Raw genomic sequence first — 144,179 nt, 5'->3', positions numbered from 1 at the left:
AATATTTGTTGATTGATTGATTGCATGCATGAGTGAAGGAATGAATGAATTGCTTTCTCCGTTTTTGGCTCCTGCTCTATTGGTCGAATAGGTAAATAACTGCCATTCACCGCATCCTGTGGGATGCCACCCCTGTCACCTCTCTGACTGTGTGTGGAGAAGGAGCAGGCCCCTCTCTTGGGCTCTGCGGGTTCACACATTGGAGAGAAAGTATAGGAGGGTAGTTAGAGTGTAGGGACCTTGGTTTGAATCCCAGACCCTCTATTTCCAACTCCTAGATCCTGACCTTGGATACGGTATTTGAATTCTGTAGGACTCCCTTTCTTCAGCTTCAAAAAGAAAAAAAGAATGCACTTTTAGTAACCACCTAGAATGTTGTTGTAAAGATTAATTAATGATACACGAGTGCTTAGAGCAGCACTTGCATGCAGTTAGGTGCTCTACAGAAGTTACTATCATTAACCTGGCTATTATGCACCCACATTGTTATTCACTCACCACCCTAGCTTGGCACCCTACCCAGCAGGTCTTGCTCCTGACTCTGTAAGCTTCAAGAAGCCTTGCAGGCCTTTTCCTCTGCTCCAACAACTTTCTCACCCTCCTGGAGCAACCAACATCCCACTCTGCTGGAGGCGTGACTGAGCCTGTAGCCCATAGCCCACAGCCCACCTCGTTGCTAACCACCATGGCCTCATTGTAGTATGCCTGGGGTGCTGTCTTCAGTGTAGGCCTCAATGCCTAAATAGCAGTATCTTTTTATTGAATTTTGCCAGAGACCCTTGGGGGAGGCCAGAAGCATCAGGCCTTGCTCTGTTAAGTTTGGCCATTGTTCGGGTAGAGCTTGAAACTAGTAGACTGTGGGATTATGCATGAAGTTATGAGTGACTGCCCATTGCAACTAGAAACAGGCTACTCGTTTTACCGACGTCCAGATAAAGGAGAGTTAGAGTCGACGTTCAGGTTGCCTTGGTGAAGTCCAGTCAGTGTGACAGGGTCATGTTAGTGAAGACTCTCCCGCTAGCAGAATGTGCAGTATGTCAGTGGGGGCAGGTGGCATGGAACACAGTCTTTGTCACTGCCTTTCCTGTTTCTTGGATGGTGGAGGCTTTCTGGCCTCTGTTTATGAAGGACGCCACCTCTTTCTTGGCTCCAGCTCAGCGTGGGTCTCTCAGTTCCACCTGGTGGCTTTCAAAGGCAAAACCGCAGAGCTTTTATTGTGCATTAGACACTACGAATTATCCTTGGCAGAATGTTCTCAAAGGATAATCTGTATGTGACTCAGCAGTTGTTTATTGAACGTCTCCTGGTTTGTCCGTATCTTATGAACAACTTGTAGTCCAAATGTTTGTTATACCAACCGATTGCTATTGGGAATCAGTGTTATGCATACAGTCATTAAAACTCCAAAATTACCTGAATAATTGTGCCATAGAGCCGCTCGGACGAGGGGTGAATGTTTCTGTGGGAAAATACATTCAAAATTCCAATGTCAGAGGCCACATGCGCTTGTCCCCTTGACGACGCACCTGTTGAGCAGTGGGAGGAAGGATGTCAGGACACCCAGGTGTGTAGGGCCTGGAGAAGATGGGAGGGGCTGTGGGCTCCTGGGAGCATGGGGTTGGGAGGGAGTTCTGGGGGAAGATGCAGAGCTGAGACTGAGGTGCTGGAAGCTGATGGTGTTACAAAAATGAGAAGAAGGCTTGTTAGAGGGAATGGCAACATGAAAGCTGGCACCTATCCTCTTCCATCCCCTGTCCTAGGGCCTGCTGCTGGGGAGGACTGGCCTGGGGTGGGGGGAACAGGGACAGGAAGAACAGGAATGGAAGCCTCTTGAACCTAGCCTCCCTCCTCTTCTGAGGGCAAACCTAGGACTGAGGAGGGAAGCAGGATCCCCACCCCACCTTTCTCTCCACTTCCAAGAGTCTGGAAATGCAACTTAATGGGGAAGTCAATAGCTTTAAAATGCGAAGAATGGAGTTACAAGTCTGACTGTGACAAGGAGGAGCCTTAGGGAGTAGAGGTACCTCGTAAGGTCAAGAGAAGGTTTTTTTAAAAAATAGGAGACCAGTGGGCAAATGCTGAGAGAAAACAGCACAGAGGTAGGAAAGGAGGAAACGTGAATGAGTCTTAATGGCTGAAAAGGGTGGAGAGGGACTAGCAGGTCTCCGAGTGGAGGGGAGGGTGGGAAGGTGGTGCCTGTGCCAATCAGCCGGTAGACCAGGCTATGGGATGCTGTGCTCTACAGACACAGAATTTTTCTGTGAAACAGGAAGTGAGGTCATCTAGTGAGAGAGAGCAGCAGGTGAGGGATGAGCAGGAAGATGCTTTAGAAAGCCAATGCAGGTTTGATAGAGCCTGAAAAGGTGATCATACCTTTGGACCGATGATTTCACTTTTAAAAACTATCCTAAAAAATAATTTAAAATGCGATATTAAAAAATTAAGCACTACATATCTGTTTGTAGTTATTTACAATCATTGGAAACAAATGAGAAAAAAATGTAATGTTTATCAACAACAGAACTGTGGAAAATTATGCTACAGAGTTGCATGAATTTAAAATATGTTAGAAAGATTATATAATGTCATAATAAAATACTTGTGACATACATTAAGTATTAAAGGCAGTATTTAAAATTTCATATAAGATACTGCATATGGAGTGGCTAGAAGGAAGTAGAGCAAACTATTAATAGAGGGTCTCTCTTGAGACATAGTAATATGGGTAATTGTTATTTTCTTCTTTTTTTCTTTTTTTTGACATTTGTTTTTATAATGGATAGACTTACTTTAAAAATAAGAATAATGAGCCTAGCTGGTGTGGTTCAGTGGTTGAGCTTCGACCTAACCAGAAGGTCACAGTTTGATTCCCAGTCAGGGCACATGCCCAAGTTCCAGGCTCCATCCCCAGTAATGGGAGTGCCGGAGGCAGCTGATCAATTGTTACCTCTCATCATTGTTGTTTCTCTCTCTCTCTCTCTCTCTCTCTCTCTCTCTCTCTCTCTCTCTCTCTCCCCCTTCCTCTCTGAAATCAATAAAATATATTTTAAAAAACAAGAGCAATGATTTTAAAGACTTTTAAAAATTTTAACCAAGACAGGTATTTAAAGCAAACAATTGCATGTTTCCCATTGCTAATGTTTTACGTGGTTACATTTAATATCAAAATTCCACTTTGTCTTCCCCAGGTCATCCAGAAATTTATCCTTTAGTGTTAACTACCAAGACTCAAGAAATATTCAGTTGCCGAATAGATGAAGATCTGACAGAGGAGCAACCTTATAAACTTATCAAAAAACAAGATATTTTGGCAGACTTTCAAAACAGAGCTGCAGTATCTGATTTCTACCCAGTCAAAAAAATTATCCAGGTTAAGTGCAACATCCCTCTTCATTTTTCAGTTTTGCTTCAAGGGGTTCCTGGTACATAATAATGACAGTTGGAGCGATTGCTGCATTCACATCTGGCATTTTCCATGAGCTTGGACACATACTAGCTTGCCCACACCTTGGGAATCCTGCTGGATGATCCTTGGTGGAAAGCAAACACTCATTGACACTTACTGACTGTCTTATTCCACACCCAGAAACACCGATCCTTGCCCAGTTGTAACTAGAACAGGAATCTACCCTTATTTTCCCACACTATCCTAATTGTTTAATTCATAATTTTTTTTCCTGATTTGTCTCCAAGCATGCAACAGAGCACAACACCAAACTAAAGAAATGCTTCTTTTTTCCTGTTAGAAATAAAATTGCGTGGTAAATTTCCCTGGGCCTACTGTATTTTAAAAGCTTTTTAGAGTTAATAAAGTAATTTTGCAACTTGGGTTTATTGGCCATAGATAAGTAGTATGGTGATCTTTTATGATTGATTGATTAGAAAAATATCAGTTTTGTGTCGATGTCTGAATAAATTGAATGACCACTGGACTTCATTAACCTTCATTAGCCTTCATTCCTTTTTAGTTGTTTAATCTCCACATATTTGTGAATTTTCCAGTTTTCTTTGTGTAATTAATTTCTAGTCTTATACATGGTGGTCAAAAAATATGCTTGATATGATTTGAATCCTCTTACATTTATTAAGACTTGTTTGTGGCCTAACCTATGATCTATCATTTTAAATGTTTCATGTGCACTTGAAAAGAATGTACAGGGCTTGGCAAAAGGAGGTTTACAGTTATGAGTGTGCAAAACAGAAAGTTTATTCTTGTATTATTATTGTACAGTTATTGTATTATTTCCCATATAAACAACTGTAAGCCTACTTTTGCTTACCCTGTATATTCTGTTGCTTTTGGATGGAATATTCTATAACCTTCTCCTTCGATTATATTCCTGTAGGAATATCCTGGAGATGAGATTCTGATTGTTTATGACAAAGACTTCGAATTTGGACTTAACTTTTATGTTATTGGAACAGAAGAGGGCAAGGAAAACTATTTAAATGTAAGCACACCCAAGCGCTTGCGTTTTGTGGATTATCAGAAGGGAGCGGTACCTCTGGGGGAGAACGGTGCATGGTTATGATTCTTCTTGTTCAGCCCCCTTACCCCAGGGCCTGGATCGAGTTCTGGCACCGAGAGTAAGTAAACAGTAGATGTGGGATGAACCAAGGCAAACATCTCAGGGTAGCAGATACTCTTACTTATTTGCCTTTATTGGCTCAATGAGAGCAGAAACAGCAAATCTGGAGGACCACTGCCCTCAGCTACTCCCCGGCCCATAGTCCTGGTTCTCCTCTTGCCATCTCCATAGCTTGGGTAAGTTACTAAACCTCTCATCTGCAAAACAGTGGCACCAACAGTGCCCATTCCAGGCCTGTTATAAAAATTAAATAGGCTAACACAAGGTAAAGCCCTCATTATAGTGTTTGCTATGATTATTGAACAGTAAGATTTTAAAAGAATGACGTGGTCAGTGGGCCGTTGGCAGGGAGGGAAGCAGAAATTTTAAAAATTGTAGCTTTCAAAGAAAAAAAGATTAGTTAACCTTCAAGGTGTTTTGTTCCAAGTGGCCGTGGCAGGTAATGAGTTTCTGAGACTTGCCTTCTGACCTGGGCATCCTTATGGGGAGGTTTGGTCAAACTGAGGTAGACAGGGGGTTTTGAGTGGTTGCTGAACAAACAAGAAAAAGTAAAGCATAGAATTTTAAAATATCTACACTTTTTAAACTAAAAATGATAGTTTACTTAGCCTTAATATTTTCAATTTTATTTTTATGGTTGCTTTTCTTTGTGCTTGTAATTTTTTTTTATTACAGTCTTGTGCTATCTAACAATGGGGATACACCTGAGAAATGTGCCACTAGGTGATTTTCTTGCTGTGGGAACATTGTAGAGTGTACTTACACAATCCTAGATGGTCCTAGCCCAGGGGTGGGCAAACTTTTTGACTCGAGGGCCACAACGGGTTCTTAAACTGGACCGGAGGGCGGGAACAAAAGCACGTTAGTTTTATTCACTTCAAACAGGCCGAATCCGGCCCGCGGGGCGTAGGCTACCATTACTGTACAAACAATACGAGATTAAATCAAGCACAAAACAAAATGATGCAATCAAACATGAGATGTTTGAGGCTGCTGTTGGTGTAACACGGCATATTGTGTTTTTTGTTTTAAATCTAAGAGCCTCTTTTTTTATTGATTTTTGAGAGAGGAAGGGAAAAGGAGAGAGAGGGAAATATCAATCAGTTGCAGCATAATGTGTTTTATAGCAAAGTGCTGGGGTCCAGCCCCAGCGGGTCCAGGGGTTCCCAAAGGTGTGGACTGAGTCGGTGAAGAATGAATGACACGGAGGCAGTGTTCAGGTGATCATCATAGCCAGGTTCTTTTTTTTTTTTATATATATATTTTATTGATTTTTTACAGAGAGGAAGGGAGAGAGAGAGTTAGAAACATCGATGAGAGAGAAACATCGATCAGCTGCCTCCTGCACACCTCCCACTGGGGATATGCCCGCAACCCCGGTACATGCCCTTGACCGGAATCAAACCTGGGACCCTTCAGTCCGCAGGCCGACGCTCTATCCACTGAGCCAAACCGGTTTCGGCCAGGTCCTTTTTTTTATTGTCATCTAACATTTGTATTTATACTATTTGGTCCCAATTCTATCCATTCTATACAGAAGGCCAGGGGGCTTCCCATCTCCATTCAAAGGTTACTCTATTGTTCCACTAAGCTACAAGGAAGTAACTGAAGGAGGTCACTCCAAGCAAAGATCAAAGCGACCAACCACCCCTCTGACACTCAGTTAAAGGGTTTACTGATAAAAATCCTCACCTGGGGAAACAACCTTTCTTCTCCTAGCCAGGTTCCTTCCCCTATTGTCCTCTTACATCTGCATTTATCCTATTTGATCTTAATCCCATCCATTCCATTCCAAAGGCTAGGGTGTTTCTCATCTCCATTTCAAGGTCCCTTGAAACATCCCTGCAGGGATTGCCTCAAGCAGCCAGGGTGGATTGGCTTCCAGCAGCAAAGTACTTTTTTTTAATAATTAAAAAGAGTATACAATAATGTAAAAAGTGTAGTATAGTAAATACACAGTTGTTTATAATTATTAACAAGTAGTATGTACTATGCATAATTATATGTGCTATACTTTATATTTCTGACATCACAACAGGTTTGTGCAGACAACATATAAGAAATACAGCCTGGCTGGTGTGCTCAGTGGTTAAGCATCGACCTGTGAACTAAAAGATCACTGGTTCAATTCCCAGTCAGGGAGCATGCCTGGAGTTGCAGACTTAAACCCAGTAGGGGGTGTGCAGGAGGCAGCCGATCGAGGAAGTTTTTCTCTCATCGATGTTTCTATCTCTTTATTCTTCTCCCTTCCTCTCTCTCTCAAAATCAATACAAACATTTTTTTTTTAAAGAAATGCATTGTGTTACGACATTACCATGGCTACAACATCACTAGATAATAGGAATTTTTTAGTTCCATTTTAATCTTATGGGACTATCTGTTAACCAAAACATCATTATACAGCACATAACTGTGTAGTGAAATATTTTCAACTGTATAGAAAAGTTTAGATAACAATTTAACAAATATCCACACAATCACTACCCAGAATTAACAAATATTAATATCTTATCATATTTACTTAATTTTTAAAGTAATAAAATAAAATAATGCTTCATTCACTCTTATAGCCTCTGTAATTCTACTTCTCTCTATATGAGTTGTTAGATACCCCTCTGTCCATGGTTTTATATTTTTACCATATATGTATGCTCCACAAATAATGTATTTTATTGTTTTATTTAAAAGTCACATAAAATTCTACAAATCATTCTGCAATTTTTGTTTATCACTGAATTATAAAATTCTAGGCCTCACCCATGTTGATACATTTAGGTATCATATATATGTAGATCAAGTTTTTTCATTGCAACTGCTTTACAGAATTTTATTTTATGATAACACAATGTGTCAGTTTACTCACCTATTGATACTTATTCAGTTTATAGATAGATAGCTATAGAGATATAGATTTAGGTATTAATATATGTCTCTGTATACTCCTTGTGGATATCTTGATTTAAAAACATTCACTCATTATTTCATATATATCATGTTTATTCATACTTATAATCCTCTTATCAAAAAAATTTATTAAGTCAGAGGAAACTAGTTTTATAGTTAACATTAAGTTTTAGTGTTCTATAGTCATAAGGATGTGCAGTAAATGTTTTTTTCTTATCACATGACTTTTCTTTTTTCACTCTCCTATTTTGTTCTTCTGTCATCTTCTGTCTGTAGTTTTGATTTGTTGTTCTTTTTTTTTTTTTCTTGGTTTCCTTATCATAATTGGAAAGAAGGAACCAACAAAAAAGAAAAATAATAAGGAAGTGATTAATAAATTTATATAACAATAAAGTTTACTGCAAAATGTGCAGAGGTAGCTATAACCTAAATTTGGTCATGTATTTTAGACTGTTATTTGTTTTACTCTAGCCCCCAGAAGCTCAGGAAGAACAGGATGAAGACATTCCTGAAGAGATATACGATTATAAGCCACCCATCTCTAAACCATGGGTTTCTTTGGGCAGTGAAAAAGAAATTGAAGAAGAATCCGTTACAACATCTACAGAGCAGGTCAGAGGCCTGAATTATTATCTCCAGTCATTCCCTCCCTGTACCTGAATAACCCTTATTCCTGAAGGGTTTGTAAGGCTTCTGTGTTTGCTATGGGCATGAGGTTTTTCTTTGGATAGAAAAGTGGTCATTGTCTCAGGTGTGTATTATGGGTTGAATTGTATCCGCCCTCCCCCCCCCCCCCCAAAAGAAAAAAAAGATACGAAGTCCTAACCTCCAGTACCTGAGTATGTGACCTACTAGGAAATGGGAGGGTGCTATTCCAATACGGCCATGTCCTTATAAAGAGAGGGCCATATGAAGACAGAGAGACACAAGGAGAAAGAAGGAGGCAGAGATTGGAGTGCTGTATCTACAAGCCAAGGAACGCCAAGATTTGCTGGCATCACCAGAAGCTAGAGAGAGGCAAGCAATAGATTCTCCCTCAGAGGCCACGGGGGGGACACTCCAACACCTTGATCTCCACATCGGGGAGAGAATAAATTCCTGTTGTTTTAAGCCACCAATCTATGGTGCCTGGGTCTGGCAGCCCTAGGAAACTGACACAGGGGTGTTGCCAGAGCGGCTGCCGCGAGGAGGATTTAAATGAGTGACTTGTTTTGAGGGTACAGGGGAAGCTGCAGGAGCGGGACAGCGCTCTCCTGTAAATCTCAGTGGCGGGAAGGCTTCAGCTAAAGCACACCCCAGAGTTGTGCCCAAGAGAAGCAGGAGAGATGAGCTTCCCTATGTCTCCTATCAGTCCATCACGGGTTGAGATGTAAACAGCCAGCCACTTCCTGTTCTTGTACCTACGGGCAAAGTGGTGTTTCCCGAAGAGCAGCAGGCGGTGGCCATGGGAACAAACAGCACACGGAGCTGGAGGGGACAGAAAGTGCGTATCCAAAGGGATCTGAGAGACCTAGGCAGAGCACCTGCGTCGTTCCGTCCGCCCCGCATCCATTTTTCTCCAGGGACTTAATTGTGTTACCTCTACTGCTTACCCGTGTTGCAGATTACATATATGATTTCTCGAAAACGAGCTGATTTTGGTGCACCGATTAAGTTCAGTGACCATAATGCTTCCAGTGTAAAAGATGCCTATATTGAATGCACAGCCTACCCAGATAAAAATTTTGTTATTAAGCAACTGGAGAAAGATGTTGGCTTGCAAGTAGTCCCTGAAATTAAGGAGATAAGTACTCAGACGAGATGGTAAGTATACAATGGGTATGTGTATTTTTAAAAGCAATGACAGTAAAATCTAGCAATGTCCATGATTATTTTGAGATATTATAATAAATAGAAATGGATTGACAATGATGAAATATGTCTACATAGAGTAATTCGATTCAGGAAGTTCTAATGGCTTTCAACTACGCCTTTTTAAACCTTAACAGAAAATGAGATACACGTAAGCCTGTAAAGACTATGTAGTTGGAAAACGATGGCTGCTGTGAATAATCACAGTATTGTTTTCAACTGGAACATTACCATTCCTAACTGCTCCATTCTATCCAAGCCGCCATTCTTACATATCAAATCAGACTGTGTCACTTCACCGCCTCAATCTTTTCTCTGGCTCCCAGCACATCCAGATTCCTTGGCACAGCATTATGAGGTTCTCCTTCTTCCATGGCACGGTATCCATGGCCTCTCCAGCCTCTCCCCCTCCCCCATCCCATTCTGTGCTCTAGTCCTATGAGCTGCTTTCATCTCCCAGAATATCTGCTCTTCCATATCTTCCTGCCTTTGGCAATGCTGTTCCTCTGCACAAAATGCCCTTCACTGCCTTGGCCGCCTTGGCCACCTTTACCCCTTAAGCTCAGTGCCCCCTCCTCTGTGACTTCCTGGCAACACCAGGTAGAGTTGACCACTCCCTCCTCTGAGGCCCCACTAGAGCTGAGTGTCTTTATCAAAGCACTGAGGACCCATAGTGTACTCATCTGCTTACCTGTCTGCCTTAGGTCCAGGGCACTGGGAGGCTACAAACCAAACCATCTCACACAGCAGCTCTTTTTTATTATTATTAAATTTATTCAAGCTGAAATTTAAAGTGTTTTTATTTTCCACTTAATTTCCTTAAATAACAATATCAAGCAAGGCCTTGAGTTTCACTAGTATTTTCCTGATATTTTTACATGTATGCAAATAAAAATTTTATTTTCATTAGAATTATTAGTTAATTACCTGCCCAGACAGCATGGCTCAGTGGTTGAGTGTCAACCTATGAACAAGAAGATCACAGTTTCATTCCCGGTCAGGGCACATGCCTGGGTTGTGGGCTCGATCCCCCATGGGGACTGTGCAGGAGGCAGCTGATCAGTGATTCTCATCATTGATGTTTGTTTTTATTTGTTTTTTTCAATAACTTTATTTTATTATTATTATGTTTTAAAGGATGCTTTTTTAAATCTTCACCTGAAGACATGCTTAGACAGAAAAAGAGAGAAGAAACATCAATGTGAGAGAGAAACATTGATTCATTGCCTTCAGTATCATACATCAGCTCTTATTAAAATGTATTCAGTGAATGAGTTGATGTGAAATGGGTTGTCAAAGGAATATTTTGGGGACTTGAGCTAGGCTTTGAATGTTGTATAAATTTGGAGACATATTTAGCTAAGCTATGCATCTTTTTAGAAATAAAAAATAATTATTTTGAAATAATTTGCATTTAATTTGGAGAAATGGAGACAGGGAAAACAGTCCAATTTTTTAAAAAATGACCTGAATAATTCAAGGGGATGGGAAGAACTGACTTTGCCTGGGACCACAAGGAGACCAGCTCGGGTACACGGAAGGGAGGAGCAGAGGTGGATAGAGAAGTGGTTTCTCTGTGGCAGACATTGGGGAACTTTGACAAATTCTGAAGCAAAAGAGAGAAGCAGGATGATAAGGTGTTAAAATAAGATGAGCTGGACAGTAGGTATTGGAAAGCAGAGGGGGGAAAGTCTGGAGTTGAAGAGATTGGCCAAGTAGGAATCTGCTGTCACTAAACCAGGTAAAAATGTGACCAGTATCTAAAGTCAGGTGGTGGCAGTCAACTGAGAGGACAGGTGGAAAGTAGACATGAAAGTACAAAATGCTATAACCGCCATCATTCAAACAAGCAATCAAAACCCAACAGCCCTTTGGTGGGGTGAATTTATCTAGTCCTTTGGTGTTATCCATTATCTGTTTGCTGATGACTCCCAAATCTATGTCTTCAACCTGAATCTCCCCCCTGAACTCCACATGCTTATATTCATCTTACTTGGATGTATAAGAGTCTCAAATTTAACATACCCACAAACAACTTTTTAAATTTCCTACCTCTAAGTCTGAAACTCCCTAAATCTCCCTCATCTCAGCCAATGGCAATGATATTCTTATAATTACTAAGACCCCAAACCTTGGATTCTGTTGGGTCTACCTTCAAAATATAGAGTGTCCCAAAAAATGTATGCACGCTTTGAATGATTATAAAGTCAGTGTTTATTAACATACAGTTAATTTTCAAAATTAAGTGATTATCCGCTGTTAAAGTGTGTGTACATTTTTTGGGGGGACACTCTATATTCATTGTTGTCATCTTGGATCATGCCTTCTTCATCTCTTTCCTGGATTATTGCAATGCCTCCTGACTGGGCTTCCTCTGCCCATCCTTGCCCTCCTACTTTCTGTTCCCATAGAAGAGCCAGACTGATTGGGATGCCATTTGCCCCTGTTCCCTCAGTTCCCATACTTCCCTGGCTCATCCATCCCAGCCACAGTGGCTTCCTTGTTCCCTGAATTCACCAAGCATACTCATACCTGATGTGTTTATGCTCACAGTTCCTTTATATAGGCTGCTCTTCCCCCATCCTTAGGATTCATTTCCTCCTTCATTCAGATCTCAGTTTGAATGAGGCATTCCTCAACACTCTTTTATAAAAACAGCAACTCCATTCTGTCTACCCTTTTACTCTATTTTTTTCTTCATGGCACTATTGTCGCTTGAAATGTATTTATCATTGTCTCTCCTTTCTCACCTTCTTCCCACCTACCACTTAGAATTTAAGCTCCTGAGACAGGCACTTGCTCTATTTTGTTTACTTCTATGTCCCCAATTTCTAGGACAGTTCCTGGCACAGATTTACTAAATGAAGGGAATAAAGGGATGAGGAAGGAAAGGAGGAGAGGGACCAAGTTAAGGGAGAATGTCAGAAGGGATGACCGACTTGAGTTCAATGTTAAGAGAAGAGCCATAAAATTTGCAGTGAGACTGTGACCAGGAGAATCAGGGTCAGCAGTGTGGAGTGTAGTATAAAACATGCTTTTCAGCTCTGTGTGAAGCAGCGAGTCAGAAACCATGAGAGAGCAACGTGAACGTCCAGGCACATATACATTGAATCCAGGGGTCAGGACAAGAAATGGGTCAGAAACCAGGGAGGCAGATGAATGTACAATCCAGAACCAAATAATTGAAAAGAAAGACAAGGATCAGTTGTCGGGTCTCAGCAGAGAATCAGAACATCAGAGATTAATAAACACCAAGAAGTGAGGGTGAGACTCGAAGGAAAGAGATGCTACATTAGTACAAAAAAAAACAACAACTTAGAGTTTGAGAGAAAATTCTTAGTTAAGCCAACAGAGGCTTCTATGTTCCTGCCAGGGTACAGAAAAGTGGCAAAAATGAGTCAGAAGGGTAGAGTCAGGAGGTCGACTCAGAAAGGGACAGTGAACTTCTGGCAACAGGGACCTTCGTAGGTTCTCAATGGGTGTTGACTGGTAATAATGGACAGTTGTTTCTATCTAGCAGCTAGAGTGAACAGATGAGAAATAAGGACAGGGCTTGACCCACAAAGTGAAAAAAAAAAATGCATCAAAAGAACTCCAGTGGTTTGAATCCAGGTGACAGAGAATGCTGGTGCCACTTACTAAGATCAGGAAATTAGCTGGTCTGAGGAGGAGAAGATGGGATATATGATTGTGATGAAAGAATTAAAAAGGAAAACAATCAATGAAGAGGTTCAAAGAGTAACTGCAAGGAAAGCAGATGTTTACAGTGCTCTTACCACAGCCAGGCATTCTTCTAATAAGCATGTTGCACACATCAACTCAATTAACCTTCACAACTGCCCTCGGAGGTAGGCACTGTTTCCATTTTAAAAATAAAGAAACTGAGGCAGAGAGGTTAAAAATGAAAGCTCAGTATTTAGAACATAACTTAAATTTGAATCAATAATGAATAGATTTGCTGAAAAACAACAAAACGAATCACATTTAGAAAAATCAGAGTGACCCTTAGTCCTGTTCCTACCTTGAGGAAACCACCAGGTGCCATATAATTTCTTAATCCTACCCGTGGGATAGAAATTAAAAGGTGAAGCTACGATTTGAACCCACGTCTCTTTGGTTCCAATACCAACATTTCTTTCCATCAATCTGCCTCTGCTATGGATACTGGTCTCGGCGGGGGCAGGGCTTGGGAGGCATGAATTATTCTATTCAGTATTAGCAAAACCCTCTTTACCTCTTTTTGATTACTCTCACAGAGACATTTTACTGACATTTGCTCAACAAACACAGATTAAGTACAATCTAATAGTTTATTGAACACTTAAAACATGCAAGTGCAGTTTTAAAAGCTTTGCCTGTATTAACACATTCAATTCTTACAATAACCCTATGAGCTAGGTACTTTAAGAATTTTATTTAGATGAGAAAACAGGCACAGAAAGGTCAAGTAATGAGCTCAGGGTCACATGGTAAGTGACAGACTCAGACTTCCAAGCCAGGCAGCCTGCGCAGAGTGCACACTCTTAAGGACTGTGTCATGTGACCTCGCTGTGGCCCCACAGCCTAAAACCAAGTTGCTCACCCAGCGTAATGGGGGGTGAGCCCGACAAAGCCCAGAGGCACAATGCAATGTGATGTGTTCAAGGGTGAAGGTGGGCACTGAGGGCAGCCAGTCTGGTTGGAGAAGCTTTCCTCCAGAGAATCTGCTGCCATTGCTGCCTAAATGTCCATTGTTCCTGGTTTCGTGTATTCAGAGCAGAGTTTATCAACCTGAACACTGCTGAGGTTTGGGGCTGGGTAATTATCTATCGGGGACAGGGTGCAGGGAGGGGGCTGTCTTGTGTATTGTAGGGTGTTTAACAGCATCCCTGGGCTCTAACCTCGAGGTGCCAATAACACTTCCCAGCTGTGAAAACCAAAAATGTTTCCAGATATTGCCAAGTGTTCCCAGGCTGTGGGGGTGGAACAGGATTGCACTGGTTAAGAAACACTGATTTGATGAAATGGCAAGAGAGAAAATGACAAACAAATGAGGCAACATGTTAATAATCGATGAATTGAGGTGAAAGAAGTATGGGAGTTTCTTATACTCTTCTTACAACTTTCCTGTAAGTTTAAAATGATATCTAAATGATTTTTTTTAAAAAAATAAGAGCTTATTGATTATGTTTGAGAGATAAACACAAATACTTTGAATGGCAGTCAACATTGATTTTCTAGGATAAAGAAGAAATTCAATTATAAGATTTAAATATAAAATAATAACCTAATACTGTCACAGAGATAAACCTTTGACCTGTCATGGCTGTATTTGCTTCTCTTTGATCTTATTTTTGTTATTCTATTTTCTTTTATTATATTAGGACATATCCCAGAAACGCTACTACACAATATTATCCAAGAGAATTTTTAGAAAAGGAAAAAGAAATATTCGGACAATCAAAGCCATTAGCTGATTTTCTTAACAACATGTCCACAAGGTAAAAAAAAAAAAAAAAAAAAAAAGTATATTAAATTTTAATAATAAAACATAAAATGTGTATGTTTAGTTATAACAATAGGTCTTAAAAATCAGCTCCATACATGGTATCCAGATAGAAAGTCTGAAGATAGTTATCAGGTATGAGTGAACATATGACACTTTCTACAGATTCTCAGTAATTCTTTCTCCTCTATTGCTAACCAGAAGCCAGGACCTCAGAAGCCAGCACCATACCGAGCAGCGTAAACCTGGAAGATGTATATTACATATGTGAGGGTGTCTCCCTAACAGCAAATTAACATTTATTTACCAGGGTTCCTTTAAGCCTTTGTCTCCATTCCTCACTCCCCTCCTTAGCCTTACTGGCTTGTGTAGGATTACAAAGATGAGGATGCTGTGGGTGTGGAGGATGATCCTTGCAATGACAAAGAGAGGAACTTACAAAAATATCTTTGTAAATAAGAACCTGAATTCAGTTGAGAGGTGGTACTTGGATATGTCATCCGTATCCCCAATTCCTGTGTTGCTGCCAGTCTTATTTGCAGGCTCTGAAAGAGCAGTGTCTTCAAAATGCCTTTGCAGTGGTGCTAGGGCCCTGGGCAGAGCCTTCCGGCTTCTGAACCAGAGAAAGAGCTTGGTAAGTGCTCAAGTTGATACCAGAGTTCAGAGAAGTGGAACCAGTGGTGGAAAGGTCTGCCCATTAGGTTGGTTTCCATGTCTTTCCAAATTTAAAAAATTGGTGGTCTAGTTCACAGATAAACCAAGTTAAGCTTTTTTTTTTTTTTTTTTTTAAGAAAACAACATTAGTTTTTTTCAGGCCGGCCGGATTAAATGTCCAGAAAATTACCTATACCTCAGGAGAATCTGGTTCAAAAAGTCATCAGTGATTCAGAGCCTGCATGAGTTATTTGCTGTTCACAGGAAGCATGCTATCATTTTTTTCCTATGTGGGCAAAGAGAAAGAGAAAGAAACAAGAAAACCTAAGGTTTCTTTTTCCCCTTATCAAAATTAAGTATTTAAATTTTTCTTGATAAGAACATTAAAAATGAGAGGTCTGTCTCTGTATAATCCATTTCAAGGGCATACACAGCCTGTAGTCAATTCTCAATCGTCCACGTTGTGTAGTATCTTTAGTCCTGGAGTTTTGCTCTTCCCTTTCAATCGCCGCACTCATAAAGAGAGGAGTATTGACCCTTCCCTGAGACATGGGAGGGAGAAGCTAGAACTATAGGAAGCAAGAGGAAAGGGATTACAATATCACTGGCCAAGAACAAATGAGAAACCTGTGTTCATATCACAGCCATTCTTTTTGTTTGTTTGTTTAAAGTATTACTAATAGTAGAACATATGTCTCCTTTTTCCCCTGTTGACCCCCCCCCCCCCCCGCCTCCCCCACCAACCTGGCACGTGCCCTCACCCGCCTAGGGTCTCAATGGTTATGCTTATATGCATGCATACAAGCCCTTTTACCACCCCCCTCCCCTCCCCTGCCTTCCCACTGAAGTTTGATCACTGCCATTCTTCCCACGCAAACTGTTTAAGGCTTATTTAAATTTTTTAAAAATTAATATAATCTTAGTTTTGTTCTGGAAGAGAGCTCTTTCAGAAATGAGTTCTTTTTCATAGAATTTTACCTAGAGTGAGCCTAAGGGAAGCATGATTTGCAAAAGAAAGAAATGATGTTAGAAGAGAGAGAGAAACTTCCAGGGGATTCTCAAAGCAACTAAGAAACTTCCATTTGTGGGTTAAAACAAACCAACAAACAACCAGCAATACTGTGGGCTTTTACTCAGACAACAGGTTCACCAGCCTCCAGTTCATCTCTCTCAGGGACCACCTGGTCCAGTGCAGGGAACACAGGCACAGGAAACCAGAGACCTGCTGGCCTCACTTCCCCCTTGTGGGTACTTCCCCATTCAGCGGGAAGAGGCAGGAAGCCAGGGCCAGGGCCCTGACTTGAACTTCTCCCTTGGGAATTCCTTTCTCATTCTGGCCGAAACATAGAGAAATAAGGCTTTGAACATGTTCACAAATGCTTGCACTTGAAACTGGGTTCAAACCCAGAAGCGCCAGGGAGATGTGAACCTGGAAGATGAGTCCAGCCGAGTATGTGAGGATGCTTGCCTACCCCACACAGGGTTATTCAAATTTTCACAGGCGTCTGAGCCGCCTTTGTAGCTTGTTAAAAAGCAGGTTCTGACTCAGTAGGTCTGGGGGGAAGCCCATGGCTCTGCGTTCCAACAGTTCCAGGTCACGCTGATCCTGCCGGCCCTAGGAAATGCTTCCAGTTTTAAAAATGAAGTACAAGAATTTAGCCCAAGGAATCCTCAGTGAAGCAGTGAATGGTAGCGTAGAAGCTTAGGAACAGAGGTATTAGATGGTACCCTTGCTTAATTACATTTTGAGGCACATGTGTTATGATAGATAGTGTTTCTATATGCTTGTTGAAAGGGCGAGGACTACGCCCTCCACCTTGCCCCAGGGTAAGGGCTATGCTCTCCATCTTACCTTGGCCATGTGCTCAGCAAGGCTTCTTCCCGGAAGCCAAGCCGCTGCTGGCCAAGCCGCTGCTGGCCACGCCCAGGATTTCTCTGGACTGGCCAATGATAGTCAAGGGAAGTGCACGCCATCACTATGACCACATCCTGTGTAATGAGACACCAACTCGCACCTGGCCAATCAGCAGGGCCCACAGTCCTTTCTCCTCCCCTTACCCCAACCCCCTATAAAACCTCTCTCCACACACAGTTTGCCCCTCTCTGCCACCTGCTGCTGTGCCAGTAAGGGGGGGCAGGGGAGCCAAACCTAGGTTTGAAATAAATGACTCTTTGCTTTTGCATCGGACTCGCTGGCTCCCTGTGGGTTCTTGGGAATCTTGAAATCTGGGCACAACACTTGTCTAAATAAAGTGGGGGGTTTTCTTATTTTAGGAAATTCTGAATTCAGAACCACTCTTTCTGCTTACCTCACCTATTAAAACTCCAAGCTCATCGGACTTTCAATCATCAGGGTGAAACCTTGGCTGGCATTCCACATGTGGGAAAGCTCCTAGCGGCCTTGGGAATGAGCCAGCCTTCCCAACCTTAGCATATGAAGGGACAATAAGCATTACAGTAACTTATGGTAACTTTTAAGGTGGTAGCCTGTCAAACAAGGGGCCTTAGACCATTAAGAGATGAGCCTAGCACAGGGGTGGGCAAACTTTGACTCGAGGGCCACAATGAGTTCTTAAACTGGACCGGAGGGCCGGGACAAAAGCATGGATGGAGTGTTTGTGTGAACTAATACATGTTAACACTGCTGCTGGTGAAGAAGCGGAGGGGAGAGCAAGAGAACCCTCCGCTCTTTCGGCTCCGTGGGTCGGATAGAACAGCCGAACGGGCCGTAGTTTGCCCACGGCTGGCCTAGCACTTTGATTGTTTTTTTAAAAGAAGCAATAGTAGCATTTTTAGCAGGATAATTCTCCACTTTAGGGACTGCCTCATGCAAGAGGTTTAGTAACGGAAATAAATACATTAGGCCCTCCCAGGCATTGTGGCAACTAAAACCACCACCACCACCACCACCATCACCACACACACACACACTCCTAATTATATAATCCTATATAATAAACTAATATGCAAATTGACCGCCATGCCCTCACACAAGATGGTCACCCCCATATGGTCACAAGATGGCCACCACAAGATGGCTGGCAGGGGAGGGCAGTTGTGCGTGATCAGGCCAGCAGGGGAGGGAGGGCAGCTGGGGGGGGGGGGGGGACCAGGCCCACAGGGGAGGTCAGTTAGGGGTGATCAGGCCGGCAGAGGAGCAGTTAGGCGTCAATCAGGTTGGCAGGGGAGTGGTTAGGGGGCAATCAGGCAGGCGAGCGGTTGGGAGCCAGCAGTCCCGGAGTGTGAGAGGGATGTCCCAGATTGGAGAGGGTGCAGGCTGGGCTGAGGGACACCCCCCAGTGCACAAATTTCATGCACCAGGCTTCTAGTAGTATAATAATTAGTACACATGATTATTTGGTACTGAATATAGCTAAGAAAATTGCCTTTTCTGTCAATTTGGGATTTTCAGGAAGCCAATAAGACCGAGATCAAAGTGGAGGTTTACTGAGGGGTCCACTGTGAAAAATAAAGAACGGGGAAGGAGGAGGGGGTCGGGAGAGCTTCAGCCAGCCTCAGCCAGCCCAGCAGGGAGCTGCAGAGTGAAGGTGGCCTGTTGGAGGAATCGTGCTGGAGGCAGAACTGGCCAGGCCCTGGCGTCCTCGAAGCTGCCACGCCCATTGGCCTGGGAACCAAGGCCAATGGTGAAGGTGCTGGGGGCTGTCGGCCGATGGTGAAGGTCCTGGAAGCTGGTCAGCGAGTTCTAAGACCCCAGCAGCAGTGAATTTTCTTTCCAAGTCCTCACATCATTCCTTTTACATGGGGTTCATTCTTTCGTTACCAAATAGAATTGAAAATATATTTTTTTCTTTCAGTATAGATGAAGCAGGAAGAGCTACTGAAAACATATCATTGAATACTAGGTAAAATCCAATGTCTTCATTGCTTTTCTTTTCTTTTTTTTATAAAATAGCGTTGAAATAGCCCTGCAACAAAATGAAATCACAAACACATTTATTGACGACTGGAAAACCCTGGCGGAAGAAGAAGGCACCTTTGGGGACAAGACCGATACCCACCTGAAGGAGTACCAGTCCTTTACCGACCTTCATAACCTGATGGAGAAAATGGTCACCTGCGTCTCCTGGCACCCGAATATCTATGGTGAGACGGAAGAGACGGGGGTTCTCTTTGTGGTGACAGAGAAATAGTCGGGTGCTTTTATATGGAAAATTGAAAATTAGCTCCACTTCAACCGGAGAACTTCCGTTTGCTGAGTGCCAGGCACCTGCTAAGCGCTCTCTTCCCGCACCTTCCCTGGGCCGGGCGTCCTCCCAGCTACTCTGGGTTACCCAGTGTGACCTCCACTTTACACCGAGAGGACAAAGCTCCACTCGGGGGAGTGGGGGCCTCAGGTCCCCGGCGGGGGCAGCGCCGAATCTGGAGGTGACTGGCCGGTTGGGTGGGATGCCCCAGGTTACCTTCATTCCCCGCACACTCTGCCTCTGATGACCGGACAGGATGGCAGCTCCCCCCACCCCGCCCCCAAGCTCCCAGCAGCCAAGGGAGATAGGAGCAAATGAAGGTGGAGCTTCCTTCTTCCTCCTCCCCGCCCCTCCCCACACTGGTCCTTTCCTCACACACACAGAAACATTTTTTTTTCTTACTAAATCTTCAAAGTCCAATGTTTATTTTATACTACCGGTCATCTCAGTTTGGACTGGGCACATTTTCAAGTGCTAAGGAAGTGACATGTGGTTGCCGGTAACCATGTTAAACAGCGGGACTCTAAGAAAACGCTTGGGCTCCTGTAGAACATTTTTACTCACGTTTCCTCCAAAGGGAAATGAACAGTGACTATGTACAAAAGCAAAACCTACAAAGACTTCACCACGTGCGGCGGCTGCAGACCTTCACTGTAACTGTGTTTCAATCAGGACTAATAGCTGTGTCGGTGGCCGTGCGGCTCTCCTTTGAAGAAAGAGTTTACTTTTCTGGTAAATTATTGCTGCAACCATCACTGATTCTGTTCTGGAGTTTCTCCGACCCCATACATCCTCAGGTAATGAAGGAGGGACGTCGCATGGTCTACAAGTTTCACATATTACTGTCACGTGTCTCTCTTAGCAGTTTCAATTGCAAAGTGCTTTATAATCACCAATGTTGTAAATCCTTATAAAGTCAGGCTTTTCTTCAATTCGGAATTTATGATCATTCAATTTGAGGAAAATGAAAGTTTACACTTAGTTTATTGAGAAGGTTCATTTGAATAAATCAACATGTTATTAAAAAAAAAAAAAAAAAGACTATAAGAGCCCTGGCCAGTGTGGCTAGGTTGGGACATCGTCCCATGCACCACAGGGTCGTGGGTTTGATTCCCGGTCAGGGCACATACCCAGGTGGTGAATTCAATCCCCAGTTGGGGGTGTTGGGATGCAACCAATTGATGTTTCTCTCTCACATCCATATTTCTCTCTCCCTCTCTCCCTCTTCCTTCCCCTCTCTCTCTAAAGTCAATAAAAACATCTCCTTGGGTGAGAACTTAAAATAATAAAAAGAAAAGATTGTAAGAAGAGCATTCAAACAATTTTATTTATTTTTTTGTTAATCCTTACCCGAGGATATTTTTCCACTGATTTTTAAAGAGAATGGGAGAAGGAGAGACAAAGAGAAATATTGATGTGAGAGAGATACATTGATTGGCTGCCCCCTTTATGACCAGGGACTGGAATAGAACCCGGGACCCTTTCCACGGGCTGATGCTCTATCCACTGAGCCAAACTGGCTAGGGTTTAAAGTGCAAACCCTTTTATGAGCTTTATTTAAATACTAATTGTCCAAATGCAAATAGATTTTAGTTTCACACAAATTTCCTCAATTCCAAGGATCACCAGTAGGTGGTGGTGATGAGTGAAGATGAGTGTATGGTAGTGTGAGGGAGAGCAGTGATCCTAAAGAGAGTGCACAGCCCATCTCTAGGGACAGCTACTCTTCAGTTTTCTTATTGGTGGTCTCACTTGTCAAGAGAATCCAGCAATTGGGAATTTTGTGTGAAATCTCCAACCTGTTGAATAGCTATTCTAAAACCAAACCAAAGGTACCCACTCAAACCAAACCAAACACACAGCAATCCAAGTAAAACAAGGCTGAAGGCTGAGTTTGCCACATAGGGTACTATTTCCAATACCCGCTCAAGAAGAGTTCTGCTTAGGGGGAAGGCACTTCATAGGGTTAAATGAAGTTTTTTCAATGGACTTAAGTATAATAATAACTTGTTTCTATAAAGTATTGTATAATTAAGACTTTCCCTAATACATATTAGCCTCCCCTTCTTCCTTCTTCCTGAATTCATCTGAATTAAGGCAGTTTTTCTGTAGTAGAGTCTAGATACTTCGATTATTATAGACTCGGAGATCAAAATGACAGCTCTCTAGGTATTTCTTATCAGCCTACTTACCACAAAACTGGTGCCATTCCCTTGGCGGGGTTTTCTGTCGTTGTCCAGTGGTGTCAAACTGCTTTCCACTGTGTGACGTAGAATGTGCCTGAACATCAGGCGAATAGCAAGATAAAAGACTTCTCCTTTCCTCTATTTTAAAGAATAGTTTTAAAAAGACAAGCAAATAATTTCTTAAAGAAATAATGCAAATGATTTATTTTGTCTTTGTTCTAGTAAAAACTATAAGAGAGTATTACAATACTTTATTTTCAAAAGTAGAGGTTTCTCTAGAATCCACAGAATACCAAATTAACCAAGATCATTCATCCCAATTCCAGTTGGCAATCTTTAACTCAATGATGGCAAACCAATGGGGTCTATAGTTGCGGTAGTTATGTTTGTAGAAGAGCAGTAACCATGCCAGTGATTTGCTTGGTGGTAACCCAGCAGCACCAGTGCTACCTATGGTTGACATACCTATTCCTTCACACCAGTGTATTCCTTGCAGAGCTTCCTCCCTCCCCTACAAGCCCTTGAATTTGTTTACTTCCTGGGTCCTGTATTATTTTAAATTTTGAGATATCATCACTGGCAATATCTTCGTCTTCTCTTATGCAACGTATTTTATTTTTGTGTGCTTACTATGTGCCAGGCTGGATATACAGCAGGGAACAAAACAGGCAAATATCCTGCCTTCCCAGAACTTACTTTCCACACTTTTCGAAAACATTGATTTCACGTTCCTTTTGCTTGAGAAAAATTGTAAGATGTCCCAACAATGACCCATGGAGCATGGGGGAGGGTGGAGCTGGTCCCCTTGAAAACATACCTGCCCTCATACATATGTCTAATGTCTGCAATAAAATTCAACAAAAGCAGCTTCTAATTCAGAGGTAGAATTCTGGGAATGGACTCTGTGAATGTTCCTATGGGTGGCTATAAAATGGGACTTTTGACTGTCTTAATATTATTTTCTAGCCATTCCCTTAGTAGGTTTTCTCACTCTCTTGAATTTGTGGGGTTCACTTTAGTTAATGCTGGAGAGCCCAGATGACATTTTCTGCTTCAAGTTCTGTCCGAGTAACCCTAATATTATTGCTGGAGGCTGCATCAATGGGCAGGTACGTATGGACTTTTTTTTTTTTTTTTTTAGCTATTTACTAATTTAGACAGCATCCTGTAATACATTTTGATTGGTTGATTTTTTTTTTAACTTAAGAAGTCAATTGAGCAGAAGGAAGGCATGCCATTGTTGGCCAATCACCATGCCAGCAACTGGGGAATAAAGATGTGTTAGGGGGTTGGATGATGGGAATGTAAAAAAATAAAAAGGAGAAGAAGAAGAAGAAAGAAAGAAAAAGCCTGCCTTCTGTAAGTAAGTAAGTAAACAAACAAATAAATAAATGTGGTGTCGGCACTGCAGGTGCCCACAGGGTAACCTAGTCATGATAATTGGGACAAAATCGGTCAAATCTATTTGTATCGCTGAGATAGAATCATGCATTATCCCAGATTTAATGAAAGAACAAAAACCACAAGCATTAATACCCACTGGTCAAGAGGCCTCTTGAAATTTCCCTAGATGTAGGAGTTAGGAAGTGATACAGAGTTTAAACAGAAATTCACTGGAAAATATACATATATTATTGAATTTATGTGTGCATAGTTTGATATCATGTTTGTTTGTTTTTTCCTTTGTTATCTAATTTATATAAAATTTAAGTCCTATCCTCCAATTGCCAGCTTCTCCAATAAAGAAAAACAAAAATCTTAAACGTATTTTTTAGTCAAAGTTTGAATTCACTGTGGTCCAGTGAATTTGAGCATTACGAGAGTATGTGATTCTTTTTTGGTATGGCTAGGAAAACTTCCTTGTCGTTGAAATTTAAATGTCTGCAGTATCCGTGCCCATTTACCGAAACCAAAAGCAGCCAGGAAAACAGCACTTCTCCCTGGGTTTTGTCTCTGATGACGACCCAGACACACCCTCCAAGCCCCACAAACCCTGACATGCCTTGTTTTACGCATTAGGAAGGTTATACAATTTTGTTTTCGTTTTAGGGGTTGTTTTTTTTAATAAAAGCAAATGATGAAAATAAAAGCACCCATAATTCTGTAATTCTGACATTTTGTTAACATTTTAGTGTACTGAAATGACTTCTAATCATTAAAAATTTAGTATTGCATATCTACTTCATTCTGATTTTTTCAAAAAACAACCATGCGTGTATATGCGAATTTGGAGTTGGCCATAATATCCAATAGAATAAAATTCATCATTTCTTACACTTTTTGGACAATTGAGTATGTATATTTAACTCTGGAGAACAAAACAGCTGAGTCTAAAACAAGTGTCCCATAATCATAGCACATTCCCGAAAATAGAAGGTGAACTCTTCCCAAAGTGGAGGGAGTGGCATGATGTTTACCTTGGATTTTAGAAATTAACTGGCATTTTTTAACACAAGCACAAAAATCAAAGTGTTGAAAATACTTTCATAGAGAAGAAGACATTCTTTTTTTATATTAGCTTTAAAAGTTGCTGCCTTACCTAAGATGTAGGCTAAATTTGATTATCCTCCAAGGTGATTGATTTATCCAAGTGCTAACCAATGTGAATAGGGTTTAACAATTCTTTAATCCTGAAAATGCGTAATAACATCTATTTCTGCTTCAGATTATCCTGTGGGATATTACCGCACACGCTAGCCGCATCGAGCACGTTAAGACAGGCAGCAGTCGAAGTAAAAAAGCCACACTCAAGGTTAGTTTTTTACAATTTTCCCCCATTCGGAAGTTTATTTAAAAACACTTCATAGCGGAGTTGCCAAGTTAAATAAAGACTCAGTGAGTGGTGGTGGTGGTCGGGGCGGGGGGGGGGGGGGGGGGGCGGGCGCGGGTGTCTATTTCTCAAACCTTCACATCTGCTTTGAACATTGTTCTGGATCGCTTTCACGTAGGCCCTTGATTAAGACACCGCAAACCCAGTGGCACCGTCTATCCCAGGCTGTTAAGTCCTTTTGTTGCTGTTATTGTCATTAAATAAAATGAAGTGGCAGGTGAGTTTCCTAAAGTGATGTAGTTGAAGACCACGTTCTGGTCTTGGGACCTGGACAGAAGACCACGTTCTGGTCTTGGGACCTGGACAGAAGACCACATTCTGGTCTTGGGACCTGGACAGAAGACCACGTTCCCAAGCTCTGGGTCAGAGTCCCGTACGTTTGGACATTTCCCCACCTGGGCAAACATCCATTTTCTCACGCATAACATGAAGGGGGTAATAATATACTATGCTTTTGTGAAGCTGTGGATTCTGCCAAGAAGGTAGGGGAATGCTTCCTGAGCTCCCAGCTCAGTACCTTCCCACGGTTTGCACATCTCCGCCCCAGTTCTCTAACCTGGATATCAACAGGTCTCTCACCAGCAAAGGGATGTGGCCTTGTGGGCACACAAAGAAGTACTTTTTCAAAAATGGGACTTCGTTGATTCTTTAGGGAGTAGGTCAACAATTTTTGTTAAGTTTAGCAATAAAATCTTAGACTAAACTGAAGGGAAAACTATATAATGTTAGTCCCTAAATATCCTATATAATAAAGAGGTAATATGCACCCTGACCTGTTTGGCTCAGTGGATAGGGCATCGGCCTGCGTACTCAAGGGTCCCAGGTTCGATTCCGGTCAAGGGCACGTACCTCAGTTTCGGACACATCCCCAGTGGGGGGTGTGCAGGAGACAGCTGATCGATGTTTCTCTCTCATTGATGTTTCTAACTCTCTATCCCTCTCCCTTCCTCTCTGTAAAAAATCAATAAAATATATTTTAAAAAAAAGAGTTAATATGCAAATTAACTCTCACGCCCTCACAAGATGGCTGCCTACGACCAGGCCAGCATGGGGGTTAGTGAGGGACGACCAAAAGACTGAACAGCAGGCTGTGTGGGGCAACCAGGCCGGCAGGGGGCAGGTGGGAGCAACCAGGCAAGCAGTGGGGCAGTTGGGGGCGACCAGACCAGCAGGGAGCAGTTGGAGGTGACCAGGCCGGCACGGGGGGCAGAAAGATGGCGACCAGGCCGGCGGGGGGGTGCAATTGGGGGTGACCAGGCCAACGGGGAGGCCTGTTGGGAACAATTAGGCTGGCAGGAGGGGCAGTGAGGGGCGACTAGGCTGGCCAGGAGGACAGTTGGGGGCAACCAGGTCAGCGGGGTGGGGGGGGCAGCTAGGGGCGACCAGGTCAGCAGGGGGGGCAGTTGAGGGCAATCAGGCTGGCAGGCAGGTGAGCGATTAGGAGCTAGTGGTCCAGGATTGTGAGAGGGATGTCTGACTACCGGTTTAGGCCCAATCGGACATCTGCCAAGGGGTCCCAGATTGGAGAGGGTGCAGGCCAGGCTGAGGGACCCCCCCTCCCTGCTTCTGCATGAATTTCATGCACCAGGCCTCTAGTATGATATATAGAAACACTAGTATCTGTTTTTCCATGAACTGGTATTTCTCCAAGTTATTAATTTTAATTGTTCTGATGAGTCAAGTATGAGTTCGTTCATCAGTGCTCTGAAGTTAGCACATAACTTTCTTTTAACAATTTTTCAGCCCATGTTTCTCCTTGAACCAGACGATAATAAAGAAGCAATGTATATCAGACACTGTGCAGTCTCCTCAATAGAAAATGGACATAGGAAAGTAATTACAGATATTCACTGGCTGTCGGACACCTTTGAGGTGAGTCTCAATGGCTTCGTGGTTTCCTTGTGCTGGATTGAAAATGTTTGGAAGGTTTTGTCCAAAGAGGAAGTTTCAAGTCAACAATCCATTTACAATTACTAGTACACTGTGAAATAACCAGGAAGTGGGCACCCAACAGCTGTGTCACTGTTACCAGGCCCATATCTGAGAGTAAGGCCAATGTTTCAACCTCCATGGTTTAAAAGCACTGAAAAATGTAGATGTTGTCAACGTTGACATAATATAATGGCAGAGAAGATGAGGATTTGATACATAAATATAAAGTGTAAATATTTTATAACCTTAGACTGAGGATTTAAAATTTGGAGCAGGCAACTCTGAAGATCTAAGACTAATTTAGGAATATGTAATTTTGCCAAGGCAGCCTTGAAGTGAGTGAGCCCTGAGGCTGGGAGGCAAGAACTAGCTGTGCAGCAAGGGAGCCCAGCGTTGGCATTGCAGCTTGGCTCTGCGGTTCCATACTTGACTCACAAAGTAATTTTTGTGGATTTGTAAACTAGTAAGATCCCCAAATGTCTTACTCAAGGACACTAAAGGTCTACTGTGTACTTTGAAGGATTAACAAGTGAGATAATAAAGAACTAGAAGCCTGGTGCACAAATTCATGCACGGGTGGGGTCCCTGGAGGTGGCCTGTGGGGATCAGGCCAAAATCCACAGTCCAATGCTGCCTGCAGCTTCTACCTGCCGCTCCCACTCATCCCAGCCCCACTGCACCTGCCGCGGGCTCACGCCCAATCAGTCCCGTTCAGGAGAGGCTCGCCAGCCATGAGCCCTGCATCTGGTGCTCTCCCAAGGGGAGTGGCCTGCAGGATCAGGTCAAAACCAGCTCTCCAACATCCCCTGAGGGGTCCCGGATTGTGAGAGGGTGCAGGCCAGGCCAAGGGACCCCACTGGTGCACAATTGGGGCCGGGGAGGGACCCTGGGAGGGACCGTAGGATGGACCGTGGGAGGGCTCCAGGGCGTGTCCAGCCCATCTCACTCAGTCCCAATCAGCTGGACCCCAGCAGCAAGCTAACCTGCCAATCGGAGCACCTGCCCCCTGGTGGTCAGTGCATGTCATAGCAACTGGTTAACCAGTTGACTGCACCCTGGTGGTCAGTGCACTTCATAGCGAGCAGTTGAGCAGCCTTAGCATATCATTAGCATGTTACTCTTTGATTGGTTAACAGTCAACTGGTCACCAGACTACCGGACACTTAGCATATTAGGCTTTTATTATATAGGATATGTGAAAAATTTGAGCTATGAAAGGTGATTAGCCCTTTAAGGTATTCACCTGGATCATGCAAAGCAGCAATACTTCAAAAAGTTAAAATGGACCAAAATAAATAGCCCAGATATAGTTTCTATTATATATAAAAGTTTAACATATGGTAATGGAGGTTACAACCCAAGAGACGGAACTCCATTTCAACTCATGCCATGCACACAAATTAATTCAGGTGACTATACATTTAAATAACAACAAGATCACAGGAAAATTACAACAAATCAAAATACAATATCATATTTCTGGAATGGAGATAATTTTCTAAACTAATTTACATTGAAAGAAATCTAAGCACACATGTAAATTTCTCAATTAAAAAATAAAGAGCAAGTAACAAAATGAAGGAAAATGTGTCCCAAATATGGTACATACAAAATTTCCTGGAAATAAGCAAAAAACATCAACTGACTGAAACACAATTACTGTTTCAGTATAAAGATGAAAGTCATTTAGCCTTTCTAATATCAAAGAAATTAATAATAGAGCAACAATAATATACAATTTTGGACCTCTTTAATATTTTAATGAAAATTTTAAATAATACCTGGGGTTGGAAACAAGGAGATGGTGCAACCCACAAACTCCAACATTGTTGGTTCCAACATCAAACTTTTAGAATATAATTAATCAATGTGGTTCTTGAAGCATCCAAGTTTTCAAACTTTTGACCAGTAATTCATATGTTGGGAATTCACACAAAGAAATAATGCAATTGGTGTCTCAAGATACAAAATTGCATGCACACCCTGACAAATCATGCCAAAGTGTATCCATAAAAAGAGATTGGAAAAAAAATACAAGGTGAATTATATTTAATTTTAAAACCTATTTTCCAAATCTCCGTAATATTTTTTTAATAATCTACACTAATAAAAGAGAAAGATGCAAATTGACCATCACTTCGAGATGCCCACCAGCCAATCAGGAGTGTCTATGCAAATTAACCTGAGAAAGATGGTGGGTTAATTTGCATACGTAGGCCCCGGGTCCTGGGGACAGGCATCCTTGGGCCCAGGCCACTCTGAGCCCGTAGGCCCGGAGCAGGCAGGGTCCCAGAACAATCCCTGGCCACTCTGGGCCTACACTCACAGGCGCTGAGCAGCTGAGGGCAGGGCGGGAACATCTCTGGGACCCAGGCACTCTGAGTCGGCATGCGCGCAAGCAGCCGGGGGCAGGGCAGGAACGTCCCCCACAGCAAGCGAGCAGACAGCAGTACCCCACAGTGAGCAAGCAGACAGCAGGGCCCTGCTTGCCCCTGTGGCGGTGAGCCAGAGAGCAAACAGCAGGGGCCTGCTTGCCCCTGGCCCCGGCTGCGAAGGGCAAGTAGGCCCCCACAGAGAGCAGACACCAGGGCCTGTGGTGGCATCAAGCAGGCAGGTCCACAGAGAGTAGAGAACCACGGGGAGCAGGCCTAAGCCATCAGTAGAACATTCCCTGAGGGCTCCCAGATTGGAGAGGGTGCAGGTCGGGCTGAGGGACCCACCCCCTGTGCATGAATTTCATGCATCGGGCCCCTAGTTAAAACATAAAACCCCCAGAGCCAGCACACCTCTGGGGTCTCACACTTTCTGCACCGGAGAAGCTCATTAGCAGGAGAGGCAGCGTGGGTTCTGGATTGTTTATCAGATGCGAATGGAGGGTGGCAGCTGTCACGGAACCTGACCTGGGGCAGCCAGAGCAGCGTCAGCCAGGTTTCCAGGGTCCGGGCTCCTGTGATGCCAACAGGCCTTCCCAGGGCAGCACGTGCAGCCCTCCTCACCCCCACCCCCTCCGTCACTGTTTATTTGCTGCTGGAACCCCCATCTCCAGTGTTTTGCTCATCGATCCTACCAGGACCGTAGAGAATTGGGGAAGGTCATGTTTCCCTGTCGATTTGAGAGTGGTACCTTCACGGGTCGCCCCAGAATTGTTCACCTCATTTGAGAGCTTAACTGGTTGGAATTTGGATCTTCCAGGGCCCCGAGGAGCATTAACCCTTCTTGTAACCCTCTGTGTGCTAGCAGAGCTGGGCCACGGTTACTCAGAAAGTGTAGGTGCCACGACATTGGCTGCATGCTGGATGGTGTGTACTTTAACACTCGATGGATTTTACCTGCTTACCAATCTCCTGAGAGCACCTGTGTTGGGTGCCACAAATCATAGTGAAAAACAGAAAGAGCCTACATGTCTAATAATAGTGGGTAATGAAATTATGACATGTAAATTTGCAGTTTGCATCTGTATGTTATAAAACTATTAGCATGATTCATGAATACACTTTTATAAGATACAGTTTGCATCTGTATCTATAAAACTATCAGCATGATTCATGAGTACATTTGCAGTTTGCATCTGTATCTTATAAAACCATTAGCATGATTCATAAGCATTCGAGTTATAATCTCAGGCTAGAAATTTACATGCATGCTAAGTAAAATGGCATAAAAATGTTTCTGTGAAAAAAGACTGGAAAGTATATGACAGAAATGCATTTGATTTTAAAACCTGTTTCCCAAATTTCTGTGATAGTATTATGCTCTTTTAATAAAAATTAAAATGAAAAAGAAAAATAAAAATATGTAAAAAGCTATGAGAAAACAGTCTTTGCTGTTCTAAGTACACAGAACTTACGTCTTGCATATTTTTTTTTTTAAACATAGATTAACAGAATGGGCTCTGTCTTTGAGAATCGAAGTGGGATATGCTGCCAACTGGTCACCTGTTCGGCAGATTGGTACGTCTCATCTAAAATGTTACCTACATTATGTCCATACAACATATTCTTTTTTCTTAGATGTTTCTAAAATCATTGTTTTTTTCTGTTCCTTCAATAATCTTTACTGTAGTGATTAAACCTTATATAACTAAAGGGAAGAATTATATAGATTATTGCTGGTTCAAATTTTTTTTTAATTTTTATATATTTTTATTTATCTTTATTGTTGAAAGTAAAGTCCCCCCTTTTTCTTCATTAGTCCCCTCTCTCTTACCCCCAGCCCCACCCCAGGCCTTCACTGTACTGTTTTTATAGATACAAATATGTTGTAAAACAGAATTAATGAGATTTCATGGTTAATACTGTTATATAACATTATCCAAAGTAATTCTGCTTCATCACATTCTTATATCTGTAAATTTGCGGTTTGCATTGTTTACATTCAATTTTTTAAAATATATTTCTTTATTGATTTCAGAGAGGAAGGGAGAAGGAGAGAGAGAGAAACATCAATGATGAGAGAGAATCATTGATTGGCTACCTCCTGCACACCCCACACTGGGGACGGAGCCCGCAACCCAGGCATGTGCCCTTGGTCGGAATCGAACCTGGGACCCTTCAGTCCGCAGGCCGACGCTCTATCCACTGAGCCAAGCCAGCTAGGGCTGTTTACATTCAATTTTATCTCACAGTTATGAAGAGTAAAATGTTTAATTTGGAAAGCTTTTACAAAGTGAGTGTTTTAGGTTTTTATTGCAAATTTATAAAAATGTTTTTATAAACAACTTGGTAACCATGTTGAAGAATGTTTATTTTAAAAATTGCATCTCCCAATTTATAGAACTCAAAATTCATAATGAAATAGGAAATATAAAGAGTAATACTATTATCTAGCATTCAAATTCTGGCAAAATGTTACCATTCCAAGCAGCTTTGATCCCAATAGAAACAATGATACTCCAAGCCGTAGACTCTGACAGCAGAAGCAGCAGCTGTGGAGTGGCAGCCAAAGGCATCAGTAACATCAGCATAGGCAAGGGCTGCGAGAGACATGATTAATCCTGGGGGCATGTATGGGTAAGGTTCTGTGATTGCAAGCAACAGAAATTGGCCATGGCTAACTTAAGGAGACAAAATAAACTTATTGGAAATACATTTATTCGATGTTTATGCCAAAACACTACTAAAGTGCTTTAACAAATTAAGTTTTTTATACTTGTAAGAACCTTGAAAAATGCTATGGATAAAGGAAATAAGGCTCTGAAGGCAAAGCTCACTATGTATAGTGAGTTATATATGTAGTTATATCCTAGACTAGGGCCCAGTGCATGAATTCGTGCACCTTGAAAGGAACCGTGGGCCGCGAGGCTGCAGTGGGCACAGGGCCAGGTCTCGGCCCATCCTCCATGCCCCCGCCTGGCCCATCCTGCCTGGCCCCCAGTCTCCTGTCTGCCAGGAGCCCCGCTCCCGCCAGCCCCGCTCACAGCCGCTGACAATATGGAGCGATTGGGGCCAGCGCCATCAGCAGGTGTGATTGGCAGCTGCTGCCCAGATCACCCCTCAGGAGCAGGGGGAGGTGGAGAAGCCCTCAGGGATGATCGGGGCCGACAGCCGCTGCTCGCACTCACTGACAGCACCGAGTGATCGGGACTGGCGCCAGGTGCTGGCAGCAGGTGGGAGTGGGGCCAGCAACATCAGTGGGTGCGAGCAGCGGCTCTGGCACCAGCAGCGGGTGCGAGCACCGGGTGAGACCATGGCACGTGGGAGCAAAGAATTTTCAATAACCAACAGAGGCTCACCCCAATGACAGCAGCCGGCACCCCGCCTTGGTCTGGCGCCCCTGCTCACCTGCTCTACCATCAGCAGCGGAAAACCCGCCATGTTCCACGTGCACCCTCTGGTGGTCAGCACACGTCATAGCAACTGGTTGTTCGGTTGTTCTGCCATTTGGTCTATTTGCATATTAGGGTTTCATATATATAGATTATAGCTAGTAAGTAATGATAAAGAAATGAAGAGCTAACTCAGGCTGCAGAAAGAGACCTGTGGAATTAGATTGCAGGAATAAATGGCCAGCCCCTTCATTATGAATGAATCAGTTCCAACCCTTGTGTTACTAGAGAGTCTGATTGGCTTCTCTTACATTATGAACTCAGCCCTTTGGGGAGGAATGGCAGAGCACTTTGAGTGACAGTTCCAACCTCACTGCATCCAATAGGAAAGAAGCAGCTCCCCCTGAACATTTAGGAAGCTTTGGCTGAAAAATGACTAGGGAGAGGCTAATTATTCCCCAGGCAAAAGCAACACATGGCATCCATAGAGCCATATGGAACATCATGTCACAATTAAAATTATATTATTACTTAATGGAGAAATGGTTACGATATAATGTTGGTTATAAGCCACAAATGCAGAGCTACACTGCTCTTCAGTAGCCTTGGAAAACATTGAGAAACACTGAGCAGACTAAAAGTATTACATGTTCTATATTAAAGACATAGATACCTGGTTGTTGTTTATAATGATGGCCCTTGAATTTGGAAATAGTCTAAGAATAGTTCTTCAAAAGTTGTTAAAGTAAAGGGAAAAAATTTATGGATTTAGAAAAGCTAACTTTTAGTTATCTGGAAAACTCATCAGTCCTAACTTTATACTTTAGCCATGCTGAAGGTTTTATAATGTATTTGAAATAAGGTTCCAATAATTAAGAATGTGTGACTGATTTATACAGAACACTCAAGTGAAATTTTATGTATTTAGCATAACCATTTCACAAATAATGCAAATTAATGGCATAAATAAGGTTCAAGAAGAGCTATGTAATTTTGAAACAGTTTTAAATTAACTATAAATATATTATAAAATAAATCTTATTTCATTTGTGTTACTCTCCCAAGGATTTATGTTTTTACAGCACAAAAATGATTACTATTTTTAATAATTTTTAATTTTAACAGTGTTATCAAAATTAAATGAATTAATTTTATTTATTAATTGTTAAGATAAATAAATTATTAGTATTAATAAATAGTTCACATAAATGAATACATGTTTTGTTACTCTTTAGTTACCATCCATTTATCTGAATACATATACATCAAAATATTTAATAATATCTTAAATTAATTAAATCAGGTTACTCATAACCTCAGTGATAGAAATTATGATGCTAATATGACAGACTTTTTGTGGTTTTCATGTTTTTACATAATTAATACAAAGACCCTTTATACTACAGTACTGTACAAGTTTTATTATAAATTTTTACCAAGTTGATTGCACTAAAAATAACACCATTAATGTGTGGAACTTATAAATAATTTTCATAAACATTATCTCATCTAATTTTCATAACCAACCTGTGAGGAGGAGAAAGACGAGACATAACATTTATTGGATACCTACTGTGTAAAAAGCACATTAAATCCAACTCCATCTGTATATGTGGTGTTTTCACTATCAGTATATAAATGGAGAGTGGCTGCTAATCTATGCAGGATTTCTTTTGGAGATCATAAAATATTCTAAATCTGATGTGGTTATGGTTGCACAACTCTGGATATATTTAAAACTATTGAAGTGTGCATTTTAAATGGGTGAATTTGGGGGTATATGAGTTATATTTCAAAAAAGTTATGTTGAAAAAAAAAAGTGCCACTCTCCTAACTCAATTCTCATATTTTATAATATTAGCTTCAAGACCAGCAAGGTTATTAAGTAACCCTATGAATTGTTGTAATTCTCTAAAATAAATAAAAAAATAATTTCATAAAAATCTTACTTTCAGAAACATTAAAATATAATCATGATCACATTGATAATGTGTAACAGTAAGAATAGTAGTCCTCAGGTTATAACACCTCTTATTTGTACTTAAAAAATAATGTAATCTTTTTTTTAAAAGCACAATATGTTTTTGGGATATCAGACAACAGAAAGGTACAACCATTCAATCAACAGAGAAGAAGAAAGAAGAAAGTATTGAAATTCCTAATGATGTACCATCTACATTTTTGCATCTAGATCTCTCCTGGAAACCTTTATCTAAGGTAAGTAACAGGATTTATTCTCTTTACTATGTAATTCATATGCATAGACATGCATACGTACACTCTAAAAGTAGAGCAGCTCAAATTAACACAGGACTTTATTAATTCATGTATTTATTCATCTAATAAATTCCTTGATTGCATTATTATGATGCCTGACTGCATCAAGCCAGAATTACAATTATTGTGAACTTGAAATTAATATTTGTTCATGTGTAAGCAAGCCACAACTTACAACTAATTTGAATAATTATTTAATTGCATATCAGTTGCTTGATGGTGGGTATGCTCCCATGTTAGCCCAAAACAGTTAATTTTACCTATATTGCAGCCAAAATTCCAGATCTTTTGCACATCAATAGTAGGAAAAAGTATTGTAATACCTATAACCACATAAAACTGAAAAGTAGCCCTAGCAGGTTTGGCTCAGTGGATAGAGAGTCAGCCTGTGGACTGAAAGGTTCCAGGTTTGATTCTGGTTAAGGGCACATACCTGGGTTGTGGGCTCGATCCCCAATAGGGAGAGTGCAGGAGGCAGCCTATCAGTGATTCTCTCATCATTAATGTTTCTATCTCTCTCTCCCTCTCCATTCCTCTCTGAAATAAATAAAAACATATTTAAAAACTGTAAAGTAATTGAACAGGAAATTATTAGTACTTACCTTGAATGCAGAGCTTCAAGAAAAGCAATTTTTGTTCAACTGGGTAGCTCAATGGTTGAGCATCAACCTATGAACCAGAAGCTTACTGTTTGATTCCTGGTCAGGGCACATGCCTGAGTTGCAGGCTCAGTCCCCAGGAGGGGGCATGCAGGAGGCAGCTGATCAATGATTCTTTCTCATCATTGATTTTTTTTTTTTTATCTCTCTCTCCCTCTCCCTTCTTCTCTGAAATCAATAAAAAAATATTTTTTAAAAAAAGAAAAGCCATTTTAATTTAATGCCCTGGCAGAATAGTTCAGTTGGTTAGAGCATCATCCCAATATATCAAGGTTTTGGGTTTGATCCCTGGTCAGGGCACATACCAATGAGTGCATAAATAAGTGGAACAACAAATCTCTCTAAAAATCAATTTTTTAATTTAAATAAAAGAGAAGTAATACTCTGGTTTCTCTTCAAATTGCATAAATATTTAGCCTTAAAAAAAGAAAAGCAATTTTAATTTAAGAAAGATATGACTGTAGTGGGTTGTGTCTGGGAAATATGACTGGACTGCTGGTGTTGATGGCTCTCTTTCTTTGGAATGTCTAATTCCAAACCTAAACCTTTTTAAAAAAATTTGATTTGTAAGTACTTCTAGAATTACATTATTTTGTATTTGAAGAGAGAGCATAAAGGGGTGAGAATTTTCCTGAAGTAACTGGGATTAGAAATTAGAAAGAGAGGATTAGAAATGTCCTGGGCTAGGATTCACTAAGCTTTAAATCATTGGAAAAGAAACAAGCAAACAAAACCTTACCTGAGAATAATGGTACAGCATGTGGACAAACATGCTGATGGAGAAAAGTTGGCAGGGAGCCATGAGGGAATAATGTAAAGTGTGGCCATTTTCTATGATGGTGCAGGCCCAGGGTACTTCTGAAACTCAGGGGCACGCCCCCCTCCCACCACTCCCCCCCACACACACTTCCCCCCTCCCCCTCCTACCCCCCACCCCACCACCCACCCAGGGACTCAGCAGTGCTGTGCAGGAGAAAGGCCCCTGCACATCTTTCTGAAGCTTTTGTTTAACTGAAAGATTTAGGGAAGATGTGTTAGGAAACAGAAAACAAAACATTTTCAAAAAACACATAAGACTCTGGGATTTGGAAATGAGCCCCCCAGATAAGTTCCCTTGGGTAGCACAGTTTTAGAAACTGTAGTTTAGGCACTTTCCATGGGAAAAGCCAACTAGAAATCTGAGGGAGAAGGGAGAAGGGAGAAGGGAGAAAGACAGGGAGGTAGAAAACAGCAATCTGGGGGCAGAAGGGCAAAGCAATAATAATTTAAGGATATATGGAAATAATCTTCCTTGCATCTTCTTCCCAAAAGCTAAGACTGTCTAAAGGTGAAACAAGTTTAGACCACTGTCCAGTCAAGTTAAGCATGGGTAAAGACCATCTCATTTACAAAACACAAGGTAAGTGCCTTTATTTAAAAAGCATTGAAGCTCTGGTCAAGATGGTAACATAGGGAAACACAGCAATCACTACTCCCCACATCAAAATTACAACTAAAATACAGAACAGCCATCATTTACACCTGAAATCTAGATGAAAGGAAGTCCTACAAATAGGGAAATTAAAGAAGAAGCACATAGAGACTAGTAGGAAAGGTGGAGCTGTGGGACAGAATCATGGAACCAGCTGGTCCCATACCCATGTGTGGTGGTATAAAATCGGAGGGATATCTTGGCTGTGGAGGTTTCCCTGAGGAGTGAGGGCTCCCAGCCCCACACTAGCCTAGGGTTCCAGTGCTGGAAAGAGAAACCCCCACAGCCAAGACTGACCAGCATACCCTGAGCGACAGATGAATGATTACTCTGACACACGTTTCTGTGACAGAGAGGGCTAAGGGACTGCCTGGCTAGAGAAACCAAACAGCCTCATTCACCTGCCTCTTCAGGCTTTTATTGTAACAGTAGTTTGGGATAAAGTTTAACTTTTAGATACAATCACCAGGGTAAGCTTTCTTGGGAGGACACAGGTGTCTGCAGTGTCCTTTAGGCATAAAGATTAAGCATTAAATTCCAGCAAACACCTGAGAGCCTGCACATACACAGACTTGTTTGGAAAGATCAGAGAACAATTAGGGACAGTCACCTTCAGCCAACTCCCCTAGGGGATTCTGATAAACAGGGGTGGTTGCCTTTAGCCAACTCCCACAGAAAATTTTTTCAGAATTTCTTCCTTACAAACTTTCCAACCAGGTCCCGTGCTACCCCACACCCCACAACTTCTGGCTGTAAAAACTAGCAGGGATTGCGGCTGAGTGACAGGAGGCTGCTGGAGCCACAGGCAGCTCCTCTTAAATGGCCCACACATGGACTCACTCCCCCTGAACTCCAGCACTGGGGCAGGAGCTTGAAAGGAACCTGGGACAATCAGGGAGGAACTCACTTTTCTGGAATCAGGGCGAGAGGTAGATAGGCAGCTTTCTCCCAGACAGAAGTGCTGTCAAAGGCCATTGTTTCTTTGATGAGCCCTCTCTGCCACAGAGCCAACAGATGGTTGACATATCTGAATCCTCAAACGCCTGGCTCACACTTTTCTCCCTTCCCTGGTGATTTCCTGACAACCTGCCCCTCCCTACTTGCAGGTTAAACCAAGCCATTTCCAGTGGCTTTTCCATTCAACAGGCCTCCCTCGCCTCATGCTTCAGACATTCCTAAAATCTCTCAAACAAGCAGCAGCTGGCCTGCTGATTTTGCACTTCCTGGGAGGCTCCAGAGCCAGTGCACTAGGTAGTCAGCTTTGAGCACACCAGATTACAACCCTACCAACTCCACGAGTGACACACTCAAGGAGTGGACACAGTGAGCACCAAAACCCCACTGAAGCAAGTCCTGCTCTTTAGGGGTGTCTTCTGCACAGCAGCGCTTCCACTTAGTCATAGCTGATCCTCACAATTGATTGGTCTTGGAGTCAATCCCTCCTAGTGATGCCAACATCAATCAAGGCTCAACTACAATAGGCACACAGCCCACACAGGGGCACACCTGGAGCACCAGCTCAGGTGATTGGGGAAGCTGAGCTACTGGGCCCTACAGGATACCTACTATACAAGATCACTCTGCCAAGTCTGGGAGACATAACAGATCTACCTAATGCATAGAAACAAACACAGGGAAGCAGCCAAAATGGGGAGACAAAGACATATGTCACAAATGAAAAATCAGGAGAAATCTCCAGAAAAAGAAGTAAATGAAACAGAGAAAGGAAAATTATCAAATATAGAGTTCAAAAAAAAAATGGTTATAAGGATGCTCAAGGAACTTACTGAGTACTTCAAGGAACTTAGTGAGAATTTTAACAACATGAAAAAGGACCAGTCAGAAATGAAAAATACACTAACTGAAATAAAGAATGGTTTTCATGGAATAAACATTAGAGGATGCCAAGAATCCAATCAAGAATTTGGAATATAAGGAAGCAAAAGACACCCAATCAGAACAGCAGAAAGAAAAAGGAATACAAAAATATGAAGATAGTGTAAGGAGCCTCTGTACAACTTCAAGCAGACCAACATTTGCATCATGAGGGTGCTGGAAGGAGAAGAGAAGGAGCAAGAAATTGGAAACCTATTTGAAAAAATGATAGAAAACTCCCTTACCTGGTGAAAGAAATAGACATACAAGTCCAGGAAGCACAGAGAATCCCAAACAAGAGGAACCCAAAGAGGCCCACACCAAGACACATCATCATTAAATGCCAAGGTTAAAGACAAAGAGAGAATCTTAAAAGCATCAAGAGAAAAGCAGTTAGTTACCTTCAAGGGAGCACCCATATAACTGTCAGCTGATTTCTCAACGGAAACTTTGCAGGCCAGAAGGGAGTGGCAAGAAATATTCAAAGTGATGAAAAGCAAGGACCTACCAGTATAACCAAGGTTACCCTGCCCAGAAGAGTTATTATTTAGAAGTGTGAAGGTCAGATAAAGAGCTTTCCAGACAAGAAAAAGATAAAGGAGCTCATCACTACTAAACTAGTATTACATAAAATGTTAAAGGGTCTTTTTGGAAAAAAAAAAAAAAAGGAAGAGGAAGAGGAGGAGGAGGAGGAGGAGGAGGAGGAGGAGGAGGAGGAGGAGGAAGAAGAGGGAAAAACATGAACAATAAAATGGCAATAAATACATATATATCAATAATTGAATCTAAAAATCAAAATAAATGAATACGCAGAACAGAAACTGACTCATAGATACAGAGAACATTTTGATGGTTGCCAAATGGGAGGGGATTTGGGGGAATGGGTGAAAAAGGAAAAGGGATTTAGAAGTACAAATTAGTTATAGCTTATGGACACAGATAATAGACAGGTGAAGGTGTGGAGTGGGAGAGGAGATGGGTGAGGAGGAACAAAGGGGGGAAAATTGGGAACATCTGTAATACTCTCAACAATAAAATAAAATTATAAAAACATCATTTGATAGTTTGAGTGTTAGTCACTTATATGTCTAAGGTTACTTGCTAGAATAGTCTAATTTGTTAAAAGAGTACCAAAAGTCAAACCCTCCAATATGGAACTTTATAATGGCTACTAGGGGCCCAATGCACAAATTTGTGCACCTTGAAAGGAACTGTAGGCCTTAAAGCTGCAGTGGGCACATGGGCGAGTCTCGGCCCATCCTCCACACCCAGCCTCTCCTGCCGTGGGCCCCTGGTCCCTTGTCTGCCGGGAGCCCCGCTCCCCCCCGCTGCCGCTGCTCCCACACACTGACAGCACCTCCCCCACTCGCATCCGCTGACAATGCAGAGTGATTGGGGCCAGGGCCAGCAGCGGGTGCGAGCGGGACCAGTGCAGGCAGCAGGTATGAGCACCTGGTGGGACTGTGGCACATGGGAGCAAAGAATTTTCAGTAACCACCAGAGGCTCGCCCCAATGACAGCAACCAGCTCCCTGCCTCGGTCTGGGGTCCCCACTCACCTGCTCCATCATCCCGCCATGGCCGATGCCTGCCTTGTTCTGCCCTCTGCCGCCTGCTGCCGACACCCACCAAGTTCCACGCACATGCCCCCTGGTGGCCAGCGCACATCATAGCGACTGGTTGGTCAGTTGTTCCGCTGTTCAGTCTATTTGCATATTAGGGTTTTATATATATAGATAATAGCTATAGCCAACACATTAAAACTGTCTTCACACACAAAAAGATTTGAAACAATTTACTTCAATTCAGTTTCACAAACATTTATTGAGTACATTCATGTATTTTTGAGAACTTAATACATTTTAAAAATTTAATGAAGCCCACATAATGAATATGAATATGCTCAAAGAATAATTCTATAGAATGAGACATACCTCAACTCTAGTAAAATCAGTTATGAAGTACTAAGAAACGCAATTACTATTCTCAATCTGAATATAATAAAAAAATTAATATTTCTATAGCACCATAATAAAACTGAGTAAAGAAATAATAATTTACTTTTAAATCTATCTCAACCCATACACCTTTGTTGAAATAATTGAAGGATACACATGTAAGCTATCAAAACTCTTAAAAGTATGCTTGAATATCCCACCTTGAGAACAATGCATAATGAAAATGTACAAGAGTCACCAGTAACTATAGTATTTTCAAAACATTTGCCTTTATCAAAAGGATTTTCTTTTAAAAATTAAAAAATTTTTTTTATTTCAGAAAGAAAGGAAGAGGAAGAGATAGGTAGAAACATTAATTATGAGAGAGAATCATTGATCGGCTGCCTTCTGAACGCCCCCTATTGGGGACTGAGGCTGTAACCAAGGCATATGCCTTGACCAGGAATGTGAGCATATTTTCTCTACTACCTTTCCCTCAAATTTAAAAAAATAACATTTCTTAAAAACTAATAAGTGACCTGGAAAAGTGTCCAAGATATATCTTTAAGAGAATAGACAAGTAGGATACAGCACTTAACATACCCAATTTAAAATACACACACACACACACACACACACACACACACACACACACACAAGAAACTAGAAAAAAATACATGAGTATTTTAATAGTGGTTATTTCCGATAAGTATGAAAATGGATACATCTTGTAATTTTCCTCATGCTTTTCTCTGTTTTCCAAAGCTTCACTAAGTAACATTTATTAATTTTAGATCATAAAAATGTATTTGTTTTAAAACAAAATGACATCAGATACTTTTAAAAAGAAAGAAGTTTCAGATGACATTTGAATTTCAGCCCCCAGATTAGCTCTGCTGTTACTGTTTGCATGTATAGTTATAGCCACAATACAGTGCAGTCATTGATATTCATAAATAATAAATCCAGGCTAATCAGAAAGCAATGTCATGTATGCTGTGCTTATGACAAACAAGTAATACATTCTAGGTGGATTTATTTTTTAGAAGTTACAAGAATTTTCACACTTAAAAAACTAATCTTGAATTGCTTGAAAAATTTCCATTTGATGCCAACTGAATAAAAATGACAGGAGTTTCTCATTAGAAAAGCTTATTGAGCACATCACGGGTGATATAACCCAGGGGATATGTTGTGTCCAATTTTTACTATAAATAATTTTGCAATGGTGGAAATACATAGAAGTGGTTTATATATATTTATATTTTTTTATTTTTATTTCAGAGAGGAAGGGAGAGATGGAAACATCAATGATGAGAGAGAATCATTGATCGGCTGCCTCCTGCACACCCCCAACTGGGGATTGAGCCCGCAACCTGGGAATGTGCCCTTTACCAGAATCAAACCAGGACCCTTCCTTCAGTCTGCAGGCCGACGCTCTATCCACTGAGCCAAACTGGCTAGGCAAAATGGTTTTCAAATGTGCCATGAACCCTTTTAGAGCCCCTGCAAAGTAGGCAGGTGGGTCTCCCCATTACCACCCGGGTAATACTTCAAAGAGCAATGCAGCTTCCGCCAGTTTTACATACACGGGTCTTACATAAGCTTTGTTTTGAAAAAAGAAAAAAAAAACATTCCACTGCGAAACTAGAGGTCTAAAAACGCTGGGATTTTCACTCATCCCACCTTGGAGGTTAGGGGGCAGATGTGTAAGGCAATAGACAGAAAATATAAACTAACTATATTTTTAAAGATCATTCACTCTAAATATGTGCTTCTTCTCTTCATACTCCTCTGAAAGAAAAAGTGTTAGTTCAGAACATAGTCGTAAAGACTGAAGAAATGAACCCGTACCAGAACCTGGAAAGTGGGTTGGCCAATCTCCTCAGGCCGATAGAGGACTTCTGCACAAAGTTCTTTGTGGGAACAGAGGTGAGTTGGAATGATCTGTTTTTAAAATGAATATTTCTAAGTACATTGAAATATGTGATGATAACCCCTATTGTTCATGTTTGCTTTATGAAAGCTTACAATATTTATACCTTTTATATTTTAAAATGCTTATTTGCACTTAAAATTGTTAACCTCCATTGTTAACCTCATAGATTCATATTTAAAGTGTTCCTGAACAAACATGGAAAAAAATCTATAAAATTAAACATGACCCTTTTCACCAGTAATGTATTGATTAACCTGCAAATTTTATCAAACACCTGTACGCCATATGGAAGAAACCGTGCTAAGTGTTAGAGATTTACTAAGAAAATATATTGTTTTGTTAGGCCAGCATCATCTATTAGGAAAGATAGTAAAAAAAAAAAACAAAAACAAAAACACACACACACACACACACACACAAACCTCACTCAATTTAAATGATCAATAACACCTGGATATAATAATGATAATGGCTGCCATTTTTTAGTATCTACTATAGTAAATAAAGCAGGCTCACATTTTTTTGGACATTTTCTATATAGCAGGGTCTGGGCCAATTATTTTCCAAATTATATCTCATTTAATCTTAATAATCTTATAAGGGTGATATTATTATTCCCATTTTACAGATGAAGAAATGAAGCTCAGAACTTCATCACACAGAAGCAGAGATGTCTATTCATTCATGACTCTATTCTCCTGAAATAGTGTTTTTCTCCCAGGCCATACCACTGTGGGAAGATGACATCGCTCAGTCTCACCGAATGCAATTTGTGTTTGCACTTTAGTAGGATGAGGGATTAGTCAGTTCCTCCAGATCAGGAGAATGGACTGCCTGCCAGGCACTGTGCTAGGCCCTGAATGAATCCATAGCACAGTCCCTGTCCTCAGGGTGCTCGGTACCTAGTTAAGGAGCAGACACATTGACAGCATGCTTACCCCAGTTCAGAGGCTAAAGGGCCAGGAAGGAGGAGGTTGGGAGAGGTGGTCTGTGAGCTGGCTGGACAGCGGAGGTTTCGGAGGCACCTGAAAGATCAGGGTGAGATACAAGGAGCAGAAGGAACAGCCTGGACAGTATTTTGGAGTTATGAGAGTCTGGGGTCTGTCTGGGGATAGTGGAATGGTTTGGTGCAAGAAGGAAAGCTATGCCTAGAATGCTAGGTTGGGGTCCAACCAAAGGGCCTTTTCTGCCAAGGTAGGGAATTTGAATTTAAGTTGGTAAGCAACGGAGCACTACTGAATAGATATATGTTTTGTAACCTGGGTTTCCACCAAATTTTTTAGAAAAATATTTTTAATTCTGAAAAAATATATAACAAACTTTACCATCTTAGCCATTTTTAAACGTACAACTCAGTGGTAGTAGGTACATTTATACCACTGAGCAACATCAACACCATTCATCTCAAGGAGTTTCTCTTCGTCTCAAACAGAAATGCCGTACCCATTCAAACCATCGCTCATCATTTCCTCATGCCCACTCCCATGGCAACCACCATGGGCTTTATGAATTTGACTATTCTAGCTACCTTACATAAGTGGAATCATATAATTTTTGTCCCCGTGAACACCAAAATCATAAAGCCGGTCAATGACAGCTTTAGAAAGATAAATAATGCAAGATCTTAAAACAGAAATTAAAGCAGCCCTGGCCTGGTAGCTCATTGGGTTAGAGCATCGTTCTGATATGCCAAAGTTGCAGGTTTGATCCCCAGTCAGGACATAAATAAGTGGAATAACAAATTCTCTCTCTCTCTCTCTTTCTCTCTCTCTCTCTCAAATCAGTAACTGAAATTTTTTAAAAGAGAGATTAAAACATAACACCATTTGCTTAAACTCTTCAGTGATGACTCAGTGAAACATGAATAAAATCTGAACACCTCACCCTGTAGCCTCTAAGATTCTGTATGATTTGCCTCCTTCCTGTCTCTCCATCCTTGTCTGCACCAATCTCCCGCACTCTGGCTTTTCGTTCATTCTTCTTGTACACTAGACTCCTGCCTACCTAGCCCTTGGTTTGAAATTAACTTCCTTCACCATTCAACAGATATTATTGAGCATTTACTATATGCCCGGCACTGTTCTTGGCCCAGGAGAGAGAGCAGTGAATAAAATAGACAAAATCCCCTGCCCTCATGAGGCCGCTGACATTCCAGTGGAATGACCTTCTCCAACCCTTGGCGGGGCTAATCCCGCTCTGGGACCTGGGCTGGCTGGTGCAGGGCTGAGCAGGAAGGAGTGGTGCCCTGGAGCAGAGAGATCAGACTGGGGGGAACTTCAGGAGGGGCCAATCAGAGACAGAGAGGGCTTGACCAAGGTGCCAAGAGTATCAACACGGAGGCTGAAGGAATGGAATTATCAGAACGAGGTAGCGGGGTGGAGAAAGACGTGAAGGTTTCCAACTCTGTGGCTGCTGATGTAATGGGCACTCGACACAAACGTATTGACCTGATTCAAACTATTCTGCTTTGACTTGGTTTAATTTCAGTGCTGCAGGTAGCAGCTATGAGACCCGGGAGCTACCAGTAACTCTCTTACGGGGTTTGGTGGGCGCTGCCGTCACAAAGATAAAGCTCCTAGCATTTCCGGCAAACACGGGGTGCTCAGTGAACGGTAACTATGAGGGGCGTGCCGCAGGCCGTGGGCCAGACACGTACAGTCTGTCTGTGCCCTTCGACTGCGACCGTGAATGGAGGGAGCACCTGTCCTCTGACTCTGCGTTTCCAGCACCAAACACAGGCCTCTGTTAAATGAATTAACACGGATGAATAAAGGGCAGATGAGCAAATGAGTGGGCCCTGGCCCCAGTCGGCTTACCCTGCACTTTGCATAAATCAAGTGTTTTCCCATCTCCCCTCCCTCGCCTACGCATCCCGTTCCATCTTCTCCTTTGAATCCCCTCAACTTCTACTTTTATACAACCTTCTCTGTGTTTTTCTCTTATTATCCCCGTGTGTGTGTGTGTGTGTGTGGGGGGGGGGGGGGATTGAAATTAGGAAACTGCATTTGAGTACGTCATTAAATTTCTCTGAGTCTCGGTTATTGCATCTATAAGACGAAATTTGGAGGGACTGAATTTTTTTCCTCTAAACTGCTCCCACCTCCGCCCCTCGCTGGTTCTGTCCTTCCCATCTGTGCGGCTGTTTCTGCCTCTTCTCTACGCCTTCCCCTCCCCCGAAAATGGTCAGAGGCGGAACTGGAATGTATATTACTTATTATGTCATTTGGGTGGAACTTTGTTTCCGGTGCTCAACTTGAAATGGTAATGGGTACCATGTTATGAGTTCTTTTTTCCTCTTTCACTCTTATCCCGCAAATGTTTGCTCAGTACTCTGTGCAGCATGCTGAGAATAAATCACTAAGTTGGACGAGACCCCTCTCTCCCCGGAGCTTTCAGTCCATCGGGACAATTTCCTGTCGAAAACAAACGCGTTGGAAACCCAGCAGTTGAGATTTGTGTACATAGATGATCTCCATAATGGCCTGTGTTCTCCACGTCACTGTGTGTAGAATCATCAAACTCATTTTTTGTTGTTGTTGTTGTTTGAGATAAACCCAAGTAATCACTTGAGCCTTTTCCCACCATTGTACCAAATTATCACTTGATTAAATTCACCTCTTGCTCTGTGTTTGTTACAATCAGTCTTAGCACATGAATAAGAGAGGGGTTTGTCCCTTAAGTGGTCATTGTACTCACCAGGAGTCTGTGATATTTTTAGGAAGGTGAAGTGCTATACTCAGATTGGAAAATGGAAAGAGACCCTGAAACTGGCCGATTGATGAGTAAGTTTGGATGAGTGTTCCATCCTTAATAGGTTGTGCCTTTTTGAACAAAGTACTGATAACCCGGCTTTGCTAATGGGAGGGAGGGCCCCTGAGGGTCTGACTCTACACGTGTTACTCAGAGCGAGGGCCTCAGACCAGGCAGGGCCTCAACTGAGAGCTCGTTGGAAACACAGAACCCTGGGTCCTGCCCCTGAATCTGCGGATTTTAATAAAATTCGCCAGGTGATTTGTTTTCACACCATAACTTGAGAGCACAATTTTTAAAAATAACCACACTGTTCAATTATTCAACAACCTGGTAGTTCATCTGTGTGAGGAATCTGAGTCAGTGTGAGGTTATAAGCTAAATGTATGACGCTCTTGAAGCCCTGGGGAACATATGGGAGCAGTACCTGCAGGACCCTCCTTTGGGGTCGGGGATTTGGGGCAGCTAAGCAGAGAGAGGTGAGGGTCACTCCCAGGTGTGAGCAGGAATCAGTCAACATTCAGGCTCCTCAACAAGCAAAGCTCCTTGTCAGAGCCTTGGGTTGCCTACAATGACAACTGCTTTACTTTAAAGCTTTGGGATCTTCAAGGCATAAGAATATATTTGAACCCCAGTTCAACCCATGGAACAACGGTAAGCACAGGAAGAGGTAGCTCCTGGGACGGCTGGAACACCGCACAGCCGTGAGGTGGAGCAGCCGGGCTAGGTTTGTCCAAGGGAAGCTGGCCAGCCCGGGAGTGTTTGGACAAATGGCCACATGAGTGACTGACAGGGTTGGAGGTCAGAGCCACAGCCCGCAGAGAACAGCGGCTGGGGCTCGATCTTCACTCCTTTTGCGTTGGGTTCCCAGACAAGCGGCTACCTCAGACCCAGGAAGGCCTGCTTTGTCAGCGTCCCTGCTTTTCTAATATAGTGTCCCCTGACCGGAAACCCAAATGTGTGTTATTGGTAGGAGTGGGGCATTGAGAGAGAATTTGTGACCCAAGCGCATGCATTTATTCCTGATTCTGTGATTTGAAGTTGAATTAAAAATGATATATTGGATACAATGAATTACAACCAACTACTTTTATGCTTCTTCATGTTTCTATTTACTCAATAATTTGTCAATGTTCGCTGTGCACATTCTGCATGCCAGGCACCGTGTAACATGGCGGCAGCTCCACCACCCCTGGGACACAGCTTGATGCCATGACTTGGTAACACACAGGTGGGCACTGGTCCCTCCTGACCGCGGGGGTTTTCTGGAGGCCGCACCTCCCGCTTCCTAAACTGCTTCTGAGGAGGCCCATGACAAGCAGGTTTCGTTGCTTTTTAAATATATTGTTTTTCTAAGAGAGAGGGAGGAAGGGGGAGGAAGGGAGAGAAAAAACATCCCTCAGCTGCCTCTTGAACACCCCCTACTGGGGATCGAGCCCAAAACCCAGACATGTGCCCTGACCCAGAATTGACCGGCAACCTTCTGATGCCTGGGATGATCCCCAACCCACTGAGCCACATCGCCCAGAGCTGGTTTAGATAAATTTTTTATGAACTTTATTCCATTTATAGAATAATCAGTGACAATAAATTTAAAAGCCAAGAGCTTTCTGTTTGAACCTCCCTGATGTATGTTTGTTCTTTCTTTCTTACTCATTTATTCATCAAATGAAAGTGCCAGGCACTGGTGATATAAAGATGAACTATGTGCCAGGCACTGGTGATATAAAGATGAACTATGTGCCAGGCACTGGTGATATAAAGATGAACTATGTGCCAGGCACTGGTGATATAAAGATGAACAAGATACGATCCTCCCCTTGAGGAGTCCCATGATCTGTTGGAAAGGTTAAACACACAAACAAATGATGACTGATTCCCTTGGGCTCTTAAGAAAAGGCCCCACTGAAGCGAGACACAGGTGAGCAGGGTCCTGGAGGGTGCACTGCAGTTTTCCAAACAGAGAAGATGGAGAAAGACCAGGGGACAATGAGGAACAGGGACATCTCAAGGCCAAACCAAAGCAATAGAAAGGGCAACCTCAGCAGAAGAGGCGCAGGAGGGACAGTTAGGCCAAGAGACACGAGTGCCCTCCTAAGAGTTTTGGGCTTTACCCTGGAGTCACTGTATAATGAGAAGATCACTCTGGCAGGAGAACAGGGGCTGGATTCATTTATCGGCGAGACTTGCCATGGCCCTCCCTGAGGCTTGTGGGTGTGGGCAGCAGGAAGTGGAATACATCCAGCTCTGAGGACAGGCCTGGGGGAAAGGGAACCCAAGCAATGGCACAGTGAACACACCGGAGTGGCAGAAAGCCCCAGGGCCTGGGCAGAGACCACAGGGAAGTCTTGATCTTTAAGTCCAAACCTGCTCCTCCACTGGTCTTCCCAGTTTCCAGAAATAGAAACTCCACGGAGCCATGCTTTACCAGAAACCTGGCTGTTATTCTCAGCACGTCATCTCTCTCACCCCTCCTACCCAAGCCATCGCCAAGCCCTGTCCATTTCAGCTTGCAACTATGTCTTGATTATCTACTCTTCTCCATTGGACCTTCATCTAAGTCAGCATCCACTCTCACTAGAACTACCACCTAACCCCCTCTGGTGTTCCCTCTTTGCTTTTACCTGCTGCCAACCTGCTCTCCCCACAGCAGACAATCTTCTGGAAATTTCGCTCAGATTGTCTTCTAGGCCTGAAGCACTCATTAAAACATGTTACACTGAGAATATAACCTGAACACCTTTCCAGCAAGGCCCTGCATGGTCTGTAAACTCCTGGTCCCCATTTGTTTTATATGTCTCACACTGGGATTACCAGACTCAATCTTACTGCCCTCTACAAATTTAAAAAGAGCCCGGCTGGTGTGGCTAAGTGGTTGAGCAACGACCTATGAACCAGGAGGTCACAGTTCAATTCTAGGTCAGGACACATGCCCGGGTTGCAGGCTCCATCCCCAGTAGGGGGTGTGGAGGAGATTGGCTGCTATCTCTCCCCCTCTCCCTTCCTCTCTGAAATCAATAAAAATGTTTATTTTATTTAAAAAATAAAATTAAAATATAGTACCTGGTTCATATAGGCAATGCACAAATATTGGTTGACAAATTGAGTGAATTAATGAGTGAATAAATGAGTAAGAACATGAAGCATTCCTCTGAAATGTGTCCTTGATGGGAAGTTCCATGGACGTTTTATAAAAAGAGGAGGAGCTATTCCTTGGTTCATTCACCCCAACTGACCTCTGGTTCTTTACTCTTGGATCTCATTAATCAAGACCTCTCTGTCCAGTGGAAGTCACTTCATTCTTCATTGCAGAAATGTGTACAGTGTTATTAAAGATGGAATGGCCTTTCCCACCCCAACAGCAAGGAAGCCCCTGAGCCTCAACACCGTCCATGATGGTGCCATCCACACTGTTCAGAGGTCACCCTTTTACAATGACATTATCCTCACCGTTGGGGGATGGAACCTGGCCATCTGGAAGGAAGGTGTCACGGTAAGTTGCTTGCAACATGGAGAAATGGGTGTGTGATCCTTTGTTATTGAGAAAAACAATAGGAACAACAGACTGTTCTGACATAACAGTGCCTTTGGGGCACTTTTTAGAGAAATTGAAACAGATGGGCTGGCTCCAGCTTGTAGGCAGAACTGCTATAAGCCCTTTGAAAACCCAACCATTTGCTTTTCTTTCCTAAGGGAAGGAAACATTTACAAGTCACTTGTTCTCTGAAAGCTAACAGTCTTTTCTTTTATATATACACTAGAGCAGTGATGGCGAACCTTTTGAGCTTGGCATGTCAACATTTTGAAAACCCTAACTTAACTCTGGTGCCTGTCACATATAGAAATATTCATAATTTTTTTTTTGATATTTGCAATCATAGTAAAAAAAAGATTTATATTTTTGATATTTATTTTATATATTTAAATGCCATTTAACAAAGAAAAATGAAGCAAAAATATGTATAAAATGAACAAAAACAGAAAAACAATGTACATTTAGGAAAAAATAATAATAAAAACAGTGATAATCAAATGGTATGAAAACTAGAAATTAGTGACTTTTTTGGTGCTGAAGTTTGTCTGCTAATCCTTCAATTGCAGGTTCATACTTGGTGCACTTCAAGGCCAAGCAAGCGCCACTAACTTCATCTGTTAGCCGGTTTCTTTTGTTCGTTTTAATATTATTTAATGCTGAGAACAAAGTCTCACAAAAATATGTTGATGAAAAAATTGTTAGCAAAGCCATCGCTAGATTTTTTATGTCGCTAAAAGTGTCAGGTACTCTGTTCCAAGCACTCAAAATTTCTTGTTCGTAGTTGCACTCTTCATTATTCAAATGATTTCGTTCCAGATTTTCAAGATTCGACCTTAAGTCGACAAACATATGAGTCCAAATGCTACCTTGAAAATCTGCAAGTTGCATCTCTAAATCGTCAGTTTGCATCCATTGGAAATCCTTTAATTCCAAAGTACTGTAAACAACTACATCCGGATACTTAATTGTTTTAATGGTCTGTCCTAGGCTTCTAAATTGGTTGAATCTTTCGCTGAACTGTTCAAATAACAAGTTTACTATATTCTGGTACCTAAGTATGGACTCCATTACACTCGTTGTAGTGGCCTTCTCGAAATACTTTTTTATCCGAGGAAAATACTTAAAAGTTTTAGTTTCAATATCTTGCTTGAAAATTTTAAGTTTACTTTCAAAAGATTTGATGTATCCAAACATACTGTCAATGCTTTTGCCAAAACCTTGTAATTTTAAGTTCAGTTCATTCATACGAACAGAGAGATCTGTAAAAAACATCAAATTGCTGACCCACTTATGATCACTGATCTGAGGAAAGTTTGCCAGATCCTTCTTCTCAATAAATACCGTAATTTCTTCAAAGCACTCCACAAATCGCTCACGTACTTTACCTCGACTCAGCCATCTCACATTATTGAACATTAGTAGTCCACTGTTGGTTGAATCAACTTCCTGTAAAAGTGCAGAAAATTCTCGCTTGTGAGGGGGTCAAGAAGCTATAAAATTCACAATTTTGTTACAACTGACATTAAATCATTCAATTCTGAGAATCCTGATTTGGCACACAACACCTCCTGATGGATAATGCAATGAAAAGGTACAAGTGGATGTCTGATAGCTTCCATAAACAATTTCAGGAATCCCACATTTTTTCCCACCATAATTGGTGCCCCATCTGTCGTGACTGACACAATTTTAGAGATATCAATGTTTAGGTCACTGAATGTTTTTATAGCAACCTTACATATTTCGTTTCCTGATGTACTTATTGGCACTGATTCTAACTTTATCAACTCTTCTCTCATTGTGAGACCATCAGAATATCTAGCAATAATGGCCAACCGAGCATTTGATGTGATATCAGTAGTTTCATCAAGAGAAATAGAAAAATATTTACAACTATTTAAATCTTTTTTTAATTGATGTTGTACGTTTTTGTTAAGATCTATTATTCTGTCTTTAATAGTATTTCTACTGAGTGGTAACTCAGAAATTCTTTTAATAATATCATCTTTATTTTTCATATCATGAAATAGAGCTGGTACACATCTTAGAAATGTTTCCTTAATAAATTCTCCGTCACTGAGGGCTTTTCCATGCTGATCTATAGAGTGAGCAATACAGTAACTTGCTGATGTTAAATTTGTAGAGCATCTTACAAATTTAATGATGGAATTTGATTGACTTTTATAGAGGTGTAGCTGCCTAGAAATGCATTCCTTCCTTTCATCGATACTTTTTTTTAAGAACTGACAATGATTAGTTTCAAAATGTCTCTTTACATTCCACATTCTGTTTACTAGTGTTTCACTGCACAGTATTCACAATGATCTGTTGTTTCTGTCGACAATCCTGTACATCTCGGTCCATACGTCTTGAAAGGGTCGGCTACTGCTACTTCCACTTCCTTTATCATTCAAACTTGCTTTTTTATTTTTTTGATTCTCCATTACAAGGCTGCAAAAATAAATAAATATAAATCACGGCATTTTTTATAAAAGGTTGATAGGTTTCTTATCTATTAACTTTTTGCAGTGTTGTTGCACTGACTCCTGGTGCAAAACAATTCAAAGATAGTATGTATAACCAACAAATATATGGTGCTGTAATCAACTATCCGACACGCAGAATGTCTCATCGAGCACTGTTGCACTGTATATCTTTTTCTTCTAACCCTCCCACTCCTGTCTCCTAACGAACATGGCAATCAAGTGCGTCCATTTGCTAAATGCACCCGAACACACGGGAAGCTTACCCGAGGCACATGTTGACAATAACGAGGCCATTTCCAGAATTGGGCATTTTGTCACTTGAGTGAAAATAAAATGTCACGAGTAAAGATTAATCTCTTTTAGTGCAATTCTTAACCTTTTCATATTAATGTCAATATTGGAACAATGTATCTTGGATGTTTTCACTATGTATCTTTGCTATGCAACACCGATGTACATGTTTACATCCGGTTTTAGAATTGCATTATTGATCATGAGTAATGTGAGTAATAATATTACTCAAGTGATGCCCAACTTGAGTAATGAGAGAGACAAATTGGCCGTTGTGAGAGACAAATATTTAAATTATGCAATTTTTTGTCTCTGTCTATGCGTGTCACCCAAAATGAGTTCGCGTGTCCCCTCTGACATGTGTGTCATAGATTCACCATCACTGCACTAGAAGCCCGATGCATGAAATTCATGCAAGAGTAGGCCTTCCTTCCCCCTGCTGCCAGCACCAGCTTCCCTCTGGCACCCGGGACCCAGGCTTCCCTCGCAGCCCTGGCTTCGTCTGGAAGGACACCCAGTTGAATTAGCATATTATGCTTTTAATTATATATATATATATATATATATATATATATATATATATATATATATACCAGTTGACTTGATTTGCATTTCTCCTTCCCTTAAAATATAGGAACGAACCCTGGTCAGTGGTGCTCAGTTGGTTGGGTGTCATCCTGTGCACCAAGGGTTGCCAGTTCAATTCTCTATCAGGGCACATGCCCAAGTTGCAGGCTCGATCCCTGGTAGGGTGTGTGTAGGAGGCAGCCAATCAATGTTTCTCTCTCTCTCCCTTCCTCTTTCTCTAATAAATCAGTAAAAGTTATTATTTTTTAAAGATATTTAATTTTTTAAATTCTTTTATTGTTTAAAATATTATATATAGTATTACATATGTCTCCTTTTTCCCCCATTGACTTCTCCCTAGCCATCTCCACCCCCCAGCACATGCCCTCACCCCCCCCCCCCCCTGCAGTGTCTGTGTCCATTGGTTATGCTTATATGCATGCATACAAGTCCTTTGGTTGATCTCTTAGGCCCCACCCCACCTGCCTTCCCTCTGAAGTTTGACTGTTCAATGCTTCTCTGTCTCATGATCTATTTTTGTTCATCACATTTTGTTATTAATTATATCACACAAATGAGTGAGATGATTGGATATTTGTCTTTCTCCAACTGGCTTATTTCACTTAGCATAACGCTCTCCATGTCCATCCATGCTCTTGGAATGGTAAGAGTTCTTTTTCACAGCAGCATAGTATTCCATTGTGTAGATCTACCACAGTTTTTTAATCCACTCATCTACTGTTGAGCACTTAGGCTGTTTCCAAATCTTAGCTATTGTATATTGTGCTGCTATGAACATAGGGGTTCATATGTCCTTTCTGATTGGTGTTTCTGATTTCTTGGGATATATTCCTACAAGTGGAATTACTGGACTAAATGGGAGTTCCATTTTTAATTTTTTGAGGAAACTACATACTGTTTTTCACAGTGGCTGCACCAGTCTGCATTTCCACCAGCAGTGCACAAAGGTTCCTTTTTCTCCACATCCTCGCCAGCACTTGTCGTTTGTCGATTTGTTGATGATAGCCACTCTGACATGTGTGACATGGTATCTCATTGTCATTTTGATTTGCATCTCTTGGATGATTAGTGACTTTGAACATGTTTGCATGTTTTTTGGCCTTTTGTATGTCCACTTTCAAAAAGTGTCTATTTAAGTCCTTTGCCCAATTTTGATTGGATTGTTTATCTTCCTTTTGTTAAGATGTATGAGTTCCCTATAAATTTTGGAGATTAGGCCCTTAACAGAGATAACATTGGTAAATATGTTCTTCCATGCAGTGGGCTTTCTTGTTGTTTTGTTGATGGTTTCTTCTGCTGTGCAGAAGCTTTTTATTTTGATGTAGTCCCATTTGTTTATTTTCTCCTCAGTTTCCATTGCCCTAGGAGCTGTATCAGTAAAGATATTGCTTTGACCTATGTCTGAGATTTTGCTGCCTATGGATTCGTCTAAGATTTTTATGGTTTCCCACCTTCTGTTTCAGTCTTCTTATCCATTTTGAGTTTATTTTTGTGTATGGTGTAAGTTGGTGGTCTAGTTTCATCTTTTTTGCATGTATCTATCCAATTTTCTCAACACCATTTATTGAAGAGACTGTATGCTTTTGCCTCCTTTGTCAAATATTAATTGAGCATAATGGCTTGGGTCGATTTCTGGGATCTCTGTTCTGTTCCATTGGTCTATGTGTCTGTTCTTGTGCCAGTACCAGGCAGTTTGAGAACAGTGGCTTTGTAATATAGCTTGATATCTGGTATTGTGATCCCTCTAACTTTGTTCTTTCTCAGGATTGCTGCAGCTATTCGGGGTCTTTTTTTATTCCATATGAATTTTTGGAGAGTTTTTTTCTAGGTCTGTGAAATATGCCATTTTAATGGGGATTGCATTGAATGTGTAGATTGCTTTGGGTAGTATGGACATTTAATGATGTTGATACTACCAATCCATGAACACGCTATAGTCTTCCATTTGTTTATGTCTTCCTCTACCTCTTTTTTCAATGTCCTGTAGTTTTCCAAGTACAGGTCTTTTACCGCCTTATTTAAATTTATTGCTAGGTATCTTAATTTTTTGTTGTTGTTGTTGCAATGGTAAATGGGATTTTCTTTTTCTTTTTGTGAGTTCATTATTGGGGTATAAAAAAGCCATCGGTTTCTGGGTGTAAATTTTGTATCCTGCCACATTGTTGAATTCATTTATTAAATCTAGTAGTTCTTTGATGGAGTCTTTAGGGTTTTCTATGTACAATATCATGTCATCTGAGAATAATGAGAGTTTTACTTCTTTTCCAATGTGGCTGCCTTTTATTTCTTCTTGTCTGATCACTATGGCTAGCACTTCCAGTACCATATCAAACAGGAGTGGTGAGAATGGGCATCCCTGTCTTGTTCCTATTCTTAGGGGAAATGATTTTAGGTTTTACCCATTGAGTATAATGTTAGCTGTAGTTTGTTATATAAGGCTTTTATTATGTTGAGGTATGATCCCTCTATTCCCACTTTGATAAAAACTCTCAAGTTTTTATCAAGAAAGAGTGTTGATTTTGTCAAGTCCTTTTTCTGCATCAATTGATATGATTATGTGATTTTTATCTGCCCATTTGTTTATGTGATATATCGCGTTTATTGATTTGCGAATATTGCACCATCCTTGCTTCCCCTGAATAAATCCCACTTGGTCATGGTGTAGTATGATCTTCCTAATGTACTGCTGGATCTGATTTGCTAGGATTTTGTTGAAGATTTTAGTATCTATGTTCATCAGGGATATTAGCCTGTAATTCTTTCCTTGTAGTGTCTTTATCTGGTTTTGGGATTAGGGTAATGCTGGCTTCATAGAAAGAGCTTGGAAGTGTGCCTTCCTCTTGAATTTTTTGGAATAGTCTGAGGAGGATAGGTTTTAGTTCTTCTTTGAATGTTTGGTAAAACTCCCCTGTGAAGCCGTCTGACCCAGGACTTTTGTTTGCTGGAAGCTTTTTGATGACGGCTTCAATTTCCTCCATAGTTATTGGCCTATTCAGATTTTTTTTATTCTTCCTGATTGAGTTTTGGAAGGTCATATTTTTCTAGGAATATGTCCATTTCTTCTAGGTTGACCAGTTTGTTGGAATAGAGGTCTTTGTAGTATTTTTTTATAATCCTTTGTATTTCTATAGGGTCTGTTCTGTTGTTATTTCACTTCTTTCATTTCTGGTTTTGTTTATTTGGGTTCTCTCTCTTTGCTTCTTGGTGAGCCTGGCTAGAGGTTCATCAATCTTGTTTATCCTTTCAAAGAACCAGCTCTTGTCTTTATTGTTGTTGTTGTTTTTGTGTGTTTTGGTTTTGTTTTGTTTGTTTGTTGTTGTTGTTGTTTTGTCTCCAAGTCTGTAATCTTTTCTTCTGCACCAGAAATATGTCAGCAGTTTCAGAAAGTGGGAGTAAAAAAGCTAAAGTGTCTGTCACCAGGAAGACCAGAATTGTGTGAGGTCAAAGTGACACAGCGACAAGAAAATCTAGTGGTCAGGATTAGGAGAGGATTAGGAGAGGGCCTGAATCCAGACTGATGGAAGCTAAACTGCCAAGAACTAGAAAGATTGAGAAAGACCAGTGAAATAAGTGTGTGGAGAAATCATTATGATATGTCTATTTGGTGAGCAAATTAAGATTATTAAAATATACAATATATCTATTTCACAGCTGTAATATATACATTCTTTGAATAAATAATATGTGTAATATATACATATACATGTAAAATTTTATACATATTTTTTCCTTAACCCAACACTTTCACTTCTAGGACTATAACACAAATCTCAAAAAAAAATTTCATGAATATATGTACAAGTTTTTCATTGAAAAGATTGGAAACTACTTAAGTACCTATCCACAGAAGAGCTCTACTTTATACCAATGTACTCTATATGTTCTCTCTCTTTTTTTTTTTTTTTTTTACAATGAACAAGTGTTAGTTTTATAGGCAAGATTATCCATGGACTATGCAGGGGCAGGAACCTGGTTATCCACAGAAATGGAAAGATCTGGGCCGAGGACAGGTCTGGAGTGGCACCTCTAAGGAGTCTGTGCCTCTGAGACATCCTCCCATCCCCACAGGAAAGGCTCCTATGCATGTGTTGGAGGCCTGAGGCGGTTCGTCTGCAGGTGTAAATAGATAAGTGATCTACCTGGTGGCCAGGTGGAGCATGCCAGTGGGAAGAACGCACATCCTGATCTTCTATCTCTATGAAAACCTCCCAAAGAAGGCAAATTGCCCCATGGTGGAGAAAAGACAAGACAACCTTGGGATGCTTTGCTGGTCTAAAATCTCTTCCCAATAGTAGTTATAAGTCATTGCATGCAGCTCACAGCTAGAACTGACTTTTTATTTGCTTTTTTTTTGGCTACCAGAGTTGTTCCCGTGGGAAGGAGGCATAAGCCAATTTCATAATCTTTACTTATCTGATCAATCTCCAGAGAAATAGCAATGGACTTCCATAGCCGTTGGATTTATTAAAACCAACAATAGCTTGATAGGAAGGTTTGCTCTTTTCTAAAAGGCAAATAAAATAAGAAGAAAAAGGTGTTATAAAAACATGCGGGGAAGAAAAGAACTGGCATTATATAAAAACCTTACAAGTGAAAGAAATAAAACTTCCGAATAGGCATGACTTGGCTGTTATGTGATCACAGCTACCTGACTTGCACTTAAAATCCTTGTGAATATCCCTTCGATAATAACACAAGCTTTTAATGTGTCTTTTTAAAAATTGGCTTCAAGTTCGGACCCCTCCTTCAGTCATGCTGTGCTCCAAAAAGGTACACCTCAGGGCACTGGTCCCTGACGAGGCCCGGCGTCTTCTATATTGGCCGAGAAGATGGGTACATCGACATCTGGGACCTTCTGGAGAAAACCCATGAACCAGCCCAGTCACAGAACATCTGTATAACGATGATCACCTGCATCAAACCCTGGACCTTTACTGGTATGTTCTTTCTGAGCAAACACGCTAAGTCATTTTGTTTTTTTGTGTGTCTCGGGAAAACATTGTCATCATCTGGGAGGCCTCCAGTGTCTTCTCAGGTTTTTGTTTTCTCCCCTCCCTTCCCTTCCTTCTCCCTCCGTCCCCCTTTCCTTTCCATCATGCCCCTTCTCTCTGGCACTATCTTGGGTACCACCTGAGCTTCTCTCACTTGATTTCTCCATCAACAGTTATTTCTGAGGCACATTTCGTGTGCCAAGCAGAGGGCGATTTTGAACCGCACAACACAAAGCATCCTTCTCACCTTCTAATAATTTATTTCCATTGTCCTGGTTTCTCTGTTGCAACCCAGTGCTACTTTCTATATAAATCCAATATATTTGCCTCTTTGAAAAGGAGTTTTCCTTTGTTTCCAAAGTTGTTGAAGGCATAGAATGGTCTTTCTATCCCTTTCTCTCTCAGAAACATACCTTGAGAAATTCATCCTTCAGAATTCCTAGAGTGTCACACAGTCTGGCTACTGCTTAGGAATATGTCACCAAAGTGTGTTTTCCTATCTTTGCTCTAAAACATAACATGCCTGCAGGGATTATAAGTAGAGGATTTGGCAATGTGAACCGTTTTCTGAAAATGAGAAGAAAAAAACAACAACCCATGATGAGATGGAAAGCTAAAATGCTCAAACACATTTGTGTTTCACATCCATTTTAAATGCTCACAGGAAACAATCTGGTGTGCATTCTGGCTCCTGGTTCTGACTGTGCCTTTTAAATTCACCTGCATGCTGGGATCCTTTAGTCCTTACTGTGTCTTTGTGGATACTGCCCTCAGGATTTCCCCCCTGGAAATCTTTCCATGTGTTTTCCCTGCTTCCTTCCCACGTCTGCCCAGTGGCCCCGCCACAGACAGAGTCAACCTCGGCAAGGAGCCACACCCTTTACACCAGTGGTTCTCAACCTTCCTAATGCCGCGACCCTTTATTACAGTCCTTCATGTTGTGGTGACCCCCAACCATAAAATTATTTTCGTTGCTACTTCATAACTGTAATGTTGCTACTGTTATGAGTCATAATGTAAATATCTGATATGCAGGATGTATTTTCATTGTTACAAATTGAACATAATTAAAGCATAGTGATTAATCACAAAAACAATATGTAATTATATGTGTTTTCCGATGGTCTTAGGCGACCCCTATGAAAGGGTCGTTCGACCCCCAAAGAGGCCACGACCCACAGGTTGGGAACCGCAGCTTTACACAGAGGCCAAGAAAAGGAGATCCGCGGTGGGCAGGGTGGCTGACCGAGGCTCAGGGTCTCAGCTTTCATCCCATCAACTGGAAAGCATGACATACATGTTAATATGGCCCCCAGTCACGAAGGTCTGATGCAGATGCCAAGGTCCCTGTAACTCCCGCAGGTCCTCTGGGACACCACAGAACAAGCCACGGTTCGTGTGTAAACGCTAAGACAGCTTTCTGTCGGCTGACTTGTTTTCCCCCTGTTTATTTTTAATCTTTCAGCGAAGCAGCAGTTCATAGCCGTAGGCGATTACTATGGGACACTGCATATATTAGAGATCCCTTGGACGTTGAGTCACCCCTCCACCAATGAGGTCAGTAACTTTGGGCTTCGAGGATTTATGTGACGGAGTATCACTGTGGCATGTCTTAAAAGTGTGTTCAGAAATGACAGCATTTTCACGCTATAAGAGAGCAGGCAAAAACAAGGGGGTGCATTTCTGCTTCATGAGTTAAATAGTTTGAAGCTAGAAAAATAAACAAAAATGGAATGAAAGGGAGGCCAAAGTCAATAGAACCCAGATTCAGGGGAGAATCACTTTGAGGATTCACAATCAGAAGCTGTTGTTTTGGGGTTGTAACCGAAGCACGGGACCCCTCTTTCAGTGACGCCCATCCCGGAGGCCACATGTGACATCTGCATGTCTCTTCCCATTGCCCACCACCCCGTCCCCTCCCCCAAGCTGGTGTCTTGCAAGCAGCGTGTCTGAAGTGGCAATATTCTGCCCGCCCCCCGCCTCCGTCCCCACCACCGGAGGGCTGCAGGCAATGTTAATAAGGAGGTTACGAAAAGATCAATAAGTAGAAATATGTAAGTATACATACACCAAACGTTAGATATATAGACTGCAATCTGTTACAAGTCCCAACAACATCGGCCTCATTAATGCCAGGCAAAAAGCTTTTCCTCCCCTGGTCACCTGGTCTATTTTCCTGTTTCTATTCTATGCCTACATGCCAAACCCTCCAGGGGGCCAGGAACTCTGTTCCCAGGCCCTTTAGGAGCTGCATTGATACCCTCATCTGGGTTCTCCAGGTTCTGTTGATGATATGAAACTTTCCTCAGTGTTAGAAGTGAGAAGGAAGGAAGAAGGAAAAAAGCAATCCTCGAATTTTCCTTCTACAAAATTGTAAACAATTTTTGCTGCTCTCTCCTTCCAACCTCACTCCCTTCCTCGAATACTGTAATTCGCAGGGTCCTAAAACTTAGCACAGTAGCCCCCACATTGAGCTAGCTTCTCTGGAAGTGGGCCCGTGGGCAGTGTCCCAAAGCAGGGACTATACCTGGTGAGTTATAGGCAGCAGGAACTCTTCCAGGCCGCTGTGGGAGCGGGGTGTCGGTGGGGGCCCCTCTCTTGAAGGCCTGTGTTTCTAACAGGCATCAAGTATAAACCATTACTTTGAAAGAGAAGTCAAGCACCTGGAATATGTGGAGCAACGCAAGAAAATTCGTGAACAAGAAAGGAAGGAAATGGCGCTGGAGAGGGAGAAGAAAAAAGTTGTAAGTTAAATTTCAGAAACAAAAGTTGATTTCTCTCTAACCCCAGTGGAAATATGTGTGTTTGGCTTATTCCACAATTTATATAGGAAAATTATGCCTTTTCACATTCTTCTCTCATTGTCATGAGAGTTAAGAGGAAATTTCTCCAATTTCCTAGCTTACCATGAGTAAGCAGCTATTGTTGGACACCTCGTAAGATTCTACCTAATGGAAGTTTCTGAAATCTCTATAACATCCAAGTCTTTTAGATACAAAGGTGTCTAAATACCATCTATACATACAATGATTGACACCAGCCAGGCTGTTGCCGTTTTTTTAATTTGATAATCTAAGGGAAAAGAGGTCAGTGCCCCTGACTAAATAGTCAAGTATTGCATGTTTTAAAAATTACTGTAGCACACCAGTTGAAAATCACTGGATTAACATGATCACTTATTGATAGATAGTAATTCGTATAATCAAAGCAGAGGGCCTCATTTCAAAAATTGTTTAGTGGTGACAAGGTATAAAAGAATACCGATTAACTAACTTCTCATTGTTTTCCCCAGCCAAAAAAAAAAAATGCTCTTGGTTGTGTGTGTGTGTGTGTGTGTGTGTGTGTGCATTCACAAATATTGGTTGAAATTTTGTTGTGGGACATAAGCTGCCACCCTTTCCCTATGCCAGATATGATCTCCAATTATTATGAGGGTTTAAATACCATAGCAACAGCCCCTAATTATCCACATCAGTAGAATTGTGGATAATACAAAAATAATTTGCCTGTGAAATACTTTTAAAGCACCTGAATGTTATAATAATCTTAGTGTCATGCATTTGAGTTTCCAACACGTTCCCAACGCCTTCTTGTGACTTTATTTCCATTTGACATCGTGCCCTTTTTTAAGTAGAGCTACCACTTCTCAGATGTTCTCTGGACTGGACTGTGGCTAAGTGAATGAATTTTAAAGGGCCCCTCTGTTACATTTAGAAGGTGCAAAGGTCGCCAAGGATAAACAACTAATGTTCAGCAGAAATACCTTTTCATAAGCAACAGCTGATAAAAGGGAAAATGGAAACAAACTGTAACAACCTCAGAGGATTGCAGTGAGGATTGAATGGGTTAAAATGTGTACAGCACTTAGCCAGTAACTGGCACATAGAAAGTGCTAGTATTATTTCAGAGGGCAGAAGACCGTCACACTTCCGTCCCGCGAGGCTGGTCTTTCTGAGCGCCCCCAGGTGCCAGGGATCAGGCTGTGCACTGCAGCCCATGGGTCTGGAGGAAATCATGCACCCACCTGCTTGTAAACATCGAGTCTGGATACAGTTCATTTCTTGACAAAGAACAGTAGTTACAGCTCAAGCAGCACATGAAATGGGATACTTCCTAACTGGAATTTCAGCTGGAGACCCAAAGCTGGGGCAAGTAGCAGTTCCCATGTGACCCAGAAGCTATGCCATCTGCATGGGGCTTAGAAGGGAATTCTGCCATCTCGTGTCACCCACACTCCAGACAACGTAAGGGAAGGAGCCTGAAAGAGGGCATGGTCTTTGGAGAGAGGTGGCAGAGAGCTACACATTCCCCCCTCCCCACCTCTGCGACACTGGGCTCGGTGAAAGATGGGCTGCTGGCCAGGACGGACGATGCCTCTGACACCTGGCAGGAGGCTTGCTGAGCCAGAGAAACCCAAAGGCCAGGAATTGCCAGGCGGCTAGAGCGGCACATGTAGGGAGAGTTTGGGGAACCCAGAGACAAGGGCCTATCCCAGCCGGGGGCAAACTTCGGCCCGCGGGCCTGGCCCGTTTGAAATGAATAAAACTAAAAAAAAAAAAAAAGACTGTACCCTTTTATGGAATGATGTTTACTTTGAACTTATATTAGTTCACACAAACACTCCATCCATGCTTTTGTTCCGGCCCTCCCGTCCAGCTTAAGAACCCATTGTGGCCCTCCAGTCAAAAAGTTTGCCCACCCCTGGCCTAGACTCCTGAGGCTGGATGGTCTGTGGGCAAGAGATCGACTTAAACAGCTCTGAGGAGGGTGGAGAGAGGGCCCAAGGGCAATGAACTCCTCTTGGTGGCAGAGTGAGGGTGCCGAGGAGACCCTAGGGAAGAAGCTGGGCTCAAAAGTGCCCAAGGACCTTCTAACCTGGATGAGGCAACATCTGCAGAAAGAAGCTGAAGGGGCAAGAGATGCCCTCCCCTTGCCCCAGCCCTGGTCCTCTCACAGACTCCTCCGGAGCAGCCAGGCTGGCTATTCAAAAGCCGGCCCTTCTCCTCCTCTGGTATTTCTAGCTGTCAGTGTCTTACAGGAATAACTTGCTTTTCTCCTCCCTAGAAACCGCATCAGAAGGGAAAAGATCAGCTGGAGGCTGATTTGAAGATGGACTACGAGAGCTACTTGGAACTGGAGAAGACCGTCCTCCTCAGCCTGGGCCTCAGTAAGGCCACGGACACGCTGTCGTTCGTGGACATGATATAGGAGCCTTCCTGTGGGGTGCCTGGGGCCTTCGGGAGAGAGACTGCCTTTCCTTCCTATCCATTGCTTTTATGCAAGGTGGAGTGTCAGACTAAACATTCAATGGGGTTACTTATGAATAGCAGGCTTTTGTTTCATTGCTAGTAAAACTTTTCAATTATAACAATTAGTAAGATCTGCTTTGATCATTTCTAGCTTTAATATGTACCAAAACTTTGTACCAAGTATGAAACTTATGGATCAGGGAACTTTGATTTTCCTATAGAAATACACAGCTTCAGAGATCCCCTTACCCCCAGTCCTCAATAGCCATTCAGGGCCCCAACCCCAGATAGAAGTGGAAATTAAACTTTTTTCCCTAATTATCAGGTTGCTTTTGGTCACCTCCCCAAAAAGAGCTCCCTTTGGGCCCCTGCACAGATTGTAGGGCCATGTGCCGAACAAAATAGTAGTGAGTCAAATCCAGAAACATATGCATAAAGAAAGGATGACGTGTGAAGGTCATGCTGGCTTATCCAGGAAATATAAAGTTAATTTAACGGTAGAAAATAAATTGATGATTGATTAAAGGAGAGAAAGTCTGATACCAAAGAGATGCAGGAACACATTCGATAAAATTTGATATCCATTCCTGATAAAACAACAATAGATTCTTAGCAACTACAAAAAGAAGGGAAGAAGCTGGGCTTCCCTTAACCTGATGCAGGGAATGTAAAAAAAAAAGACATACAACATGCCTAACTGTGGCTCAGTGCTTGAACGTCAACCTATGAACCAGGAAGTCACAGTTCAATTCCCAGTCAGGGCACATGCCTGAGTTGCAGGCTCGATCCCCAGTAGGGGGTGTGCAGGAGGAAGCCAATCAAATGAATCTCTCTCATCATTGATGTTTCTTTTTAAAAAATATATTTTATTGATTTTTTACAGAGAGGAAGGGAGAGGGATAGAGAGTTAGAAACATCAATGAGAGAGAAACATCGATCAGCTGCCTCCTGCACATCTCCTACGGGGGATGTGCCCGCAACCAACGTATATGCCCTTGACCAGAATTGAACCTGGGACCTTTCAGTCTGCTCTATCCACTGAGCCAAATGGGCTAGGGCTCATCATTGATGTTTCTATCTCTCTCTCCTTCTCCATTCCTCTCTGAAATCAATACAAATAAATTTTAAAAATAAATAATAAATAAGTAAAGTTTTAAAAATCCTACAACAAACATCTACCTCATGGTGAACAGTTGAACGCTTGACTTCGATATGTGGAACAAGACACAGTGCCCACCATCATGTCTTCTAGTCAATATTGTCCCGGGGGGTCAAACAGTGTGGGCACGAAAAGGGAACAGCGTGTGAAACTCAGTTTGTGGAAGAGTGTGGTGGATCTCAGAGATTCGATTTCAGAAAAGTGACTGATATGGGAAGTGGGGCTGCGTGGAGAGTAGCAGGAGAGGAGACCAGAAAAGTCAGTGGGAGCCAGATTGCGAAGGCTCCTTTAACCAAGCTCAAGAAGCTGGGTTACAGCTTGGCAGGTAACGAGGGATGCATAGAAGGACTGAGCAGGAAGGTGGCACAATCTGCTTTCTATTCATGAAGAGAAGGAGTGGATTAGAATCGGGAGAGCCTCACGGCAGGAAATCCTATTTGGATACAGTAGGGAAGGTTCAAGGTAAAGGATTAGGCTGGTCTGCACTGAAGCTTCAGGTGAAAACAGAAATGAAAGGCTGGTTGGGATCGGGAAGGGTGAGGCCAAGATTGTAAGTTAAGGTGCTCGAGGAAATGAATGCAAAGGTTTATTCACTGGAGGAGTCAGATAGATAGCAGCACTTGACCGTCGGTGTGCCTTTGGGCCGGTGTATTTTCACTGTGCAACAGGGTCCACGTCTCTCAGGTCAGGTTGAGAACGCTGACCTTGCAACACTTGTATTTGGGTAGGTGAGCACCTGCACACGAAGCAGGCCGTGCCTAGCGCGCGTTGGCATCCTCACAAGGGGAATGCCCAGGACTCATCCTTGCACTTCAACATCTCTTTTCTTCTTCTTCTTCTTAGCCCACACTCATGTCTTGGGTGAACCCACCCAGTCTCATAGCTTTCAGTACAGCCTGTATCCCTGGCCTGGCTTCTACCATAAAATCAGCTGCTGCATGTCCATCTGACTACTCACTGTCTCCACTGGAATGTACAAGAGGCATCTCAAACTCAAACATGTTCAAAACCGAGTGCCTGATTTTACCTCCAAACTCCAGTTTTCCTGAAGTCCTCACAATCCCCTTGCTTCTAGTTTCTCGGGCAAAAACCTTGAAGGCATGCCCCATTTCTCCCTCCCTCTCCCAATCTGCACCCAGTCTGTGAGCAAATCTTACTGACTATACCTTTAAAATACATGCAGAACCTAGTCACCTCTCTCTGCCACCACCATGGACCTAGCTACCGCCACCACTGGCCTGGATTGTCGCAGTCACCCCCTACCTCTTCTCCCTGCGTCCACATTGCCCGCTCCAGTGTGTCTCAGCAGCAGCCCCATGGTGATTCCAGATGCAAGTCAGAGACTGCCCTCCTCCCCCTCAGCACCCCAGCGCACCCAGAGCAGGGGCCTGTGGGGCGCGGTTACAGTGTTTTGGCCAGGTTCAAGCCTCGGACTAATGAAAGGACAGGGTCCTCTCATTGCCACGTGCAAGTCCCAGCTGGAGGGCACAATCATAGCCAGCGGCTGTGGTTGTGGGCTTGAACCTATGGTCCGAACACATGGCCCCACATGCCTTGTGATAGAGTTCAGGTGCATGTAGTTGAGTAGGGTTGAGACTCACAAGAATGCTGTAAACAACGTGATCACACTTCTACTTTGCCTCTTGACATCTGCTATACAATAAAGACACGGCTTGTGGGCGCTGTCGTCGTCTCCTCATCAGGGAGGCAGCGTCCCACCGAGACCCAGCTATTATTCTCTTGTCTGTCTTTCCTTAACCCTTTCACCCCCCCTACTCGGGATCACCCTTGGTCGTGCTGGCGTGGCACAGGGGCCAAAGGCTTTACTATGACCTGCAAGCCCTGGTGTGATCAGGCTCTCGGCCAACACCCTCCGTCTCTCATCTCCTCCCCTCCGTCACACCGCCCATCACGCTGGCCTCCTATCACCACACATGGCAGGCGTGTATTTGTCCCAGGATAGCTGTGCTTTCTGTTCTGCGTTTCCTCCAGTGACTTTCCATACTTTGTTTTTATGTGTTCACTCAAAGAGGAAAAAGATCTGTTGAGGGCCTACAATGTGCCAGGGTATACAGTTTTAAACAGGGTGTTCAGGAGAGGTCTTATGGGAAGGTGATGTTCAAGCAAAGACCCAGAGCAGTGGTTCTCAACCTTCCTAATGCCGCGACCCTTTAACACAGTTCCTCACATTGTGGTGACCCCCAACCATAAAATTATTTTCGTTGCTACTTCATAACTGTCATTTTGCTACTGTTATGAATCGTCATGTAAATATCTGATATGCAGGATGTATTTTCATTGTTACAAACTGAGCATAATTAAAGCATAGTGATTAATCACAAAAACAATATGTAATTACATATGTGTTTTCCGATGGTCTTAGGCGACCCCTGTGAAAGGGTCGTTCAACCCCCAAAAGGGTCACGACCCACAGGTTGAGAACCGCTGACCTAGAGGGTGAGGGATTTTGCCCTGTAGTCTTCCAGAAGAAGCATGTTCCATAACCCAGCGCCCACCCCGACCCTGGCCGACTCCTGCTTAGGTCTGTTGGACAGAAGTGGGCTGTGTGGACACCCCTCAGTCTAAAGAAGCCAGGACTACAGAGAACAGGCGGTCATGATTGCGTGACATAAGCCATCACCTGGGGCTGGCACATTGTTGTCGCAAACAAAAGCAAGGTTTTATTAGCATAGAAGGAGAGGGTAATGGAGCGTGGATAATGGTCTGCCTTAGGGTTATCAAATGAAGAGTTTAGTATGGCGTCTGGCATATGGCAAGCAGTAAATGTGTTTACTATCATTTTACCTAATTTATGAATACAACGTGAGTATAATCTGGCTATGGAAGCAAAAACATGGGGTTTGTCTCACTTATGGTAGCAATTATGATTGATTCACTGTGATATTTGCATTGTGTGTTTATAACCTCAGTTTTTCCAGGGCTCATCAGCTCGCCAGCCTGTGGCCACCAGTGGTGTCACATAACACAGCCACAGCCCGAGTTTTAGGAGATCCTGCCCCACCTGCTTATTGGGTATCTCATCCTTCTGCAAAGGGCCTCCTGGTGTGTCCTATGGTCCCTGGGTTGAAGGTGGAGTCCAATATGTTTTAAAACAAGCCAGCAGCCACCAGGCACTCAAGGCTCCCCTCTCCCAATATGCCTGGTGGCTGTAACAGGCGGGAAGGTGCTGGCAAAGCCTCTGTGCTAGTCCAGGTCCTGCAAAAAGCAGACGCCAAGGTAGGCTTCCAGGTGGGAGAGAGAGAAGCAGCCAGGGAACCTTCAGCCCTGTATGTGGGTCTCGTGCCCGGGGAAGGAGTGAGGGAAGGACAGAGGACGGGGTAGGGCGCCTGGGACCACTCAGCAGGTTCACTTCCCTTGGACGCTGAGGCACTGGAACTCGGGCAAACACTGTGCACCTCCTCTTCCCCAGGATGAGGTTTCCCGGAGGCGCTTCAACTCCTCAAGCTAACAGTCTTTTCCTCTTGCCCAGACTCTCCACTTGGCAGACAGGCCAGACCTGCCTGAAGAGAACACAGTTAAGTCTCAAGCTAGGAAGCTAGCTGCCTATTGTTATGCCCAGATTTCAAGATCCTCAAAAGCCCACCAGGGAGCCAGCCAAGTCCGATGCAAAAGCAAAGAGTCTTTATTCGAACTAGTTCTGCTCCCCAACCACACTCACCGATGCAACGGCAAGCCAAGTGGCCGAGAGAGAACTCTGTGTAGAGCGAGGTTTTATAGGGGGTTGGAGCAAGGGGAGGAGAAAGGACTGTGGGCCCTGCCGATTGGCCAGGCGCAAGTCGGTGTCTTGTCACACAGGATGTGGTCATATCTATGGCGACTTCCCTTGATTGTCATTGGTTAGTTCAAAGAAGTCCTGGGTGTGGCCAGCAGAGGCTCGGGCTTCCGGGAAGAAGCCTTGCCGAGCACATGGCCAAGGCAAGATGGGGGGTGTAGCCCTTACCCTGGGGCAAGATGGAGGGCATAGCCCTCGCCCTTTCACCTATGACTGAAGATGTAGGAATATTGAGAATGAGTAAAAATGGAATTACTGGTGTGCCTCCTTCCATTCCTCCTTAATTCCAACCTTTTCCCCTTTCCGAGTGCACCGTGGGGTCAATCCGGTCTTCCTTTTCTGCCTTTACACCTTTTGGTCTGGCATGCAATGGACTGAAAAGAAAGGGCGCTGGGGATCCTAGGAGACCTGAGTCCAAATCCCAACTTCATCACCCCAGGCAAGCTGCACTGTGCCCTGGGTCTTAGTTATATCATCTGTAAAATGGGGATAGTAATTAGACCTACTGCATACAAGGACCATGTGTATATTACCTGGCATATAGTTGGTGCTTAATAAATGTAATTCCTCCTTTTCTTGCTTGGTCTCGGGTACACACACACACACACACACACACACACACACACACACGAGAAACCATAGTGTTTCCTGTCTGTCCTATGCAATAATCTTTGGATATTAACATTACTATGATGAATAATAATGGCAGTATCTCTCCCTCTCAAGTAGGACTTAAGCAGGAACTCTGCATGCCTAGTTTAATATTAGCCTTTGATCATTTTAATGTGAGACCAGACATATTGGACTTAGTATTTAAAATCTGAACAATAGCTTTCTTTTCTGCCTAACTTAAAATGCTCATGGCTACTCAGAAAATTAATCATTCTAATCATGCTTGATTTATTTAGATTGTTTAATTACCATTCAACGTTACAAATTGCTTTTTACCCACCAAGGAGTGTTGTAGAATGAAGCCTATTTTCAGGTCCTCATAAGCACATCACCTGTGTGCGCTTCAGTTGAAAGGTCAATTGACTCCAGGAGATGGTGGGCCAGGTCCCTTCCACAGCCTCACCTGTCAGCCACTGTAAATAATTAACATCTCACTGGGCCCTCAGCCCTGGGTGTTGCCTGGGGTAGGTGAAGTCCCAACAGGTTGCTAGGCTGCCATTGCCAGGTCAGGTGTAGTGTAATTGAGCAAGGACCCACAACGGAAATTAAATATCTCAGCGAAGGGCAAATGAAACCCTGTGTGATGAATTCATTCCTTCTGTGACTGCTGAGCTGTTTGAGGGTTACAGGCTCATGTAGAGCAACTGCGTATACAATCCCCAAACACCAAAGAATCACAGAAGTGTATTGGGGGAAACAATGGTTTAAGAAAAAATAAGTGTTGCTGCCACATGCTTTCTTGCTCAGAAATAGGACATTAAAAATAGACGCAGTAAGTATGGTAAATAATACAGGTTGTGTTTTCCTGCGATAACGCCAATGCTCCAAACTTAAAACCACAGAAAATCAGTTTGCTCTGGGTCACCTGCCCCTGTGATATTCTGTTTTCTTGAAGAGATGACAAAAAGATGTAAAATAGAAGACTTCACGTTCTTCCCTGTCAATTAAAGATACATTTTTCAGCCCTTTTGAAGGGTCATATTTTATTTATTTATTTATTTTTAAATATATTTTATTGATTTTTTACAGAGAGGAAGGGAGAGAGATAGTTAGAAACATCGATGAGAGAGAAACATCGATCAGCTGCCTCCTGCACACCCCCTACTGGGGATATGCCTGCAACCCAGGTACATGCCCTTGACTGGAATCGAACCTGGGACCTTTCAGTCCACAGGCTGACGCTCTATCCACTGAGCCAAACCGGTTTCGGCTTGAAGGGTCATATTTTAAAGAAGAATCCCCCTTCAAAAAAAAAAACTCTAAAAAGAAAACAACAGTAAGTCAAAACTAAAATATGACCAGTGTCTGCTTTATTTTAGCCTTAATAAACAAACTAAATTAACAATTGAAATTGATAACTGTTTTTCACTTTTAATGAAGTTTCTAGACTGAATGGCTCTAAATGTAACAAATTTAAAAGAATAAAATGTCAATTTTCCAGAATTCTAACAACCAAAACTACAACTTTATTATGTTCTAGTTCTGCAATCAACATTTATTATGACGACAAAAGACAAATAAGCATCTTGTGTTAAAAGTGCTGATGGAGTTGCTGACTAAGACCAAGTGTAAGCGTCTGGTGCTAAAGAGTAAATATTAGCAGAACAAAACGGGGATGTGTAGAAGGAATCCACATGCCCATCGACAGGAAAATGACAAAGCGTCACAGAAAGAGCTGCTCTTCAGGTGTGTGGAGGTGTGATACAGATTTATTCATTCTGACAAGGAAAGATATCCACCAATTATTTAGGGAAGAATCAAATTGTGCCACAATTTATATACTCTGACCTCATATATCAAATTTGCATATGTATTTGTACAAATATGTAGATATTCATACTTCACTGTATATGTACAGAAAGGTCTAGACGTACAGCCGTCAAAATGTCCATTATGTTTGCTTCTGAGGGATGGAATGAGAGAAGAGGGAAAGTGTGCAAAGCAAAGCGGGAACTCTAACCACTCCAACTCCAAAGAAGATTAGTACAGGGCTAATCTTTTAAAATCTACTAACCCTTCCCTCCAGATTATTTTGAAGCATAGGGACTTTTACTTTGAATAGATTTGTTTTATTGAATATTTTGTAATAGACCTTTATGATTTGACAGTGCTTGTGTTTATTGCTGAAAACTTAGATGCTATACTACTAATGACAAAAGCGAACCTTTCATGAGCCCTGCGGCAGTGTCAGGTGCTGCTCTAAATACTTTAAATACATTAACTCATTTAATCCCCTCCACAGTTCTATAAGATAGTGGGTACTGTGGTGATGAGTTTATGCTTTACCTACAATATTATGCTCCTCCATGAGTCTTTTTTTTTTTAATATATTTTATTGATTTTTTACAGAGAGGAAGGGAGAGGGATAGAGAGTTAGAAACATCAATGAGAGAGAAACATTGATCAGCAGCCTCCTGCACACTCCCTACTGGGGATGTGCCCGCAACCAAGGTACATGCCCTTGACCGGAATCAAACCTGGGACCCTTGAGTCTGCAGGCCGACGCTCTATCCACTGAGCCAAACCGGCTAGGGCATCCATGAGTCTTATATGTATAATACACATCCACACTTTTTTGTTGTTGTTAATCCAAGGATATTTTTTCCTTTTCTTTTGAGAGAGAGAGAGAGAGAGAGAGAGAGAGAGAGAGAGAGAGAGAGAGAGGAAGGGAGGGTCAGGGGAGAGAGAGAGAGAAACATTGATGTAAGAGAGACATATCAATTGGTTGCCTCAAATGTGCCCTGACCAGGAGCCAGGACTCTCCCATTAAACTACGCTGGCCAGGGCCACATACACACTTTTCATAGTGCTACTAAGTCATAACTTATATAAAAATACATTGTATATATTTAACATATACAACTGGTTAAGTTTTTTGTTTTAAATATGTTTTTTTAGAGAGAGAGAAAGTTAGAGGGATAGAGAGATAGAAACATTGATGAGAGAGAAACATTAATTGGCTGCCTCCTGCATGCCCCCTACTCACACTGGGGATTGAGCCCATAACCCAAGCATGTGCCCTGAACAGGAATCGAACTGGTGACCTCTTGGTTCATGGGTGATTGTTCAATACTGAGCCACACCAGCCAGGCAACTGGTTAAGTTTTGACATATGTATAAACACAAAAAATTATCACCAAAATCAAGAAATAAACATATCCATCACCCTACAAAGTTTCTGAATGCCCCTTTCTACGAGCTGCCTCTAGCATCTCTCTCCCAATTCTCAGGCAATCGTTGTCTGCTTTCTGCTACTATAGATTAGTCTCTCTGCATTTCCTATTTTATATAAATAGAATCATATGATATTTACATATTTTTGTCTTTCACTTTTGAGATTCATCCATGTTGTGTGTATCTATAGTTCATTACTGTTTATTGCTGAATAGTATTCCATTGTATGGATATACAAGGTGGGGCAAAAGTAGGTTTCCAGTTGTGGAACAAAGAGTTTATTTTTTGTACTATTACTTATTAATTATTGTATTATTTTTCCATATGAACATGTGTTTGATGGACGTTTGGTTTGGTTGTTTCCAGTTTGGAGTTATTACAAATTAGTCTGCTCTGATCACTTTCTCTACAAGTCTTTTTATGGACATATGCTTTTGTTTCTCTTGGATAAATACCTAGGAGTGAATGCCTGGATTAAATAGTGTGTGTATATATTCAACTTTTTAAGATATTGCCAAGTGTGTTTAAGGTGGTGGTGCCATTTCATGTTCCCACCAGCGGTGTACGAGAGTCCCAGCTCCTCTCCCCTCCCACCAGTGCTAAAGTGTAGCCATGTTAATTAGTGTGCAGTAGTATCCCATAGTTTCAATTTGCATTTCCCTAGTGACTAATAATGTTGAAGTTATTTTCCTGTGTTTATTTTCCATCCATGTATCTTCTTTGATGAAATGTTTGTTCATATATTTTGCTCAGACTATTTTTGCCAGGTTATATTTTTTATTATTATTGAGATTTGAGAGTTCTTTATATATTCTGAATATAAGTCTTTTACCAGATGCACAAAAACAGTTACCCCCTGTCTGTGGTCTACTTTCTTGTTTTCTTAACAGTATCTTTTGAAAGGGCAGAGTTTTTAATTTTGATAAAGTTTAGTCTATCAATTTGTGGGGTGTGTTTTTTTTTTTTTTATGAATCATAGTTTTGGTGACCTATCAGGGGAATCCTTGCATAACTCAAGCTTTTCTTCTAGAAGTTTTGAGACGTTTTAGGATTTACTTTTAGGTCTATGACCATCTCAGTTGGTTTTTACATATAGTATGAGGTGTGAATCAAAGATTTTTGTGTTTTTTGGGTTCTTTTGCATATGAGGTATCCAATTATTCCAGCACCAGTGGTTGAAAAGACTATCCTTTCTCCACTGGATTGCCTTTGTCAAAAGCAGCGATTGTCTAGCAATTACCTACAAAATCTTTACATGTTGTTTTTGGCTGCCAATATGCCGCTCACAGTTCAGCGTTCCCATTTCCTGCTCCAAAGTTCATCCTGTGGCATTTGGTCACTATAGGAGGAAGCAATAATAGGAGGTAATTGTGCCGGGAGAACATCCTGCACTTCTCCTGTTTCCATAAAAGGAAGGGAACTTCTCCAGCTCTCAAGAAAAAAAAATATGAGAGGGACCTCCAGCTTCTGCCTCCCTCATTTACTGCTTCCCAAGTCCTGAGACTGACCCTTCCGCGTGGTGGCTGAGCAGGACCTCGGCAAGCTTGGCTGGGTGCCTTCCGTGTTCTCTGACCCGCCGCGCCAGCACATGTGACGGGCTCTCTACCCCTGCCAGGAGAGGCTTGTTTTCAACCAACTCTGCCAGTGACTGGGCGGAAGTGATCACATCACAGGGGGTGTAGGAAGAAGCCCACTTGGCCAGAGACCCAAGCTACATTCTCCAGTTTACCTTTATCAGTAGGAAACCTGGCCTTTTGACCTTTGAATGTCTGGCTCCTGTGTCTTGGTTCTAATGTCAGGAAGGGAAGATAGGTGTGTTGCGGTCTCCTACCACACCTATGTTAACATGCAGGTAGTTTGGAAAAGACACGCTGGTGGGGGAGGAGGGATAAAAGAATAAGAGGAAAGCAAATGAAACAGCAAATGTGGTCACGGCCGTAGCTCTGAGAAGGCCACAGAGTAGAAACTCGGGCTGTAAGGGTTGGGCTTTTCAGGGGGGGTCTGTTCTTGCCAGTGTGGGGCCTGCAGAGCAGCTGGGTTGACAGAAGAGGCTCATGAAGAACGGGCCCCACTTGGGACACTCTCTCAGACAGGCTGCAGACCCCTGCTAGCCCTGCTGTAGGAAACCCTTCACCTCTCCCATTGGCAGCTCGAGGTGAGACTTGGGCAAGTCTGCATGTGGCGGGTTTGTCCCTTAAAGAGAAGAGCCTGGTGTCATCTGTGTGTATGCAGCTTTGACTTTTCTCGTGTCCAATATTTGTGATAGAAAAGGGGGAAGGGTGGGGACTAGAAGTCAGGATTTTCTAAAGTATGGTATGCATGCCAAGATGTACATTATACATTTATTTTAGCATGTAAAAAATATGGTTAACTTGTTTTATAACAGATGATACCGCTTTTCCATTTACAGTGGCAATATAAAGTTTGACTCTAAAGGTAAATTTAATTGGAAAAAAAGTTATTTTTGAGAAAATATGAAAAATATTGCACATTGAACTTGAATATGGTAGAAATTGTGAAGGTTGTCTGTGAATGATGGAAGTCTGGGATAGCTAAAAGTCATGTGGAAAGGATCACAAGACACCCAAAATATGTATTACCTTTTAGAGGTTATTAATAGCAATGTTGGATCTTTCTAACCATGATGAAATCTAGGATTTGTGGTGAACACATATTATGTGACTCTTTTAGAGATTAATTATAATCACACAAAGTTCATTTCCAACTCAGCGTTGTTTTTTGCTTCCAAAATGACACATTGTGATCTGTACTGAAGTCTTCAACTTGCTTTAAAATGAACCAAAATTTAGGCAGTTAATGGTGGATAATCAAACAGATATAGCAAAATCTTTACAATGGTATAATCTAGATATATGGGTATTCACTGTATAATTTTCAACTTATCCTTATATTTTAAAGTGTTCGAAATAAAATGTTGATAGAAAAAGACACCAAAGCACCTTCCTTTATGTATAGTTTGGTTGGCTTTACAGGTGAGTTTTAACGTCGGGTACAGATCAAACACAAATGTATAACCTTGGACAGAAGGCACTTTATGCTCTGACATTTCTTATCTACCAGTTTGGACAAGCTGTTTTCACCTACCTGATGATTCAAACGTGCTCTTAGGTTAACAGGTGGGTTTTGCAATGCCCCCCGGGGAGGCGGGGGAGAGTTAGGCAAGAGCAGATGCAAACAGGCTGGCAACCTGCCTCCCTTTTCCTGAACAAAGATCAAGAACAAGGGGTCACTGTTCAATAACCGCAGCTGTGAGGGAATGTGAGCAGCGGGCTCTGCTGTCTCATAACTTTCACAAAAACATCTCGGAGGTGAAGGACTTGCACTTTTCTTGATTTAATATCCATTGTACTTTTCTAAAGTTGGAATTTTAAACTCTCCTTGGAAGAGCTCAGTTTGAAGAGTAGAATTTCCAGTCAAAGAAGTATGTAGAGCATGCACTACATAAACACCTCTGTTAAGCAGAAAAATAAAGATGAACTCAAATAACTTAAAAGCATGCCAGTGGCCTTATCAAACAATAAGGATTAAATTTAATCCAACTCAGGGCAATATTTAGGCTTTTTTTTTTTCTCACTTGTGTAAAACAAACACTTGACATTGAGAAAAACAAAAGCATTCAATGTAGTGCCTGTCTCCCAAAGGAGCGGGCCTCTGCTATTCTTTTGTTGTTGTGTTGTTGTTTTTTTATAGAACATTATTTTTTTTATTAAGGTATTACAAATGTGTCTTCATCCCCATTAACCTCCAATCTTCCACCCACCCCACCCCCCCCACCCCCGTCCCCGCACACTCATGCTCCCATCCCCCCGTTGTCCATGTCCATTGGTTTGGCTTATATACATGTATACAGCCCTTCGGTTGATCTCTTCCCCTTACCCCCGCCCTCCCCTACTTTCCTTCTGGGGATTGACAGCCTGATCGCTGTTTCTCAGTCTTTGGATCTGTCCCTTTTCATCTGCTATTCTTTTGAACGAGAATATTTATTGAGTGCATTCAACTTTATGAAAGTATCTTATTTTAATGAGATGAAAAAATAGGCTTTTCCAGTTCTAGCAAAAAAGAAAAAAAAAAGTGCATACCAAAGTGAATCAGGCCAAAATTAAGAAGATTTATTTGCTCACAATTTCTGTAAAGAAATTAATGACGCATTTTAATAAAACATTTTTTAGAGGCCTTCCTTCTTATGGTGAGATGCACTTTTTCATATACATGTTATTTAGATAATTGTTTCTACTGAAGTCTTCACAAAAAAATCACTGCAAAATATTACCCAAAATTTGCCAACCCACTTGTCATTAATTTTCCTAAGGCTACTCTTAAGTTCCAAAAGAAGCATAACTTTTTGTTTGGTTTGTTTTTTTGTGTTTTTTTGTTTGTTTGTTTGTTTTTAAAAAGGTAATGTTATTTTTCCAATCATAAATAATTTATTACACAGGAGTAAATATTGGAAAAATTACATAGACACATAGACATGGCATCTCATAGTCCTTAGTCTTTTTCTCAGAAAAAGACAGCCATTCTCTGAAAATCCCTTTACATTCATTCATTAATAATTAACTGATCATCTAGCTCTCTTAGTCCTACTTATTTTCCAAGTCTATTTCCCATTTTAAAAATTACTTAAAAAATATAAAGGACACAAATTTTAAATATGCAACTTGATAGGTAAACACCTATGAAATTTCCGCTAGATCAAAATATAAAACATTTTTAGCAGCCTTCCCTCTGATAGTTGTGTTTTGTTTGTTTTTTTTTTTCAATAAAATCAGTTCCCACCTGAGTTAGCCAGTCAGTTTTCTGCTGAGTCAGAATGTGATCAAGAACTGGAATTTCAATGTTTATCAAATATGAGCCTTACTGAATTAAAAACTAGCATTAGGCAGGGAAATAAGTGAAAGAACATTCCTCTTGTACCAAAGTCCTCAGGTCCGTAAGAATCAAATAAGTACTTGCTGTTATTAAACATGTTACAACTTTATCACTACTCAAGAACCTAAAAATTGGTAGTTTTAAATTATAAATCTTAAGATGCAATTCTTTGGTCTGGAAACTAAATTCTTTTTAGGAATCATACCACTACCAAACCTATTCAGAGGGTCCCCAATATAAAGCTACATACACAATCTGAAATTTCCAGGCAGCTCTGATAAACTTTGCTGAGGTGTATATGAAGTCCTCTTGCTTTCCTCTTCTTGAACTGACTCCATGGGCATCATTACCAGATACAGAAGCACTAGTACTTTTGTTTAACAGGACATTATAAGACATTTCAATAACTACTGTATTAATAACAACACCCATTTTAATTATTTTATTTTTTAATATATATTGTATTGATTTTTTACAGGGAGGAAGAGAGAGAGATAGGGAGTTAGAAACATCGATCAGCTGTCTCCTGCACACCTCCTACTGGGGATGTGCCTGCAACCAAGGTACATGCCCTTGACTGGAATCGAACCTGGGACCTTTCAGTCTCCAGGCCGATGCTCTACCCACTGTGCCAAACCGGTTAGGGCAGCAACATCCATTTTAAAGAGCTCATCTAAAAAATACAATGGAGTCATCTCAATCTCATTTGATGATAACTCCTTACCTCAGTTGATTCGGCCTTTCTATCTCCTCTCACAGTATACTGGCAGATTCTTTTGGCTCCTACTTCCAAAATATATCCAGAATACAATCATTTCTCATCACATCTATTGCTTCTTTCCTGGTCTAAATTGCCATCTTTCTTGCCTAGATTACTGCAAAACTGGATGCTAGAAAATAATAGAGAAATGCCTTCAAAGTCCTAAAGAAAAATGAGTTTGAACCTAGAACTGCCGGTCCAATCAAAATGAAGTAGGGAGGCCCAGCCATTGTGGCTCAGTGGTTGAACATCAACCCATGAAACCAAAAGGTCACCAATCCGATTCCCGGTCAGGGCACATGCCCGGGTTTCAAGCTCTATCCTCAGAAGGGGGCATGCAGGAGGCAGCAGATGGTCCTCTCATCAATGTTTCTCTCTCTCTATCCCTCTCCTTTCCTCACTCTCTTAAAAAAGAAGAAGAAGAAGTAGGCAGAATAAAGGCCTTGTCAGACATGCAAGGGCTCAAAACTCATCTCCTGTGAACGCTTTTTGTGTGTGTTTGGGGAGGGGGAATACTTATCAATATACTTCAGCAAATAAACAAAATCAAGAAAGAGTGGGATACAAAAGAAAAACAAAATGAAAAAGTAGTACATAGGCATGCAAAGAAAACATATCCCAGATGATAGTGAAAAGTCACTTTGTCCATATTCAGACAAGTTGATTAAAAAGCTTAAAATGATCTCAGGATTATAGTGAACAATTTTTCTTCACTCAAAGTAAAATTTAAAAAGGCAAGAATATGCTTCAGGAATCTCAGGATGAGAGATAAAAGCACTCTGAACAAATCTGATAGTTCAACAGAGCGATAAAAAAAAGTGTTATAGTGAAGAAAGCATTTTTCTTCTAAAAAAAAAAAAAAAAAAGAATAGCAATTACTCCAGGAAAAATAAAAATCTGCCATGTCCCAATTATGAAGCAAATGACATATAGTATAATTTAGAGAAAATATGGCTATAAAGTAAAATAATCCATTTGACCTCAGAATAGAATATTCTGCTTAAATCAGCATATATTTTAGGATATAAGATTGGATATGTAGGAAACAAAATCACCTGGTTTACCTGTGAATACTTTTGCATAATCTAGCACATAGCAGCTAGTTATTCCTTTGCAGAATTTAGAATAATATATAAAGGAAAAACTGAAGTCAATTATAGTTCCCCAAAATAATATATATCTATTAATATTGATTATATAAACTAATAGTACAACTTAGAGAAGTTAGGAGGTAAAGGGCAGTAATAAGTTGGAAAGAAAGTATAGAGTTGGTTGCCCCAACTGGTTTGTCTCAGTGGATAGAGTGTTGGCTTGCGGACTGAAGGATCACGGGTTCAATTCCTGTCATGGGCACATGCCTGGATTGCAGGTTTATTCCCCAGTGAGGGGCATGCAGGAGGCAGCTGATCAATGATTCTTTCTCATCATTGATGTTTCTATCTCTCTCTCTCCCTTCCCCTCTGAAATCAATAAAAATATATTTAAAAAAAAAAGAAAGTACAGGGTTGGTCATTTTCACAATGGTAGGGAGACAAGAGATATGTTTAAAACTGATGAATTAAGAAACAAACATTACAAAAGTTATAAAACAGAAAGAACTAAAAACATAAAATGGGGAGGAGAAATGGAGATAAATTGCTTGTAATTCATAATGGATAATCAACAGATTAAATGATACATCAAGGAACAGCAGCAATAACCCACAAGTGACAGAGGTATTATCTGAAAATTTTTTTTTTAAAAAGTGTACATCTGAAATTTATATAATCTTATTAATCAATGTTATCTCAATAAATTTAATTTTTTTTAAAAAAGTGTTTGTTGCCAGGCCAGCCTGGCTCAGTGGTTGAGTGTCAACCTATGAACCAGGAAGTCAGTTTGATTCCTGGTCAGGGTACATGCCTGGGTTACAGGCTTGATCCCCAGTCGGGGGGGGGGGGGGGGCGGGTGAGGGGCGGTGGAGGGGACGGGGTGCAAGAGGCAGCCAAGCAATGATTCTCTCTCACCATTGATGTTTCTCCTTCTCCCTTCCTCTATGAAATCAATATATATATATATTTTAAAGTGATTGTTGCTGTGGCTGGTGACTCGGTTAGAGCGCTGTCCCATACACCAAAAAATAGTGGGGTTCGATTCCAGGTCACATACCTAGGCTGTAGGTTTGGTCCCAGGTTGAGGGTACATACAGGAGGCAACTGATCAATGTTTCTTTCACACATAGATGTCTCTTTCTCTCTCTCTCTCTCTCTCTCTCTCTCTCTCCCCTCCCTCTCTTCCTCCCTTTCTAAAATCAATAAACATATCCTCTGGCAAGAATTTTTTTTTAAGTGGTTATTACCTCTGAGAAGTGGGATTGATGTAGATGGCAGGGAAGAGCATGTTTATTTTTTATTTTCTATCTGCCTGAATTATTTAAAAATTTTATTCAGGTACATGCACTAAAATTCAATTGCTTTTAATCCTAAAAAACATTAGGTCTGGCAGCTGACAGTGTAACACTGTAGGAAGCTCTCAGGAGATTATAAAAAGCAGTTATAAGAACTCAACAATGATTTGAACTAAAAAGCCACTTAAAAAAAGGCATAAACTTATTGAGTACTACTGAATACAGAAAGAATCGATTAAAGAGGTTTTATAGTTATAACTCGGTGATTTAGACAAACAATGTTTAGAATTTTCTATTTAAAATGGCAAAGATTAACTTTAAAACTATTCTTATCCAAAGTAATATAACAAATAAATGTGGCCCTCAAAGTATATCGGATTCTGGACAATTCAACTTTGGACAAAAAAAAAAAAAGTTATTATGTAAATTTATGAATAACGTATGATGGTCCAATACTTTAACACATTTGTTTAAAAATAATGGCATTAAAATAAGTAATACTTAAAATTATTATGGTAATAGTATGACACCAAGGTTATAATATTTTAATAAAAGTTTTACATTTCTGGAACAACTTATTGTATACTCTGTACATGACATAGCAAACAAGAGGAAGAAGACTGAGACAGCCTTCCTACAAATTATTTAAAGTACATTTCTTTTGACTATTTACTCAGAACATATTCCTGTCACATATTCTTTTGGTATTCTTCTAGATTGTTATACAAAAGCTTAAAAACTTAAAATTTCACATAAAAATAGTTATTTATCTGGGTATTTAAAAAAACAATTAAGTATTCAAATTAAATAAAAACGCGCTCTATTTACCAATGTGTATTGCAAAGAAATAGTTAAATATAATATTTAGAAAAACATCAAGAAGACGGGTTTCCTAATGGTTGCTAAATGTTTAAGTTGATAATTCAAATTTTATTTATAATTTTAAAATTATACATTCCATAGGTATAAAAGTTTTAAAAATAGATTCCAATTTAATAAAACAAAAGGCTTTTAAATGTACATTTTCAAACACTGCTGTGATTGCTCTAATGACTACCCTGTAGATAAACTTAAATAAGTTAATTTTTAAAAATCAGTAACATGTAGTATACTGGCAAGATTTTTTAGAAACAAATGGGGTAATTATAAAGTCAATGTTATAAATGTACTATTACAAATAAATATGATTTATGCATAAGTAATTTTTTAAAGCAGAACTTAAATATGCATGGAGTAGGTGAGCATTTTTATAATCTAAGTCACCAGTGCAGAAATCTGGGCACTTCATCCTTTCAGTTAGAGGATTTCAATTTAAAAGGTAACTTCTCACTGGGGATATTGTGACTTTCTGTGAACCAAATATAGTCTATTATTTCTACTCAGAGGCATCTAGTACTTCGGTTCATGTGTTTCTATGCAATTCCTCCTTTGACTTAAATGTTCTTTCCCTGAAAACAACATTCTTAAGCTAATGATTTTGGCCTCATGACATATATTTTAAAGATACATGTGATTCTGCAACCAATACTTCCCCCCGCCATTAATACCTACATATATATGCACTTATAAATATATACATATTTTCAGGATTATAAAAATATTTAATTTCCATAAGCTTAAATAATTACTGTTAATACAGAATACATTAATATTTGTATACTTTTACTTTCATTTACAAAAAGGTTCTTATATAGCAGCATTTGCATTGCAAATGAAATGTGATCAAGTGGTGTTGCAGTGTCCGTGGACTCATACTGCAAATCCAACTGAGCAGCTGCAATATTCCTCTAAAAGGAACATCTGTTTCAGCTATAGAAGAGCAATTCCTATGAAGTACAAAAATCGTGAGGGGCTAATAACTTATGTGAATGCTGTAAGTGCATTTAAAGTTATCTCCAAAGAATTGGCAAGATTTATTAAAATATACGCAAGAAGTCCAAGTTATCTTTACCCCAAGTAAAATTTCCTAATAAGATAAGTAAAAATTATATTAGTGAATATGTGTTTTTAATTGAATCACATTAACTTATTAGAAATTAACTGAAGGCTTTAAGAATAAAAAAAAAAATAAAATAAAAACTTCCCTTGTGAGAAAGATTTGAAACTTTAAACATTATGAAAACACAAAAATTCTCAAACACTCATACTAAGCTTGTTTTTGTTGAGCTCACGCTCCAGATTTCCAATCAACGTATCAATACTTTCTTGTAGATCTTTGAGATTGACTTTTCGATCCACTGTAGACTCAATTGTCTGCATTGTCAAATACGTCTGAAATGTGCACTCTTTGGACAAGGGAATTGGCTGTTTAATCATTATATCGGGTCCATACATTTTGCTGCAATTTTCTCCATCTTCTGAAGGGACATCATCATAATCCACATCATTTAAATTTTCTTTTGTATTTAAAAAGTAGTTTTCTCCACAGCTGCTCCAGTCTCCTGCGTAACGATTACTAAGTGGACTGTCTAACCTGGTTTGCCGTGGCCTAAGTACTCTTGATGAATCGGTACCACTCAAATTTAACATCTGAGGTCGTTCCTTCTTCTTCCTCAAATAATTCAGAGAAGACTTCTGTTCTGCTGATTCTTTGTCAGTTAAACGCTGCACTAGAAACAAACAATAAATGTGCTTTGGTGATAGTAATCCAGCTGGCCTTTAAAAAACAGAGCTAAAGATAAGCCCCTTAGTAACTACAAACATGCATTAAAACAAAAACATGCACACTAAGAAAGCATTCCATAATTATTTTTTCTATCACCAGACATAATCAAGATTAGGGACAGCGCTAGTAGAATGTACAGTGGAGCTAGTTCATGCCATATCATAACATCCCCAAACAAATCAATTTCTAATGTTGATTAACTTCTGTTAATTATTATCTAGCCGTAATTCAAACAGTAGCTAAGCTGGTAGCTTCTTCTAATTAAAAGCTACAGCAAAAAGCAGGCAAGGCATGTTGATGTACAAACAAAACTAAACAAAAAGTTCCTTCGTCTGCAAACGTCTAAATAAGGCAAGGCATCTAAAGTGCTCACTCTGAAAGTTCTGACCTTTGTGTTTCTTTGCAATTCTATTAGCAGCAGTGTCATAATTTACGTTACCAAGCAGCCCCAATTTCACTTTGATAAAATGCACGGATACTAGACTTGACTACGTGTTACCTGAGTTTGATTATACGGCATTAGCTACTAAGGGTCTTCGTTTATTGCCTGAAAATAGTACAGATATTTTATTTTCCCATTCTGGTTAGGTATCTAACAATCTCAAATAACATTCCTCACAGTAAGATTAAATTCTCCTAAGGTTATGCATTCTGCTGGCTGTACAGATTACCACAGAGACGCACATTATTTCATAACAAACCATTTAGTCTTTTGTGTATATTGAACAGAACATTTGTCTGAGGCTCTTCTGTATGTAAAACAAACTTAATTTAAAGATTGAAGCATAGCTGTGAAAACCTGTCCATACCTCTCTTTCTGCTTTTTATTCTCAGTTAATAACTACCTCTTCATCTGTATGTCCCTTCTCTAAGGTAAAGGGAGCATATCATCATCAACAATGCAGCAACTTTCACTCTCTAAAGTGTGAAGTTGCTGCATTCCTATTGTACAAAATGCTTGCTTCCTATTGTATGAAATAAAATAATTGAAAAACAATACAAACAGGCATATGGTTCTAGTTTTCCAGAATTACAGTGATATTACAGTATTTTTCAGGAGTCACATAATATTCTTACTTGGATTTTATTAAAATACTTGATAACTGTGTGTAGATACGTTCTTTAACATTTCTGTTTATCTGCATTTTTATTATGGTTATTATATATCATTATGAATAGCTAAAAGCTCTTTACCTAAAATTTTCCATGAAACTAAAGGTCTGGTATTAAAATTGATCTTTGATAACAGTATTAATGAAGAATGTCCCATGCCATTAACTGATGTAATGGCAGAATGGACATCTGAATTTTTCCACTGTTTAATTATTCATATTGCTTTTTCTTCTCTAGCTTCTTATCTCCACTAAGTCTCCTTGCTTATCTCTCATTTTCTGTGCTATTCCTGTTCTTACTGCTTAAGTGCCATGCCTATTGTTTTCGTCAACCTATTACAGTATTCTGCTTATCTTGAGGTCACCTGGTTTGTGATCCAAACCAAAGTAAAACATTTTTGACTCTGTGTCTGAGCTTGTGTTACTTTTCTGACATTCACCTGCAAACCCTATATTTATTTTACTAATCAAGTCCTTATTCAAACATTATTTTTGTATACTTTCTTGGGAAATATTTAAGAAACTGATTATGATAATAGTCATATCTTTTAGACTAAAAATTCATTTTCTGAAAAATCAACCTCACTAGCTTCTTAAATTACTGATGGTGGAATGGTTTCCTATTAATTATGCAGAGAAAATGGCTAATTGTATTTATTTATTTTTTCTATTTCAGAGAGAGGAAGGGAGAGGGGGAGAGAGATAGAAACATCAATGATGAGAGAGAATCACTGATTCCTCATACCCCCTACTGGGGATCAAGCGAGAAACTAGGCCATGTGCCCTGACCGGAAATTGAGCTGCGACCTCCTGATTCATAGGTTGATGCTCAACCACTGAGTCACACTGACTGGGCAAAAATGGCTAATTTTAACCACCCCAAAAAAGCTCTAGTTTTTCCAGCACTGCTGACTACCCACTTCAACACAATAAAATTTATTTATTTTTGTCTTTTAGTGTATTTTTATTGATTTTAGAGAGGAAGGGAGAAGGAGGGAGAGATAGAAACATCAATGATGAGAGAGAATCCCTGATCGGCTGCATCCTGCAGGCCCCACACAGGATGGAGCCCGCGATCCAGGCCTGTGCCCCGACTGGGAATCAAACCATGACCTTCTGGTTCATAGGTTGATGCTCAACCACTGAGCCACGCTGGCTGGGCAACAGAATAAAATTTAAAATGCAGTCTATATGGTGCTGGAAAAGTTTCACAATGTAATGATAAGTACTAAGAAACTTTTCTTATCTTGTTTTCTACCAATAGGTTTATATCTTTAATCACCACTTTATTAGCCTTTTATCTACAGTGCAATTGCCTAATTTAACAAAATACATTGTCTAATTAGTGCCAAGCACTGTGTTAGGACTTGGGAATATAAGTCCCTGACCTCATGAAGCTTTGTCTAGTGAGAAAAATTAAAGAAAAAGGATTAGGGGAAAATCAATAGCTTTTCCGAAAAAACCTGTCCCAAATCTACTCATCATAGAATATGCGATATAGCAAATAGCTGGTCTAGAGTTACACTCTGTCTAAAGCTATTTCCCCCCCTGTAAAGTGAAAGGGTGGCCCATCAATAATTTTCAATATTCTTCTTAAAACAGCAAATGTATTTTTAAAAACCAAAAAGAAAAGAGGTAAAGAAGTCTGTTTTGTTCAAAAAGGGAAGTGTGTTTCCATTTTGTTCCCCAACATGCTACCAATCTGTCCGTGAAGCTGCTGCTTCCAAAGAATTGTAGAGCTTTGGCAGAAGGAAAGCTGAAAACCACTGGCAGGATGATTTCACCTTCCAACGCCAATCAGCCAGGGTTCTAATGGATCACTTTGAAGACAAGTTTATCAAATGGAAAGCTCGAAGGAAATTATAATCTTGCCCAAAATGGAAAAAACAAACAAACCCACAAAACAAAAAGTTAAGAAAGCAAGAAGGAAGGGTGGAACCAACTCTTCTTACCTCTGGAGTAGGGGAGATTCCAAAAAGACAAATAAAATATGCATAACAAGGAGAGCACAACCCTCCTATTGAATGTATGATGGGCATTCACCAAGTTCACATGCTGTGACCCAGTCTCTATGTCACCATCAATTTTCTCAGGCTCAGTAACTGTCTTACATCTACTTGACTTCTGCCTTTTCTTGAACCCAAAAGTAATGATTTAGAGGGCAAAACTAATTGCTGTTTCCTCTCATCTTTCTACCCTGTTCTGTCCTTTGTCTAAGATGGTATAACTAAAGAAAAAGAAAAGATTATAGAAAAGGGAGCAGTTATTGCTAAATCCAACAACACAAATCTCTGCAATAAGGTATTAATACACTAGGAGTCAGTTGTTTAAGGATATCATTGAAATACAGTGAATCTGAAAACTACACCTGTTTTTTTCTGTAACAGAGGATATAATTTAATTTTTACTTCTACACCCTGAACTAAGTTAGCTATTACAAAATAATGAAATGACATTAACCTCTGGTACAGAATTAATGATAAAGGACTCAGGTACTGATAGTAATTTAATGATATCTCCAAGCAAGCAAGTTTACATGTGCGATTAGAATGATAAGACAGCCTGACCTGCTTGGCTCAGTAGTTAAGCATCAACCTATGAACCTGGAGGTAACTATTCGATTCCTGGTCAGGGCATATGCCCAGGTTGTGGGCTTGATCCCTAGTGTAGGGTGTGCAGAAAGCAGCCGATCAATGATTCTTTCTAATCATTGATGTTTCTACATCTCTACCCCTCTTCCTTCCTCTCTGAAATCAATAAAAAAATATATATTTTTTAAAAAGAATAAGATAGCTCCTCTCCAAATTCCTGATGTTTATTATAATTAAAGCAGTTTTAGGAAAAGCTAAGAAACCCACATTTAAAACTTTAACCTGAATGATTCCTTATTTTAGGCACCAAATGTAGTATTCAGACCAGTTGTACAGAAAATCTTGACTCAGAATTTTAAAATAATAATACATACTAATTCAGTTAAAATGTCAATTAGAAATTATTTTTAGGTCTGTGTTTAAAAGAAAGCAAAAGTTTTAACTTTCCAAATTTAAGAGCTGAAAATTTTAGCTTAAATTTTAATTCACTTTTAAAAATTAGATGTAATTTAAAAGACTGAATCAGCATTCCTTTGTACTTTAATCTCTTCTTCTCATCTATATACAGTAGGTCCTGGGGTTATGTGGGAGATCCAGAAATCCATTCCTATGGCACTATGTAATGCGATTTTCGCCATAAGTCGGAACCCACCTACATAAGCACCTACGTCACTCACATGGAGCACATACACAGCAGTAATGAAGTGAAACAGTAAAAAATAATTAAAAGAAAGATAAAATAAATAATAAAAAACATAAAACACATATGTAGATACGTCGAAAAGACGGAACTTTTTTTTTAATAAATAAATGGGAGATAGCGACGTAACCACGAGACGAGGTATGAATCCGACATAACCCGAGGACTGTCTGTATATAGAAGTCCAGCAACCATTAAGGCGGAACGATCAGAACAACCCTTCACTATGATGCACACTGACCACCGGGGGCAGACGCTCAACACAGGAGCTGCCCCCTGGTGGTCAGTGCGCTCTCACAGTGGGAGTGCCGCTCAGCTGACCAGGATGAGCAGCTGCTCCCCCAGCGGGCTGATCCCCACAGGCCACGCCCTCCCACCAGTGCACAAATTCGTGCACCAGAGCTCTAGTTTGTCTATAAGAGTGCACATTTACTGAGAGCTAACTTTATGCTAAACACTCTGTTCATTGCCTTAGATGCTTTATCTCAATCTTCACAACCCTGAGGTAGATACTATTTACAGAGAAGCAAACAGGTCTCAGGAAAATAAAGTATTTGCCTCAGCCCACACTGTGGGTGAGTGCCACAATCCAAATCTGGATCCAAGCCTGACTCCAGGGACAAACACTTTCACCACTGTGCCTTCCACTAGGCATCTAATTACTGTGCAGTGTTGGGAAGTGAAGCAAGGGTTACTCCAGGATAAGAAAATTTTGGAACTTAAATACAGGATTCTTTATGGAACATCTAATTAAATACATATTCCTTTTAGCTCTGAAACTACACAAGAGATACATGAGGACAATAACTGTCAGCATTTTGTTATTGACTGCTTCAAGAGATGGATAAGAAAGCTAAAAAGATCAGAGATAATTGTCAATTCAAGCCTGGATAATTTGAAGAATGACCATAAATACAGTGAAGATGTCAAGAAGAAGAATTGATTTAAGGAGAAAAATAAATTCTCCTTCATACCAGTTGAACTAAAAATGAGAAAAGAAATTAATATTTACTTGAGCACCTATTATATGCCAAGACTGGGCTGAGCACTTACATACATAATTTTTAACTTAATCCTCCTATAAATTCTACAAACAGCCAAACCGGTTTGGCTCAGTGGATAGAGCATCAGCCTGCGGACTCAAGGGTCCCAGGTTCGATTCCGATCAAGGGCATGTACCTTGGTTGCGGGCACACCCCCAGTGGGAGGTGTGCAGGAGGCAGCTGGTCGGTGTTTTTCTCTCATTGATGTTTCTAACTCTCTATCCCTCTCCCTTCCTCTCTATAAAAAATCAGTAAAATATATTAAAAAAAAATTCTACAAACATACTAAATCTATATGACAAATGGTGATGCTGAGAGTCTAAGATATTAAGGAACTTGCCCAAGGTCAGACAGCTAATAAGTGGCACAGCCAGATTCAAATCCAGATTGAACCAAATCCAAAATGTGTACATTGATCTATATGTCTATTATATTACCAGCAAGAGCAGACATATTAAAATGAGAAATCTAAAGGGCAGGTATCAATTCATAATTATTTCCAAACGCAAAATCTAAAAAAGGTGTTCTTTAATTACACAGGAGTATATTTAATCATCAATGAATTAAAATATCCTATTATTAAAAGAGAAAAATATTTCCATAGAATCACTTACCTGGCCAGAGCTGAAGTAAGTAATGAAGAACTTCAATGTGTTTTTTAAAGTCCAAAGCACTTGCAAGTTCTTCTGAATCGGTAAAGACCCTGTTGTTGTGGTTGGAAGTCTCTTGCCTCTGACTTAGTAATACTGGTCCGAAGCACACAGCCAAGTTCTGGCAGGTCATCTTATTCACTTCGTGGTAAGAAGCCACCAATTTCAAATGATCCAACAACATCTTTAGGGTGGCCTGAATGAAATCAAATTACATTTCACCTAATATAGTTACACAAGGCGAAACTCAAGAGCACACTGTATAGCAGAAAATATAGACAGGTATCCTGTTACTCTTAAAAGGTTACTTCATGAACAAGCAAGACAAACACTCATAGACACAGACAACAAAATGGTGGATAGCAGAGGGAAAAGCGGGTAGGGGAAGGTAGTAATGGGTAAAGGGGGTCAAATATATTGTGACAGAAGAATATTGGACTGTGGGTGGTGAACATACAACGCAATATGCGTACATTAGCAATGTATTATAGGACTGTACACTTGAAATCTATGTATTTTTATTAACCAATGTCACCCCAATAAATTTAATTTAAAAAACAGAAACTCCCCCCCCCAAAAAAAATAAAAATAAATAAAAGGTTATTTCAAAGACTTGCTTAGAAGTTAGATGTTTGGAACTTGAAACATTTTATTATAGAAATGTTATACAAAACCCTTAGGTTCCAATAACATAATTGGATCCATTAAGTGGTTAAAATATATACTCTTTATAAAATGTTCATGAATGAATTCCAAATTTCAGCTGGAATCCCTGGGTAAATATATCAGCAGCATTTTCCTCTCTTCCCTCCTCTAAAATGACAATAGCAAAAAGGCTATGGCGGAAATGGGATTAGAGTAGGAGTGTTCATTTTTAAGTACAGATAAATCCTGCAGTCCAAAATAGGGTACTATCTAGGAAGCTAAACATTTCAGAATGTGGCCAGGTTCTACTGTGATCTAGATTAGGAAAATGACCAATGTGCTTCTTAACTAATCAATATTTTAAGTGATGAACCATGAAAAAGGGAAGAGTAGTATAGTCACAAATTAAAGCAAATTTATTGAAAAAAAGAATTTTAGCCGAAACCGGTTTGGCTCAGTGAATAGAGCGTCAGCCTGCGGATTGAAAGGTCCCGGGTTCGATTCCGGTCAAGGGCATGTACCTAGGTTGCGGGCACATCCCCAGTAGGAGATGTGCAGGAGGCAGCTGATCGATGTTTCTCTCTCATCGATGTTTCTGACTCTATCTCTCTCCTTTCCTCTCTGTAAAACAATATATAAAAAAATATATAAAAAATAAAAAAAAGTTTAAGAATTTTAATCTTTGAAGAAAATAATCTCATAAAGGCAATTTGCTCAAGAAGTGGAATGGTTATTTAGGTTTAGTCAATAATGAAAAGGAATTATGATTTTTTGAAGTAGTGGCATATAATCAATCATTTAACAAATAAAATGAGTGTGTGATGTCTTCTTCATAATTGTACTGAAGAAATAAATTCCAACTAATACTGTAATTTAAGTAAAAACAGAAAAAAGAAAGTTATATATTATTTCTGGAGCTCTAAGTAACACTTGGGTTTGGTGATTAGAAGGTCATTAGTAACCTTAGCAAGAACAAGTCCGCAGAGAGGGGGGAGGAAAGCCAGATTACAATGTGTTGAGTAATAAATGAGTGGTAAAGAAGCGATGACAGCTGAAAGAAAGATTCCTCCAGTGTTTGGCTGTGAAGGGAAAGAATTAAGAGAGTATGAAAGCAGAGAAGACAGAAATTGATACTTTGAACTCAAAATCTGTCACACACACACACTCACATACACAAACAAAAGCACAACTGGTTTGCCCTAGCCGGTTTGGCTCAGTGGATAGAGCATCGGCCTGGGGACTAAGGGGTCCCAGGTTCCATTCCATCAAGGGCACATACCTCGGTTGGAGGCTCCTCCCCGGCCTGGGCCCTGATCAGGAGGCAACCAATCGATGTGTTTCTCCCAAATCAATATTTCTCTCTGTCTTTCCCCTCTCTTCCACTCTCTCTAAAAATCAGTGGGAAAATATCCTTGCATAAGGACTAAAAGGAAAAAAAAAGCACAACTGGTTAAAAATATTAGGTTCAATCTCAATGGAAATCCAAAAAAATTCAACTAAAAATTAAAAACCTATTCTGTCGCCCTGACGGGTTTGGCTCAGTGGATAGAGCATCAGCCTGTGGACTGGGGGGTCCCAGGTTCGATTCCAGTCAAGGGCATGTACCTGGGTTGCGGGCACATGCCTGGTGGGGGGTGTGCAGGAGGCAGCTGATCGATGTTTCTCTCTCAACGATGTTTCTAACTCTCTGTCCCTCTCCCTTCCTCTCTGTAAAAAATCAATAAAATATATTGAAAAAATAAATAAATAAATAAAAACCTATTTTGTCTATTAAATAAGACAAGCCAAAAAAAGTAACTGTTTTGTACCATTTGAAAAGTAATATAAAAACATATTAAGAGCCTTAAAATGTTCACAACCTTTAAATTAGCAATTCCACTGAGAGTCTCATACAAATAAGTAATTGTAACTGAAAAGAAATATGTGAACAAATATATACAAATAGGTTCAAAACCTAAATATTATACAAAAGAGATTATGATATATTATAAGGTTGTGATATTGCACAGCCTTTTTAGAAAGGATGTTAATAGCGTGAGCTTAAGGGCTAGAAAGACCTAAATTCATGTGACAGACTTACACTCATAAAAGCTATCTAGCCTCGGGCAAGTGATTTAAATCTTCTGATACTCATTTCTTCATTTACATGTAAAATGACACATAATTATACCTTGTATTTGTGTGGGAATATTTCTACCCTTTCACCCCACCCTTCTGCATCTGCTAACCTCTTTATAGCTGCTCCCATCCCCCACTGAAAGGAGTAGTAATTGCTAATCTAATTGGACAGAGCACAGGTCTTTCAGATGACAGCAGTAAACCAGTGAATGTAGCTATTGGGCTTAACATCTCTACTCACTAACTCTTGACCATTCTGCCCTCACATAAGAAATATAGGCAAGCCCTATATTTATCTGGACAATCCCAACCACATGTTTTCCCCTTATTTTTCCTTTTGTTCTAAGAAACAACCGCTCGAGGTAGGTTAAGACTGGTTCTGCACACCCAGCCATCCTCCCACCTACCCTGCAGGCATACCTGAAGACACTGGTCCCAAGATTTAGATTGTGGGCAGGGGACTAATGGGAGGAAGCAAGGAGAAAGGAAATGGTGGTGAGGGCTGCTTAAGTCTTAAGGCTAAGCCATGTGCACCAAAAATAGTTATCGTATTTTTAAGATACTAAAAGGAAATAAATAAAAATGTTAATTACAGTTGCCTTTGGGTTTTGATCATTATAATTTTCCATTCTTCTTTTCTATATAGTCCCAAGTATCTATAATAATAAAAGGGTAATATGCTAATTAGACCAGACGTCATTCCAGACATCCTTCCGTATAAAGCCAGGGCCGGAGCGAAGCCCAGGTGTCTACAGGCAGCTGGAGGAAAGCCTGGGTCCCCCCGGAAGCCGCCCAGGTCCTGGGTGCTGGCAGCAAGGGGAAGGAAGGCCTACTCTTGCACGAATTTTCGTGCATTGGGCCTCTAGTTCTATAATAAACATATTAATATTAAGCTAACAATACTCTTTAAAAATTAGGAGAATATTTAGGAGAATATTAAGAGAATATTCTTAGGAGAATATTTATGTCTAGGCTAAAATCATATACGAAAAGACAAAATTTTTTTCTAAATGTATTCTGCTTAAGAAGCAGTTCCTAGATTTACGGTGTTTAAGAAGCCATGATCTCACTCATATTTGGAATCTAAAGAACAAAATAAACTGATGCACAAAATAGATCCAGAGATATAGAAACATGGAACAGACCTTCAAATCTCAGGGGGAAGGAAGGGAGGGTGGGTGGGAAGAGATTAAGAAATTAACGGAAGAATTTATATATATGCATAACCCATGGCCACAGATAATAGTGTGGTGAAGGCCTGGGGCAAGGAGGGCAGGGGTTAGGGTGGGGGGAATGCAGGCTAGAAGGGGTCAGGGGGGGGAAAGGGGACATCTGCAATACTTTCAGCAATAAAGATAAAATAAAAAAAAGAAGCCATTAGTAAAGGAAGAGCTAAAACTCATGAGTGCCACAAACATCGAAATAGCTAAAAAAGTATTTGCAGCTCTGGAGCTAAGTATATATAATTCATTAGCTGGCTTTCAAGAAAAATGTACACTAGTTATGCTTACCTTCTCAACATCAGGCAGGCAATCCAACAGGTCCACAGTGTACTTAGAGTCACTTGGATCATTCTCACAACTGTTTGATGACATTTTCAGGGGATTTTTAGCCATTGCATCTAATACAGCCTCATAAAGCTGCTTTGTTATCAGCGGAGAAGGAAGTTCTCTTAAATAATCCTTAAGAACACCTTCAGAAAACAAACCAGAGACAAGTGGCAATTGGTCTTCAAAGTGAAATAAAAACTGTGGTGATTTTTTTTAATTCAAGTATTATACAGCCAACTTTTAATGTTCTGAAAATAATAAAAGCAATAATTTTTAAGAGTACTATAACAAAACAGTAGCATTTTGTATTCTTATTAATTGCTTCATTAACTGACATTTTGTTTTGAAAGCATGCTAAAAATGCACATATAATTTCCAATTAGCATACATATTAGGTTTGTTGCTCATAAAATAAGTCATTTGATACATATACCCTATTGATTCTGCCCCCTCATAAAAAGCTACTTTAAGTGCATGTAAAAGTTAAGAAAGCAAGACATTAATATTAATCCTAAATTATTCCAATTATATGAATTTTGAATTTCTAGACTTTTAATTGATAGTGAAAGACTACCAATGACCCAAAGCCCTTGCAAATAACTGAACTATACAGGACATATGTCTTAAACATAAGTACTGGATGGTTGGATTAACCCTAACGCTACACTGTGGAAGAAGAAAACCATTCCTAAAACCGAACAAATGAAGCCAAAAGCCAAGACCAGAAAGCATCAGACTTGTCACAATAATAGGAAAGACGTTGATTTCAAAGGCATCACAGTGGTTATGAACTAAGAGATATCACCTGAAGAAGTGGAAACAGGAAAGGGTAATGAATGGTTGTTACATACCAGCAAGTGAGGTAAGATACTAGCTAAAGACTGGAATGTGATCACAAGGAAATATAGAAGACATTGCTGACACCAAAAACCCAAATATAATAGACGATATTGATTCAGAACATTCTCTGAGCTTAGAATCTAGTTTTAAAGCTGAGGTGGAACTTCAACATGGTCATATAGAAAGCTTCCCATCTGATAATCTTTTAAATTTTGATAGTAATATGGTTCATTAGTTTCTTATGCATCCTTCCAGTGTTTACAAAAATATAAACAATATATTAGCCATACGTGTTTATGAAAGTGTAAGATGTATTACTATACTCCTCTTTATTAAATCAAGTATAGCATATATGGCCTGTTCTGTTATTTGCTTTTTTTATTTACCATCATATGTTTGTAATCTTTTCAGTACACAGAGAGCTTCCTCAAACATTTTACAGTCACATCTGTAACAAACACTGAGAACAGTGTTTCTCAAACTTGGCTGCATAATGAAATGGGTGATATGAGTGATATGGGTGACACGAGATTAGAGGAGAGTGAGAAAACATTATTCCAATAGATCATGGATGTCCCATTATCAATTGCTACAGATGGATACTTGGGTTGTTTCTAATCTTTTGTTATTCTAAAACATGCTACAATGAATAACCTTGCACATCAATACTTTGTATATGTAGGATAAATTCCCAAAACAGGACTGCCAAGTAAAATACGCATTTGTAATTTTGAGGGGAAAGAAGGAATAAGGCCGTTTCCTAGGTTCGGGGTTTTGGCATCTAGGTGAATAGTAGTGCCATTACTTGAAACAGGGGGAAAAGGAGGAAAACCATGTTTTAAGGGGTAGAAAAGAGTTTTATTTTGAACATATTAAGCTTAAGGTATCTATGAAACATTGAAAGCTGCTGGATATAAAAATCTGAGCCCAGCCAGAGTGGCTCAGTTGTTGAGCGTCGATGTATGTACCAGGAGGTCACTGTTCTATTCTGGTCGGGGCACATGCCTGGGTTGTGAGCTCAAACCCCAGGAGGGCATGCAGGAGGCAGCTGATCAATGATTCTCTCTCATCATTGATGTTTCTATCTGTCTCTCCCTCTCTCCCTTCCTCTCTAAAATTTTTTTTAATCTGAGGCTCAGGAAAGAGATGGCTGGAGACACGGATCTGAGAATGATCAACTAAAGATGGTAAGTGGAAGCTTGAGAATGACAGACTATCTAGGGAGGCATGCTGAGTGATATGAGAAGGCCTAGTGATATGAGAAGGCCCTGAAGAAGGCTCTTAATGGGTTGTCAGAAAGAGGATCTCCCAAAGGTGACTAAGGAATAATGGCTAAAGAAGTATGAGTGGTAAGAAGAGGTGGAGAGGGGGTGAGGGGGCAAATATGCTGCCGAGGAAGTCAAGCAGAGACTTTCTTTTTCAAGAAAGCCTACAGCATCCATTGATACCCAACAATCGTTAGGTTACACAAGAACTTTTAAATACTATGGAGAACAGTGTTTCTCAAACTTGGCTGCACAATGAAATAATCTGAGAAACTTTAAAACAATGGACTCCAGAGCCCCCTGTCAGTCCTACTAAATCAGAATCCCCACGGGTCAGGGCTCATGTCCCTGTATTTTTCACAAATTCCTGTTGTGGTTCTAAGGCAGCAGAGTTTTATAAATAGGGATAAGAAACGATGAGATAATTTAAGACACAAGCCAAAACAGGTACACCCAAGAAGTAAATCAGCAACCTTGGTAAGCATAGTTTCAGGAGCCTAAAGGACAGAAGTCAAGCTGCAGTTGGTTAGGAAGTAAATGGACGCTAAGGAAATGGAGAAAGAGGGGGAAAGATGGGCAACCTGCTCCAGAAATCTGTCTTTGAGAGAAGGTGATGACCACAGACGCGCAGAAAGAGCAGGGGTGAAGGAGAATCAAAGTAGGAATTATTTTAAAGATGGGAGAGACTTCAACATTTAAATGCTAATGTAAAGACGATATTAAAATGGTTTTTAAGGTTTAGGAGAGAAAAATATAATCAACTGAGCAAAGCCCCAAAAATAAAGGAAGAAGAGACTCCTGAGAACACGTGAGAGAATTAAAATTAGTCCAAAATGTGAGGAAGATCATTTCTATCCTGTTACAGAAAGGATAGTGGGAAAGTGAAAAGGGATGTATGCCAAAGAAGGCAGGTGGCAGGCTGAGCCACAAGACGTAGAGGAAGTTCCCATCTGATGGCTTCTATTTTCTCTGGGAAGTTAGGGGCAAGGTCATCACTAAGAGTGACACGGGTGACACGAGATTCGAGGAGAGTGAGAAGACATTAAATAGATACCCTGGAGAACGGGGGAGAGGCGGGGAGGAAGGGAAGGAGTGGAGGTAAGGAGGGGGAGAAATAGAATAAGAAAACATAATTATTAGCTATTTTATTTTCATTTTAACTTCTTTTGTCTATTGTGTTCCCTTCCATCCTTCCTCTACTCCCCCAGCTCCCAGCACTAGAATGTAGCCTCCATGAGAACAGGAATCTTCTGTCATTTGACCCCTGCGTTCCCAGGACATTAAACACTCTCTGGTGCATGATCAACTCTCAATTAACCAAATCAACGGCCTCAGTTTCTTTCTTAAGAAACAAGAAAAAGAGGAGCATATTAAGCTCAAAGTAAGCAGAAGAAAAATATAAAGATCAGAGTAGAAACTAATGAAATAGATAATAGAAACCAATAACAAAAATCAACAAAACCAAAGGTTGGCTCTTTGAAAAGATAGACAAAAAAAGACAAACCTTCAACTACTGTGACGAAGAAAAAAAGAGAGAAGACTCAACTAAAATAGGGAATGAAAGGGGGGAACATCATTACCAACCTCACAGAAACAAAAAGAATTTGAAGTTAATACTATAAACAGCTGTATACCAATAAATTAGATAACTCAGATGAAAATAGGACTCATTGAGAGATATAAACTAGAAAGTTATTTAAGAAATCGAAAATCTGAATAGACTTATAACAAGAGATTGAGTAATTTTAAAACTTCCCACAAAATAAAGCAAACCAAGATAGTTTTACTGATGAATACTACCAAATATTGAAAGAAGAATTAATGCCAATTCTTCCCAAAAATAGAAGAGAATACACTTCCCAACTCACTCTACAAGGCTACTATGACTCTGATACCAATACCAGAAAAAGACAGCACAAAAAATCTACAGACCAAAATTTAGGAATATAGACACAAAACTCAACAAAATACTAACACATAAAATCCAGCAAGATATTTTAAAAAAATAAAAAAGATACATCATGACCAAATGGGATTATCTCAGGAATACAAGGTTGGTTTAACATCTGAAAACCAATTAATGTAATATACCATCGCAATAAAATAAAGGACAAAAAAAAAACAACACAAAAAAATATGGTCATTTCAATAGACTCAGAAAGGCTACTGAACAAAATCCAACATCCTTTCATGATAAACTTGGGCTAAAAATTAGCATTTCAATTCTCTTTCCTGCAGATGTAGTCTTTCCAAAATGTGTACATAAAATAAAATCTATTACCTGTTATTACATTTATATCTGGGTACTGGTTTTCACACAGAACAACAGCTTTGCTATCTCTTTCAAAAGCCTCCCGAAGTTCTTTCTTGACTGCTGCCGAACCACATAATCGGTACAGGCCTACTACCTAGAAATAAAATTATGGCCATATTGTGGTAAGATTGATAAAAAGAAATTGTAATTGTACAGTATGTATAAATCCCATGAGCTTGGCCATCAAATATGTTCTGATGGCATGTAATTAAAAATACCTCAAGCACAGCTTTTGAATTTCACCATAGACCATGTTAACTCATTTAATAAGAACAATCTACTCTTCCATTTAAATTCAAACAATATATTATGATTTCTGCAGTGCTGGATATCTTAAGCAAAGATACAACCCATTCCCTTTCAGTTTTATATGTTCAACCAATATCTCCATGCTGAGATCATGCCCCTGGCATCCTTTTGGCTCTGGACTGAAATAACACAGCACAATGGTTAAACAGGGTTTTGGATTCATAAAGCCTCACTCTACCGCTCCTTCCTTGATGAATTTGGGCAAGTGATTTAATCCCTTTAAAACTCAGTTGATTTACCCACTTAAAAGTATATAGTTGAGCCTTAAGGCCAGAACTGCCATCTTCCAGTAATTTGCCAAAATGACAAACACAGAGGGAAAGAGGAAAGGCACCTGCTATAGGTTCTCTAGGCCTTTGAGAAAACATGGAGTTGTTCCTTGGCAAGAAAGGTGATATTGTGGACATCAAGGGAATGGGCACTGTTCAAAAAGGAGTGCCCCAAAAATGTTACCTTGGCAAAATTGGAAGGGTCTACTCTACCATGTCACCCAGCATGCAGTGGGCATTGGCTGTAAACAAGCAAGTCAAGGGCAAGATTCTTGCCAAGAGGATTAATGCTCATTCTGAGCATATTGAGCACTCTGAGAACTGAGATCACTTCCTGAAACGTGTGAAGGAAAATGATCAGAAAAAGAAGGAAGACAAAGAGAAAGGTACTGGGGTTCAACTGAAGCATCAGCCTACTCCACCCAGAGCAGCACACTTTGTGAGAACCAATGGAAAGGAGACTGAGCTGCTGGAACCCATTCCCTATAAATTCATGGCACGATAAGTGTAATAAAAAGACCTCTGTACTGATTAAAATGTTTCTCTTTAAAAAAAAAAGTATATAGTTGAAATAAGGTTACAACATACTATTTGTATAAAATTATCTTTTCAGGAAAAAAAAAAAAGGATTCTCAGGAAGAAATAAAAGCAAGCCTAGGATTTGTTTAAATTAATTGATTATAGAGTGATGGAGGAAATGCAATTAAAATAATATATTAAAGGTAAAATAAAACCTCCAGTTCAAAATGTAAATAAGATGCACAGAAACCTCCCATCCTCCCCTCAACTTACATTAAAGGGGTCTGTTTTTTAAACACTGTTAGCTCAGACAGGTTCTAAAATATTATGGCTGAAGAAGTTCACTGTAAATTCACTGAGAAAAAATGAACATGGTATCTGTAAAGAAAAAGCATGCCTGATTAAGCAATCAAAGTTTTTTAAAAGAATAAACCTTCAAGAACATGAAGGGGAAATAAGTGGTTGGTGCCTAGACTTCCACAGCAAAGACTACTTAGCAAGTTCAATCACCTTGAAGAAATTATGGATAAAGAAATTATTTCAAGACAGAAATAAAGTAACAACAAACAATGGAGACCCCCAAGAATTTGAACTAGAAATCACTTTAAAATGTTATAGTCAATATATTTAATGATTTATTAAATATAATCAATTTAAATAAATAATTTTTAAAATAATAAAAATTAAAAATGTTATAAATAATCTAGAGGAAGGAGTACACAAATGAAATTTCTAGGTTTACTTATGACACTAACCTCTTGTGAGTAATTAAATAACTGATAGAATACACTATAGAAGGTGGGTCTCAATATAGGAAAGTATCAATAATGGATACAGAGAAATGTTATCCAAAATATTTGAGATGACAAGTTGGCAAGTATTAACTGAAAGAAAATAAGGAACCTACAACTATTTCTAAGAGAAGGTAATGCAAGATGTGGTTATATTCAAATGGATCAACCTACTGTGGGGAACCAAGTAATGTACTGGGAAGAAAATCCAAATTTCCTACTTTATTCACATTCATAGTGCATTCACATTGAGAATAGTATGTGCTATGCTGGTCATTACTGCAAGAGAGATGTGGTAGAACTGTAGATGGTCCAAAAAATGAAAGTAAAATATTAAACAGAATCAAAGGAAATGCCATCACATTAGAAGAAACTAACTTGAGTAGAGCCCTTCTCGTGTGAGCACAATTAAGTGTCACAAATCCCATAAGGATGTATCCCCTTGAACTTGAGAAAGAGATAAATCTAGAACAAATTAAAGAAAGTAATAATACTTCAATAGTAAGGGATAAATTCATGGAACATGCTATCCCAAAATTCTAAAATGAAATTATAAACATATTTTTAAAGGTGAATAAAGGGAAAAAATCTAATAGAGATATTTCAAGGGAAGGATATTTTAGAATACATCCCTAACTTCAGAGGCTGACTTCTTGAATCAAAGACTTGAAGTACATGCTTGATGCCTCTATCAGCGATAGAATCTGTACTAGGTGCACCGAGAGTGTGATGTCTATAGCAATTTTTCCCATTGGAAGCAAGAGATGAGTGACAGTAGCCTTCAGAGCATTTGGAAAATGCCATAGACTATTTTTGCATGACTATCAAAACCTGATTTTCATAGTAAATAAAACAACAACAACAACAAAAGAAAACCACAAGAAAAATTACTGGCTAAAATGGTAAACAAAATTTAAACAGTATGCTAGTCTGTAAAATACAGACAGAACAAACCTCTCTGGAGAGCGGGGAGTGGGGAGAAGCAAAAGACACACACACACACACACACACACACACAGATTTAAAAAGTACAATTCCAAATGTGTAACTATGAAATTTACTTTTCAGCTCACAGAAAATTCTTTTTTTTAAATAAATCTTTCTAAAATTTAAGTATAGAAATAAAAGGCATTGCTAAAAATGCTTTCTTGGCATTTAAAATAAGCTTCAACAGTCTTATATACCTGCTCTTTATAAAATATTTCAGAGAATGGACCATAAAAGTACAGTGCTATTTGAGTTACTACTTATTTTACTACTCAATTGTAAAAGTTTCCGTTTAATAATTACCTTTAAAATGTGACTAATCTCTCTGGAAGAAGAAAAAGAAGAAGAAAGGAAGAAGAAAGAAGAAGAAGAAAGGAAGAAGAAAGAAAGAAGAAAGGGGGAGGGGGAGGAGAATGAGAAGGAGGAGGAAGGGGAGGAGGGAGAGGAGGAGGAGGGGGAGGAAAAGGAAGAAGAAGGAAGAAGGAAGGAGGAAGGGAGGAGGAGGAGGAAGGAAAGAGGAGGAGGAGGGGGAGAGGGAGGGGGAGGGGGAGGGGGAGGAGGAGGAGAAATGGAGAGAAACAGAGAACCTTAAGAAAAAAAGTAACTGGACCAAAAGTTGGATTAGAAACTAAAGGCTTCACTCCCATCTAGAAAAAGTTTCATATATCTAAGAAGAGGTTTCAAAAGTTCAGATGTCCTACCTTCAACTTCAGGAAGCTACCACATCTATTTTTGTAGATATAAGCGCATAAGACCCACAGAGATTAAATGACTTGCCCAACATCACACAGCTATTAATGAAGAAAAAAACAGAATCCAAATTCCCTGCATTTTATTACAAAACTCCACTAACTTATGCTGTTTCCATATCTTCTATAAGTTCATGGTAGATTATTTTAAATTCCTTTTTATGTATAATGAAACCTATATCAGATTTTGTGATATTTACCCTTGATATTTTTAATCAATATTATAAATTTTGATAGCACCAAAGCAGAAATACCTCAGAGCATAATGACCTTTAGGCTTAATTTGTGTTACAAAAATAAGTATAAATAATTACTTATAAACCAGAACAATATCCTCAGTGATATGCTGTTTCTCATTGTCACAGTCCATATGTATTAATGAAAATAAAGAAAAATAAGTTCTACTAACTGGTTAACATTTACATATCTTGTTACAAATAATACCAGGCTTTTTGTTTGTTTTAATGGGCTGCTTTAACAACTTCTTATTTAAAAGGAATAGAGAAAGAGATGTGTTTTTATTAGTGGGACATCTCTTCATCCTCCATGTTTTCCTAAAGTTATGAGACAGATAAGCTTATGCTTTCCAAAGAATGGGACTAAGGGAGAGTAGTGAATAAGAGTAGGGAGTTCATTTTAGGAGTGAAGCAAGGTGATTAGATTTACTGTTGGAACTCTCTACCTTAGGAATCAAACCATGGACACACATTACTTAAATTAATTATTTGCCTATTTTATCAGCTCTGGTTTATCCTAGAAATGATACTGTAACACAATCTTGATCTTTGGTATAAGGCCCATCAGCTTTGCATTACAACATAAATTGCAGAACCACCTAACATGCTCTCAATTATTGCCAACACAGGTTAAGGTATGAATTATACCATAACCAGTAATATAATAAAGTATAGAAAAGAAAAATGTCTGAATTAGATTATTTTTACCTGTAATTCCTCCCCCCAAGAATTACTATTAATAAATTTAATTAATTAACCGCCTTAGGTAGATAGATAAGTAGATAGACAGAGGGTAGAGAAACAATGAAGTAATACCTGGCAGCCTCTCTTTACAATTTCCATAATACATTTCTGTATCAGGAGTGGCACCATCAATCCTGTATTTTCTTTCTCTACAACTTTTCGAATATCAACACCAAACATGACTGGCTCCCGATTTATATCTAGTCCATGAAGAGAATTCTCCCACTGTTCCAAAAGAGTCACTTTTACATAAATAAGACCTCTAGGCTCAAGTTTGACAGCCAACTGATGTGTCTTTGTCACTCTGAATAAGGTGGGGAGAACAACAGTTCCATGACAGCACACTCGATTTTTTCTTGGAGTGGGTTCCCAACTAAATACTACTAACTTCAAATGCTGAGCATTTTCAATTTCTATGTTGAAAGTGTGATCCATGTCTAAAAATGTCGTCCGACACGTGAGCAAAGCAGTTCTTGCTTTGTTTACTGAGTCTACCTGAATTGCGCAAAAGACATCTTTTGAATCTATCCGAGGTGGTTTTAAATCCTCAGCACCATAGAAATGCACACTCATGAGCCCAGATATGTATTGTGAACACTTAGGTTGATCAGAAAAGCTATAATGCCTAAAAGCATCAATGTCAATTTCATTCTTGCTACAGCTATTTGGAATTATTTCTTTTCCCTTTCCAAATCTGTTTTCAGATCCATGTTTGCTAGATTTAGTTATAAGTTCAGGTGAATCTCCATCACTGAGATAACCACCTCTGCAGGAATACTTAGAACTCATAGAGGGTTTCTTCCGGTAGCTGTGCTGAGAAGACACACTGGTATCGAGGTGGTACCGACTTATAACATTCCTCTTAGCAGCTGTGGTTGTGTTCCCAGAAGGCAGAATAACAGTATGATGAATTTCTTGATAGTCGCATTTAGACAAGGAAGGGGTGTTATCTGGACTGTTTATGTAATTCAAGTTTCCTTTAACACTCAGTTTTCGGCTAAGTTCTGGCAACCTTTTCATTTTCATGGAAAGTTTCCTCACAGTGCGTGGAGATTTTATTTTATCTGGGAAAGACCAATTAATCGAACTGCCTTTTTTCCCAAGGCTAGGGCTTGGAGAAGATGGTTCTATAACTCCCAATTCAGTCTTATTTGTAGCAGCTAGGATACCAGGACCTGTTAAAAAAAAAAAAAAAAGGTATTATAAAGTGATATGTTTTGATTCCTACTTTACAAACCACCAACTTAACAAGCTCTCACATGCACAGAAATTCTTCTCTTGTCTCATCTCAATAGGGAGATTTAGTTATAAGTTAGGTGAATCTTCATTACCATGTTCAAGTAGAACAGCAACAACCTCCAAAATGGCTTACAGTGGAAAGAAGCACCTCCCTCCTTTTCCATCCACTTTTCTATTCTGAAAATTTGGAGGAAGGGTAATATAGGCTCCTTTTAGATCTTTCTACTGTAAAATATTTTAGTATGTTATTTTATAGCTATAAAGAGTGAATATCAGAGGAAACTAGGAAAGCTTTGTATTTGAGTATATTAAAAACATGTATTAACATATCTCCTATTTTAATATTTCTTTAGAATGTTTCCTCTATATTTATAATCCTCTAAAAAATAAATTTTGGCCCAGCAATTCCATTTCTGGGAATATAGCCTAAGAAATCCAAAACACCGATTTGAAAAAATATATGTGCCCCTATATTTATTGCAGTGTTATTTACAATTAGAGGCCCGATGCATGAGATTCATGCACTGGGGGGTGTGGGTCCTTCAGCCTGGCCTGCACCCTCTTGCAGTCCAGGACCCCTCGGGGGATATCCGCCGAGGGGTCCTTAGCGCTGCCGCTGAGGCAGGAGAAGCTCCCGCCATGGCCGCTGTGCTCGCCAGCTGTGAGCCCAGCTTCTGGCTGAGCGGTGCTCTCCCTGTGGGAATACACTGACCACCAGGGGGTTAGCTCCTGTGTTGAGCATCTGCCCCCTGGTGGTCAGTGCACGTCATAGCAACCGGTCATTCCACTGGTCGATTTGCATATTAGCCTTTTATTATATAGGATAGCCAAGATTTGAAAGCAGCCCAAGTGCCCATCAGTAGATGAGTGGATAAAAAAGCTGTGGTACATTTACACATTGGAATATTACTTGGCCATAAAAAAAAGGAATCTTACTTTTTTGGAACAACATGGATGGACCTCAAGAGTATTATGCTAAGTGAGACAAGCTAGTCAGAGAAAGACTCGGAGATATACTAGTAGAAAACAGATTAACAGCGATAAGAGGGGAGGAGTTTGGGAGGCACTGGGTGGAAAGGAGAAGGGATTAAGCAATAAAACCATCAAAAAACCTCACAGACATAGGCAACTGTATGGTGATTACCAGAGAGAAAGGGAGATGAGGGAGCCATAAGAAGATAAAGGGGTGATAAATGGTGATGGAAGGAGACTTGACTTTGGTTGGTGAACACACAATACAACATATAGATGATGTATTATAAAATTGTACACATAACCTATATAATTGTACTAACCAATATCACCCCTATAAATGCAATAATTGTTTTAAATATATATAAACATATATATGGTAATAAATATACAAAATATACTGGGGAGCCAGAGAGTGATTCCTCTATTTTTGTTTTAGGAAATGAATTTATAATAAAAATAATCTCCTCTTAAAAAAGTGAATTTTATCACATAGCTAGTTCTAAAAGAAGTTAAAAATCAAACAAGTTTATAATTCTGACAACTAAGAGGCCCTCCTTGCTCTAAAATTCTAGTAGAACATACCAGCAAATATTATATAGAAGTAGAGGCCTGTTGCATGAAGAGATTCGTGCAATAGGCCTTCCCTTCCCTTGGCTGCTGGCACCACTTTTCCTCTGGCACCCGGGACCCAGGCCTTCGCTCTGGCTGGGCTCTGGCCAGAGCCCCCCTCACCCCCCTCAGCCGTCAGCCTTCGCTGCTCCGCTGATCCTGGGGCCGTGAGGCCTCGCTGCTCGGCGGCTTTGGGTATGTTTGGCTTTGCCCCACCACTTAGAGCCTATGTATGCAAATTAACCGCCATCTTTGTTGGTGGTTAATTTGCATATCGCCCTGATTAGCTGATGGGAAGCTTAGCGAAGGTATGTATGGTCAATTACCCTTTTGTCTTTTATTAGATAGGATGTTTCCTCTATATTTATAATCCTCTAAAAAACAAATTTTGGCCCGGCGATTCCGTTTCTGGGAATATATCCTAAGAAACCCAAAACACTGACTTGAAAGAATATATGCAATCTAGTCAATCAAGATTAATGGAATACTGAATACCAAATCTAACTGAATAATTTTCAAAACTGTAAAAACATTTTCTTCCTTGTATTACTTCTATACAATAATTCCCCAGAACTTCAAAAGCTGAATCAGGGACTTTCCATGCAGTTTCAACATATTAAACAGACAACACAGAGATATAAACAAGTTTTCTTATTTTTTCAGTTTTCATAAAGAGCAAAGCATTGAAATGTTTTTAATTTTTTTCCACAGAGAAATAGCTTTACTTTTTTCTGAATGTCAAAATTATCCAGGTTTATGATTAAAACGTTTTTAGAAGATACAAAAAAAAGATACCAGTAAATAACAGCCCAAACTTCATTACCATCAAGTGATTAACCATTGTAAACATTGTGCTCAAAATTATATTAAAAGTAGTTTAATATGACATTATTAAATATTAAAAATAATACTAGACATTTATTGAGTTACACAAAATATGAAAAATTAATATACTTAGTATGCACAGACCGTCATTCAATTCTCATTATAACCCTGTAAGTTGGAATACCACTAGTACTTCAGTCTCCACATAAGGAGCCTCATGCACAGAGCTGTCTAATTTGTCTAAGACAACACAGGTAGTAGGTGGCAGAACCAGAATTCAAAACTAGCCACAGGCCTTCAGAGCCTATGTCCTTCAATACTACACTTTCAGCCTCCCATCCTTGTAAACATTTCTCTCTGCATATATACAGCCTCCCCCATCCTTTTAAACACTTTTCTATCCATACATGGGGCAAAAGTTCGTTTACAGTTGTGAGTGGTACGAAACAGTTTATTTTTGTATTATGATTTATTAACTAGTAGCCCTGCACACAAATCCATGCACCAGTAGGTCACTGCCACCCTCCTGTAGCTCCCCCTGCCACCCCCCCTCATAGCTTGTTGCCCTACCCTCTCCTGTAGCTCTCCGCCTCCCACCTGCTTGCTGCCCTGCCCCGTCCTATAGCTCTTTGCCACCCGCTTGTAGCCAGTAGGTCGCTGCCGCCCTCCTGTAGCTTTCCACCCACTGCCCTGCCCTCTTGTAGCTCCCCCTACCCCCTTATCCCTTACCCCTCCCCCATAGTTTGCTGCCCTTGCCCCTCCTATAGCTCTATGCAGCCTGCTTGTACCTCGCTGGCTCACCCTCCTGCTGATCCGTGATCTGGTCATGACGCTCACTTGGTCATTACACCTCAGGGAGTAATGGCTAATTAGCATATTCCTCTCTTATTATATAGAATTACTAGAGGCCCGGTGCACGACATTCATGCACTGGTGGGCGGGGGGGGGATGTGGTCCCCTCAGCCCAGCCTGTGCCCTCTCGCAGTCCGGGACCCCTCGGGGGATGTCCAACTGCCAGCTTAGGTCAGCAGCTGAGCAGCACTCTCACTGTGGGAACACACTGACCACCAGGGGGGCAGCTCCTGTGTTGAGCATCTGTCCCCTGGTGGTCAGTGCACATCATAACGACCAGTCAACTGGTCATTCAGTCACTGAGGCTTTTACATATGTAGACTAGAGGTCTGGTGCACAAAATTTGTGCACTTGTGGGGGCCCGCTCCCCAACCCTCCAATATTTATGCATTTTTGTATATGTGTGTATGTATGCATTGTTCGTTTTTTTGTTAATCCTCACCTGAGGATATTTTTCATTGATTTTTAGAGTAGAAGGGAAGGCGAGAGACAGAGAAAGAAAGATGAATGTGAGAAAGATACATCAATTGGTTGTCTCCTGCACCCTGACCAGATGAGGCCAAAACAGCGCTGCCGACAGGGCTAACTGCTGGTGGCCCACTGGGGCTCAGGCATGGAGTATATGGCAATTTTTTGTTTCTGCTTCCACATCTGGCAGAGGTCCCGCTTGTAGGAGCTGCTGATATAGTGACCACTTTCTGTCTTGTTCTTCTTCTGGTCCCACTTGAGCTGCTGCCAGCCCTTGGTCAGGTTCTAGGCCTTGTCCCCCATCAGGTCCAGGACAGAACTAGCCACCTGCTGCTCAAAGGCGCCCCTGTCCCCAACAACGCTTAGGCCCTATTCACTGTAGAAATCCTTTAGCCGATAGGGGACAAATTCTGGTCCAGCAACCCGGCCTCCTCCTTCCACCTCTTGGCTCCCCACTCAGGTCCTGGCTGCTGCCGTTTCTGGCCCACAACCTCTGTGGAGATATGCTCCACGCTCTCTCCCGATGCCTCCTCCTCCTCCTCTTCCTCTTTCCCAGGCTACTCCGCCTGCCACGCTGGGAAGCTCAGGGCTGGGCCAGCCAGGCCCTACTGCTGTTCTTGCCGGCCCTGCTGGAAGCTGGTGATGGCCTTGCAGCCCTTCTGCCACTTGGCCCGCATCACCTGGCTGCTCAGGTCCTGGCTGGAGGCGTTGATCTCAAAGACGGACGCCTGCGAGTACTGCTTGATGCTGTCCACCAGCCTCAGCCACTGCAGCTCCTCCTCCTCAAAGCTCGAGCTGAAGAGTGGGTGCAGGCCCAGCACCGTGAGGTCCAGCTCCTTGGCTCGTTTGATGGACTCTGGCGAGTGCACCGGCCATGAGAGCACGTACTGCTGCTGGACATTGTCGACCACACGGCCCAGGCCCCACAGCGGCAGCGACACCTCCAGGGTGTTCTGCAGGCCACAGTCCTCATCGTCCACCACCCTCTGTGGCACCTGGCCCAGCACGCCATCCATGCCAACCGCACCCGAAGGCTCCTCGTGGGGGTGGGAGAGGGTGAGGAACAGGTAGGAGACCTCATCTGGGGCCACCAAGGAGCAGGCTGTGCCACTTCAGCCAGCCCAGGCCACACGACCCACGTGGTGCAGGAAGAGCTTGCCCTTGGCCAGGAGGCTGAAGCTGATGATGTCCAGCAGCAGAATGCCCAGGCCCCAGGCTGCCAGGTTAGTCACAGTGAGGATGGAGCACTGCAGGTGGGTGAACGTGGCCAAGTTGGTCTTGCAGGCCGTCTGGTCCAGGGCGCTGTAGATGTGGGCGCAGCTCACCCACGGGAGCAGCCTCGGCCCCACAGAGACCAAGCGGCTGGGAGGAGGCAGATGCTCAACACCTAAGCCCAGGGTGAGGAGAGCCAATCAGGGGTGGGGCCGGCTGGGGGGAGGGGTTGATCGGGGCCAGATCCAGCGGCTGGCCACCGCAGTGCACTTCAGTGCGCGTCATAGCAACCAGTTGTTCTGTCCCGCCATTCGGTCGATTTGCATATTAGCCTTTTATTATATAGGACTGTATTATTTTGCAAATGAACAACTATAAACCTACTTTGGCCCTACCCTGAATATATTAAATTGATTTTTAAAGTTTTTTTCTCAACTCTTAAATAAAGTATTCTACTGAACCTTAAATTTTCATTCCCCCAGTTTAAAAAATTATACAGACTGATCAATTTTATTTTCAAATTTGAACCTGGTTCTAGTAAGTTTTCAAATTAATAAAGCAAAATAAAAATATCTTTTAAAATATATTACACAAACTTTAACTATTTCATTAAAGAAACAATCAGATATTATCCCAGTTATTTAAAATTTAAATTAACTTTTCATACTAGATCTTCCCATTCCTTATAAAAAATCCCTAATAACCCTAGTATCAGAGGCTATTCTATGTAATATTAGAAATGAGGGGGGGAAAGTATTTATTCATTTTAAAAATCAATAGACTGAATAACCTTTCTTTAAAGTATTAATATAATACTCTCCCCGCCCCTCTTTATGTGTCCTAATGACAAATAAGTGGTTTCTTCATAGAGAAAGGACTATTTTAAGTATGCCTGCTGGGCTTTTCTAGGGAGCAACTAATAATAAATGGAGTGTTTGATAAACTAGACAAAGCATTCCCTGTACTGTAAATTGTAGTGCAATTCTACTGGTTTACTGGTCTAAAACACTCTATAGTAATTGAAATCCTGCTTTAGACTACAATTTTGTCATGGCATAAAAAAAGTTACCCAGTATATTAATTTGCTCTAGGTTTTATTAAATTATAAAGGAGTTAATCTAACATTCAGACTTTTTTTGCAGTACAAATATTTAATTGTGCATTAATTTCCTACTGAAGTCTTTAACTAATTATTAAAATAAAATACTGTATATGTTAGCAATCTATTATAGACAACAGTGAATTTATTAAAACAAAAAATGCTTTGTTTTTTTAAAATTCAAGAGTGGAAATATTACCAAATTCAACAATCACTTAAAACTAAACTGCAATTTTACTAATAAATCACAGACTAGCATTGAGGGGGAAAATATAAAATAAAAATGTTTAAATATAAATGTATGAACCAGCCAGAATTAAGTGAAACTGGCTCACTCCCTCATCACCTAGGACAGTAACTGGCACACAGCAGAAACTGTGTTTACTGAATAAATAAATTAATCAACCAATTGTTGCCTGCAAATTGGTAAACTTTTTAGAAAATACAATATAGGAATTACCTACAGTTGTTCTGAGCCATATAGAAGCAGTAATAAAGCTAGTAATCAATCCTAATGAAGCAAAAAAGATAGTGATGAAAGTCATGCAATTGTAATAGAAATAATCTATTAACACCCATTAGGGAACCAGTCACACAGATTAGGGCAAATCAGCCCAATTAAATACTATAATGATTAAGAAAGACTGTTAACAAAATGTTAAACATGTACAAAACCAGATGAAGATATAAAGCGAAAGTCACAAAAACCAAAAATAGTCCACTGATGGCATCTATGTAAAAGACACATATACATCTAGAAGTTAATAAGCAAAAACAATACTTCAGCTTTCCTATTCCTATATCAGAATTTGTTTTGAAATTCAACCATTCTCTGCCATTTCCTCAACAGCTTTCGGGCAATATTGCTAAAGAAAACAGATCACTTTAGGTAACCTTTCTGATCATTCTTAAACCAAAAAGCATGGCATTAAGTAAACTATCTAAATATTTCCTTTGGTCAACTTAGGATTGTGCCTATTATATTTTAACCAGAGGCCCAATGCATGAAATTCATGCATTTGGGGGTGGGGGGTGTCCCCCAGCCTGGCCTGCTCCCTCTCATAGTCCGGGAGCCCTCAGGGGATGTCTGATTGTCTCAGAGGCGGGAGAGACTCCCGCCACCACCACTGTACTCGCCAGCCGTGAGCCAGCTTCTGGTTGAGAGGCTCTCCCCCTGTGGGAGCACACTGACCACCAGGGGGCAACTCCTGTGTTGAGCGTCTGTCCCCTGGTGGTCAGTGTGCATCATAGCGACCAATCATTCTGCCGTTCAGTCAATTTGCATATTAGCCATTTATTATATAAGATAGGACTAGAGGCCCGGTGCACAAAATTCCTGCACTGGGGGGGCGGGGGGCGGGAGTCCCTCAGCCCAGCCTGCGCCCTCTCACAGTCCGGGAGCCCACAGGGGTATTGTCCGACTGATGGCTTAGGCCCACTCCACCCAGGAGCGGGGGCCTAAGCGATCAGTCGGACATCCTTAGCACTGCTGCGGAGGCTGGAGAGGCTCCGCCACCAATGCAACGCTTGTCAGCCATGAGCCCGGCTCTGGCTGAGCGGCACTCCCCCTGTGGGAGTGCACTGACCACCAGGGGGCAGCTCCTGTGTTGAGAGGGATCAGGCCGAAACCAGCTCTCCGACATCCCCCAAGGGGTCCTGGATTGTGAGAGGGCGCAGGCCAGGCCAAGGGACCCCACAGTGCACAATTGGAGCCGGGGAGGGACGCAAGCTCAAGGGTATGTCTGGCCCATCTCGCTTAGTCCCAATTGGCCAGACCAAAGCAGCAAGCTAACCTACCAGTCGGATCATCTGCCCCCTGGTGGTCAGTGCACGTCATAGCGAGCGGTTGAGCGGCCTTAGCATATCATTAGCATATTATGCTTTGATTGGTTGAACAGATGACCAGACACTTATCATATTAGGCTTTTATTATATATATAGAATATATAAAAGGGAAGGAAGACATTAAGGAAAACGACATAAATGACAGTGCCACCGTATTCTTAACAAATGTCTATTGGTCTTTCCAGGTTCACAAATTGCCACAAACAGAAAAAAAAGTTTAAAGACAGAAATTTAAAATGTGTAACACTTTATAGACACTGGCTTTCTAACTTTGCTCTTATCCTTATGCCCTCTTGCCTTTTCTGCCCCATTCCACACCCATCACTACTTGCCACACACTTATAAGCTTTCCCTATCACGCCACCCTGATCACAACCTGCATTCCAAATTATTAGTTTATATAGTATTTATTCTTCTCTTTATCCAAATTACAAAAGAAACACAAATTTACTCTGGAAAATCAGTCTATAATTATAAATGCACACAAGCGCGAGGCAGCGTGTGCACACACACACACACATTTTCAGTTACCTTCAACACGCAGGGAGAAAAACCATTAACATTTCCAGAATAGCTTTTCAGTGTTTCTTACAATATTGGCATCAGATAGTACACACTGTTTTGTAACTTGATTTTTATCTTAACAATATAACATTTACACCATCTCCTCATATTCCTAAGGAAAGGACTCAAATGCAAGTAGTTTACTTATAATGTACAGACACATCAGTAAGGAAGTGAGAAAATTCAAGGTGAAGTATCACACCTTGCTACCATTATGGGCAACTGGAGCTTAACTTCAAGAGAAAATCCTGGGAAATGTAGAATTATTCCACCCAAGGAAGAAGGGAGCTGGGGTAGTGCTACTCCAACTCCTATCAGCACTGGTTGAGGCTCCAAAGCTACCCTGCAAAGAGACTTCCTAACACTTTGAATTAAATTTGAAAAGAAGCACATCAGAAAAGCAAAGGTAATCAAGGAAGAATAAAATCATTAGGTTAAACTATATGAAATACTGGGGGTTTTTGCAGATCAAAAATGGTTGAATGTGGGGAGGTCAGTGGGGAAAAAAAACAGAGACATATGTACTACTATTTGTAATACCTTAAACAATAAAATTAAAAAATTAAAAAAAGAGATAACCAGAAAAAGAAAAAAAAATGGTTAAATATCAGCAATTTCATGTGGTTCAATCCAATATTTATCAAATTTCAATTTTCCTTTCTGGATTTCATAACTATCGTAGAACTTATCTACAAAGTCTTTACTTCTTCTATCTCTCATTTCTTTTTCTCTTCTCCCTTTCCTTTGTTGAGGAGACACAGGCCTAAAAGTGCAACCTAATGCCTACTGGTACACTGAAAATGCAACTTTTCAGCTGTAGCCAGGCTAGGTGTGAATGAATGAATGAATGAAACTAAATAAGATTTAAACAAAAAATATATCTTTCTCTTCTACTTCCCATCATGCCATTCTTTCAACTAAGAGAAAAATAATTACTATCTCAAAAGATCAATACACTAACAAACCCAAGTGTATAAAAACAATCGCCATGTATATAAAATGCTTAAAAATGATTTTGAGTTTTATTTTCAGGAAAAGACATTCACTCTGTAAGGAAAAGTACATAGCTACAATAGACATCTATATTTAGTTTTAACTTCCACCAAACAACTGAAAAATGTGAAGAAAGAAAAGGCAGATATATGATCATCTTTACCTGCAAACGGAGATTTCAACATGGGATTGTCGTCCACCATTATACCGTCTTGTGTCTTGTGTCCAAGCCTCTGCTTGTACTGCTGCACAAATTCTGTGGAATGGATAGAATCTACAGGCTTCACTGCATTTGACTGCGTGGTCTGAACACTGCCTGTGTGTTCAGAAGAGCACAGCAAGTCGTCAGGATGCGGCTCTGCTTTTAGTAGGTCACTACTGGCTAATACTCTCAAACTGACAGCAGGAAACTTCAGAACAGCAGAGTTCGCCTCACCCAAACTCAAAGCATTTGATATGCCAACGTCATCATCCTCAGGAATGGGGTTGTACCATATTTCCCCTTCATCATCTGCATCGTTTTCCTCATTGAAGTCTAAAGAACAGTTTCTTGATAACGAAGAATCTGTATCATTACACCCCACATACCTACAATAATCTTCAGATGATTTGAGGAAAGGTTGTGATAGCTGATGTTTATGTGGAGAGACAGGTGAGATGGGTAAATGGCTTATATGTTGGTATTTCTTATTTTCTTCTTCCTCCAAATTAAAAGGTCGCAGAGTACTCTGATATAGCCAATTGCGTTTCTTTGACACAGTGATACTGTTAAGTGGCTTATGATCTCTGAATCCAATATTACCCTTCAAATCATCAAGTTCTCTTCTTTTCATTGTAGAACCATATACATTTTCAAATAAATCTGTTTTGAAGAAAAAAAAGACGGTAGAATATAATGCCTGGTATACCAAGAAAGACATGTCCCTTGAGATCAGTTATTCAAGTACTATTTTTAAAAGGATAAAAAGAGCCCTAGTGGGTTTTGCTCAGTGGATAGAGTGTCGGCCTGCAGACTGAAAGGTCCCAGCTTTGATTCCAGTAAAGGGCACATACCCAGGTTGCGGGCTCAACCCCCAGTAGAAAGTGTGCAGGAGGCAACTGATCAATGATTCTCTCATCATTGAGGTTTCTCTTTCTCTCTCCCTCTCCTTTCCTCTCTGGAATTAATAAAAACATATTTTTAAAAAAGGATAAAAAGAAAAGTAAATAGCCGAAACCGGTTTGGCTCAGTGGATAGAGCGTCAGCCTGCGGACTGAAGGGTCCCAGGTTCGATTCCGGGCAAGGGCATGTACCTGCGTTGCGGGCATATCCCCAGTAGGAGATGTGCAGGAGGCAGCTGATCGATGTTTCTCTCTCATCGATGTTTCTAACTCTCTATCTCTCTCCCTTCCTCTCTGTAAAAAATCAATAAAATATATTTTAAAAAAAAGAAAAGTAAATATTAATCATATTCGGAGACTAAAATTGAACAAGAAAAAATTTGGATTTTCCACCTAAAGATTATTTATATTATTTATAACTCAGACTGCGAGTATAAGTGTCATAAGAATTCTAAGAAAAAGGGTAGACAAACTTGAGACTGTCTTTATTAACATGCTAGGGCTGACAAAGCCTTACCTTAAACAAAACATACTTCATTAAAAGCTAATATAGAATGCATTGTACACAATATGCTTTAATATTTGAGTAATTTTCAACTCACTACACGGACTAGAAGTTCTTTAGAAAACACGAGTAATATTCCTACCTTTATGAAGATTAACTTTGAGCAAAATAAGTGAGCCTTACTCATTATTAAATGCCTTACTGATTGTTAAGATTTCAACAGTTGTTTCCTAACCATATAATGCAGTAGCATCTCATGCAGTGTTTAAGTTCTAAATATATAAGGCAAAAATAACACCCAAAAGATTATTTTGTGCATAATCAAGGCTTTCAGTAACCTCCCTTCTACTGAAAAAAAAATCCTTTAAAAATGTACATTTATCTTTTTTAATTGTAAACATTACCCAACCAACCAGATGAATAAACAAATAAAATATCTTTAACAAATTGAGTTTCAAGTTCAATTAGTTCCAGAGACATGAACAGAATCAGAAGGGAAGAAAGCTCCCATGAATGCCTACTATGCCAGACATTTATTTGCTCAACACATTTATTGAGTGCTTATTTTGTGCCAGGTATGAGAGATAAAGCAATAAGAAAGCCCTTAACCTCATTTTACCTTCACAAGAATCTTATGAGACGGGTACGATTACTTTCACGAGCCTCAAAAAATATGTGGAATATGGTCAAGGTGGTAGGACTAGAATGCAAACATAAACCTCTCTAATCCTAAAATCCATGCTCTTACCAGTCTTCCTGATCCCCACTAGAAATAGGGAAGTAGGCAACCCTCCCTGGACATGGTGATAATATTAACTCGGCTAACCTTATAGGGTGGTAGCTGCTAGTAACATTAGAAAACTGTGTAATACTATTCAGAAAGGTCAAGTAACTTGCCCAAGATCACCTAGTGGGAAAATGGAAGAGGCAGCACTCAAACTCTTTTGACTTCAAAGTCTGTATAGTACACCTGGGCTACGAGGAAGGGCTACCCACCTCCAACTTCCAGGATTTAACATGCAAACATGTAACAGATGTTCAATATGTATCTTGAATTGGTCTAGTTTAATTTCATTAGCAAAAACCTGAAGATTCAAGGGTCGTTCTTTGGTTCTGTCTCCTTTACACTTAAAATTCAGAACTGAAATTCAACACGTGTATACACAAGAATCACTGTAGTTTCTGGGTTTTTAGTGAGTACATCCTTCTGCCAAGTGCACTAAAATCTAGATCTATTTTACATTTAAGACCAAGTCTCATATTATTTAATAACATTTCAGACCTTTACAGGATACTATATGTAGTTTTGACACTATTATATATTTGAAGCACAAAGTGTAAAATTATACAACTCACAATTGCTATGATCCATAACTTATTTTACCTTTCTCTCAGATGTCTCTAAAAACATGCAAAATTTTATATAGGTTAACGTATTATTTTGAATCCTACTATAGTACAATTACACTATCAACATACTGCTACTTGTACTGCAACATTCCAAGAACTACAATGAGAAAAATAAAGCAAATTTAATACTTTACACCATGAGACATTATTTTTCATGAAACTACACACTGCAAAAACTTGAAACCAAATAGTTCCATTGCTATTGCTGAATATTTCAAAATATGTGAGAATAGAGTTTAAATATCGATAGATAGGAGCATCACAATAATTTCTGATAGTCCAATTTTTTTAGTTTTGAAACTGAATATAGCCCTGGCTGGTGTTCTCAGTGGTTAGAGCATCAGCCCACGTGCCAAAGGGTCTCAAACCCAGTCAAGGGCATGTACCAGAGTCGCAGGTTGGATCCCCAGCCCAGGAGGCAACCAATCAATGTATCTCTCTCACATCAATGTTTCTCTCTTTCTCTCTCACACACACAAAAAAAATCCTGAATATAAACAACACATTAAATTTTAATAATAAATTTTACTTCAGCAATTACTTATAAATAATTTAAATCACTCCATTTGCATCAGTTAGTTAAATGGGTGCATATGAATGCACATTACACAGAAATGGAAAGGTATTTGAAATCTTGCTTTCATTCCCTTTTTATGCTAAAAGTAATGTTAAACCTTATTGACATAAACTCAAAACTTATCTTTAACTTCAGATTTTATATCTGTGTGTATATATATATATATATAAAGTTAAAAAATGTAAAAAAAAGAAAAAATATAAAAATAAGTATGCAAAGTTACAAAGCAAAAAGTCTTTATTCTCTTATTAGTACACATGTTATGTTATGATTATCAGATTCTAATTAAAGTCATTTTACTTTAAATACCTACAAGAAAATCCAGAAATGGTAATTAAAATTTTTTACTCAGAAAAGTATTTACACAGTGGTGAACTACTCAAGCCAATTTTGTGCTCTCAACTTTTATTTCATAATAAGTCTAGATGACTCACTATTACTAAACATTTAATCATCAACAAACTTTCTGAGAAATTATGTATTCCAACTCTCACTGAAAATGTATAATATATACAGGTTTCTCTCCATCATTTTAAAATTCCTACTATAGAAACAAACTCTGTGCTTTTGCATACTTCTCTTTTAAAAACCTAAGTAAAAGTATTCTCATGAACCTTGTATTTAAGTTTACGTAAATACAAGCAGCCCTGCTTATGGAGTCAAGTCTGATAGCCCAGAAGAAATGTCTAGAATAAAAGCCTTAGCCTTAGGTAATAATCTTTTCCAGATAAATCTAAATGGAGAGAGTACAATGAAAAGGGAAAAAGTGCTGTTTCTATCTTTTCTTTTCCCTCCCTTGTGACTAGCAATAAAAACCCTTAAGAAAAAAGCTGTGTGTTAGCTTTTGGGACAGGAAAGTAGAGAAGAAAATGTAGAGGCTGTTTCCAGATCCACAATAGTAATGAGGTGGAGCAAGAAAAAAGAAGCCAAAAAGAAAAGATGAGTAGAATAAGTAAGTGCCCTGAAAGGGGTATACTCTAGCTCAATTCCCAATGCTCTGCAAGGCAGTACTCCTCACCCTCTGATTACTTCACTCTCCATCCAGAATCCCAATGATCTGGGCAGGGCAGTATGCTCACAAAGTCTGTTTGCCTTTCTCTTGATAGCAGCTAAGCACCAGGCATGGTACCAAACAGATGATCTTTTTTCAGTCTCACAGCAACTGAGGCTTTGCCAAGTTGAGTAACTTGTCCAAGGTCACAAGCCTGGTAAGTGGAGGATCTGGTTAGGAACCCAGACCCTCTATGGTTTACCACCATACGATGGTTTGCAGATTCCAAAGTCTCATTTTAATTGGTGAAAGATCAGACCAATATGGCGGAAACTGCTTGAGCTTGTCATATATAAGTAGTAAGTATAAATTCATACTTATAAAACTAAAGCAGAGAGAGCTCAAGTGCTTTTCTCTAGTAAGGGTTAGTGTCAATATCAGAATAAAGTATGGTTTTTCAAAAGTTTAACAAATGTATTAAGATAGGTGATTAGGGAGACTGAGAATTGTAGAAACTTACTAATTAAAATGAGTACCAGCCCAGGCCAGCATGCTCATCAGCACACACACACTGAAGGTTCTCGGGTTCGATTCCCCATCAAGGGCACAATACCTAGGTTGCAGCTTCACCCCCTCTCCCCCAGTCGGGGCGGGTGTGGGAGGCAACCAATTGATGTGGCTCTCTTACACCAATGTTTCTCTCTCTCTCCTCTCTCTCTCTCACTCTCCCTTCCACTCTCACTAGAATCAATGTGAAAAATATCCTCGGGTGAGGATTAACAACAACAAAAAAAGAGAGTACCAAACAGCAGCATCCTTACTGGGAATTCATCAAAATGCAGACTCTCAGGTCCCATGCCCACACATATGAAATCTGAATTTTAACAAGATTTTCAGGGGATTCATGTGCACATTAAACTTGAAAAGCACTGCTCTATAACTGAAACACGCGCGCGCGCGCGCGCACACACACACACACACACACACACACACATTGAGTGGCAAAGGTCTAGAAAAATATCCTTAGTGATTCTCAAAACAATAACACTACTTAGAAATGTAGGACTTCCCAATCAACACAGGACCTTCTGCTGAATTTGTAATTCTTGGTTTTCCTGCCCCCAGCAACATCAATGTTTTATGCCACTCTTCCCCAAACAAACATACAGAAAAACAAAAAACTGAACTTGTTTCTAGGGCCACACTGGCAGAATTTTTCGAAAAGGGATTTAAAACTAGAAGACAGTCAAAAAGTATATGCCTATAGCTACTAATCTCAAAGTGCAGATGCATAAAAGAATTTGTTGGAAAAATGCATAAAGATCATTTATCTCATAAAGGTAAGAAATTAGGTGCGAAAAGAGAACAGATGGGTATCTGCATTAAGTGTCAACTTCTGCTCTGGCCAGTTTGGCTTAGTGGAAAGAGCATGGACCTGCAGACTAAAGGGTCCCAGGTTCAATTCCAGTCAAGGGCACATGCCTGGGTTGTGGGCTCGATCCTGTGCAGGAGGCAGCCAATCAGCAGTGATTCTCTCTCATCATTGATATCTCTCTCTCTCTCTCTCTCTCTCTCTCTCTCTCTCTCTCTCTCTCTCTGTCTTCCCCTCCCTCCCTTCCTCTCTGAAATTAATAAAAATGTTTTTTTAAAAAAAGTGTCAACTTCTCTTTAAGATATACTGCACAAGATCATATCTGCTAATAATATTTTAAAAGAATTGTCTAAAGATTACAGACAAAATATTAACAAGTTACATGTCCTAAATTTTTTCTTTCACAGATCATGAATCAAGAAAAATTGAGTCAAAGTAAGGCTAATTATTTTTTAATGGTAAAAGGATGAAATAGCTCAACCTGAAACTTTTGAATTGAATGTATTTCTGAGTACTATATACTAATTAAAAACTTATTTATAAAGACTTATAATGAAGTATAGTTGGCAAATAGGTTAAAATTCCTTTGTAATATCAAGACTTGCAGAAACTTGACAATATTTACTATGTGTAATGACTTTAGATTTCATAAATAACCATCTCAATTAGGAACAAATTGGCCAATCTGTGAACATTACATCCTAACTGCATCAAATCACTGGCATTATTATACTACTAAAAGTTTTAGTGGTTCTTAGAAGGAGCCAGAAATCAAAATAAAATACCATTTTGACTCCCATTTGACATGTGGTCTCAAAAATTTCTAAAATACCTACAAAGGTATCTCTAATTCCATTATATAGTTATTCTGTTATAAATTCTAAATAGAACTGTATTTTGAAAGAAAATATACTCATAATATTGTATAGAAAAATGGATATAAACCTTTTAGGCAATTTAATATCTTTATACAACCAAGAATGTACTGATTCATCTGGACTGCCCAATTAATTTTTTTAATTTATTTTTTAATATTTTTATTGGTTTCAGAGAGGAAGGGAGAGGGAGAGATAGAAACATCAATGGTGAGAGAGATCATTGATTGGCTGCCTCCTGCATGCCCCACACTGGGGACCAAGCCTGCAATCCAAACATGTGCCCTTGACCAGAATCAAACCGGGGACCCTTCCGTCTGCAGGCTGATGCTCTATCCACTGAGCCAAACCAGCTAGGGCCCAATTAATTTTTTAGAAAACATGATTTAAAAGTAGAATCCAAGTAACATCAATTGGAACTAAGTAAGCATTTAAAGGTAAAGATTTAAAATGGATATAGCAGTTGATGAAAAAATGTCTTAAAACCTATTCTACAATGCCCCCATCTTCTTTGCAAATTTGAGAAAGTTACTTACCCTTCTAAGCCTTATTGAAATTCCACCCATCTCCTCAATCCAAGCAATTTAATAGAATTGACTCAAACCTCTAAAGAACTTTAGAGTCTCTTGACTTTATATAAATAGGGGTTTTGGAGTCATAAAGACCTGAGTTTGAATCCTCATAATAGTTTGAATCCATATACTAATATATACAAACAATACACTAGTTTGAGTGACCTTGGGCAACCTACTCAACCCCTCTGTTTCTTTGGCTGCTGTTCAATGACAGTTGTTATACCTTCATGGGGGGAAGGGGGGTAATAAAGATTATATGCAAACCACATAAAGTATCCAGGATGATTTTAATAACTTTGACTAACCTTCAAAAATATAGGCATTAAAATAATAAACTCTCCAAATCTACACTAGATATGTAAACATTGCACAAGTTATTTTTATATTTTATAAAAGATGAATTGATGATTTGAAAGGAAGTAAGCAGAGAAAGTTGTTTAAACCAGAGATTAAGCTTTTGCTTATCTTGTAAAATATATAAAACACCATCACATAGTAATTCTAACGTTTCATTTTAATTTATTTCTTTTTTAAAAATATATTTTTATTGATTTCAGAGATGAAGGGAGAGAGAGAGCTAGAAACATCAATGATAAGAGAGAATCATTGATTGGCTCTGCCTCCTGCATGCCCCCCACTGGGGATTGAGCCAAACCAACTAGGGCTCATTTTAATTTCTTTTAAAAGTTTGTTTCATTTAATTATTTTCACAATGAAAAAAAAATCAATTTATTTGTAAAGATTACATTTATTATTGTTTCTAAAATCCTTGAATGTTTACACTACAACTGAAGCCATTAGAAGCCATCTGATGGTAAATGTTTAACCTTTGCCACAAGGATAAAAATTATATTTGAAGTTTTATACAGATTGTTGTTGTGGCTCAAATTTAACTGTTCCACAAAGAGTTAACTGAACCAATATCAGGGGAGGTAAGGTTATAACGGCAATAAACTGCAATAAATGATTACAAATACTTTGCTCCTGAAATGTGTATTTTAATTTGAACTTAGCATAAAGTACACCTCTACACACACACACACACACACACACACACACACACACACAAATTGCATTCTACTATCCTGTTATTCAAGTGAAATGGAATAAATTTGAGGGAAATTTTTGACAGGTGTGGGACAGAGATTTATAGATTCAAAGAAACTTCAAGTTTCTATATACACTTTAAATGAGTCATTTGATTTGTTCTCATTGTTCGACTAGAAGGTTTGTGAACTTTGCTTCTCCCCAATTTTGTGTTTATTGGTTAAACAAAGTTAATGTGTACAAACCCAGTCCTGTAAGATCTGTAATTCTTACCAGAGAAACTGCCAAGTACTGTGAATACTTTTTACATTTCAGCATTTAATATTTTAAAAACTCCTGACTTTTTAAGGAGTTTACTAAAGTCATGGCTACTAAAATCTTTATACTTAAGAGTGTAATTCAAAAGATCATCTTGTTTTTGGCTCAATCTGAAGGTATCATACTTCTTTCAGAAGAGAATTTTTGCTATTTACAACATAATTAAGAGATTTCTAGAACTGATAACCTAAGCCTTCAGTGTAAATTAAAAACCACACACATAAAAAATAGGCATCAAAATCCTATTATAAGGACAAGTATATTTAAGTTTACAAATGACTTTAAATGTCTACAGTTTCTTAAAAAGTATGTAAGGGACATTTTTCCTTTTGATTAAAATACTAGTGCCCCTGGTTTTCCACAATAAAAAAAAATTACTACTTTGTTCTTTGGAGGGCGGGGAGGGAAAGGTGGAGAGAAGTACTCGAAATCCTACCTGACTAAAAAGAAATGTTACTATCATAGATTTTGGTTGGTTGGTTGGTTGGGTTTTGTTTTTGGGTTGTGTGTATGTGTGCACACGCGCCTGGGAAAGAGGGAGAGAAAAGGTATAATGAGCAAAATGACAGTTTATGAAACCTGTAAAGTCTACCTTGGAACAAATTCAAATGCACAAACTCCACAAGTCTACGGATTTGCCTAGAGCTACAAAGAATAAAAATCAAGGCAGCACCACCCAACTCTAAACCTACTAAAAGCGTGTGGTGAACTTAACCTTTACTCACTGTTGTGCTTAGGAAGTAGGCACACTGGTTCATAGAGAAGAAAAAAACAAAAGCCCCCAAGTTCCTCATGCCCGCCGTCTTGAAAAAAGAAAAGCAAAACCAGTGAATGCATTCTACTAAATAAGCCCGAAATCGCATTAAGCTGCCACTTACATGACACTTACTCTGGCACGGGCACGTACCTGTCTGCAAAAACATACCTTATTCTTCGCCCTAAAGACAGAAGCCTCGTTAGTAAACCTTGAAGTTCGGAGTGTTAGCATTGTGATTGCAAACTGTCCTACCTGTCAGCGTAATTCTTTCGTCTGGGGGCACCGAGAGGACTTGGCTTTCCCGCATTTTCAAAGCTCCCGGACTTGGAGAGGTGTCCTGCGCTCCCGTGACTTTGGGGGGTGTCGCCCCGGCGCGACCCTTCATTCCCAGGGACAGCAGGCGTCCTTTGTACATCCACTTCTGCAGCTTCCTGACTGTCACCGCGGGCGGCTTAAGGAAGGGGAGCCCCTCTTGGTCGTCTCCTTTGCTGCCGATCACAGGGGAGCCCGCAGAATCCCTTAAAGTGCTTCCCGGGGAACGGCCGGGGTCCTTGGAGCGGGGACTCGGGAGGCCGTAAGGCGCGGCGGCGGGCGCGCTGCCTCCACTCCCGCCGTCCATCCCGCCTCCACGTGGCGGGGGCTCGTCCCGGTCCCCGCGCGCGCCGCACCTGAGACAGCTGTCGCTCGGCCACCGCTGGAAGGGCGCGGGCTTGGCACCTACCCGGAGGCTCTCGAGGCTTCTGCTGCAGGACAGGCGCATCCGAGGAGTCCGCAGGCGGCCTCTCCACGGCTCTCCCGGAGGCGACCAGGGCAGGGACACCTGCTGCCAAGGGCGGCCCCGGGCTCCCGGCTCCCAGCCTCGGGGGCCAGCTCGGCGCTCCGCAGCGCCGCAGGCGGAAGGCGGCTGGCCCGGAGCCCGGGCTCCCGCAGGGCAGCAGCGATCCGCCCAGCCCCGCCGCGCGCCCGAGTCAGGGGGCAGGTCGTGCATAGCCTGGATCAGCAGATAATAGGCCTCTCGCAACTGGGTCTGCAGCCTGCCCGTCTCCAGGCGGCCGCCCTCCGCCCCCGGGGAGGAGCCCGCCGCCGGGGGAGGCGGGGGCCACCGCTCCGCCCCCGCCCCCTCGGGCTCCGGCGCGGACCGGGAGCCGCCGGGCAGGTTCTCGTAGTAGTCGGCGGCGTCCTCGTCCTCCTCCGCGCTGCCCTCGGAGTCCGGCGCGCCGAGCACCGAGGCGCGAGCCAGCCCGCGGCCCCGAGGGGCGGCCTCCTTCCCGCCGCGCGGCCGAGGCCCGTGCGCCCCCGCCGGCTCCGGACGCCGTCCCGCGCCCAGCGGCCTGGGGCCCCGCGCCTGCAGCGACGGCGGGGGCGGCTCCGGGCTCGGCGGGGCTCCGCGGGCGCGCTCGCGTGGGGGGCCGGCCAGAGCACCCCCCGTGTCTCCCTGGGCAGCGGAGGAGGCCGCCACGGTGGCGGCAGCGGCCGCCCGGAGCCCGAGTCCGCCGGCGGCGCGGGGACCTCGCCTCCCCCGGAGCCTGGACAGCGTCCGCCTCAGAGGGTCCGCCATCCCCTCGGCCTCAGGAACCGGGATCACCCCCGCCGCGGGGGGAGGTCGGCGCCCCGCTCGGGAGAACGCGGCGCTGGCGGAGGCGGCGGCGGCTCCCCATGGCCAGCGCGGGCCCTCGCGGGCTGCTCACATACTTGGCATAACTCTGCCGCGGGAGGGGGCGGGGGCGGGCGGCGGCGCGCAGAGCGCATGCCCCAGGGCCGGGCCGCGACGGGGCGCGCGGGCTGCCGGCTGCCCAGGTGCGGGGCCGGGAAGGCGGGCCCGGGAGGTGGGGGTGCCACAGTACACGCAGCCAGCGTGGGGGTGCAGTGGGAAGGCTGGATAAAAACAAACGAGGTGAGTCTGTCTAGGCTGGAGGCTGCAAAGTGTTTGTTAGGAAGACAGAAAGGGAAAGTGCCCTCCTGGCTGCCACCCATCATGTTCACCGCCCTCCCCGTTGCCACCATTGCAGGAGCAAGCCGTAACTTGAGAGAAAACAAAGTTATGAGTACAGGTGTATCTCGGTACCGTGTGTTCTCGAAACGTTCCCAATCATTTTATTTGCACAGAGAGTTAGCTACTTCAAGGACCTTGGCAGTGGTTCCTTTTCTTTTTCTGTGTGTGTGTGTGTGTGTGTGTGTGTGTGTGTGTGTGAGAAAGGGGGGGCTGGGGGCGGGGAGAGAGAGATCCCTTTTCAGCCTCCCCCCCCCCCCAATCCATGCGAACACAAAATTAATTCAGATATCAACCAAAACTTGTAAAATGGAGCTTTATTTTTATTAAAGCTGGGTTGAGGAACAGTTGGATTGAAATATAGAAACACTGTCATTTGGAAATACCAACTCTCCAACATCTTCTATGTAACAGTTGTAAGCTAAAGCACTTCGTGTTGGAATCCGCGTGTTGTATCATCTGACTTCAGTAACATTTTTTGGTGTTTGCATATTAGAAAGGGCCTTTGTGAGCTGGCTCATGAATGTACTCCTATCTCCTAGCACAGTACTTGCACACAGTAAGTACTCAAGAAATATTTGTTGAATAAAAGCTTGCATAACTGAATATGAGAATTTAGCTCTAACATACTTTCTAAGTATATTTCTCTGTATTCTCTACACCCTCCCCCCACCCCACCCCCCACCCCCAGTCAAAGGCTCCAGTCAATAAATGTGCCTTGATCTATACTAACTTTGTTGTTACCTGGTCTCTGCCTCTTTGGGATATTTTTGCCTGCATCTCTATCTTAGAAATCTTACCCATCCTATAAGATCCCACCCAACTAGCCCTGGATGGGTAGCTCAGTTGGTTAGAGCATTGTCCTGATATGCCAAGGTTGGGGCTTTGATTCCTGTTCAGGGCACATACAGGAGTCACGCCATGGCCCTAACCCATTTGTTTGGCTCAGTGGATAGAGCATCGGCCCACGCACTGAAGGGTCCTGGGTTCAGTACTGGTCAAGGGCATGTATCTTGGTTCCCGGGCTCCATCCACATTGGGGGCACACGGGAGGCAGCTGATGAATGTTTCTAACTCCCTCTTCTTTCCTCTATGTAAAATCAATAAAATATATTTTTTAAAGTAAATGAATGCATAAATAAGTGGAACAAATTGATCTCTCTTTCTCCCCCCCCACCCCCGCTCTCTAAAATCAATAAATAGAATTTTTAAAAAAAGAAAAGAAGATCCCACCCAACTTCCTTCTTTATAAAGTCATCTCTGATCTCCCAGATGGACATGATTTCCATTCTTCCAAACTCCAACAGTACTTTATTTGTATAGTATATTTATTGTTTTTGCTGTATGTAAAACATACCCTATCTCCTATAGAACAAAATTCATGAACTCCTGAAGGGCAGCAACTATTTATAATTGACATTTGTATTATCCACAGATTATAAAAACGGTATTTTATGTACGGGACATGATAAGTAAATATTTTAAATGTCAATACTTTAAAGGAAATAAATGGCTCTAATTTCCAGTCTACTGCCTAACTCTCCACTAGACCATACTGTTATTGGTGTTGTTTTAAAATTCTTTCAGTGATGGAGAAGAACATCGTTTGTTAAATTATCCTACTTCTGATCTAGGAAAATAGCATGAAATGTTACATTATAATTTGCATACATCACTATTTTTAGTTCTACACTATGTTTATTCCATGGAGCCAAGGCTATTTAATGAATAGTAAAGGCATAAAGTTATGTTCCAGTGAAATATTCCCACAGGAAATGACTGATAGTAAAGCTGCCAATAATGGTGTCTATAAACAATTTGATCTGTATCTCAGAAATTGTTTCCATTCCAACTCTTGGTTGCAAGATCTTTCACTTCTTTGCAGTTAACCTATTTGTTAAGAATAGCATAAGATATGTATGTAAAAATGAATGGAAACATACAACCTTGAAGGTCTAGATGAACTTCATTTTTAATTCACCTTGCCAACATGATGAGTTTAGGAGTTACAAAACGTATTAGCCAATACAAAACACTGTGCATTGTTCCAGGCATTGCTCAGAACTAGTCTGATGCTGCACAGCACAACTGAACTTAATGCCCCTTTAAAGCTGAGAGGGTTCCATCACAGAAATTCACAAGTTTTAAGAACTATTTTGGTCACAACAGAAATTAACAAGGCAGCCATGGCAATGTGACCCTACTTAATAACCTTAAAAACGCAAATCCCACTTCTCTACATGTGCATTACTCTTCAAAAAGTTCATTAAAATGTCATTCTAAGAAGACAGTGGCCACAGAACTAACATTATACATATTATAATTAAGGCGGTGACCGAACAGAAACAAAAGAAGCTATGCTTGCAAAATCCTGTTTTGTGTTTTAACAATTTATAACTTCTTCCTCCGGTTAGCTGAATTGTCATATGTTTCTAATCAACAGACTCCTATGAAGATCAGGTGGGGGCGGGGTGATACATTTTCCAGTGTGTGTACTTGTTTCTCACTGACTTGGAAATCATTTTGATGCCCCATGCGTGAACAACTATGTCGGCGGCACTGTCGCAAAAGGTGAAACAACTATGGGATCATAGGGCTCCAGGGAGGCAGGGAGCCAAACCAGGCGTGGGGCAGGACTGACAATCTGGAAGGGACACGGGGAGGGCAGGTTGAGGCAGAGGGCTAAGTTTAGCCGTAGTAGAAGGAAATGTCTAGGTATGTCATGGTTATTTTCTAGGTAATTAGAATGCATTTCTGTCTCACTGCTGCTAGATCTTCCATTTTGCTCAGTGGAACCGAAGGCAAGTTTAACTCTGTCGAAGGCCCAGCTCTCTCTCTAAATGCCTTCCAGGGATCGTCTGGGGTAGCAGACCGGCCTGTTCTGCTATGCAGTTCCATCATATTGAGTAACACGGGCTTCAGCCTAAAGCTGACTGCACTGCCACTATCCTCAATACAGCGATTTTTATTGCTCTTCTTTTCATTATTAGCAATATCTGGCAACTGGCAACATTTCTTACTTCATCCCACCCCTAATCAAAGTGATTTGAGGGGTGAGGTGGGGATGCGGGAAAGAGGCTTTTGTTAAATGTACTAACTTTTTAGAAATCTACAATGTTTAGAATGTTGGCTAATACTTTAGGTTCTCTGATTATATAGGTATACTATGCAGAGTAGTAACTTGCTCAAGGTCACCAAAAGTGAAGGGGAATTCGAACCTTGTCTGATTGCCCATCCACTACACCCCTGGCACGTTTCCTCGAATAGAAAAAGGGAACTGACACTTGCTATAATAATAGGACTTGCACTGACTTGAGCCTTCGTTTTTATAAATTATTTAGGTGGCTGCCTATAAGAAAAGAGTTTAATATGTTATGATCGTTTGTGAAATGCAGTGGAACATTGCAAAGCTGTTTGTTGAACATTTGAATGCTTCTCAGGGCAGCCCTCTTCAAGGATGTTAAAACCAAGTCTTATAACCTATTCCCATTTAACAGTAAATTTGTTCAATCTTAAGCCACGGTGTGAAACTGCCTCCTGTAAATGTAGTCTGGTTTTAAAGGTAAGACAAGCTACAGTTAAAGACCTTAAAAGTAAAATATATGCATCCTTAAAACCACACGAGCTCTCAGGTAAGCCTCTTTCAAAAGTGAACTGATGGGATAGCCTGTCTCTCCTGAATGACTTGTGCGTCAGGGTAACCCAAGGTTGATGAAGGGAAGTTGTTCTCCTTCAAAAATTGTCAACCGCATAAAAAATTGATAGAATATTGCCATTCAGCATCCTCATGAAATGATGGATCTCGGCTAAAACTACCAGTGGCTACTAACATCACAAAGAGAGAGACGCACCTGGTGTGGTCACTGATCAAGCACACATCACCCCTATGAGGTATTCTTCCCCAAAATGAGCCTGTGTCTGCTCAGCCGCAAGATCTGATTACCAGTTTCCAGGAATCTCAGAGAACAGAGGAGCAGGTAAAACAACCCTGTGGGACCCGGGCCAGTGTTTTCACTGGTTAGAGTGTCGGCCTGAGCTCCAAAGGGTCAAGGGCACATACCTGGGTTGCAGGTTGGATCACCGGCCCTGGTCCGGGCACATGCTGGAGGCAACCAATCGATGTGTCTCACATCAATGTTTCTCTCTCTCTCTCTCTCTCTCTCTCTCTCTCTCTCTCGCTCTCTCTCGCTCTCTCTCGCTCTCTCGCTCTCTCGCTTTCTCCCCTCCTCCTACACACTCTCAATCAATAGAAAATATATCCTCGGGTGAGGATTAATAAAAAAATAAAAATAATACCATGGAAATACAATAACAAAATCCAGACTATGGTAAAAAAAAAAAAAAAAATCAGAGACCCAGTTTCTTCATTTGCAATGTTTGGACTTTACTTAAAGCCTAATTTAAGTAAACACCTGTTCAAAAAAAATATTATGACCCAATCAGGGAGGTTTGAACACTGACTAGATATTTGATGATGCTGAGGAATTATAATTTTAGTTCTAATTTTTTAAATAGTTCTTTATGCTTTGAAATAAATATTGAAATCTTGATAAAATGACATGCAATCAGAAAATTTGTTTCAAAATAATTGAGGAAGGAGACCTGACATAGAAACATGAAGATGAACTTTGAGTTGATAATCGTTGAAACTGGGTGATGAATACTAGGGGTTTGTTTTACTAGTGTCTCTACTTCTATACATGCTTGAAATTTTCTATAATATATATTTTCATTTTAACAGGAATAAGACTTTTAAAATAGATCCTTGCAGCTGTTTACTGCAACACAACTTTGAGGGCAGTCAAATGGTTTACACTGCAGGGATAGCAAGAGAATATTGGAATGTAGGCCCAAGAATTATCATTTCAATCCCAATCTGAGGTGTTATAATGGAAATGATTTTAAATCAGATGAACTAGTTCAAATCCTAACTTGATCAGTCATACATGTACACAAGAACCACATATCAAGGAGAGCTCTTGTTCACCTTTGCCAATTCCTAATCATTATTCCTTCCTCCTAAAAATCCACAGCTCTTTTGAAATACATGGCATTAAACTTTACCACCTGCTGCCTCTGCTTTTTATAGCCATCTACCAACTTCCCCTTCATTCATTCTAGTATCTACTTCACTATCCCCTTTCTCTCTGCCATTTTTCATGTCATCATCTTGGGTGATTTCATGATTCACAAAAAAGATCCGTCCAATACCCTGGCCTGTTGTGGCCTTGAATTTCTCTTTTCCTCTACCACCTCCGTCACCCAATCCCAGAGTCACACGGTAGAATTTGTCATAACGAATAAGCTGCAAATTCTCCAGACACCAATTCCAATTTTCTAGCTCCCTCCCTCCAGCACCCAGACTCCAGTAATACTTTAATCCCACAATCTCTCCAGTCTATCACTGTCATTCAGTCCTTTCTTCCATGCTTTCCCAGTTTAGATTGCATGGTCCTTGTAAAATCACTCCCTCGCATACAATCTCAACTCTCCCGCACCCTCTTTCCCATGGTCCCACTCACTTAGCAAAACCTCAACTCTGGTGAGGAATAGCTTTCTGATATACTAGTACTTTGCATTGACACTTGGATGGCTTAATGTAGGTGGAAAAGAACATCACAAACTTCAAGTGGTCCCTCAGGGATACTCTACAACTCCACGAAGTTTCCTTGTCTACTCATCCTCTTCTCTTTCTCAACTTTTTGACACCATCACCCCCTCCTCCCTCTCAATTATGACCTTTCTAAGAGAGAACTTCCTCATCCTTCCACCACCAAATCTACCAGCTGGCATTATTTGTTCTCTGAGGCTCCACCAGCCCCCTTTTCCAGTCCCCCTTATCATAGCTGAGCTGCCCCTGCACCTGAGGCCGACTCTCTGGTCCCCTTTACCTCTCTGCTCTCCTCCCTCCTCAATGACCTCTAGCCACACTAGCTTCCTAGCTCCCCCAAACACACTCCTGCCTCACAGCCCTTGCCTTTGCTCGTGCTGTTTCCTCTGCCCAAAATGACTCTGCATGACTCCTTCATCAGGTCTCACTTCAAATGTTTCTTCCTCAGAGGGCCCTTCCCTGACCACTCTGTCTAAAATAACACCTCTGACACGTCCACTTATTTTGATTTATGTTTCTTCATTGTACCTATTACTATTTAATATTATATTAGATGTCTGTTTATTTGTTTATGGAACACTACCACCACCCTTAACTGCCATAACCTCGCCTTTTAAAATAGTTCCGACATGTGTAGGTGCTCCATACATATTTGTTGAATGAATGGGTGATTTTCATGCCCAAGAGCAAGTTAATACATATTTCTTTTCCCTCCATGGTAAAATCAGTTTGCTATTGTTTCATGGGATATTGATAAGAAGATGAAAAGAAGTAATAGACAACTTAGCTGAACTGTGAGAACTATGCTAAATGAAAGAAGCAAGACACAAAAGGCCACATATTATATGATTCCATTTATATGAATTATCCAGAATAAGCAAATCCATAGAGACAGAAAGGAGATCAGTGGTTACCAGGGGTGAGATTAGGGGAGAAGGAAGAGTGATTGCTAAAGGGTATTTTATTTTTAGGGTGATGAGAATGTTTTAGAATTAAATTGTGGTGATGATTGCACAACCTTGTAAATATACTAGAAACCACTGAATTGTACACTTTTAAAAACTGTGAATTTTCTGCTAAGCAAATTGTATCTTGATTTTTTTTAATGGAGCACTATTTTCCTTACCTTTTATCTTTAGCTATACGCCAAGCTAATATTCATGAAAAAGAAAAAAATTTAAGGGAACCTTTAAGAGAGGATTGGACATGCACACAAGAACAACCTGAAAACCCTAGCTGGTTTGACTCAGTGGATAGAGCGTCAGCCTGTGGACTGAAGGGTCCCAGGTTCAAATCCAGTCAGGGGCACATGCCCCAGTTACAGGCTCAATCCCCAGTAGGGAATGTGCAGGAAGCAACTGATCAATGATTCTCTCTCATTGATTTTTCTATCTCTCTCTCCTTCTCCCTGCCTCTCAGAATCAATAAAAATATATTTTAAAAAATTTAAAAAAAAACCAGCCTGAAAGCTGTTTCACTGAGCAATTGCTGTCAGAAATGCTTTCACATACCGCATCCTAGTTTTTCAATAGGGCTTTCCATTGGAACTCTACATAGGCAACACAGAAGTACCAGTGGTTTCTTACTTACAGTTGGCTTTTCTCTATCAATTACCAAATTTAAACCTAGGCTTGCAAAATTAAATAAACCAAAAGACTTTTCTGATCCCCCTCAACTTCTCACTATCAAGAAAACAGAGCCCTGGCCGGTATGGCTTGGTTGATTGGAGCTTTGTCCCATCCACCAAATGGTGGCAGGTTCAATTCCCAGTCAGGGCACATACTTAGGTTGTGGATTCGATCCCTGGTGGGAGGCAATCAATCAATATGTTCTCTCTCTCTCTCTCTCTCTCTCTCTCTCTCTCTCTCTTTCCCCCCCCCCCCCCCTTTCTCTCTCTCCCTGCCCTCTCTTTCTCTCCTTCCCTTCCTCTAAGATCAGTTAAGGAAGAAAGAATGTAGCACTTAGAAATAACTTTCATTTCCTAAGGGAAACTCATTGTTCTTTTATGTAAACAAAACCAAAGACCATTACTTACACTTATAAGCAAGAAACTACTGAGAAAAACCATAATTATACGGAGAGAGACAAGTAAGTAAACACATCTTTAGGCTTTTGTATTCTTTTACTGGAGGTTTTCTTTAAGGCACAGACAGGGTAAGGAGTTACATATTACCTAACATTTTGGAATAGCAGTGGAACCACCTCAGGGGAAAAACAAACCAAAAACTTCCTGATAACTTCTCTCCTGATTAAAATCATCTTCTGGTTATTTACTTATATGTAAAGAGGGAACTTCAGATGAGCACTTATTTATTAACTATTTCAGGTAATCCAGAAAAGAATAAGACACTCTTTTTACTACATACAACCAGTTATTTTTCTCCCCAGCTCATTTTTGTTAGAGCACTTATAACTAGTAATACCTCCATGGTTTTGCTTTACAACAAAAAAAATCTCAATTTTATTTTGGTTGCTATTTTAAATTTTGGTACATTCATCAATTATGACACATACAAGGAAGTATAGGCAAGACCAGAAATGTCCATTCAGTGTAGAAATTGTATATTTCAAGAAACATATTCAAGTGGTGTTATAGACTGAATATTTGTGTTTCCCCAAATTTCATAAGTTAAAGCCTCAATATAGAGGAATCTGGAGATGGAGCCTTTGGGAGGAAATTAAGTTATGAGGGTGGGGCCTTGGTCTGATGGGATTAGTGTCCCTATAAGAAGGGACACTATACAGCTTGACCCCTGAATTAAGAGAAGAGCCACCCTAGCTGGTTTGGCTCAGTGGATAGAGCGTCGGCCTGCAGACTGAAGGGGCCCAGGTTTGATTCCAGTCCAGGGCATATGCCTGGGTTGCAGGCTCAATCCTCAGTAGGGGTCATGCAGAAGGCAGCCAATCAATGATTCTCTCTCATCATTGATGTTTCTATCTCTCTCCCTCTTCCTTCCTCTCTGAAATCAATAAAAATATATTTTTAAAAAGGAGAGAGGGAAGGGAAGAGTCTACAGAGTCATCATCAAAGCTGTGATGGTGAGCAGAAGGGTCAGTACCCTATGAAAACTCAGTAGTTGCTCTGAAAAATAACTAAAGAACTTCATGCAAAGACAGCTTGATCTCACACATCTACAATAGGGTCCAAACTCAGTGCTCACTGGAATCAGGCAAGGTCCTGCCAATGAGTGTACCAGCTCAGGGATAGCACCCAGAGAAAGAGGAAGCCATTTAACCATGGTTATTCAGGCCTGAGGAGGGCCCAAGCCAGTTTTCCAAGCTTCTAATACAAATCCCTTCAATTTTAAAAACATTTTTTATCTGATGAAAGTAATTCTTTCTTTAAAATTATGCATAACTTGGAAAACATAGAAAACCAAAGTGAAAAAAACTCAGATAACCCGTCCTAAACACACACACACACACATACAGCTATTACAGTGGAATTCAACTTCATACAAAGGATAGTTGCTGCTGGGAAACCATGATTTTCAATATTTCAACACCATTAGCAGTATTAAAATTATATTCTGGTAACCCAGAACAATTATCTTAAAGTGTGGTGTTTTATTATAAACTAGAGGCCTGGTGCACGAATTCGTACACCAGTGGGGTCCCTCAGCTTGGCCTGTGGGATAGGACTGAAACTGGCTCTCCGACATCCCCTGAGGGGTCCTGGATTGCAAGAGAGTGCGGGCCAGGCCAAGGGATCCCACCGGTGCACGATCGGGGCCAGGGGGAAACACGGGAGGTTGGCCAGCCGGAGAGGGACTGCAGGAGGACTCCAGGGCATGTCTGGCCCATCTTGCTCAGTCCTGATCGCCGCAGACCCCAGCAGCAAGCTAACCTACTGGTCAACTATCTGTCCCCTGGTGGTCAGTGCACGTCATAGCAAGCAAGCGGTTGAGTTGCCTTAGCATATCATTAGCATATTATGCTTTGATTGGTTGAACAGCCGACTGGTCTACCGAACACTTAGCATATTAGGCTTTTATTATATAGGATGTTGACACATGGTATTTGCTAGTGTATCTGATCTAACATGGCTGAGGGGAAAAAAACATAAAAACTTATAACAAGAATTTCAAATAATTCAATATGGAATGTCATTTCTACCAGAATCTCTATGCAATTTTATTGAAAAAACACACCCAAAACAAAAGTTTTTCTTTACATGCAGAAGGTCACTAATCTGAAAGCTTTATCTTTTTTCTTTTTCTTTTTTTACTATGCATACCAGTCAGCAATAGCATAATTACACACCCGAAGATTATCTAAGTAAAAAGAGAACAAAGCTCCTAAACAAAGTTCAATGCATAAGTCAAGACTGCCTAGAGGTATGAGAAGTTTTACATCTCTGTTTACCCCAGGAGTAATGAAATAAATGCTTATTCAACATAGGAATCACCATTATATTTGGTTCAGATACTACAGGCAGGGAGAAACAAGAGAATTCTCGCTTAGATAAAACGAGAAAACTGAACATACACAGGTCCCGGGAGTTTCTTCTAGACTGTAGTCATGACAAGTACAAAAAAATATCGCGAAGCAATAAGGCCAACTAGTGTTTTGGGTAAAATGCACACTATCTCTTTTTTTTCTTCTTCACACTCTATCTTAATTATCAAACATGGACAGAGCGCATACATCACCTATTTGAGGACTCTGGAAAGTACATAGTAGCAGGTGGACTGGGGAACAGCACGGTTAAAAGGACCACCAAACTGGTGGTGAATTTACCTTTTTTTTTCTAGTATCCCTGATCTCAATGCAATGCAGCCTAGTACCTGGAAGTGGGCACAGGGGCCCCCCAAAGGGAGAGCTCTAGGAGGAGCCCTCCACTCTTTCTCATAAAAGTGGAAGGGAACTCCCAAGCTCAGAGAACGTGCAGAGATCCCTGCACGTTTTCCTTCTTCTCTTTGTACTGTTGTAGTCCAGCTCCCAAGCAGTCCCGTGATGGTGATGATGGAGGACACAATGGGAGCCAAGGGCAGCCTGCACTCTGCGGGAGGAAAGCCCTTCTCCGGATGGTGGAGCTGGGGCCCGAAGATAGGGGGGCCTTTTTCTCTCTTTCCACCCTCCTGCTGCTTGGCCATGGATGCCAGCACAATCATAGAAGTCTACAGCAAGTCTACAACTGACACCTTGGCTTGGTGGCCCAAGGACCAAAAGAAGAAGGACCAGGGACGTGAAAAGAACCTAAGAGACTGCACCATGGACTGGATGCTTATGTCTCCCCAAAACTCATACGTTGAAATATAACCCCCAGTGTGACAGCGTTGGGAGGTGGAGCTTCTGGGTGGTGGTTAGGTCATGAAGGTGGGTCCGTTATGAACGGGATTCATGTCCCTCTGAGACAGCGGTTCTCAACCTGTGGGTCGCAACCCCTTTGGGGGTCAAACGACCCCTTTCACAGGGGTCGCCTAAGACCATCGGAAAACACATATATAATTACATATTGTGTTTGTGATGAATCACTATGCTTTAATTATGTTCAATTTGTAACCATGAAAATACATCCTGCACATCAGATATTTACATGATGATTCATAACAGTAGCAAAATTACAGTTATGAAGTAGCAATGAAAATAATGTTATGGTTGGGGGTCACCACAACATGAGGAAGTGTATTAAAGGGTCGCGGCATTAGGAAGGTTGAGAACCACTGCTCTAAGAGAATCCCTAGAGAGCTCCCCTTCTCTTCCACCATGTGAGGATACACAGAAAGAAGACAGCCATTTATGAACCAGGAAGTGGGCCCTCATCAGACGCCAAATCTGCCAGCGCCTTGATCTTGAACTTTGCAGCCTTCAGAACTTTGATGAGTAAACTGTTGTTTAAGCCAGCAGCCTTGGTACTCTTGTTGTAGAGGCTTGAACAGACTGAGACAGAATGCATATGAACTCCTGGGCTCACCACTGAGTTTTGTATATGTGTATCCGATCTGGATCAATATACCAATGACTTTGAGAACTGAGCTAACAGATATACCACTACCCAACCCAACTGAGCACCAGATGACCCACATGTGGGACACACCTGAAAAGTGCTCCAAAGGTTTGAGTGGCTGAGCTGACATTAGAACCATATCCCATAGAAGGTGGGTTGAAACTTGTAGCCTTAACCTAGTCAGATTGATTGTTTAAAAAAAAAAAATCAACATTCGCTATAGGGTTTAAACAAGACCCAGAGTTTTGGAATATAGTATTCAATATGTCCAAGATACAATTCAAATTTACTCAGGGTACAAAGAACTGGGAAAATGTTAACTTGCATGGGAAGATGAAATCAATAGATACTAAAACCATGATGATATAGATGGCAGAATTATCTGACAAAGACTTTAAAATAGCTATTATATAAATGCTTAAACAGTTACAAACACTCTTAAAACAAGTAGAAAGATTCAGCAAAAAAAAAAAAAAAAAAAAAAAGAACAAAATGGAAATTTTAGAAATGAAAAATACAATGACCAAAATAAAATAAAGCAGACACAGCTGACTCTCACAGCCACTTGGCCTGGAGGTCAAATCCCCCCAGTATTAACTACAACAATCAAGGCTTAACTATAACAAGACTGTGCACAAAGACCACTAGGGGTGCACCAAGAAAGCATAAAAAAATGCGGAGACAAAGAAACAGGACAAAATTGTCAATGGAAGATATAGAGTTCAGAACCACACTTTTAAGGTCTCTCAAGAACTGTCTAGAAGCCGCCGATAAACTTAATGAGATCTACAAGAAATCTAATGAGACCCTCGATGTTATGATAAAGAACCAACTAGAAATTAAGCATACACTGACTGAAATAAAGAATACTATACAGACTCCCAACAGCAGACCAGAGGAGCGCAAGAATCAAGTCAAAGATTTGAAATGCGAAGAAGCAAAAAACACCCAACCTGAAAAGCAAAATGAAAAAAGAATCCAAAAATGCGAGGATAGTGTAAGGAGCCTCTGGGACAGCTTCAAGCGTACCAACATCAGAATTAGAGGGGTGCCAGAAGATGAGCGAGAACAAGATATTGAAAACCTATTTGAGGAAATAATGACAGAAAACTTCCCCCACCTGGTGAAAGAAATAGACTTACAGGTCCAAGAAGCGCAGAGAACCCCAAACAAAAGGAATCCAAAGAGGACCACACCAAGACACATCATAATTCAAATGCCAAGAGCAAAAGACAAAGAGAGAATCCTAAAAGCTGCAAGAGAAAGAAACTCAGTTACCTACAAAGGAGTACCCATACGACTGTCAGCTGATTTCTCAACAGAAACTTTGCAGGCCAGAAGGGAGTGGCAAGAAATATTCAAAGTGATGAATACCAAGAACCTACAACCAAGATTACTTTATCCAGCAAAGCTATCATTCAGAATTGATGGTCAGATAAAGAGCTTCACAGATAAAGAAAAGCTAAAGGAGTTCATCACCACCAAACCAGTATTATATGAAATGCTGAAAGGTATCCTTTAAGAAGAGGAAGAAGAAGAAAAAGGTAAAGATACAAATTATGAACAACAAATATGCATCTATCGACAAGTGAATCTAAGAATCAAGTGAATAAATAATCTGATGAACAGAATGAACTGTTGATCATAATAGAATCAGGGACATAGAAAGGGAATGGACTGACTATTCTTGGGGGGGGGGGAAGGGGTGTGGGAAATGCGGGAAGAGACTGGACAAAAATCGTGCACCTATGGATGAGGACAGTGGGTGGGGAGTGAGGGCGGAGGGTGGGGTGGGAACTGGAAGGAGGGGAGTTATGGGGGGGAAAAAAGAGGAACAAATGTAATAATCTGAACAATAAAGATTTAATAAAAAAAATTTTAAAAAAAGAAAAAATAAATAAAATAAAATAAAAAATAAATTCACTGGATAGGCTTCAAAGAATGGTGATGACACAGAAATAATTGGTATACCTGAAGATATGTCAACAGGAATTTTCCTATCTGAACATCTGAGAAAAATGATTTTTAGAAAAATGAACAGAGCCTCAAGGGCCCTTTGGTTAAATAACTAAAAGTTTAACATTCACGTCATCAGTGCCCCAGAGGGAGAGGAGCATGTGGTACTGAAAAAATATTTGCTGCTACAATGATTGAAAACTATGAAAGTACAGAATGTACTTGGGAATAGCAAAGTATGACAAAAGGCAAACAAAAAAATTTAAGATATTCAGCTAACTCCAAATAAGATAAAGCCAAAGAAATCCATGCCCAGACAACCTACTGAAAACTATAAAGAAAAACATATTAAGCCCTAGCTGGTTTGGCTCAGTGGATACAGCGCCAGCCCACAGACTGAAGGTCCCAGGTTCCATTCCAGTCAAGGGCACATGCCCAGGTTGCAGGTTCGATCCCCAGTAGGGGGCGTGTAGGAAGCAGTCAATCAATGATTCTGATCATTGATGTCTCTATATCTCTCTCTCCCTCTCCCTTCCTCTCTGAAATCAATCTATATTAATAAAAGGGTAATATGCTAAAAAGACCCAACACCTTCCTGATGACCTTCCGGACGTCCTTCTGGATGTCCTTCCGGACAAAGCCATGGTGGCGGGGCCAAGGCAGAGGCAGTTAGGGGGATCAGGCCAGCAGGGGAGAGCAGTTAGGGGGATCAGGCCAGCAGGGGAGAGCAGTTAGGGGGATCAGGCCAGCAGGCAAGTGAGCAGTTAGGAGCCAGCCGTTCCAATTGCAAGAAGGATGTTCAAGGGGTCCCAGATTGGAGAGGGTGCAGACCAGGCTGAGGGAACCACCCCCCCTCTGTGCATGAATTTCATGCACCGGGCCTCTAGTAAAGATATATTTTTTAAAAAGAAAAACATCTTAAGAGCAGCCAGAGAAAAATTACTCATTACCTATTGTCAGACAATGATTCAAGTTAAGGCAGATTTCTCATCAGAGCCATGGAGATCAGAAGAAAGTGGCACAACATTTTCAAATGTTGAAAGAATTGTCAATTCTTAATCATATACCTATCTATGTATTCTTTAGAAATAAAGGTGAAATAAAAACATTTTCAGATAAAAGTAAACTAAGATAAATTTATTGCCAGTAAACCTGCTCTAAAAGAATTTTTAAAGAAAATTCTTGAAACAGAAATGATACCGGTAAAAACGTGTTTCTTTAAAAAGAAAGATTATTCATTCCATTTATGTTTAACTCAATTATTTATATATTGATTTGGGTTTACCATTCCATTACTTGTTTTCTGTATGCCCCTTCTGTTTTCCCTTTTCTCCCCACCCCCACCCCCCGTTTTTTTTTTTTTTTTTTTTTTGTTTAGGTTTTGAACCCTCTTTAGTATTCCATTTTAACTTCTCTATGGTGATTTTGACTCTGTACAGCTTTTTTAGTTGGGTTCTCTAAGAGTATAATATACACAATTTTCCATGAAAAATACAATGACCAACATTTAAAAAAAAAAACACAACAACAACTTCACTGGATAGGCTTCCAAGAATGGTGATGACAGAAAGAATCTGAAAACAGAAGGGGCATATAGTCTACTAAAAATCAGTATTTTACCACTTCAAGTGGAATGAAGAAATATACCAACATATGGGTCCTTTTACCCTCTCCTTTTATATTATAATTGCCTTATTTCTTACCTCTACATATGTTGAAACCTCATCAGATAATGTTCTAATTTTTGCTTTCAACTATCAAATATATTTTAGAAAATTTAAGAGAAAACAATTGTTTATTATATGTGTCTAGAACTCTAGATGTATACCATTTCTGTTGTTCCTCCTTCATTCCATCAATGAAACTATCCAGTAGAATAAAATGGATGTTTCCCTCTCATCAAGGTTGCCCAGGTTACCACCTGCTGAGAGTCTAATCTGCCATCCTGTTAGTGCAACTGCATGAGAAAGGCACAGTGGTGGGAAAGTACAGAATGTGCTTGGGAATACCAAAGGGTCTGCTTTGATTTTTTTAAAAAGTGGGGTTAGCCGCTGGCTGAAAGGAAGAGAGGTTTAACATGCTATGAGGAGGAGTGTCTGAGGGAAGGCTGTGTATAAAAAGAGAAGTAAGGGCTTTTTCCCCAAATGGAAATTGCAACGAAGTAAGTAGCAGTTAATGCCAAGACCTGTCAAGGTTGAAGGGAAGCAAAGATCTCATTCCCTAGCATTATGTTAACAAAAGAATGAGCCAAACTATAAACTAGTTCCCCATGTAAACATTCCAAACTGCTCTAGGACAGCGGTTCTCAACCTGTGGGTCGCAACCCCTTTGGGGGTCAAACGACCCTTTCACAGGGGTCGCCTAAGACCATCGGAAAACACATATGTAATTACATATTGTGTTTGTGATTAATCACTATGCTTTAATTATGTTCAATTTGTAACAATGAAAATACATCCTGCACATCAGATATTTACATGATGATTCATAACAGTAGTAAAATGACAGTTATGAAGTAGCAACGAAAATAATGTTATGGTTGGGGGTCACCACAACATGAGGAACTGTGTTAAAGGGTCGCGGCATTAGGGAGGTTGAGAACCACTGCTCTAGGAGAAACACTGGGAGCTTAGTATGCTAAAGAACCCAAGGCAATGTGTGCATGAGGCCAATGACCAGCTCAAGACAGAAAGGCAAAGGGGAATCAGGCCGAGGAGTTATAACTGAAGTGGCAATCAATGAAGAACATCTCCCTTTGGGACGATATGGAGTAGGTCTTGGTCAATATTAGCAAGGTCATTCACAGCAAGTGCAAAGGCTGAAATTGAACTCATAATTTAATGAAAGGTTTTTAGAAAAACAATTTCTCTCTAAATACTTAAACATCCTAGAAATGTAAATTTTCGTCCTTTTAATACAATTTTGACTCCCCAAAGCGGATACTTTCACCGTAAATGATCTCAGCACCCTTTAGAGAGGCTTACAGTTCTGAACCAATGATAATGAGAAGCATTACTAATGATTCTTGATGATCTATGGCCAAAAATAAAGGAAAGGAATGATACTGTCCTAAAAGACTAGCAACCAATCAAAGATGCAACTTGGTCCATTGAATATGCCCTCTGAGCACAGTAAAGCAATATTTAAAATATGGGTTTGGTCTCAGGAATGTAAAGTATTGAATAGGGCGGTGATTTTCAACCCTTTCACCTTATGGCACACATAAACTAATTAGTAAAATTCTGTGACACAACAAAAATTATACTTTTTGCCAATCTGATAAAAAAAAATAGGTATAATTTTGATTCATTTACATTGGTTGGCTATTGTTATGTTAGCTGTTGTCATTTTTTTAATATGACAATCTGAGGGGAAAGAGGTCAGTGCCCCTGACTAGATAGTCAGATATCGCATGTTTTAAAAACTCTTTCAGCACCCCAGTGTGCCTGTTGGGGCACACCAATTGAAAATCATTGATATAGGAGAACCAAGATGGCGGCATAAGGTACAGACCTGTGCGTGCTGCCTCCCACAACAACACTGAAACTGCCAACTATAAGACAAACAGTTATCATTCAGAACCATGGGCAAGCTGGCCCAGTGGAAGCTCTACAACTGGAAGGAAAGAAAGAAGAGCATTGAGACTGAGTAGGATGTACAGAGGCACCAAGAACAGAGGTACAGAGTCCCACCAGGTGGGCTGCAACTGGATGCGTGGTTTTTTTCAATCAGAAGGTGTTACAAACTCTCGAATCCACTGAGCTTGTTTGGGGTGGTATTTTGAGGTCCAAGACCTCTACGGGGAGAGGCGGGACGGCCTTGCAGCGGGTCGGAGAGCGAGGGTGGCTTTCTCGCAGAGCTGCTCGCCAGCACTCAGGGACGAGGAGTCGAGGAGACACCATTACTCTTTGCTCCGCCCTGGTGATTCCCGGAGACCCCACCCTACTCAATTTACATCCCCACCCAAGCTGTGCCAGTGGCACAAAAGGAACCACCTGCGCTTTTGCAGCCTAACCCAACAAACTGTAGATTTCAACTCCTCCCATACATAAGGGACACACTCAAGAAGCAGAATCAGGTTCGGAGGAAGCCAGAGCCGGAACCAGCTGGGCCGGTGACATGGAACCACTGTACCAGCAAATGCACAAACAGGTCCACCAGATCCAGTCTCACATGGGACGCTGGGAGAGGGCAGACAAGCAGTCTGTGCACTTAGTAAAAAACGAAATCCAAGCAAGCATACCAGATATTCAGCCACCAAGAACGCCTGGAGATTTTGTCCAGCAAGGAGCCGCCCAACAAAAGACAGAATGCCAAACTTCATGTTGACCAATTAAAGTATGATGTCCAGCACCTGCAGACTGCTCTCGGAAACTTCCAGCATCTACGATACACAAGGGAGCAGCAGGAGAGACAGCGAGAGGAGCTTCTGACTCGCACCTTCACCCCCAACGTGGGATGCGCCGGCCCCTGCGAGGCTGCGCCGGCCCCTGTGAGGCTGAGACGGCCCCTGGGAAGCCGAGAAAAATACCACATGATCTCACTCATCTATGGATAATAAAGACCTTTATAAACTGATGAACAAAAATAGATACAGAGGCAGAGCAGCATCGAACAGACTGTCAAACTACAGTGGGAAGGCCGGGGAGGGTTGGGGTGGGAGTAATAGATCAACCGAAGGACTTGTATGCATGCATATAAGGATAACCAATGGACACAAGACACTGGGGGGTAGGGGAGGCCAGGGGAAGGTCAAGGGGGGTAAAAAAGGAGACATATGTAATACTCTTTGTAATACTTTAAGAAATAAAACAAAATTAAAAAAAGAAAGAAAATCATTGATATAAGTAATATAGTTAATAATAGTAAAATAACTATGTATGGTGCCAGTTGGGTACTAGACTTATCAAGGGATCACTTCATAAGTTATATACATGTATAACTTATCATGCTGCACACCTGAAACTAATATATATTGATTGACAACTGCAATTGAACATTTTTTAATTAAAAAATAAAAGATGTGGGTTTGGTTCCACTGGCATAGTGCAATGTCCCGAAGACTTAAAAAGCTATCATTTAATTTTTGACTAGTGACAGAATTTTGGTGTAGAAAGCTGCTTGATTTAATCATCATATCTACTTCCACACAAAATTTTAAAAGTGTTCTCTTTCCTGAATTTTAACCATTTTCGCACACTTTTTCAAGGCTTCACAGCTTTGCATGTGACCCTTGACCCTCAATACCTGCTCCCATACATTGGCCTGATCCTTCCCTGCTTAAGCCCTCAGGGTCTTATTCTCATAACATACACTTCACACTTCCTTCCTCAGGCTACAAGGACCTACCTGATGTAGCTTCTGCCTACCTTTCCATCCTCAACTCATACCACTCTCCCCATCCCCTTCCAGCCACGTGGCCACCTTTCTGTTTCTCAGATCTGCAAACCATCTCCTGCTCAGGGACTCGGTATAGGAATTCCTCTGAGCAGAGAACCCGTGGCTGGCTCTTTCTCATCCTTAAGTCTCAGCTCAGACATCACTGCAACAGAGTCTCTGGTCTAACAGATATCACAAGCTATAATTATCTTTTTAATAGATATATTTTACTTGTTTACTGTCTAGCTCTTCAATGAGGATGGAAGCTCCATGGGGGCAGGGACCAAGCACAGATCAAACCCAAATTATTCTTCAAGTTTCAGGTAAAATATTGTTGTTTCTATCCTCAGAGCATGACATGTGGTCAATAGCTGGCAAATGAATGAAAGGAAACATGGAATAGGAATGAGACAAAAAGCAGTGGTCTTCACATAGACACAAAATCAGACTGGGACTGTGAGAAAAAAAAGGATTTCTGAAATTGCAACAACACTGCAAGAAATTCAGGGTGTCAATAATATGGTGTCATTTATAATAAGTAGGATAAATAAGCAGGTTCAGGTTATTACAAGAGAAATTGTTTCAAAGTTGTTCACCTAATATTAAAATTGTAGCAACTTTTAAAATCTGAAAACCTGACAATACTTGCCCTCTCAATTTATCACAGAGCTAATGACGGGAGCAAATAATTGTAAAGTTCTTCCA

General features: G+C 40.8%; 2 protein-coding genes and 1 pseudogene across 3 annotated transcripts in view; 2 read left to right on the top strand and 1 right to left on the bottom strand.

Annotated features, from left to right (window-relative positions):
- DNAI3 (dynein axonemal intermediate chain 3) overlaps positions 1 to 63,572 on the top strand; it is a 71,876-nt gene extending 8,304 nt beyond the window's left edge. Inside the window, exons 4-23 of the mRNA XM_081086287.1 lie at positions 3,189 to 3,370; positions 4,347 to 4,451; positions 7,966 to 8,106; positions 9,098 to 9,297; positions 14,709 to 14,825; positions 19,398 to 19,588; positions 20,362 to 20,486; positions 22,895 to 22,984; positions 24,541 to 24,627; positions 26,449 to 26,577; positions 30,514 to 30,587; positions 34,474 to 34,618; positions 36,649 to 36,736; positions 42,421 to 42,551; positions 46,277 to 46,340; positions 49,671 to 49,801; positions 57,941 to 58,145; positions 59,665 to 59,756; positions 60,821 to 60,943; positions 63,264 to 63,572. Of these exons, the coding sequence (XP_080942413.1) occupies positions 3,189 to 3,370; positions 4,347 to 4,451; positions 7,966 to 8,106; positions 9,098 to 9,297; positions 14,709 to 14,825; positions 19,398 to 19,588; positions 20,362 to 20,486; positions 22,895 to 22,984; positions 24,541 to 24,627; positions 26,449 to 26,577; positions 30,514 to 30,587; positions 34,474 to 34,618; positions 36,649 to 36,736; positions 42,421 to 42,551; positions 46,277 to 46,340; positions 49,671 to 49,801; positions 57,941 to 58,145; positions 59,665 to 59,756; positions 60,821 to 60,943; positions 63,264 to 63,407 (2,564 nt within the window). The 3' untranslated portion in view covers positions 63,408 to 63,572. The remainder of the gene's footprint in view (positions 1 to 3,188; positions 3,371 to 4,346; positions 4,452 to 7,965; positions 8,107 to 9,097; positions 9,298 to 14,708; positions 14,826 to 19,397; positions 19,589 to 20,361; positions 20,487 to 22,894; positions 22,985 to 24,540; positions 24,628 to 26,448; positions 26,578 to 30,513; positions 30,588 to 34,473; positions 34,619 to 36,648; positions 36,737 to 42,420; positions 42,552 to 46,276; positions 46,341 to 49,670; positions 49,802 to 57,940; positions 58,146 to 59,664; positions 59,757 to 60,820; positions 60,944 to 63,263) is intronic.
- Positions 63,573 to 81,185: 17,613 nt separating this feature from the next.
- On the bottom strand, positions 81,186 to 123,606 carry SYDE2 (synapse defective Rho GTPase homolog 2). Its single transcript, XM_081088398.1, has 7 exons — positions 122,841 to 123,606; positions 113,224 to 113,922; positions 102,452 to 103,554; positions 97,743 to 97,869; positions 93,318 to 93,499; positions 89,008 to 89,239; positions 81,186 to 82,891 (listed from the first exon to the last, which is right to left on the bottom strand). The coding sequence occupies exons 1-7, from the start codon at positions 123,574 to 123,576 to the stop codon at positions 82,416 to 82,418; spliced, it is 3,555 nt and encodes a 1,184-aa protein (XP_080944524.1). The 5' UTR covers positions 123,577 to 123,606; the 3' UTR covers positions 81,186 to 82,415.
- LOC308517282 (large ribosomal subunit protein eL21-like) lies at positions 98,387 to 98,942 on the top strand (annotated as a pseudogene). Its single transcript has one exon. The product of its transcript is annotated as a large ribosomal subunit protein eL21-like (transcript).
- Positions 123,607 to 144,179: the final 20,573 nt, after the last annotated feature.

Source organism: Myotis nattereri (genome assembly GCF_964212035.1).
Source record: "Myotis nattereri genome assembly, chromosome: 3".
Classification (NCBI taxonomy): Eukaryota; Metazoa; Chordata; class Mammalia; order Chiroptera; family Vespertilionidae; genus Myotis; species Myotis nattereri.
The sequence above is the reverse complement of the archived record's forward strand: the minus strand, read 5'-3'. Positions and strand labels throughout refer to the sequence as shown.

What these genes read in the sequence shown, in the direction of transcription:
- SYDE2 (XM_081088398.1), bottom strand. Translation starts at nt 123,576, where the DNA reads ATGCACGACCTGCCCCCTGACTCGGGCGCGCGGCGGGGCTGGGCGGAT. An exon ending in AGATATAAATGTAATAACAG is followed by an intron (nt 93,500 to 97,742) that starts GTAATAGATTTT and finishes TGTTTTCTGAAG; the next exon opens with GTGTTCTTAAGGATTATTTA. An exon ending in CTTACTTCAGCTCTGGCCAG is followed by an intron (nt 82,892 to 89,007) that starts GTAAGTGATTCT and finishes GTTTGTTTCTAG; the next exon opens with TGCAGCGTTTAACTGACAAA.